General features: G+C 46.7%; 9 protein-coding genes and 1 long non-coding RNA gene across 29 annotated transcripts; 6 read left to right on the forward strand and 4 right to left on the reverse strand.

Moving 5' to 3' along the window:
• Positions 1–17432: 17432 nt before the first annotated feature.
• GNL1 (G protein nucleolar 1 (putative)) lies at positions 17433–25610 on the reverse strand. The gene is made up of 12 exons (XM_025418077.3): positions 25115–25610; positions 24535–24700; positions 24049–24185; positions 23747–23898; positions 23557–23628; positions 22298–22505; positions 22033–22128; positions 21420–21614; positions 18777–18955; positions 18537–18699; positions 18155–18295; positions 17433–17782 (listed from the first exon to the last, which is right to left on the reverse strand). Exons 1-12 carry the CDS (start codon positions 25185–25187, stop codon positions 17541–17543), a joined length of 1824 nt encoding a protein of 607 aa, XP_025273862.1. The 5' UTR covers positions 25188–25610; the 3' UTR covers positions 17433–17540.
• Positions 25611–25660: 50 nt separating this feature from the next.
• Positions 25661–43547, forward strand: PRR3 (proline rich 3). 3 transcript variants are annotated; one of them, XM_025418089.3, is made up of 8 exons: positions 26355–26431; positions 27162–27224; positions 27421–27526; positions 29129–29311; positions 29661–29951; positions 30410–32488; positions 43227–43273; positions 43459–43547. In XM_025418089.3, the coding sequence occupies exons 4-6, from the start codon at positions 29200–29202 to the stop codon at positions 30514–30516; spliced, it is 510 nt and encodes a 169-aa protein (XP_025273874.1). In that variant the 5' UTR covers positions 26355–26431; positions 27162–27224; positions 27421–27526; positions 29129–29199; the 3' UTR covers positions 30517–32488; positions 43227–43273; positions 43459–43547. The 3 variants fall into 3 exon arrangements, with proteins under 3 accessions (XP_025273872.1, XP_025273873.1, XP_025273874.1); XM_025418087.3 differs by lacking the exon at positions 27421–27526 and having other exon boundaries at positions 25661–26431; XM_025418088.3 differs by lacking the exons at positions 27421–27526; positions 29129–29311 and adding an exon at positions 25661–25977 and having other exon boundaries at positions 26073–26431.
• On the reverse strand, positions 31931–38972 carry LOC118350442 (uncharacterized). The gene is made up of 2 exons (XR_004804247.2): positions 38717–38972; positions 31931–32538 (listed from the first exon to the last, which is right to left on the reverse strand). It is a non-coding gene; the product is annotated as an uncharacterized LOC118350442 (long non-coding RNA).
• On the forward strand, positions 39040–53722 carry ABCF1 (ATP binding cassette subfamily F member 1). Of its 6 annotated transcripts, none has more exons than XM_025418073.3 (26): positions 39041–39215; positions 43227–43273; positions 43459–43548; positions 43677–43806; positions 43954–43991; positions 44076–44183; positions 45479–45553; positions 45635–45748; positions 46903–47007; positions 47825–47947; positions 48338–48438; positions 48535–48620; positions 48913–49052; positions 49138–49286; positions 49597–49680; positions 49844–49968; positions 50171–50283; positions 50425–50596; positions 50757–50831; positions 50920–50990; positions 52105–52137; positions 52221–52389; positions 52569–52633; positions 52720–52792; positions 52935–53097; positions 53316–53722. In XM_025418073.3, the coding sequence occupies exons 1-26, from the start codon at positions 39143–39145 to the stop codon at positions 53317–53319; spliced, it is 2526 nt and encodes an 841-aa protein (XP_025273858.3). In that variant the 5' UTR covers positions 39041–39142; the 3' UTR covers positions 53320–53722. The 6 variants fall into 6 exon arrangements, with proteins under 6 accessions (XP_025273861.3, XP_048948460.1, XP_025273859.3 ...); XM_025418075.3 differs by having other exon boundaries at positions 43680–43806; XM_049092502.1 differs by having other exon boundaries at positions 43459–43536; positions 43674–43806.
• Positions 53723–58690: 4968 nt separating this feature from the next.
• Positions 58691–76950, reverse strand: PPP1R10 (protein phosphatase 1 regulatory subunit 10). Its single transcript, XM_025418072.3, is given in 21 exon segments — positions 58691–59947; positions 60223–60978; positions 61137–61250; positions 61463–61538; positions 61701–61841; positions 61843–61896; positions 62021–62084; positions 62271–62517; positions 62654–62812; positions 62890–63037; positions 63280–63380; positions 64715–64827; positions 64941–65046; positions 65254–65427; positions 65560–65637; positions 68257–68308; positions 68828–68963; positions 69125–69211; positions 69861–69978; positions 75981–76503; positions 76727–76950. Coding segments are annotated over 19 exon segments (2823 nt in total). The 5' UTR covers positions 69968–69978; positions 75981–76503; positions 76727–76950; the 3' UTR covers positions 58691–59837.
• Positions 76951–77280: 330 nt separating this feature from the next.
• MRPS18B (mitochondrial ribosomal protein S18B) lies at positions 77281–83570 on the forward strand. Its single transcript, XM_025418086.3, has 7 exons — positions 77281–77437; positions 78515–78623; positions 78723–78820; positions 78948–79016; positions 81044–81110; positions 82370–82429; positions 83000–83570. The coding sequence occupies exons 1-7, from the start codon at positions 77360–77362 to the stop codon at positions 83290–83292; spliced, it is 774 nt and encodes a 257-aa protein (XP_025273871.1). The 5' UTR covers positions 77281–77359; the 3' UTR covers positions 83293–83570.
• A 418-nt stretch (positions 83571–83988) lies between these two features.
• On the forward strand, positions 83989–98509 carry ATAT1 (alpha tubulin acetyltransferase 1). Of its 10 annotated transcripts, none has more exons than XM_025418082.3 (13): positions 83989–84170; positions 84626–84686; positions 84802–84893; positions 85017–85077; positions 85198–85311; positions 85495–85596; positions 92755–92800; positions 92918–92986; positions 94514–94585; positions 94749–94992; positions 97622–97701; positions 97791–97833; positions 98155–98509. In XM_025418082.3, the coding sequence occupies exons 1-13, from the start codon at positions 84064–84066 to the stop codon at positions 98312–98314; spliced, it is 1251 nt and encodes a 416-aa protein (XP_025273867.3). In that variant the 5' UTR covers positions 83989–84063; the 3' UTR covers positions 98315–98509. The 10 variants fall into 10 exon arrangements, 9 of the variants coding, with proteins under 9 accessions (XP_025273867.3, XP_025273863.3, XP_025273868.3 ...); XM_049092505.1 differs by lacking the exon at positions 83989–84170 and adding an exon at positions 84177–84516; XM_025418078.3 differs by lacking the exon at positions 97791–97833.
• A 164-nt stretch (positions 98510–98673) lies between these two features.
• C12H6orf136 (chromosome 12 C6orf136 homolog) lies at positions 98674–102672 on the forward strand. 2 transcript variants are annotated; one of them, XM_025418085.3, is made up of 6 exons: positions 98688–98962; positions 100256–100651; positions 100946–101034; positions 101213–101413; positions 102217–102286; positions 102366–102672. In XM_025418085.3, the coding sequence occupies exons 1-6, from the start codon at positions 98891–98893 to the stop codon at positions 102477–102479; spliced, it is 942 nt and encodes a 313-aa protein (XP_025273870.1). In that variant the 5' UTR covers positions 98688–98890; the 3' UTR covers positions 102480–102672. The 2 variants fall into 2 exon arrangements, with proteins under 2 accessions (XP_035553692.2, XP_025273870.1); XM_035697799.2 differs by lacking the exons at positions 102217–102286; positions 102366–102672 and adding an exon at positions 101620–101810 and having other exon boundaries at positions 98674–98962.
• A 156-nt stretch (positions 102673–102828) lies between these two features.
• Positions 102829–121075, reverse strand: DHX16 (DEAH-box helicase 16). 3 transcript variants are annotated; one of them, XM_035697794.2, is made up of 20 exons: positions 120662–121075; positions 118759–119003; positions 118503–118662; positions 118139–118195; positions 112637–112891; positions 112244–112447; positions 112028–112166; positions 111274–111434; positions 110987–111102; positions 108397–108607; positions 108106–108204; positions 107839–107991; positions 106109–106249; positions 105763–105925; positions 105548–105666; positions 105366–105433; positions 104464–104626; positions 104209–104370; positions 103743–103916; positions 102829–103064 (listed from the first exon to the last, which is right to left on the reverse strand). In XM_035697794.2, the coding sequence occupies exons 1-20, from the start codon at positions 120866–120868 to the stop codon at positions 102936–102938; spliced, it is 3126 nt and encodes a 1041-aa protein (XP_035553687.2). In that variant the 5' UTR covers positions 120869–121075; the 3' UTR covers positions 102829–102935. The 3 variants fall into 3 exon arrangements, 2 of the variants coding, with proteins under 2 accessions (XP_035553687.2, XP_025273854.3); XM_025418069.3 differs by having other exon boundaries at positions 111274–111384; positions 111975–112166; positions 120662–121074; XR_007401412.1 differs by lacking the exons at positions 102829–103064; positions 103743–103916 and having other exon boundaries at positions 104343–104370; positions 104464–104550; positions 111274–111384; positions 111975–112166.
• On the forward strand, positions 116763–117770 carry LOC125752287 (arginine vasopressin-induced protein 1). The gene has a single exon (XM_049092506.1). The coding sequence runs from the start codon at positions 116856–116858 to the stop codon at positions 117300–117302; it is 447 nt and encodes a 148-aa protein (XP_048948463.1). The 5' UTR covers positions 116763–116855; the 3' UTR covers positions 117303–117770.
• Positions 121076–121896: the final 821 nt, after the last annotated feature.

Here is a 121896-nt window from a genome sequence, read left to right on the forward strand (position 1 = left end):
GTCACTGGGCTGCAGATTATAAGGACATTTAATTATTTATTTTTTAAAAAAGGTTTTATTAATTTATTCATGACAGACACAGAGAGAGAGAGAGAGGCAAAGACACAGGCATAGGGAGAAGCAGGCTCCATGCAGGGAGCCTGACATGGGACTCAGTCCCGGGTCTCTATGATCACACCCCAGGCCAAAGGTGCAGCACTAAACCGCTGGGCCACTGGGGCTGCCCCAGGGACATTTAATTTTATCTACATTTCCTTCTGAAAGGTTATTGATAAGAATGCTTTTATTCTCATAAAATGCTAAGACATTTGTAAACTGAGGGAGGCTTATGTCTTACAGGACTGTGATCTAACCATTTGTTTTTCTTTCCCTTAGCTTTAGGGCAGCCAGGGGGGCCTGAGGAATGTCACACAGATCATTGGGGGGATTGGGGAGAAGGGTTTGTGGAGTGCCAGGTCATGTTTTGCCCTCAGTTTGGCTTCTGCTCCTTCTCCAGAAGCAAGGTACAAAGATGTGCCTATATAATGCTGTTTGTATAAGAAAGGAGATTAATTAAGAATAACACATATATGTGTTTATTAATAACACATATATGTGAAAGACTAAAACAGAAACCAATACAAATGGTTACTTAAAGGGGGAAGGAAATAAGAAGGTGGAGGAATAGGAGACCCTAACTTCATCTGGTCCCCGGAATACAGCTAGATATTTATCAAATCATTCTGAAAACCTGAGAAATAGATCGGAAATCTACAAGCTGCAATTGTACAAGTAGAAAAGCAACCACTTTGTGGGAGGTAGGAGGTGCGAGGACCCAAATCCAGGGTGAAATATCAGAGGATACGGCAGAGGGGAGGGCGCCGCCTACGGGGGCTACTGCAAAGCATTGTATGCAGCGGAGCACAAAATCAGAACTTCTAGAAGTCTCCTACAGTGGGGAGTCCCTGGCTTAAAGGGACTCAGGCGGCGATGGAGGCAAAATCCCAGGTGGGACAGCGGGGGTCTCAGGATGAAGAATGAGAGTGTCTGAGCGCAGCAGGTCCCAGGCACCCACTGGGGAAGCCAGCTGCCATCAGCGAGTTTAGGTGCCGGGTTTCTGCTCAGTGTGGCCATGAAGGCAAAAGGGTGCGCAGCTGCACGACCGCCCTCCAGATAGGGCCTGGCATGAGGCAGAAGTATGGCGAGTTCTCCCTCCCCCGACCAGACACAGTGCAGGTCCAAGCCACAGAGTCTGTAAAGTTCGGAGACTTGAAACTGGGTCATGAAAAACAGTCACAGAAGCACCTGGGTGTCTCTGTCCATTAGGCGCCTGCCTTCTGCTCAGATCACAACCCCAGAGTCCGGGGATCTGCATGCTTCCTACTCAGTGGACGGTCTGCTTCTCCTCCCTCCTCCCCCCTGCTCTCTCTCAAATAAATAAAACCTTAAAAAAAAAAAAAAGTCAGTCACAGGCAAAGTGAACACACAGTCTGGATGGAAACCAGGGAAACAAGGGAGTTTGCGTTCTGTGAGGGTTCACCGAAGAGTGGGGGACTCGAAATTTCAGCTCCAGTGCTAGAGAACTGGGCGACACCATTTTCATCTCCCCTATCAGTGCTGAAAGCCTTCAGAGAGCAACACGGTGCCACACAGTGGAATCCAGAGCCACTTATACTGAACCTGGCCCCTTTGCAAGGCTCCTCTGGCCTGGCCCTCGCCATCAGCCATCATGAGGCCCAGGACACCTGAGAATCAGTGCAACAGGCCCCCACCACAGAAAACCAGCAGAAACAACTCACTAGTGGCAAATTTACCATTACCAATTGTAGAGACCTGCAAAACTTTAGCTCTTGGGAAAAACAGTATATACTATTCATTGATTTTTTATTATTCCTTAGTTTTTCACTTCTTTTCAGCTATTTTCTAATTTTCTTCAATTTTTTGTCATTTTAATTTTTACTTTTACATACATGTTACATATATATATATATTTTCATTTTAGGTTTCCTGCCATTGTATTTATTTTTGTATATATACATTTTTTTCTTTCAATTTGGGATCTAATTTCATTTAATAAACAGACCAAAATACACCCAGGATTTAGTTTACTTTTTTGTTCTGTTTTTCTTGTTTTTTTTGTTTTTGTTTTTTCTTATTTTGTTTTATTTCTGTCTTCTTCTGGTTTGTTTTGTTTGTTGTTTTTCTGGTGGTGGTGTTGCTATTTTTGCCTTTTGTCTTTCCTTTTATTCTTTTCTTGACATTATGATGAGACAGACAAACTCACCCCAAAAGAAAGAACAGGAGGCAGTACTCAATGCCAGGGATTTAATCAATATGGATATAAGTAAAATGTCAAAAGGAATTATAAGGGAAAGGAAGGAAAATGAGTGGGGAAAAATCAGAGAGGATGACAAACCATGAGAGACTTCTAACTCTGGGAAACAAAGGGTAGTGGAAGGAGAGGAGGGCAGGGGAATGGGGTGACTGGGTGATGGGCACTGAAGAGGGCACTTGATGGGGTGAGCACTGGGTGTTATACTATATGTTGGCAAATCAAACTCCAATAAAAAAGCAAGTAAGATGTCAGAACTAGAATTCAAAACAATGATAATAAAAATACTTAGCTGGGCTTCAATAAAGCATAGAAGACACTAGAGAATCCCGTAGTGTAGAAATAAAGGAACAAAAATCTAATCAGGCGGAAATTAAATGTGCTATCACTGACATACATTACAAATGAAGTCTCTGACAACGAGGATAAATGAGCCAGAAATGAGCTCAGGATATAGAGGACAAAATGATGGAAAACAAGGAAGCTGAGAAAAACAGAGAAAAACAACTAATGGATCATGAAGGGAGACTTTGAGAAATCAGTAATAACATAAAGCAAAATATGCGATGATAGGAGTCCCAAAAGATAAAGAGGGGGACAGAAGTTTTATTTAACAAAGAAGGTTTATTTGAACATCCCTAATCTGGGGAAGGAAACAGGCATTCAACTCCAGGAGGCACAGACAACTGCCCTCAAAATCAATAAAAGTAGGTCAATACCTCCACATATAATAGTGAAACTTGCAAATTTCAGAGATTAAAAGAAAATCCTGAAAGCAGCTCAGGGATAAGAGGTCCGTTACCTATAAGGGTTACATAAGACCAACAACAGACCCATCCACAGAGACCTGGCAGGCCAGAAAGGGTTGGCATGATATATTCAATGTATAAATGGGAAAACCATGCAGCCAAGAATACTTTATCCAGCAAGGCTGTCATTAAGATCTTCCAGGACAAACAAAAACAAAAGGAATTCGTGAACACTAAAATGGCTCTGCAAGAAATATTAAAGGGGATCTTTTGAGTGAAGAGAAAGCCCAAAAGTAACAAAGACCAGAAAAGAAGAGACAATCTACAGAAACAGTGACTTTACAGGTAACAGAATGGCATGAAATTCATAGCTTTCAATAATTACTCTGAACGTAAACGGACTAAATTCTCCAATCTAAAGACATAGAGTATCAGAATAGATTTAAAAACAAACAGGGACACCTGGGTAGCTCAGCAGTTGAGCGTCTGCCTTTGGCTCAGGGCGTGATCCTGGAGTCCTGGGATTGAGTCCCACATCGGGCTCCCTGCAGGGAGCCCGCTTCTCCCTCTGCCTGTGTCTCTGCCTCTCCCTCTCTGTGTCTCTCATGAATAAATGAGTAAAATCTTGGACACAAAGTCACCTCCAGATTAAAAGTGAGGGGGCAGAGAACCATTTATCATGCTAATGGACATCAAAAGAAAACTGGAGTAGCAATCTACTGCTCCAATCATACAAATTAGATTTTAAACCTAAGACTCTAATAAGATGAAGAAAGACACTATGCCTTAATAAAAGGGGTCTATCCAACAAGAAGATCTAACAATTGTAAATATTTACGCCCCTAGCTTGGGGTACCCAAGTTATAAATCAACTGATAGCAAAATTAAAGAAACACATTAATAATAATACAATAATAGTAGGGCACTTTAACACCCCACTCAAAGCAATGGACAGATCATGTAAGCAGAAGATCAACAAGGAAACAAGGGCTTTAAAAGACACACTGGACCAGATGGACTTCACAGGTATATTCAGTGTATTCCATCCTAAAGCAGAATATATCTTCTCGAGTGCACATGGAACATCTCCAGAATAGATCACATACTGGATCACAAATCAAGGTCTCAACTGGTACAAAAAGATTGGGGTTATTCCCTGCATATTTTCAGACCACAATGTTTTAAAACTTGACTCATTCACAAGAAAATATTTGAGAGGAACACAAATACATTGTGGTTAAAGAGCACCCTACTAAAGAATGAATGTGCCAACCAGGAAATCAAAGAAGAATTTTAAAAATACATGGGAGCAGGGTGCCTGGATGGCTCAGTGGTTGAGCGTCTGCCTTTGGCTCAGGGTGTGATCCCACGGTCCCGGGATCGGGTCCTGCGTCGGGCTCCCTGCATGGACCCTGCTTCTCCCTCTACCTCTGTCTCTGCCTCTCTCTGTCTCTCTCATGAATAAACAAACAAAATCTAAAAAAAAAAAAAATACATGGAAGCAAATGAAAAGGAAAACGTGACACTTCAGAACCTTTGGGATGCAGCAAAAGGTAAAAGGGAAGTATATTGCCATATAAGTCTATAAGTATATAGTCCATATAAGTCTCTCAACCAGAGAAGTTGCAAATAACAGCCTAACCTTATACCTAAAGAAGCTGGAAAAAGAATAACAAATAAAGCCTAAATCCAGTAGAAGAGAAAAAATAAAGATTAGAGCAGAAATCGATGATATAGATATCAAAACCAAAACAAAACAAAACAAAAACCCACCATCACAACAACGTACAACACATCAATGAAAATAGGGGCTGGTTCTTTGAGAAAATTAAAGAGATCAATAAACTCCTAGCCAGACTTCTAAAAAATATAAGAGAAAGGACCCAAATAAATAAAATCATAAATGAAAGAGGAAATATCATAACCAACACCAAAGAAATACAATTATAAGAATATATTATAAATAATTATATACCAACAAATTAGTCAATTCAGAAGAAACAGATGCATTTCTAGAAACATATAAATGATCAAAACTAAAATAGGAAAAAATTTCTGTTTTTTGAACAGACCCATAACCAGCAAGGAAATTGAAGCAGTAAATAAAAGTCTCCCAAGAAACAAGAAGAGTCCAGGGCCAGATGGTGTCCCAGTGGAATTCTACCAAACATTTAATGAAGAATTAATACCTAGTCTTCTGAAGCTGTTTCAAAAATAGAAATGGAAGGAAAACTTTCAAACTTGTTCTATGAGGCCAGCATTACCTCGATCCCAAAACCAGACAAAGACCCCGCCAAAAAGGAGAATTATAGACCAATATCCTTGATGAACATGAATGCCAAAATTCTTACCAAGGTACTAGCCAGTACGATCCAACAGTATATCAAAAGGATTATTCACCACGACCACATGAGATTTATTTCTGGGCTGCAAAGGTGGTTCAAGATCCATAAATCAATCAATGGGATACACCATATTAATAAAAGAAAAAACAAGATCCATCTGATTCTCTCAGTTGATGCAGAAAGAGCATTGGCAAAATATGGCATCCTTTTTTAAATTAAAACTCCACAGTGTAGGGATAGAGGAAATATATCTCAATGTCATAAAAGCCATATCCCAAAAACTCATAGCAAATATCATCCTCCTTTTTGGGGAAAAACTGAGAGCTTCTCTCTAAGGTCAGGAACATGACAGGGATGTCCACTCTCACCACTGTTGTTCAACACAGTCCTGGAAGTCCTAGCCTCAGCAATCAGACAACAAAAAGAAATAAAAGGCATCCAAATCAGCAAAGAAGTCAAACTCTTCCTCTTCACAGATGACATGATACTCTATGTGGAAAACCCTAAAGACTTCACCCCAAGATTGCTAGATCTCATACAGGTTTCCTGTATGATTTCTGTGCATTGGTTTTATATCCTGCCTCTGTGTGTGTGTATGTGTGTGATGAATAAATAAATAAAATCTTAAAAAAAAAAGCAATGAGCCTGATGAAAGAGAAATCAAAGAATCAATCCCATTTATAATTTTTTAAAAGATTTTTATTTATTTATTCATGAGAGACACACACACACAGAGAGAGAGAGAGAGAGAGAGAGAGAGAGAGGCAGAGACACAGGCAGAGGGAGAAGCAGGCTCCATGCAGGGAGCCTGATGTGGGACTTGACCCCGGGACTCCAGGATCATGCTCTGGGCCAAAGGCAGGTGCCAAACCACTGAGCCACCCAGGGATCCCCAATCCCATTCACAGTTGCACCAAAAACCATAAGATACCTAGGAATCAACCTAACCAAAAAGGTAAAGGATCTGTACTCTGAAAACTATAGAAGACTTATGAAAGAAATGGAGGAAGACACAAAGAAATGGAAAAACATTCTATGCTCATGGATTGGAAAAACAAATATTGTGAAACTGTCTGTGATGCCCAAAGCAATCTACACATTCAATGCAATCCCTATCAAAACAGTATAAACATTTTTTACAGTCTGGAACAAACAATCCTAAAATGTGTATGGAACCAGGAAAGACTCCAAATAGCCAAAGGAATGTTGAAAAAGAAAACAAAAGCTGGGGGCATCACAATGCCTGACTTCAAGCTGTATTACAAAGCTATGACCATCAAGACAGTGTGGTGCTGTCACAAAAACAGACACATAGATTAATGGAACAGAATAGAAACCCAGAAATGGGCCCTCAACTCTACAGTCAACTAATATTTCACAAAGCAGGGAAGACTATCCACTGGAAAAAGAACAGTCTCTTCAAGAAATGGTGTCTGGAAAACTGGGCAGCCACATGTAGAAGAATGAAACTGTTCCATTCTCTTACACCAGACACAAAAGTAAACTTCAAATGGATGAAAAACCTAAATATGAGAGAGGAATCCATCAAAATCCTAGAGGAGAACACAGGCAGTAACCTCTTTGACCTTGGCTGCAGGAAGTTTTCGCTAGATATGTCTCCAAAGGCAAAGAAAACAAAGGCAAAAATGAACTATTAGGACTTCATCAATATAAAAAGCCTCTGCACAGCAAAGGAGATAGCCAATAAAACTAAAAGGCAGCCTTCAGAATGGGAGAAGATATTTGCAAATATCAGATAAAGGGCGAGTGTCCAAAATCTATAAAGAACTTATCAGTGTTACACTATATGTTGGCAAATTGAATTTAAATTTTAAAAAATAATAAATTTTTAAAATGGGAAAAAAAAAAACTTATCAAACTCAACACCCAAAAAACCAAGAATCAAATAATCAAGTCAAGAAATGGGCAGAAGACATGAACAGACATTTCTCCAAAGAAGACCTACACATGGTCAACAGACAAATGAAAAAACACTCCACATCACTTGCCATTAGGGAAACACAAATCAAAACCACAATGAGATACCACCTCACACCTGTCAGAATGGCTAAAATGAACAAGTTAGGAAACAACATATTGGTGAGGAGGTGGAGAAATGGAAACCCTCTTACACTCTTGGTGAGAATGCAACCTGATGCAGCCAATCAGGAAAACAGTATGGAGGTCCTTCAAAAAGGTAAAAATAGAGCTACACTATGACCCAGCAATTGAACTACTAGGTATTTATTCAAAGGATACAAATAGTGATTCGAAGGGGAACCTGCATCCCAATGTTCATAGCAGCATGTTCACAAAAGCCAAGCTATGGAAAGAGTCCAGATGTCCATCAACAGATGAATGGATAAAGAAGATGCAGTGCGTATGTGTGTGTACACACACACACACACACACACACACACACACACAAATGGAATATTACCCAGCCATCAAAAAGATGAAATCTTATCATTCACAATGATTTGGATGGAGCTAGGGGGTATTATGCTACATGAAATAAGTCAGAGAAATACCATATGACTTCATTCATGTGTGGAATTTAAGAAACAAAATAGATTAACATTGAGAAGGAAAAGGAAAACTAAAATAAGTGAAATCAGAGAGGGAGACATACCATGACTCTTAATTCTAGGAAATAAACTGAGAATTGCAAAAGGGGAGGTTAGTGAGGGGATGGGGTAACTGGGTGATGGAAATGAACGAGGGCACTGAAGTAATGAGCACTGTGTTATATGCAACTGATGAATCACAAATTCTACCACTGAAATGTGTAATACAGTATTTGTTAGTTAAATTGAATTTAAGTTAAAAATAGACAAGGGAAGGAAGAAATGAAAGAGAGGTTAGGATAAATATACTTGTCTAAATATATGCTATTTTCATGATTAAATATTCGTTCTTATTTACTATGGAATTTTTGGAGCAGAAATATTTTTGGAATCAGTTGTAATATGCATAATTTAGAACTGCATCCAAACAAGTTATGATGGCTTTTCCATCCAAATGGAAACTACATTTGTTAAAATTTACAAGTATTCCCATATAAATACAATTAGAGAAATGGAGTCACAAAATTTTTTGACCCAGATGGGACTGAATACCAAAAAAACAAAACAAAAACCCTTCTGCAATGAAGCTCATTTCCTTTCTGCTGCTTCTTATCCATAGGATTAAATATATCTTTTTTAAAGATTTTATTTATTTATTCATGAGAGACAGAGAGAGAGAGACACACACAGAGAGAGAGAGAGACATAGAGACATAGGCAGAGGGAGAAGCAGGCTCCATGCAGGGAGCCTGACATGGGACTCAATCTCAGGACTCTAGGATCACGCCCTGAGCCGAAGGCAGGTGCTAAACCGCTGAGCCACCCGGGGATCCCTGAAATTAATTTTTTTTTAAAGTTTGCATTTATCTATTTGAGAGAAAGAGAGTATGGGAACAGGGGAGAGAAGCAGAGGGTAAGGCAGAGAGAGACACAGACTGTGCCAAGCATGGAGCTTTCTGGGGGAGCTCAATTTCAGCACCTGGAGATCATGACCCTAACTGAAATCAAGAGTTGGACGTTCAACCTACTGAGCCAAGTTACCCCAAAAATGAAATTAATTTTTAAAGAAAAAAATCAATATCCAAAATTGAAGACTAGGGCTGGCTCAGTGGTTGAGCATCTGCCTTTGGCTCAGGGCATGAAACCAGGGACCTGGGATTGAGTCCCATGCCAGGCTCCCTGTGGGGAGCCTGCTTCTCCCTCTCCCTGTGTCTGTGCTCCTCTCTTTGTGTCTCTCATGAATAAATAAATGAAATCATTTTTAAAAATTAAAATATAAAGACAAAAGCTCCTTATTTAGCAAATTTTAAGGTAACCCTTAGAGAAAATAATTATCTCAGGTGACTTTTGCATACAGAACTCTGTACATCCTTTATAGTAAATATTCTAAGGAGTAAAAGAATAGCAAATAAATATTAAATTTCATTTAGCAATTTTATTGTTAGGAGTAGTTGTTGCAGTTTTTAAACTATTTTATATTTTAGGATAAAGCAAATAGGCAAATACGTCCAAGTTACTAAGAGCCAAGAATTTCAACTCCTCTGATAAATGTTATAAAATACAAAATCAAAGAAGGAAGAAAACAGGAAGGTAAATTTTGAATTGGAAATATCCATATGAATTCATGATTTTTCGATTTTTCTAAACACTGCCTTCAACGTCTGAAAGCAGTGCTATCTCTGAAGCAATGAAATCTCCCATCACTTAAACAGTGGCTTCCAAAAAACATTCCTCATTAAAAGTAGTAATGCTCCCTGGAGGAATGGCTGATTTCATGTCTGGAGCTTACAGAAGTAACACTGAACCTGGGACTTCTTGTGCCAAAGCTAGAAAGTGCTCACAGACAACTTAGAGGGCATCTCAAAAGGACATATGAGTCAACTTTAAAAAACACTCAACTGGGGGATCCCTGGATGGCGCAGTGGTTTGGCGCCTGCCTTTGTCCCAGGGCACGATCCTGGAGACCCGGGATCGAATCCCACGTCAGGCTCCCGGTGCATGGAGCCTGCTTCTCCCTCTGCCTGTGTCTCTGCCTCTCTCTCTGTGTGTGACATAAATAAATAAATAAAAAGAAGCTGCTTCTAAAAAAACAAAACAAAACAAAACACTCAACTGGACACATTTGGTAGTTTGAGCACAAAAAGAATGACTGTAATTGGTTGTAAAATACTGAATAAAAACCCTGGATCTGTAGTTGAAGAAAAAAAAGAAAAAGACTAATTTTCCACCTTAGTAGATTAATATTATGCCACTATCTTACTCCGAAAATTGGTAATGAAAGGGAAATAAAGCAGTTACTCTGTCTTTTTAGAAGGAACCCTAGATTCCTAGTTGATGAGGGAAAACTCCTCTATAGATAACTACCCTTTATAAATGTAGGAAGGGGAGAAGTAGAAACACACCATTTTGTAGCTTCTGATGAAATAAACTCATTCAGGGAAGGATCACTGTGGAACGTCAATTATTAGGTAAAAGTGTTTTAGGCTAGTCATGGTGTCAAAGAACTTTGCAGGTGATTTGTTAATTGTAAAGGAGAAAACTTTAAAGGACAAATTTGACTAAGGATGTCCACCTTAACCAAGTATCACTAGTGGTAGGATGACCTCATATTATATGCCTTCTGATGTGAGGCAATGTGGAGTACATGGCACTTTTCTGTTTAAGATTTTTTTGGGGGTGGGGAGGGGAGGTTGCAGAGGAGTGCAGGCAGAGACAGAGAGAATCTTAAGCAGGCTCCAAGCTTGGCACAAAGCCTAAGGTGGAGCTCAATTCCACGACCTTGAGGTCATGATCTAAGCTGAAATCAAGACTCAGATTTTTAACTGAGCCACTCAGGTGTCCCCAGAATTTTTCTTAATTGAAAAAAAAAAAATGCAGAGGGAGAGAGGAACGAGTTTAATGACAAGACAGAAACAATAATAGAATCCAGAATGTACAACATTCTTTAACAATTGGCCTAGTCTTTTTTTAAGATTTTATTTTATTTATTCATGAGAGAGAGAAAGAGAGAGAGAGAGAGAGAGAAAGAGGCAGAGACATAGGCAGAGGGAGAAGCAGGCTCCAAGCAGGGAGCCTGATGCGGGACTTGATCCCAGGACTCCAGGATCACGCCCTAAGCCAAAGGCAGGCGCCAAACCGCTGAGCCACCCACGGATTCCCCTAGCCTAGTCTTTCAAAGTCAGTTCTATGAAGAAAAGATACTGTTTTGGATTTTAAAAAAAAGGGGAGAGGAGGACATAACAAGAACAACAAAGTAATGTATGGAACTTGACTGGATCTTTTCTTTTTAAATTAATGCTATAAAAGACACTTAAATTGGGAAAGTTTGAATATGGATCATTAGAGGACATTACAAATTATTCGTCAGATAATTTCAGAACCTGATAATTCCATCGTGATTGTGTAAGATATACACCAAAGATTTAGGGATGAATGGTCTTGGTGTCTGTAAGTTGCTTTCAAATACTTTAGGAAAAGAATGGTAGGTATACAAACAGATGGATAATTAAGATAGAGACAATTAAGGCAAATATGGCAAAATATTAAGATTTGTTGTATCTTTGGACTTAGTGTTTGGGTGTTTATTATCCCTTTTTTCTCAGCTTTTCTGTATGTTTTTCAAAATAAAACTGCGTAGCTTAGTTAAGCACCAGCCTTTGGCTCAGCTCATGATCCTGGGGTCCTGGGATCAAGCCCCACATCTGACACCCTGGCTCAGCAGGAGTCTGCTTCTCTCTCTCCCTCAACCCTCCCCCCTGCTTGTGCTGCTTGCTCAGACGAATAAATTTAAAAAATCTTTTTTTGCTGTTGGCAAATCGAACTTAAATAAAAACGAATGCAAAAAGTAATTTAAAAAATAAAAAAGGACAAATAAAATCTTTTTTAAAAAATATTTTTTAAAAAATAAAATATTAAAAGTTGGAAAGAATTTCCATATTATCCTAATTTTTACACAATAATGGAAGACATTCCAGGATGCATCCCATTAATATTATCTTTTCTTTGTTCTCCTAAGCAATCAAGAGATTCTCACTTTGATATTTCAAAAAGACACACTAACAAACATATCCAAACTTTGTTGTCTCTTTACCCAAGTATGGCTTTAATATTTTATTAAAAATTCTTGAATTTATAAATATTAAAACACTGCAATTTATTGGCACAAGAATGACAATGCACTAGCAATAAAATCAAAATAGAAACTAAACTATTTAGAAGCAGTAGCAACTCCATACTTCAAAGATAATTTAAACAGGCAATTTTAGAGTGCTTCATATATATAAAAAGCAGTTCTCAGCCTGCAGTGATGCTGCCACATGGGCAGATGATGCTAAGCATCTCAGGTGCAGCAGGAAACCCTTTAACCAATGGCTGCTGCAATTTCTTAATTAGCTTGAATTAATGAGTTCACTCAGAATTTATTTTGTTTACTGCTTACTGTAGTTACTCTTACACTACTTACTAACTGGTACAGAAGTGTTTTAACAACTGGTTGAGGCAGTACCGGTACCGTTTCCTTCTATTAACACAGAAGCCACTTGGCTCCTGTGGGCAGGGACCACATCATCTGCTTTCCAGGGTTTGTTCCATTCTAATTCCCACTTTCCTGCATTTCCAACTTTTCGTCCTCACTTGATTCTCTTAACAGCATGTTATAACACTCAAAACTTAAAAAAAAAAAAAAAAAAAAAAAAGTCCTCAATTCTATATATCTGCTCTCTCCACTGTCTTTCATTGCAAATACAGCCAAATTTATTGAAAATAATATCCTTGGGGCATCCGGGTGGCTCAGTGGTTGAGCATCTGCCTTTGGCTCAGGTTGTGATCCCGGGGTCCTGGAATTGAGTCCTCGCATCATGTTCCCCACAGGGAGCCTGCCTCTCCCTCTGACTAGGTCTCTGCTTCTGTGTGTCTTTCATGAATAAATAAAATCTTTTTTTTTTTTTTTTAAGAAAATCATATCCTTTCCCCCACTGCCTCCACTTCCTTCCTCCAAGTCATTCCTTCATTCTGATCTCACCTGTCCAATGGAACTTCTCCCAACAGTATCACCAAGGTTCCTTGTGGCCAAATCTAGTGACCACTCCTCATTCTTGGGGTCCTCACCCCTCAGGGGCATCCCACATTTGGCCCTTCCTTCTTACCTGAGCTTTCATTGCACACTTTCCAGGTTTCATCCTGTCTGCTGGCTTTTCTTCCCCTGCTCTCCCTTTGATTTCTGTTCTCCACTTTCTTCCTTAGCCTTCTTCTTTTTTAAGATTAAAAAATTAAATTTATTTGAGAGTCAGCAAGAGAGAACATAAGCAGGGAAGGGCAGATGGAGAGGGAGAAGCAGACTCCCCAGTGAGCAGAGGCATTCGCTTAACTGACTGAACAGTGCCCTTTTCTCTTCTCATGCTACACATTTTCTCAGGGCTATCTCCATTACTCTCCTTCCCTGATGTCGATGCCACCCAAGTCTGTCTGCAGTCAGGACCCCCTTTCCTCCAAGCTCCACTCAAATAAACCCTGTCACAGAAAATGGCACCATCACTCACCCAGTTGCCAAGTCAGAAACAGGGTATGCAATCTTGACTTGTCCTTCTCCCTCCTCCACACAGCAAAACAATTCCCCAGACATTAACCTTATCTCCTAAGCACCCCATAAAACTGTTTCTCTTCTTTCCATCAGCCACTACTTAATTCTAGTTTCCATTCTCTTCCCCTGACATCACTTCAAAAGCCTTGGATCTCTCTCCCCTTTCCAAACCAGTTTCCATACTGCAGTGATCTAAGGCACAAATCTCTCCTTGTTCTTAGGCCTCAAATTCTTCACCATTCCTCTGGATAAAGCCTACATCTTTAGCACAGCTCACAAATTCCAGCAAGAGCTGGCCCAAGCCTCCCTCTCCTGCTTCACCTTTCTTTACCTGTCCCTTGCACTGTAAGCCCGAGTCCTGCTGAATATGTTGGTCTTCCCAGTTTGTCATGTGCTTCTTCCTAGACCTTATGGAATGCTCTTGCCCTCTTAATGCCTGGCTAACCCCTGCTCAGTCTTCAGGCCTCAGCTTGGACCTCCATTCCTCTAGATTCTTTTGACTCATCAAAACTGGCTTACCTGCTCCTGTTGAGTATTTTCAAACCAATTATTTACAATAGACTACTGATTTTTTTTTGCAAAAACAACTTCGTTATGAAGTTCAATGGATACATGTAATTAATTTACATAGAATTATTGTAGAATTTACTGCATAATTATTGTATTATAAGTATCTAGCTCTTTTACTCGAGGGTTCAGCCTATGCTTTATTCAATTTCTTTGTTTTAGAAAACTCAGCATGCCTTGGCACATATTGCTTTCAATTAACTTCTGTTGATTCAGTGATCATAAGAAATTAAAAAACAGAGGCCCAGATAACTGAACTACCCTAGAGTACACACAGCTATCTTATTCCAGAAGTAAGATCAGAACTCAGTCTGATGGGGTACCTGGGTGGCTCAGCCAGTTAAGTGTCTACCTTCAGCTCAGGTCATGATGCCAGGATCCTGGGATCGAGCCCCAGATTAGGCTCCCTGCTCAGTGAAGAGTCTGTCTCTCCCTCTTCCTCTGCCCCTACCACCCCCACCCCACTTGTGCTCTTTCTCTCTGTCTCAAATAAATAAAATCTTAAACACACATACACAAAACCTCAGTCTGAAAAAGGGACGCTTGGAAGGAAGTTCAATGTCTAAATAGAGTGCCAGCACTGACTTCTCTGCACCAAGAGACCGGCCAGAGGGGCACCTAGCCTGGCTTAGTCAGTAGAGTATGTGGCTCTTGTTCTCAGGGTCATGAGTTCGAGCCCCACATTGGATGTAAAGATTGTGTAAATAAACTTTTTTTTTTTTTTTTTTTTTAATGATAGTCACAGAGAGAGAAAGAGAGAGAGGCAGAGACACAGGCAGAGGGAGAAGCAGGCTCCATGCACCGGGAGCCCGACGTGGGATTCGATCCTGGGTCTCCAGGATCGCGCCCTGGGCCAAAGGCAGGCGCCAAACCGCTGCGCCACCCAGGGATCCCTGTAAATAAACTTTAAAAGAGAGAGAGAGAGACTGGCCAGATGCAACAGGAACTGCCAGGGCCCCAGACCTCTATGGTCAAGTATCCCCATAGTAGATGTGACCCAGGCCAAGGGGCATGAGGACAAGGGTCTTGGATATTTCAGCATCGGAGATTGGACCCCTGGTTTCCTTTGTCCCTTTTAGTCAGTTTCAACACCCAACCCCAGGCACTAGTTAGTATTGGGGTATTATCTGTTCTTCTCTGAAATCTGTTTCTTGCTAAGATAGTTCTTTTCCATTTCTCTTTCCTACAGTGAGTGAGTCACTGACAGGGGCCTGAGAAGAATCACTTAACAGTGCAGCCCACCGGGGCTTTAGAGTTACTTCCTTCTAGGTATTCAGCATAAACATCTCCCCTCTTCAGCTTCCCTTCCAGGTCTCCTTTTCAGCCCCACAAACAGACTCCCAATAGCCCTGGTGAAACTCATGGCACAGCCAAAGATAAAGCGCAGAGAGGCAGCACTGCAGAGGAGGCAGGGAGGGACAGGTACAATTCTGATCACCTCCCGTCCCTCCACTGTCTGAGAACACTCCAATGTTCCTACTCCAGCAGCATATAAATCCTCTGCTTCTCTAAACATCATGAACCCTCAGAGGAAGCTGAGCCTGAGCCCCTTTCTTCCATCAGAAGAGTCAGCCTTGAGGCTAAAGAGCCCAAGATGGGAGACAGGTGGGTTTTTCTCTAACTGGGACTTTTTTCTTTTACCACACATTTTGAGCAACCTTCAAGCACATTCACATGCTGACAGTATTTCATCTTTGTACTGCAATGGAAATTCCAGCACTTAGGTGCTGACTGGAACCAATAAAGAGTGAGTTTGGGGGACTGTGATCAGGCTTCAAAAGCCAAACATGTCAGCCTCTCCTAAATATACTTTATTTCCTTCACTCCTGGATTGACCAGGTTTCTACTGGAATTTGGAAAACTGCCCAATGACCCAGATCCTGCAGGGGAGGTTTTAGAGTGAAGAGAAGCAATCTGGTACTCCCATCTTCTCCTTACTCCTGCACCTAAAGGCATAGGTTTCTCAGCCTGTTGGACCAATACTTTTTTGCTACCATTTAACTCAGACAACACTGTGGCAGCCAACAAAACAAATCCCATTCTCCCTTTTCTCCAATAATTAAGTCTAGGAGTCCAGCTGCTTGCTTAACAAAGAAGTACATAAAGTCTTAAGATGCCCTCAATAGAGCTGACTGCTGCTGAAATGCACAGAACTCCATAAGATCGTTCTGGCTACCTGCTGAGTTCTAGCTCAGATCCTGCACTGATCATCTTTGCTCTATCCCCAAACCAAGCTAAATGGGATTCAAAATGCTGGCTCTATGTCTTCCCCTATGAGTCCCATAGACCTTTAGTGCATGTGGGTCTTTCAATAATAAAGCCTAACAGTGTGGGATCCCTGGGTGGCGCAGCGGTTTGGCGCCTGCCTTTAGCCCAGGGTGCGATCCTGGAGACCCGGGATCGAATCCCACGTCGGGCTTCTGGTGCATGGAGCCTGCTTCTCCCTCTGCCTGTGTCTCTGCCTCTCTGTGTGTGACTATCATAAATAAATAAAAAATTAAAAAAAAAAAAAAAAAAAAGAAGCCTAACAGTGTACTTAAGGGGCTGGTCCACTCAAATAATAAATGTGCACCCTAGCTCTTTGCAGTATTTAAGAAGTGACTTGTACACATTTAATTATCATTTTCAGAAACATTTTCTTACCTAAAAATTTCTATCAATAGGAAGTCCTAGAATTATAGTGTATGAGCCCCAAAGATTTGGAGAACATCACACACCCTTCTTAATCCAAAAACTTGGATGCCTGAGAATGGGGTGTTAATCATGGCCAGGCTGCACATTTAGGTCAGACACTGTCCACACATCTTTATATGCTCAGTGTTTAAAAGCAGAAATCCAGATGCATAGTCAGCCCTCAGTAAATATTTGTTGAATTTGAATAAATCCTATAAAACGCTCATGCAGAGACAATAGCTCATCACACCTCTTACCACTTCTACTCCAAAAAGCTCCAAAGAGCTAGTAGACTCAGATCTAGCAGCAGGAGGCAACATGAGGCTGCTGCTCAAATCTGAGAGAGAAGGAATGGCACCAGCTGCATGAGGGCTAGATTTCGACCAGGCCTCAAAGCCTGAAGTGACCTCCCCTCCCCATGTTCCATGATGATAATGGGATTCATAAAGTGCAGAGTGGGAGAATGAGCAGAAAGTGGACTCTGGGGCCTTAGCACCCAGTGAATTAACCCCTAAGAGAACTCTTCCTTCCCAAAGAGAATGCACAAGGCAAGAAGGGAAAAGAGGAGAAAAGCTTCCCAGAGCTGTTGGCCTAAAGCAGCCGCTCTCACCTGTTCTCACCTCAGTCCATCCGGGGAAGGGGCTACAAAGCAGACAATCTTTATTCACAATTGGGGCGGCAGAGGGGAGGTACCCCCAGGTCAGTCCAAAAGCAGAGATACTGGGTGGAGCAGGTGGCACAGGGTAGGGACTCAGCACTCGTCCTCACCCAGTAGGGCATAAGGGTTTCGGGCAGCCAGGCTGGCTCCTGCAGCTGAAGTTGGGGTGTCCTCATCCCCTTCCCCCTCCTCATCTGCATCCCGGTCTTCCTCTCCCTCCTCCTCACAGGAGCTGCTCAGCTCTTCTTCTTCTTCCTCCTCCTCGTCACCTGCTGGCCCCACCCTGCCCTGCAAAACCACCAGCTCTGTGGTCTCTGGATGGGACTCCCAAGTGCCTGGGGAACAAAACAAGAAAAGAATGGAGAAGAGTTTTAAGCAGTAACTAAAGCCAAAGAAAGATGAGAAGAGGCAAAGACTAACTAACACTAACATCGGTTTTGCAGCTGCTGGCATTCATTCACTCATTCCAACTCCTATGTGCTAAGCAATGAACACAAGTTCTGCATATGTTAACTCTACTCTCTACCACCACCTTGCCAGGGGGCAACTATCATCCTGGTTTTGCAGGTCAGGAAACTGTCTTGGAGATGCTTAGTAACACAGAGCAAGCGGCAGGTACAGGATCCAGGTCTGACCCTCATTCTGTGTGGCCACAGAGCCCACACCCTTTTGCCCATATTATAGCATAAGAACTCTGGCTCTCTGACCTTTCTGTTCACTGTAGCCCGGGGGATGAAAACATAGGCTGAGGCGGCCATCCAGTGCCAGTCGTAGGAGGCTATTGGCTGCTCTGTACACATCGTTCCGGGCTGCCTTAGCTGTCTTATAACCACGCTTCTCTGCCCAGGCTGGAGAGAGAAAAGAATAGCGGGGAGGGAAACCGTTAAAGCCTTGTCATCACCACTCTGTTCCCGTAACAAAGTCCTTCCAGTTTTCTCCAGAACATCCCAGGCCACTGATCTTGCTGGCCCCACGACAGAAATCCAGGCACGAGTAGCCAGGTACTTCATCAATGGCAGAACCTCTGGAGAGGAGAGGAGATAGGGCAGGGTAAAAGGGAAGGGGAGAAGCCAGGCACACGGAGCCCACCTTCACAGATGTCCCAGGCACACCAGGGGTGTTCTGCTGAGGGATCCTTGGCCTCTGGGTGGCGCAGGTGGAGCAGGACCTGCACAGGGATTCGAGAGGCCAGGTAGCCCACAGCGGTGTACGGCTCCTGGATTTGGGCAATGGGGTAGATCCCTGCCAGAACCTGAGGGGAAACAAGAATACTCAGTCTGTTCCTGGCCTCCTGCCTTCTCTCCCTCCCTGCCCCCTCTGCCCTCATACCTGTAACTGCCTGGGAAGAAGGGATGGGAATATGAGTCCAGGGCAATCACAGAGCTTCACAGAGGGGGTGAGAAAGTAGGTCTGAAAGTATCGGGTGTGGCCGGGGGTTCTGGAGACACTCACAACCTTTCTACCCACCAGCCCGTTGATCAGTGAGGACTTGCCCACATTAGGGAAACCTAAGGAAGGCAAAAAACTTAATAGCGGACAGATCCCTACTCTGTGAGGCAGGATGCAGTGCTATAGCTATTGATAAAAAGGGAAGTAGGGATCCCTGGGTGGCGCAGCGGTTTGGCGCCTGCCTTTGGCCCGGGGCGCGATCCTGGAGACCCGGGATCGAATCCCACATCGGGCTCCCGGTGCATGGAGCCTGCTTCTCCCTCGGCCTGTGTCTCTGCCTCTCTCTCTCTCTCTGTGACTATCATAAATAAATAAAAATTGAAAAAAAAAATTAAAAAGGGAAGTAAGGCACAGATGTTACAGAAGTAGTATAACCTTGCAAGTTTCAAATCAGACTCTGGGCTGCCATGATTGAATCCTGGCCCCTTCACTTATCAACTCTATAACCTCAAGGCAATTTACTTCACGTTCTGAGACTCTGTTTCCTCATTTCACAAGTGCAGATACCTTCAAGCTCAGAGTGGTCCATATTAAATGAAAAACAAATAGGATTGCGTGGTTCAGTGCCTGCAGTATATTAAATGCCCAATATGTAGACATGCAGCTCACAATCATTGCAACTTCTCCAGGGAGAAGACTGGAAACCCTTGGGGCTTACTGACATTCTCTTCATGACACCTCCGTCACTCTGGGGGACCTTAGTATCCGCACAGGTGGCCTGTTAAGCACTTGGGCCTCCCAGTGCCAGCATCCGTCTTCCGAAGGTTATTTCCTCAACTACCCACTGCCTTGGTCATACTCTGGATCTTGTCACTTCACACCTCCAAAATCTCAACCACAAGCACCACTCTCTGCTGTGACATCCCAGCTCACTTTTTCTGTTCTTCGATTCTGATTACTCTTTGACCCTGCCTCTCGTTAGGACAACTACTCCATACTGGACTCATGTCCTCACTTCCTTTCTATACCAACCAAGACACCATGACCCAGCTCTACAGCCACCCCCTTTCACAGACCTTGAACTCCCAAGTCCTGTCCGTCTCCTCAATCTTACCCCCCGCCCATGGCTCCCATCTCCCAATGCTCTGACACTCTGGCTTGTCCCACAATCACCAAGTTTGTTCCTACATTGAGATCTCATTTACCGATCCCTTGGCCTGGAAGGCCCTTTTCCCGTATCTCCAAACGGCAACTTCCTCTCAACATTCCAGGCTCTTCTCAGAGGGGGCTTCCCATGAGAACCCTCCTCTCTGGGTCACTCTCTACTCCCTTTCATTGCCCCTAAATAATAGGATTTCAAATTCATGAATTAGTTTACTTCCAAGGCAATAAACTCTGTGAGAATAGGGACTTTTCTGCCACTTTCATGGCAGCATAACCTGCCCCTGTAAACAGCACCTGGCACATAACAAATATTTGCCAATATCTAAACTCAGGACTGCCTGTGCCACAGAAAATGTTCTCCTATGGGACACTTGAGTGGCTCAGCGGTTGTCTGCCTTCCACCCCAGGGCATGATCCTGGAGTCCCATCGGGACTTGGGCTCCCTCCATGGAGCCTGCTTCTCCCTCTGTCTGCCTCTCTGTCTCTTATGAATAAATAAATAAAATCTTTAAAAGAAAATGCTCTCCCTATATCACTTTGAACATAGAAAGGTTACTACAGAGACCTGAAAGAGTGGATGCCCCATCTCCACCCCTCCCACACCTCCTACCTCCCACCTTGGCAAGAGAGAACCAGGAAGAAAGGACTGGAAAGGGCGCCATTTGTCAGCAGTCAGGTAGGTTGTTTCCAGGACAAAAATAAGACTGAAAGGTAAGTCAGGAATGTTTCCCAGGAGCCCAACTAACTACTCTATTCACCTTAATTTGGTTCCCTTATCACTTCAGATAACACAACTTTGCCCACTTCACTTCTTCTCCTTTTTTTTTTTTTTTTTTTGCCCACTTCACTTCTTAACTCTCCCACCCACAAAGGAAAGGGGCCCTGGGCCCTAATTCTACATTCCTTTCTTCCCCACGAAGAGCAGAGACAAGGCTCTTTTTAATTCAGGGTAGATTCTTCTTGACAACAAACTTATAAGGATAAGACTCAGAAGATACTGATGGTAACTAAGCTCCTGCTAGGACTTAACGGTTCCTCTATTACAGATTGATTACCATCAAAGAAACAGTTAAGATTTATGTCATTTAGAATGATGCCTGGTGCCTAATACCTGGTAAGCACCATGTAAATTTCAATTTTAACAATCATGATTATTACTAATAACACTATTTGATAAGTATTATTAGGCCCTCCCTGTGCTATTGTCTTCATTCCTTACGTCCTTTCTTCTAATTAGGTATCAGCATCCTCACTCTAAAAATCAAAATAACTAAGACTCAGGGTGGGTAAATAACTAGGAAAAGGTGGAAATTAAGTCAAGGGTGCCAGGAACCTTCCACTATTGCCAACACTCTCCTTTTCCAAATAGTGAAACTATGTACCTCAGAGACTGCCATGCATGGGCCACCGCATCCTTACCCACACAGCCGATGGTCACCACCCCGTCTTTGTAGTGCTCCTGGGTCGGGCCGGTTGGCTCCATTGCTGAGTCAGTCTGCTGTTCCACCAGCACTGCAGGCCCATCCTCTTCCTCCTCCTCCTCCCCAGAGCCATTTCCCCAGGTGGCCCCAGCCACATCTCGAGCAATCTTCTCCCGCCAGCTGCTTAAGTCCACTGTTCAAGGAAGGATAAGATGATGAAGATTCTCTCCCCAGGGCCATCACAGATGATTGCACAGACTATGCACTGCACAGCTAATGTAACTGGCACCCTCTGGAGTTGGAGAGTGCCAACCTACAGGACAGATTCTCCCCGGCCTTCACTTGACCCCACCTAGAAATCACGTGAATTTTTGAGTTTCGGAAAAATACTAGGAAGACTGAAGGCAACAGACCACTGGGGCTCCTGCCTACTTGCTACCTTTGATTCCACCAAGTTAATCTGCTCCCTCTTCTATACCTCCTCCTGGTCGCTCGCCTACAATCATAATAGAAGGGACTGACTTCAGGGAAGGTAAGCAAAATGACTCCAGGCCTTGGGAGTCATGTCCTCCCCCATATCCTCCCACCGCTCCTCTCCAAGAGGTATATACCTTTCCCTGCAGTGATGGCTTCACAGGCTCTCAGCAACTGCTCTGGCCCCAGGGCCCGAGTCCATCCTCTCCCCCGCCTCCGACTCTTCTTCAACACTGAGAGTATAGAGTACAAAAGTGTCAGCATGTGGGCTTATACACCCCATCTCACCCACCACCCTTAGGCCTGAGATCAGGGACTCCTTTGTCAACAAGCCTCTCTGTTCTCCCTGTTGTCCCTTGTCACCCCACCCTTCCCATGCTGCCTTCCTCATTGCCTACTCACCGCTACTAGGGTCCTGTGGGGTGCGGGGGTCCCGAGGGAAAGAGGTAAAAAGGACTATGTGGAGTTGAGGATAGTGTTGATGAAAATAATGCTTCCAGGCAACCACGAGAGCTGGTGGGGCTAGATCCACCTTGTTCAGGACCAAGACCAAGGCCAACCCAAGTTCTCCAGTCACGTACTCATAAAGTGCTGGTGGGAAATTCACAACCTGGGGCAGGATTAGTGAGAGGAGGGAGCAATGAGAGATCAACCCAGAGTTCTCTGCTTCCAGCTCCCCACTCACCAGGGACGACTCAGAGACAAGACTCTGGTGGTAGCAGATTTGGGGGCAAAACAGTAAATCAGCAAAACTGAACTAGGAAGATAAAGCAGCAGTAAGCAATACCTGTGCATTTGTCTCTGGGGGATTTCTTACAGGTCCTGATTAGGGATGAAAACGAGCCCAAAACAAGACAAGCAAATAGTTGTACCTAGCAAACTAGCATGAAGGTTGGGGTCAGGCATGGGGTGGGAGTTGGCATAAAACTTAATACCTGTTTTTGTATGCACACATCTATGCATATACACATGCATGTATGAGCGTGCACATGTCTGCATGTTTGTGATGCTTATGTGTGGCTGTGTGAGTGCACACAAGCAAACACATGTTTGTGAGTACGCGCAAGAGTGCATGTGTATACATGCTGTTAAGAACTTACAACCTAAATGTCCCCACAAGCTCTGTGCAGTGGCAGTATTATAGCCGATGAGGTTTATCTGAAGCATGATTATCGCTAACTAAATGTCCCCACAGACCTCTCTGTCTCCCAATGGAGGACAGCAGTGAAGTGGTATAGCCAAATTAACACAAAGTTGTCCAGTAGCTGAGCCCAGAGCCTTAACCACTGTCCTAGCATTCCAGGTCGGGTTGCGCTCTATAGTGACTATTGTGGTAGGGCAGGGAAGAGCCCCCAGCTGCCTTCACAGAATCCCGTGGCACTCCACATTGGAACTTCCTATCGGTCTAGCTGTGGTGGAATGAAAATGAGATATACAGATTTTTATCAAAGGAAGTAAAAGAGTCAGTTAACCAGAGCAGGAGTGACAAGCTGTGACACTGATGAATAAAGGACTGAGTTCCTGATCACAGACGTCAGTATGAGATAGGTATGACTAAAAAGGAAAAACACCTTTCCATCTCTCAACTTCTGCCTCTGGCCTTTACCCCAGAAGAATCTTCCTCCTCCATACCCCTTGTCACCCTCATCCCCAGTACTCACTGGATGTCGGATATCAGTGATAAGCAAGACAATGTCAGACATCTCCAACACGCGCCACAACTGCCTCCACGTCTGAAAAGACAAGTTCAGTGGAAGAGTACCGAAGACCCAAATCCGTCTCCTGCCTGATCCCAGAACAATTTGACCAAGGGGTTGCTATGCCCCACTCCTGGCCCCACTCCATTCTCACCTCCAGATTATGTTCAAAGTAGCTGAGTTTCTCAGAGGAGTAAGCTCCATGAATCTTCCCAAGATACTCCTGGAAGCTCCGTTCCTCCTGGCTCATTAGCTGCTCTTTGGACATCTCATAGCTCCAAGGAGGACGACGGGGAAAGTCCAGGACTGGAAGGTTAAGAAAAAGCCCGAGTAAGTCTGAGAATGGTTTCAGGGCTCAACAGTGGCGGCACCCAGATCTCTCATTGGTCACAGCTCATCCCAGCTCCTTCCCGGAGCACACTGCCTCTCCCAAATATCCAGGTGTTGAGCTCTTACCTGAGCCAAGCTGATAGACCTCTCGGATATCCAGTTCCAGCAGCTCAGCACTGACAGGCTGTAGCACTTGCTCTCGGGCTGCTCTCTTCCTCCTTTCCACCTCCTCCCGGCTGTCTCGCTCGAAATGCAGCCGGTATCTAATGGGACAGGGACCGCAGCATCTCTTGCAATCCCGTGCCCATAAAGCCCCCTCCGGGCAGACATCTTCGCAGAGCTTTCTCTCCAGAGTTGTTCAAGTCACCTTTCTGTCGGGCCCTCCCTCGAGTGTCTGTCCCAAGCCTCGCCCTTCTGAGGACCAAGAACTCTCTGCAGCCCCTCCGGAAGGGAGGCCTGTGGCCCGTTCCGTGGGCCCAGCTGCCTCGGAGCCGCGGCATCCCAGACCCACTCGCCCACTGGTAGCAGCCACCTTCTCCCCAACACGCTTGTCTCCAGGCGGGCGGGGAACACCCGGCCGGCGCCGGCGCTCCCGCCCCCGCCCGCTCTCACCGGTTCGCATCGTAGCCCCGAGGGCCCAGCCCCTGGGAAGGCTGCTGGTTGAGCCTGCGGATATGGTGGGTCATGGACTCTCCGTCCGAGGTGTCGGTCTGCTCCTCCCGCCGCTCCCGGCTCCCGCTGCGGCTGTTGGAGCTGGATCGCAGCCCATCTTGGAGCCCTGCGGGGAGGAGGCAGTGACGCCGATACCGGCCGGCTCCAAGCAGCTCGAGACCCCGTCCCCGGTCCAGCTGGCTTCCCCACCACCACCCCATTCCTTTCGAGGCCGTCCTCCCACCATCCTTCCCAAGACCCCAGAGGATGCGCGTCGGGGAGTCATTCCTTCTGCAGGGTTCTGCGGGAACGACGCCCTGTCCGAGCGGGAGGGATTCCCCGCCCCCAATCTCCGTCCTCCTCCGTTCCTTCGGGGGAGGCCGGGCTGAGAGAAGCCCCTCGACTGGGCCCCGCGGGCGTGGGCGCGCGGCCACCGCCGGGCCCGCCCGCCCCCGCCCGCCCCGCCCGGCCCAGGGGGCACACCCCTCCTTCCCGGGGTGGGGAGTCGGGCTCCGCCCCCTCCCCTCGCGCCCGCACTGACCTCGCTTCCGCTCCCGCTTGTCCTGCAACTGCTTCTTCTTCTGCTTCACGCTGAAGGGCTTCTTTCTCGGCATGGCCTGGACCAGTCACCTGGCCCACCCTCCACCGAGATCCTGCCGCCTCAACTGACTCCCCCCCACCCCCCCGGGCAACCCCCGCCGCAGGGGCCTGGGACCCAGGAGGGGGCGGGGCTAGGCGGTGACGTCACGGGCGGGCCGGCCGAGTTCGCCTGCGGCCTGGGTGGAAGGCGAAGGAAACACCGCCGCTTCCTTCTGGAGCGAGGCGAAAAGACGCAGCGGGCCGGACTCTCCGCACGTGAGACTCACTGGCACCAAGAGGGCGCAGCGGCGGCGAGCAAGGAGGCGCGCGTGGGAGGATCGAGCGAACTTCGTCACGGACGCTACCAAGTCGCTCTCGGAGGAGGGGGGGCGTGTGTCATCACCTTGCGCGCTGAGGGAACCTATCACTCACCTGGAGGGGGCGGGGGCGCGGAGGGCGGGTCTACCATCTGGGACAGAGGGGCGTGGGCGCGCCGAAGCTAATTTACCCCGCCACAAGGTTGGACCTTAGTGGAAAGACTGGACTGCGCCTCCGGGGAATGAAGTCGACTTGCTGGTCTACACTGAGGGCAGTGCCAGACGTCTTGAGGGGCGGGTAGCGGTCTGAAGAGTTCTGGGAGCCACCTTGCTGGGGCCCAAATTCCTTGTGGGAGCGATGATGAGCAGCTTTACAGATCATAAAGGCAAGCGCGGGCGAGGAAGGAAACCCAGGTGGGACAAGGACTTTTGGAGAGAGGTCAGAGGGTGCGAAGTTGTGCCTGCCGCTGCTACCATGGTAACCGGGACCGGATGTGGCGATCTTAAGGTGCGACAGCGTTCTCAGGCTTTCTGGCCCGAGAGCCTATCAACTCTATGGCATACTATGAGGAGCCGGTTGTGGGTTTGTTTTTTTTTTTTCAGCGAGCGGAGAAGAGAGGAATTTTTTTAAGCATTTATAGGAACGCAGCAAAAAGGCTTGAGACTGTCTCTGTGCCTGGCAGAGACCGACGGAGACCTCAAGAATGAGCCGCACAAAAGCTCCCCGGAGCCTTCCGGAAGTGAAAGGGCGGGAGTCTCAGCCTCTCCTTCCACTCCCCGGAAGCGGAAACAGAATCCCAGCGTGCCCCTTCCTCACTGCCCTCCAAATCCCGCTGCAGCCATTGCCGCAACCACGATGCCCAAACGAAAGAAGCAGAATCAGCAGCAGCCGCCGCCTCCGCAACAGCCCCAGCTGCCAGAGCGGGGGGAGACTGGAGACGAGGAGGATGGGAGTCCCATCGGTGAGGAGCCCGGGAGGGCTGTGCACATGCCTGTCAGCTGGTCTAGCTGAGGGGTTAGGGTCTGAAAAGGTGCGGGGGAGGGGGTTCTAACCGAAGGAGAAGGGGCGCTGGGGCGGGGCTAGGAGGCTGTCCCCTGTGGAGCCCTGAGCGAGTTCTCTTCCTTGATCCCTCAACTTCCATCCTCCTGTAACCTTTCTGAAGAAGGCGGGGGTGGGGGGGGTAGCATATAAAGCTCATGCGCGCAGCCGCAGAACAGCAAGGGAGAGGGGACCCTACAGAGATCGCAGATTGCAATGATTTAGTATAACAATTTGTGACCAGACTTGGGCCCAAGGAAGGTGGAAGTGCAGCCTTCTCTAAACTACTCTGAGGCGGGGAGTGCGGAGGATCATTCCGATTGGCCAACAGTTAAAGAGAGGGATTGGGTTACCTCTGGAATCACCTGGGACGTTTTGAATGGCAACTATGTAAGGGAAAGAGAAAGCTGTAAAATACCCTTCCCGTAGTATCCTCCTTGCTTGAGTCTCCTTTTTTTTTTTTTTTTTTTTTTTGCGAACTTCAAAAACGCTTTGCAAAGGAAAGAGCAGGCAGATGGGCTGAGAATTTGTAACGCTACTGAGAATATATCTGCCATTACTGATCGGATTAAGGAATGAGTAGTAGAAAAACAACAGGATTTTACCAGTACCTGAGTCCATTCTGGTGACTATATTTTTATGTCTACTCTTAGGACCACCTAGCCTTCTGGGCCCTCCCCCCATGGCCAATGGAAAGCCTGGTGATCCCAAGTCAGGTGAGGACAAGGGGGCTCTGATTCTTTGATTAGGTCCTGGAGAAGGGGGGGCGGCGGGAGGGACTAAAACCCAGTAAGAACTTAAAACCAAAAGATCAGGGATTCTGTACGTAAATGGATAGAAAGATGTTGTATATTCACAGGTTGGAAAGCTCAATATTGCAAAAATGTCACTTATAATCAAATTGATCTATAGATTCAGTGCATTCCCAGTGACGATCCCCATAATGGAAATAAACATTCTATGTTATTATGTGGACATGCAAAGGATCAGGCTAAGAGACTGCAAATACGGTCTTGAGGTAGGAGGACTTACTTGACTATCATGATTTTTCGAAAGGCTATAGTAGTTATTATGGTGTGGTATTGGCACAACAACAAACATATAAGTAAATAGCCCTGAAAAAATGTCCAGTATCAGGTCTACACATACATAGATATGTCATTTATGATGAAGATGGAGCTGAAATAGTGGTCGTTTCAGTAAATGATGTTGGTTAATTGGATATGTGGGGAGATGAAATCTGACCTATTCGTACCATATGTAAACATCAACTCGGAGTGAACCGTAGATCTAAGTGTTAAAGGTAAAGAAAAATATTTTCATGGTCTTAGAAGGGATAAGAGTTCTTAGACAAGAAACACACTAACCATAAAGGAAAGATGGATAAACTGAACTACATTAAACTTTTATTAATCAAGTCACACCGTTAAGAAATTAATAGAATAGCAGATATTTGCGATAAACACAACCAATAAAGATCTCATATCTAGAATATATATAGAACTCTTTTAGACAGCTTGTTAGAAAAATGGACAACGGACCAGAACAATTGTCTCTCAAAAACTGAGATCTAAGTGACCAAGAACATGTGAACAAGAACTCAATGTCATTAGTTGTTAAATAATCTCAAGATAAAAACATAACACTTCAAAGTTAAGATGCTTGTGCACTGTTGGTGAGATTGTAAAATGGTACATTTCTATGGAAAACACTGGAGTTTCCTCAAAAAAAAAAATTTGAAATAGGACTACCACATGATCCAGCATTCCCACTTCTGGGTATATATCCAAAAAAATGGAAAGCTGGGTCTTGAAGAGATATTTGCACATGCATATTCATAGCAGCACTATTTACAAGAGCCAAGAGCTGGAAGCATCCCAAATGTCCATTGACAGATGAATAAAATTCTGTATATTCATACAATGGAATATTATTCAGCCCCCAAGAGGAAGGGAATCCTGTCACATACTACAACATGGTAGAACCTGTAGGCCATCTGGCTAAATGAAACAGGCCAGTCACAAAAAAGACAAATGTATGATTCTACTTGTGAGGTATCTAAAGTAGTCAAATTCATAGAAACAGAATGGTAGTTACTAGCAGCTGAGTGGAGAGTTGTTTAGTAGCTATAGAGTTTCAGTTTTGTAAGATGGAAAAGTTCTAAAAATCTGTTTCACAACAATGAGAATTTACTTAACACTACTGAAACATGGCAAATCTTAGGTGCCTGGTGTGCTTAGTCCATAGACCATGTGACTCTTGATCTCAGGGTTGTGAGATGGAGTCCCGTATTGGGCATAGAGATTACTCTAAAAACAAAAAAAGACAGCAAATTTTACATGTTCCACCACAATTAAAAAACAACAACAACACTCCCCAGAATGGCAAAAATGAAAAAAAAATTGACAATACTAAGTGTTGTCAAGGCTGTGGAACAATTGCCAGTGGGAACTTAAATTGGTACATCCACTTTGAAAAAGAGTTGGACTTCATTAAACTTTAGCATACATATCCCCAGGACCCAACAATACTTTTACTAGGTTTATACTCAACAGAAATGCATACATATGTGTAACAAAGACATGTATAAAAATGTTCATAGCAGCATTTTTCGTTATAGCCCCAAACTGGAATCCACCCACATGTCCACCATCAGTAGAATGGATAAATAAGTTGTTGTGTGTGCATGCAATGGGATACTACACTGCAATGAAAATGAACGAACTCCTGCTACAGGCAACCTGGATGAATCTCACAAACACGGTGTTGAGCGAAAGGAGCCAGACAGAAAAGAATGCAGACTGTATGATTCCATTTATGCGAAGTTCAAAAACAGGCAAAAACTAACCTATGGTGCTAGAAGTCAGGATAGTGGTTACTTTGGGGGGGGGGATGGAATAGTGGGGGAGGAGGGGCACAAGTGGGGGGAGGACTTCTGATTGCTAAGAAGGCTCTATCCCTTCACACGGGTGGTTAAAAACACAGGTGTGTTTACTTTGATGGTAATCAAGTTGCACACTTAAAATTGGTGTATTTTTCTGTATGTATACCGTACCTCAAAAAAGTAAACAAAAACACAGGGCTTCCTCATGAGGATTAAGCTGGCCACTGATCACCTTTCCATGTCTTTCTTTCTCTTTCTTTCTCTCCAGCTCTTCACAGAGGTCCTCCAGGATCAAGGGGACCAATGATTCCACCACTGCTGAGCCTCCCACCTCCTCCCAGGGGCAGAGGCCCAATCCGGGGAGGCCTGGGTCCCAGGTGCGGCCCATATGGTCGTGGCTGGTGGGGGGCCAATACTGAACCTCCTTTTCCTGGACCAGGCCATGGGGGTCCTTCCAGAGGAGGCTTTCACAAAGAGCAGAGAAATCCCCGAAGGCTCAAAAGTTGGTCTCTTATCAAAAATACCTGCCCACCCAAGGATGGCCCCCAAGTTATGGAAGGTGAGGTTCTTTTTTTTGATGCCTGTACATATTTAATACCCATCACTCCCAGAATGCCTGTGACTCTTCTCTTTTGGGCTGTCCTTTGTCCTGTTTTTGTTTGTTTGTTTTAAATATTTTATTTATTTATTCATGAGAGACACAGAGAGAGGCAGAGACACAGGCAGAGAGAGAAGCAGGCTCCATGCAGGGAGCGTGACGTGGGACTTGATCCCCGGTCTCCAGGATCACGCCCTGGGCTGAAGGTGGTGCTAAACCGCTAAGCCACCCAGGCTGCTTTGTCCTTTTGAAGTAGGAATAGCCCTGAATGTGTTTTTCTCCCAGGAAGAGGACTACTACCATTCTAAAACGTATGGAAATGGTGGGGAGTAGAAAAATTTGACTGCCCTCTCTCTCCTTTTTGTTACATTTGTTTTCTGTCTTGCATTTTAAACTGCTCAATTTTCACTTGTTCACAGACAAATCCAACCGCCCCGTCTGCCGACACTTTGCCAAAAAGGGCCACTGTCGATATGAGGACCTCTGTGCCTTCTATCACCCAGGCGTCAATGGACCTCCTCTGTGAGACTGTGCCTTCCCATCCAGGCTGGAAGGAGCCCTCTGACCTAGCGGCCATATATTTCCCTGTGGCCCTGTGACGGCTACTGTGAGGCTGTTCCACCCACCACCCTCAGACACCCACCCCCATCTCTCACCTCCCCCATTTGGGGTCCAGAGTTTTGTTTCATCACTGGTGCCCAGCGTGTGGGCTTTCTTCCGATTCAGCCTCCAGAGACTCGCCTTCAGGACCCCACCATTGCTCTCTTCAACTGCCTCCTGGATCCTCTTCCCCTTCGCCGATTGACTGCTCAACAGGAAACCTCTTTGGTGCTGTTTCTTGTGCATCTATCTGTCCACCCAGCCCTCGGCACTGCCCTCGATTCCTAAGAGCCCTGGAGCAGTTTCCTGCCATTCCCTTCTTCTAGCTGCTTGTTTTAAGTCCTTTTTATGTGACAAACCCTACCCCCAAAGTTGCCAGTTGCTCTGTGAAACTCACCAGGTTGACCTGGGGTCAAGTACGGATGACTGGTGCAGAGTTATTCCCTGAAAGGCCACTCTCCCTGCTTTTGGATTTTGTAGATCCTGCGTCAGTAGCATGGTCCCCACCACTCGTCTGTGATCACTGTGCTTTGTGAAACTGTGCATCCCCTCGTACGTAGCCTTTCTCAGTGTCCGTGGCATCATTGTGACTTCCCAACACTAGAGTAAGTTTTTCTGCCAAAATGAGTGAGGCTCTTGATGCCCTCTAGATTTTCCACACCTCCCAACATGGGAGAATTGTGAAACTTTCTGCAAGACTGCCTCCCTGGTCTCCTTATTCTCCTGGTGTCGGTTTTTTTGGGTTTGACCCAAGCCCATGAGATGTCCTCTAAAGCCTCTTACGGGCTATCCTATCTCCTCTCCAGCCCACTTTAGTTAGAGTACGTCATTGTGAGGCCACCAGCCCTTTCGTCTGAATTCTGTGAATCTCCACCTGGCCTACCCTTGGGTGGAACCTGGACGGTACTGTTGCCCTCGTCTAACCTTCTTCCCTACATCCCTGGCACTGGTTGTTTTCTGTGAAAACGGCAGTGAACAGGTTCGGTTTTGCACTGGCCCTGAGGAAATGGGTCAGGAGTTGTGTGGGCAAGAGGGAAGGATGAGAGCCGTTGGAGAACTGAGAATGAATTTTTTTTCTTTTTAACATTTTTTATATTAGTAATAAATGCAGTGGAAACAAGCATTTTCCTCAATCCCTGTGTTCCAGTCATCTCTGGAGGTGCAGATGAGGCTGTTCTTGGTTGGAGTCACTTTATTCTTCCATTTGTTCATAGGAAAAAGCTTACGTTTCTTTCAGTCTGAAGGAACCAGTGAGGTCCCATTAATCTATAAGCATCAAATATACCAGGCTGCATTACATTCACAGGTAAGGTTTTATAGGAGAAAGGAAAGGCCAAGTATCTGTGGAGTAATCTTTTAATATTTTATCTATGTTTATAGGTTTGATGTTTATAGAGTTGTAATGACAAAACAGTCTTTGAAGAAATAGTTGTAGACTGTGGGCCTGACAATATACTAGGCACTAGAAAGAACAGAGCCAAAGCCAGTGAATTTAAATCCATAGGAGAGACACGGTTATCAAAAAATCATGAATATGCATAAGGCCACACCTGTCAAAAGTGAGACATAATGAAAAGGGAGTATGTAATAAAGGGAGACTGGGAAGGTGACATGAGACAAGCTCTGAAGGACAAGCAGGAGGCCTGAGTAGGAGAGCAAAAGCCAAGCAAAGGTGTTTGCTAAGATGGGAAAAGTAGAACATGAGGCAGAAGAAAGAGGAGCTAGACCACTCATGGCCTTGTAGAAATAAAGACTTGGGTCTCTTTTATTACCAAAGACCTGAAGGGTCTTAGGCCATTGACTATCATGGATTAGATTTTGTTTTTCAAGAAGATGGATTCTAATTTGGAGCTGGCCAGGCATTGGAAGTGCCTTGCAAGGTATCTTCAGTAGTCCAGGTGAGTTATGATGGTATAGCCGTGGGTAGTGGAATGGGAGAAAAGTAGACCTGAAAAGATCAAAATGAAAATATTTTAGGTTTCTCAGGGTAATACTGGCCCGCATAACTACCATTTAAAAAGAAATAGGAAACAGACAATGCTATGAATTTGTTCTTGTAATAATGAGTCTGAGCTGCCTTTTAAGACCTCAGAAGAGGGACGCCTGGGTGGCTGAGCATCTGCCTTTGACTCGGTGTGATCCCAGCATCCTGGGATCCAGTCCCACATTGGGCTCCCTACAGGGAGCCTGCTTCTCCCTCTGTGTCGCTCATGAATAAATAAATAAAATTAAAAAAAAAAAAAAACCTCAGAAGAGAGTAAAAGGGAAGTTGGATATACAGGTTTAGTATTCACAGTAAAACTGGTGTCATAAATGTCTTCTGCATATTTGAGTGTTTTACAATATAGGTAGTTAAACCGTGAACATGGAAACGTTCACTAAATATTAAGTACCTACTACAATGGTTTATCAGCTTTCTTTTTTTGCTTTTTTAAAAGATTTTATTTATTCATGAGAGACACAGGGAGAGAGAGGCAGAGACACAGGCAGAGGGAGGAGCAGGCTCCACGCAGGGAGCCCAACGTGGGACTTGATCCCGGGTCTCCAGGATCAAGCCCCAGGCCAAAGGTGGTGCTAAACTGCTGAGCCCCCCCTCCCCCCCAGAGCTGCCCCATATTAGCTTTTAAGTTGAGTTGTATTGGAAACCAGTTAGTCCTAAAGCAAAATAGAAGTTTATTTCTCACAACTCAGGAGGTAGACAGCACAAGGCATAATGCTACCACAAGGTCCTCAGGTATTCAGAACCCCTCCCTTCAGATTCCAGCTCCAAAATTACTGGGGTCAGATCCTCCTATTCATGGTTTGGGAAGTGGATAAGCTAACTTATCCATGTTCCAATCCTCAGTATGGGCCTTAAAATCTTTTTTTAAGATTTTATTTATTCATAAGAGACACAGGGAGAGAGAGGCAGAGTCACAGGCAGAGGGAGAAGCGGGCTCCATGCTGGGAGCCCGACGTGGGACTCAATCCTGGGACCCCAGGATCGCGCCCTGGGCCAAAGGCAGGTGCCAAACCACTGAGCAACTGAGGGATCCCCTTGGAGGAAATTTAAAGCTAACAGGGATCCCTGGTGGCTCACTGGTTTAGTGCCTGCCTTCAGCCCAGGGCATGATCCTGGAGTCCCAGGATCGAGTCCCACATCGGGCTCCCTGCATGGAGCCTGCTTCTCCCTCTGCCTTTGTCTCTGCCTCTCTCTCTCTCTCTCTCTCTCATGAATAAATAAAATCTTTAAAAAAAAAATAAAATAAAATAAAATAAAGCTAACAGCTCAACTTTATGCCACTGACCATAACTAGTCCTAGCTGCCACTGAAGCTTGGAAAGGTACTCTATTCAAGCACCTGGCTTTTCAGGATGAACATCCTTTATTGGCTGCTCTCTGGTAAAATTTGGAGATGTAACAGAGAATAACACTAAAAGTATCAATGCCCTCCGGCCAAAGACCACCAGGAACACAATCTTAGTCTTCAGATTTATTAATTCTGAAGGTTATCTCACTAAGTTAGAAATGACAGGTTTAGGGTTTCTGCTAGGTGATTTGGGGGAAAGGTTCAAGGAAATGAAATTGGTCTGGGTTGGGTGCTCTCAGGAAGTGAAGGCAATTGTGAATGCACATCTTAATCTCATCTAGAGGGAGAGAGGAATGGGGCAGCCCAGGTGGCTCAGTGGTTTGGCCCTGCCTTCAGCCCAGGGTGTGATCCTGGAGACCCGGGATCGAGTCCCATGTTGGGCTCCATGCATGGAGCCTGCTTCTCCCTCTGCCTGTGTCTCTGCCTCTCTCTCTTTCTCCTCTCTGTGTATTCTCATGATGAATGAATAAATAAAATCTTTAAAAAAAATAGGAGGGAGGAATGAAACATGGCTAAAAGTGCAGTTGGTCAAAAAGAGCCCTCATTCATTTTAGCAGAGAGGGGGCTGTTTAATATTTATGGTTTGCATGACGACCTTGTCTTTGTGCTTAGAGAAGGTTTTGAACTTTGTCTTCGTGACAGTCATAGTAACAGCTGACATTTATGTTCTGTGAGGTTATGTTTAAGTTGAGCATCATGGCTTAGCTGGTAGGATCAGGCCAATTCCCAGTTGTCAGGGGCCGTCTTTCTTAAAAGTGAACATGTGAATAATTACAGGTTGTGATTAATGATATTAAGGAAGTAAATGAGGGGTACTCTATAGAGAGTAATGGTTGGGGGCACCTGGGTGGCTCAGTGGTTGAGTGCCTTTGGCTTAGGTCGTGATCCCGGGGTCCTGGGATTGAATTCCACATTGGGCTCCCTGCAGGGATCCTGCTTCTCCCTCTGCCCATGTCTCTACCTCTCTCTCTCTGTGTGTCTCTCATGAATAAATAAATAAAATCTTAAAAAAAAGGGCAGCCCCAGTGGCGCAGCGGTTTGGTGCTGCCTGCAGCCTGGGGTGTAATACTGGAGACCCGGGATCGAGTCCCATGTCGGGCTCCCTGCATGGAGCCTGCTTCTCCCTCTCCCTGTGCCTGTGTCTCTGCCTCTCTCTCTCTGTGCCTGTGAATAAATAAATAAAATCTTTAAAAAAAATCTTTAAAAAAAAAAAGTGGTGGTTGGGATAGAACTCTAAGGAATCTGCTGAAACCACATAAGAGGAGAATGTCAAGTGGAAAGAAGAGAGGGCCCAGTATAGCCTTGAGGAGGGCTGACATTTAGTGGCCAAGTACAAAAGGATGAAACCAACAAGGAGACTAAGGAGGTTGGCAAATCGAACTCCAATAAAAATAACAAAAAATCAAAAGAGAGAGAGAGAGACTGAGGAGGGATGGCCAGAGGAGGTTGGGGGGATATCTCAGAGTGTAAGATCTTTCCATTGTTCTGTGCAAGGTACCATGCTAAGTTTTTCTATTTGTTATTTAAGTCTCATATTCATTCAATAAATATTTTAGCACTATTTAGGGGCCAGAAATGTAATAAAGAGAAAGATAAATCCCTGCCCCTATGGTGCTTATATTCTGTTGAGGATAATAGACAATAAGTATGTACTATAAACTTAAGTAATACGTGCTCTAAAGAAAAAGAGAAGGAAGAGGCTGGAGAGTGACAGGTGGAAGACAATAGATCAGTATTACAATATGGCTTCATTGAGGAGGTAAGATATCAATAAAGGCTGAAATTATTATTTTTTAAAGATTTTATCTATTTGAGAGAGAGTGAGCATGAGCAGGGAGGAGGAGCAGAAGGAGAGAGGGATCCCTGGGTGGCGCAGCGGTTTGGCGCCTGCCTTTGGCCCAGGGCACGATCCTGGAGACCCGGGATCGAATCCCACGTCGGGCTCCCGGTGCATGGAGCCTGCTTCTCCCTCTGCCTATGTCTCTGCCTCTCTCTCTCTCTGTGAGACTATCATAAATAAATAAAAATTTATTTAAAAAAATACATAAATAAAGATTTAAAAATAAAAAAAAAAAAGAAGGAGAAGCAGACTCCCCCACTGAGCAGGGATTCTGATGTCAGGCCCAATCCCAGAACCCTGGGATCATGACCTGAGCCAAAGGCAGGCACTTAACTGACTGAGCCACCTAGGTGCCCTAGAGACTGAAATTAAATGAGAAAGCAACGATGTGAGTATCTGGAGTAAGTGCATTCCAAGCTTAAGGAGCAACAAGGGCAAAATCCCTGAGGAAAGAATGAGTTTGAAGTGTATGAAGTAAAATATAAGGCCAGTATAGCTAGACTATGGAGAAAGATCAGGAACCAACAGGGGGCAGGTCATATAGAACCTGGTAAGCTGTAGCAAAGCACTCAGATTTTATTCTGAGTGTTTTGAAGATCTGATTTACATCTTACTGATGTAGGTGTGAAGAATAGACTAGAGACCGAGAATGACAACAGAACCACCAGTTAGGAGGCCACTTTGGTCGTGCAAAGGAAAGAGATGGTGGTATGCTCTGGGGTAGAGGCGGAGATAATGGACAGATTTGGGATATGTTTTAAAGTCTCAGTTGATGGCAACTCCATCTCTCTATTTGTTCAGTCTGGAAAACTCGGAGCCATCGTTTTAAAAAAATATTTTGGTCACACCTGACATCCAATTCTTTTATTTTTTTAATATTTATTTATTCATGAGAGACACACAGAGAAGCAGAGACATAGAGGGAGAAGCAGGCTTCCCATGGGAAGCCCGATGCAGGACTCAATCCCAGGGCCAGGATCATGCCCTGAGCCAAAGGCAAATGCCCAACCGCTGAGCCACCCAGGCATACCTGACATCCAATTCTTTATAAGACCTGCTGGTTCCATCTCAAACATATCCAGAAACCACTCCTTTTTCACCACCTCCAATACCCTGGTCTGCGTCACCAACACTTGCTAACGTGTCTCCCTGCTTCTGCCATTCCTCCCCGCCCTGAGCTCCTCAGTTTATTCTCATCTCAGCATCCAAAGTCATCCTTTTAAGATGTGAGTCAGGTCATGTCACTGCTCTGGTCAAAACCTTTAATGGGGATGCGTGGGTGGCTCAGGTCATGATCACTAGGTCCTGGAATAGAGTCCCATGTCAGGACCCCGGCTCAGTGGGGAGTCAGCTTTTCCCTCTCCCTCTGACTCCCCCAGCTTGTGCTCTCTCTCTCTCAAATAAATCTAAAATCATAACAAAAACCCTTGTAATGACTTTCTATTTTAGTCAAGGGTAGAAGCCAAATTCTTCAGATGACCTACAAGACCCTTCCCAATCCAGACCCCGCTTTACTTTTCTGTTCACCTCTCCAACAATCTCTTCTCACACTGGACCATCCACACTGTCCTTGCTGTTTGTTCCTCATTTTATACCAAGTACACTTCTGATATAGAGCTTTGCTCTAGCTATTCCTTCTGCCAGCAAGGCTCCTCTCCTCGAAACCCATGCAGCCAAAACTCTCACCTTCTTCAAGGTGAATTTCACTTCACTGAGGCTTCATAGTTTATACTACAACCTGCCCTCTTGGTACTTTTACCTTGACCTGTATTTTCTTTTTTCCATGGCATTCTCTCTCCTACTGGAAATGTGAGCAGAGGTCTTTATTTTATTCACTGAGCCTAAGAGCCTAGAAGAGTGTCTGGCATATACCATGTACTTAAACATGTTTTTTGAATAAAGTAGACATGGCTTGCTGATGAGGGGGAATGGAGAGAGCGAATGACCTTTCAGTTTGGGCTCAAGTAAATAAATGAAAGGTGGTTTCTTTTTTTCCCTTCAAATATTTTATTTATTTGACAGAGTGCACAAGCAGGGGGAGTGGAAGAGGTTGGAGAAGCAGGGTCTCCACTCAGCAGGGAGTGAGATGCCAGGCTGGATCCCAGGCCAGAGCAGAAGGCAGACACCCAACCACTCACCACCCAGGTGCCCCAATGATGTGATTTATTGGTGGGAAATCTGGAAGAGACACAGGGTTAAGGAATAAAAACAAGAGCTCAGTTTTGCAAATATTAATTTGAGATATTTTATTAGAGATCTGAGAGAGCATGTTCATTAAGCAGTTGGATTTGTGAGCCTGAAGCTTAGGGCAGAAATTGGTGTCAAGAGACATCCAGAGATCTTCGTCAGTTATGAATGGTATTAAAGGTCGTGAGACATAGGTGATAAGTCTAGATAGAAAAGAAGGTCAAAGAATGTGACCTAAAACATTTAGACATAGAGAAGCCAGAAAGGAGGGAAAGGGAGCAACCACTGAAATGGAAGGGGAACCTGCAGAAAGCAGTGTCCCTGAAAAAAAAAGAAAAGAAAGAAGTGGGAGTGAGCATCTGCATCAAATGCCACTGGGAAAATAAGATAAGGACAGAGAATTGGCCTCCTATCTGTTGACCTTGCCAAGGAAGGACTCAGGCAATGGTAGGGACAAGAGCATGATCAGTGGTTTAAGGAGTGAACGGGAGCTGAGAGAACTATGGGAGCCTCTTGCTCCCACATCTATTACGTGGTATAGTTAGACGTGAACCCAAATCTTGATTGTGGTGGTGGTTTAATGGCTGTATACATGCCAAGACTTTGATCAAAGTGTACATTTTGCCTGTCGATTTATTGCAAGTGAGTTTATCGTGCAGCAATCATACCTCAGGACCACTGTTAACATTACCCACCACCACCTCCACAAAGGAACCCGAGCTTCACCACACCTGTTGGGCTACAGCTCACCGTTTACAACTCTACGCCGGATCGCCTTGCGACATATCTCAACACCAGGCCCGTTCCTAAGCAGATGGACTGCGTCTTTCTGCTCCTAACCACTTAAAATGCAAAAGCAAACAAAACAAGCATTCCTCTTCTCCTTCGGCCTAGTCCTAAATTACTCTGTTCGGTACTCGGTGACGCAACGTCATCGAGTCACGACCCAATATTCCCAGAAAGCCCACGGCGCCGTGCTGACGTCGCTACCGCGGCGCACGCTGGCCCCGCCCAGTGGCCGCGGGCACGCCCCCGAGGTGACGCGCCGTGCGCACGTGCACCGCGCGGGACAGGCCCGGCGGCCGCGGAGTGGAGAGCCCGCCCCGTCCGGACCCCACGCTGCCGGAAGCGGAAATAGCGCCCGGCGTGCCCGGGGTACCTGTAACTGCCACCGCGATGCCGAAGGGACCTAGGCAGCAGCCGCCGGAGCCCGAGTGGATCGGGGACGGAGAGAGTACGAGCCCCACCGGTGAGGCTGATAGGCAGGGAGCCAACGGGAGAGAAAAGGGGAGAAGAGAGTGCGCGTATTTTAGAAGTGGGTCACGGGGTGTGAGAAGGACGAGGGGGGCGACTGCGCATGCGTGCAATGGTGCCCGAGGGTGGAGGATGGAGAGAAGTTAAAGGTTGAGGAGGTAGCGTGGAATGTTGTAGAGAAGTCATGCAATGGTGCCCGAGGCGGGGGGGGAGGTCGTGATGGGGGGCAAGAGTCGGCCCAGGCTGGAGCGAGTTGGGTGGCAGCGAAAGAAAGCGCCGGGCTATGGCGCACGAGTTTCAGTGGGACCGGACAAGAGGCGACGAAAAGCATATGGTGCCGCGGGAGAGGGGAGAATTGAGAAAGACCTCCTCTCTTTGTTGGACGTGTTCCCCACCACACTGTATCCACACCACAGGAACTTGTCAGCTGTGCCTCGGTGCCCTCACCCACACCCCTTCAGGAGCCAGAGGAGGGCTCCCTCTTGAGCTCCTGCGTAATACATGTCAGGCTCATCTGCAGCAAGAGCGTAGTGTAGCTACTGGGTGTTGGAATGAAGGTTAAGCTGTGTATGGAATGTTTGTTGAGTAGCTGCCTGAAATTAAGCACCATGTATACTGTGGTTAGGAGAGAGAGAAAAAATATGAAGACATCCTCCCAAATTTGAAGGCACTTCAAGGGGAGAGAAAAGGGATACAAACAGTTCTAGTGGGTACACAGTGACTAAGTTTACGAGCATTTATTGGGTGCCTGTTGTATAACTGGTGCTGTGTAGAGAACTGAGAACGTAGAGATAAAAAATAAGACTTGCCCCAAAGGGGCATGGAGTTTAGTGGAAGGGACAGCATTAATCAGAAAGTGGTTGACAGTGATGAATGTGGTTGAGAATGCCATGAGACTACAGCGGCGAGAAGCATCTACTCAGACAGATAGGGTAGGAATGTCAACAAAGCCTCCCAGAAATATGTGGTAGCTGAGTTGATTCTGGAAGAGTCAGTATGAGTTAGCCAAGGGAGGAGCATTCTAAGCAGAGGAAGAAGTATGTGCAAAGGTAAAAACTAGGTGATCCTGGCTGGTTCCAATATTGGGTGACTAATGTGATGAGGTTAGAAAGATGTTCAGGAGACAATTAATAAGGCTTTATACACTATTCCAAAGGCTTTAATCCTGAAGACATTAAGGAAGGACTTTTTTATGTGCTTAATGATTGGATCGGCTCATCCTGACAATACTGAGCAGTGGAGAAGGGCTTGAATTGGTCAAGATTGGAGACAAGATGACTGTGTAAGAGGCTCTGGCAATGATCTAAGTGAGAAGCAGTAAGAGAGTAAGCCAAGACAGTGGAGACCAAAGAGTTATTGAGGAAATGGCATTGAGCAGGTCTGCTAACTGACTGAATGAAGGAAGAAGAGCTTAAAGATGACACTCGAGTAACTCAGAGGGTAGTAGACTATTGCTTGAAATCAGAAGTGGCCGGTAGGGTGGGGAATGGGAAGTGATAAAGTCAGCTTTTGATTGCCAATTTGGGGATTTCTGGAGAACTTCTAAGAGTAGGTGGGAACAAGAGAGATCTTAGGCTACAAAGTAAAAAACCACAAGCATGTTGTTGTAACGTTGAGTGTAAAGGAGTCTGCTAGGGAGAGTATGCAGATTAAAGCCAAAGGAGGGGACGCTTGGATGGTTCAGCAGTTAAGTTCTGCTTTTGGCCCAGGGCATGATCCTGGGGTCCCGGGATCGAGTCCCACATTGGGCTCCCTGCATGGAGCCTGCTTCTCCCTCTGCCTGTGTCTCTGCCTCTCTCAATGTGTCTCTCATGAATAAAAAAATAAATCTTAAAAAAAAAAAAAGACTCTTTCCTCTCTCTCTGCTTCTACTCCTATACTCCCTTTCTCTAAAATTAAGAAATAAAATCTTTATTTTCAGAGAGAGAGGCAGAGACATAGGCAGAGGGAGAAGCAGGCTCCATGCAGGGAGCCTGACATGGGACTCATAACCCTGAGCCAAAGGTAGATGTTCAACCGCTGAGCCATCTGGGCATCCGTAAATAAAATCTTTGAAACAACAACAACAAAAAAGTCTTTAGGATTAAACTCTTTAGAATAGCTTATAGAACTTTTCATTACTTCTTCAACACTTCTTTTTTTTTTTTTTTTTTTTTTTTTATGATAGTCACAGAGAGAGAGAGAGAGGCAGAGACACAGGCAGAGGGAGAAGCAGGCTCCATGCACTGGGAGCCCGACGTGGGATTCGATCCCGGGTCTCCAGGATCGCGCCCTGGGCCAAAGGCAGGCGCCAAACCGCTGCGCCACCCAGGCATCCCCCAACACTTCTTTTCAGCTCATTCACACTAGTCACCCAATGTGGGAATCAGATTTTGAAATGTGTTCTGGATAGAAGACACAGATTAAGCAAAAACAGACCAAGTGTGTCTGGGACTTAATCAGGGAGCAAGGAGAGGTCAGTGTCCAGAACATAGGTGTGGGTAGAGAAACAGATACAGTAGAAAAGAGGATAGGACCCTTTAGTTTGTGAAGCCTTACATTATAGGGAGTGTCCTTTGATAACTCCAGTTTTCGGCACAGTAGATGGTCAGTAAAACATGCCTGAATAATTGATTACTATGGACTATATCAAGTTTTAGACTAAAAATACTTAATGTGAGGGGTGCCTGGCTGTCTCAGTTGGTAGAGAATGTGATTCTTGATCTCAGGATCAAGAGATCAAGCCTCACATTGGGCATGGAGCCTCCCTAAAAAAATGAAAAGAAAAATACTAACGTGGCAGGTAGCAGAATTTGTTTATTTGTTTATTATTTTTATTATTTTATTATTATTTATTAAAATTATTTGTTTATTTTAAACTAAATGATTATCGGAGTGCTTCTGCATAGAGTTGGATAGCGGTTGGTGGATGGGGTGGTTTAGAGGGGAATATGATGGTACGTAGACCTGTACAGGAAGAGAAGTCGTGAGGCTGCTGGTGCCTCCCTTCTGATGGGGGCAGGGAGAAGAGGAGTTAGACATAGTCCCCTCCCTACCTTCAAGGAATCAGGGTTGGATAGAAAGGAGCTGGAATTTGTTCAGATTTTTTTCAAGATTTTATTTATTTATTCATGAGAGACAGAGGCAGAGACAAAGGTAGAGGGAGAAGCAGGCCCCATGCCAGAAGCCCGACGTGGGACTTGATCCCGGGTCTCCAGGATCACGCCCTGGGCTGAAGGCAGCACTAAACCACTGAGCCACCTGGGCTACCCAAGTCAGATTTTATATAAGATTTCCCACTTTGTTCCATGGGAATGCAAGCTAAACAGTATGACAGGTCACTCTCTGGGATGAAAGATGAATGTACCAACAGTTAAGTACAATGCAGTGTGATTTATGCTAGAATGTTAATTTGAGCAGCGCAGGTAGAGCAGAGGTCCAGGTATTCATTTACTTACCAGACCACTCTGATTACACGGTCTGTGCTTTTCACCAATGACATTTGGGAAACTGAATGTGTGGTATCTCTGTCGTACTTTTCCCTCATGGGTGGCAGGGGTGGGGAGAGGGCTTTTTTAGTGTATCCTGAGCTGATAGTGGTACCACTAGCACAGCTAATTTTGCTAAGCTAAAAATACAGTAGTCATTGGGGGCACCTGGCTGGCTTAGTCAGTGGAGCATAGGACTCTTGATCTCTGTGTTGGGGGTGAGTCTCACGTTGAGTATATGATCACCAAAATATAAAATCTTAAAAGCAAAACAAAAAACCAAACCGAGAAACAATAGGAATCATCTCTGAATACTCTGACTACTTACTTCCCATTCCCACTTTTGTCTTCACCTTGTGAATTCTACTTCTCCCTTCCACTGCTACCAGGGCACCATTGTCTTTTGTGGGACAGTACAAATGCCTGGGGAATGATAGAAAATAGTAAAATAGACTGGAGCCACTGAGAGCTTTGCAGGGGTGGTCATGCTGTTTTGGGATTTGTAGATAAGCATTCACAATGTCTGTTTAACCTTTTAGACAAAGTGGTGAAGAAGGGGAAGAAGGACAAAAAGACCAAAAAGACGGTGAGAAAATGAGGGTTGTCGGTAAGAAATGACCATGGATATTTCCAACCAAAATATGGCCATGTGGAGGAGGTGGGGGCTCTGGAGAGGAAGGAAGGTGAGGGTGGACTGGAGGGTCAGTGGGCCTATGTGTGAGGGGGCTGGTCTCAGAGCCACATTTACCTGTATTTTACCTCCCTTTACAGTTCTTTGAGGAGCTGGCTATAGAAGATAAACAGGCTGGGGAAGAAGAGAAGGTGCTTAAGGAGAAGGAGCAACAGCAACAGCAACAGCAGGTTCAAGTGTCAGGGGGTCCGCCAACCCTGTCCAGCTTACATTGTTTCACTCAGCTTATGGGGAACTCTCTGGGGCAGAGATGCAGCAAGGGCCTGGGCTTCATTGTCTTACTCTCTTTTCCTTTCAGCAGCAAAAAAAGAAACGAGACACCCGAAAAGGCCGAAGGAAGAAGGATGTGGATGATGATGGAGAAGAAAAGGAGCTCATGGAGCGTCTTAAGAAGCTCTCTGTGCCAGCCAGTGATGAGGAGGATGAGGGTAAATGACCTGAGGGGAAATGGGTTCCCAAAATTCCTGAGTCATGAATAGTAAAGTGCCTTGTTCCTTGATCTTTGAGTTGGATTAGACGGAGGAACCAGACATTATAATCATTTCCAACCTCATCTTCTCCCTTTGTTATTTCAGTCCCTGCCCCCATACCCCGAGGAGGGAAGAAAACTAAGGTAAGCCATCTGTGTGGTAAACAGAGACCCCAGGGTTGCAACCTTGACCATTCCACTGACTTCTCTGGCCATTCTATTCTCTAGGGTGGTAATGTTTTTGCAGCCCTGATTCAGGATCACAGTGAGGATGAGGAGGAAGAAGAAAAACATCCTCCTAAACCTGCCAAGCTGGAGAAGAATCGGATCAATAAGGTGAAAGTGGCAGCCCTGCTGGTCACTCCCATCCCATGTAGCACCTTCTGGCCATGGTGTGGTAATTCCCTTGCTTTTTTTCCTCCTTTTTTTTTCTTTCTTAAATTTGTAAATTTAAAAAAGATCTTAAAAGATATGTAAGTAATCTCTACATCTAAGTGGGGCTTGCACTCACAAACCTGAGATCAAGAGGTTTGCACTCCACTAACTGAGGAGGCCAGGTGCCTCTTCTTCTGCTTTTAAACTAGTTCCAGGGGCACGTGGGTGATTCAGTTGGGTAAACAGCCAACTCTTAATCTCAGCTTGGGTCATGAGTTCAAGCCCCTCATTGGGTTCCACACTGGGCATGAAGCCTGCCTAAAAATGAGTAAATAAACTAGTTTCTAGATCTGTCTTATTTACACTATCAAATCAGCTTTGTGATATCTGTTCTCATCATTCAGAAGTTTGTAATGATTCTGTGGGCTTTAGACTTAAAATCTGAAACAAAGGATCTTTGCTCTTCCTCTTGTACCCTTCTGCAAGGGAATTCTTGCAGAATTGGAATTGGAATTCTTCTTTGTGTGAACAGGCTTGTTCACTTCTCAGCATTCTTTTTTATGTCTCTTGAAGCATTTTTTTTTTTCTGGAGGCTGTTTTGTTTTAAGTAATCTTTACATCCTACTTGGGGCTCGGACTTAAAACCCTAAGATCAGGGTGCCTGGGTGGCTCAGCAGTTGAGGGTGATCCCGAGTCACATGATCCTGGAGTCCCAGGATCGAGTCCTACATCGGGCTCCTTGCATGGAGCCGGCTTCTCTCTCTGCCTGTGTCTCTGCCTCTCTCTCTTTGTCTCTCATGAATAAATAAAGTGTTAAAAAAAACAAACAAACACATAAACAGAAACCTGGGATCAGTCGCATGCTCCATCAGGTAAGGCAGCCAGTTGCCCTGGAGCCATTTTTTGTTCTTACACTATGTCATCTTCCCTCTTTAGAATGTCTTTTTCAAGCTTATATCCATTATCTGTTCTCAAGATTTGCCCTCTCTTAGGAAGCCTTGCAGTGCTAGTGCCACCCACCCACATTGCTCACTTTCCTGACTCAGTCCCTTAGCTTTGCTAACATCATTTACTAATTTCTTCACTGTTTCATTTCAAGCTGGAAGCTAGGATTTTCCTAGATCTTTTTTCCTGAGTAGGACTTGGTAATACTTAATTTCTAGTTCTAGTCTCCCTAGAAATGCTTAGTAAACAACAAAGTAGTGAATTAACTTTGTATATGTGTGTGTGTGTATGTTTGTGCGTGTGTTCTCCAGGCTGTATCCGAGGAACAGCAGCCTGGGCTGAAGGGCAGAAAGGGAAAGGAAGAGAAATCAAAGGGGAAGGCCAAGGTATTGGCAGGTATTGGCAGGAGGAGGTGCTGGGGCTCAGGAATTAGAAAATTTCATCAGACCTGCTGTCTTCCCTGTTAGCCTCATAATAAATTTGCTGCTCTGGACAATGAAGAGGAGGAGGATGAAGAAGAAATAACAAAAGAAAAGGAGCCACCCAGACAAGGGAAGGAGAAGGCCAAGAAGGCAGAGCAGGTGTATATTTTGGTGTTGGGGGAAGCAGGAGTTCTGTAAAGGGCCACAGAATAATTTATGGTTTTGGGGACCACATGCAATCTCTAATACGTATCCTTTTATTTTAAAATGACTCTTTGAAAGTATAAAACCATTCTTAGCTCGTGGACCATATAAAAATAGGCATCAAACAATGGAATATTACTCAGCCATTAGAAACGACAAATACCCACCATTTGCTTTGACATGGATGGAACTGGAGGGTATTATGCTGAGTGAACTAAATCAGTTAGAGAAGAACAACATTATATGGTCTCATTCATTTGGGGAATATAAAAAATAGTGAAAGGGAATAAAGGGGAAAGGAGAAAAAATGAGTGGGAAATATCAGAGAGGGTGACAGAATTTGAAAGACTCCTAACTCTGGGAAACGAACTAGGGGTGGTGGAAGGGGAGGTGGGCGGGGGGTGGGGGTGACTGGGTGATGGGCACTGAGGTGGGCACTTGACGGGATGAGCACTGGGTGTTATTCTATATGTTGGCAAATTGAACACCAATAAAAAATAAATTTATAAAAAGGCATCAAGTGAAATCTGGCCCATGGCCCATTCACCTCCTGATTCAGAGAGGAAAGGACCCTGGTGTAAGCCTCAGATGATCTGGGTTCTGGCTCTGTCAGTCACCAGCAGTGTGACTTTTTCACCTCGAGGCTTATTATCTGTAAGATCTAATGCTCTCTGAGGTCCCTGCACCTCTAGCACTTTCTAATTCTGGATTCAGTTAGGTTTCTCAGTGCTCTGAGTGTTTCTGGACTTTTTTTTTTTTTTTTTGCATGTTAGCATATAAGCCACAGAAACTCACTGATACATGAAGAAAACCTGTTTCATTTATTCCCCCCTCCCCTAGTGGTATAGGTAGTTAATTTGTAGATATGTATAATTGTTATATTTTATACATACTTGTTTATACTATTTGTCATATACCATTGCTGGCAGCAGAAGTGGCTGAAGGACTCCAAGGAGCCCAGGGGTTAGTGTGTGAGAGAGAGAGAGGACCCAACAAGATATTTCAGGACTCTGGGTGGAGAAGGGATGAGCTATGTGCCTGGATGAATGACATGAAATCTGAGTTCTAGAAGGGATCTTTTGTTTTTCATCACCGCCTGGTTCTCACAGTGTTCAGAGGAAGAAGGAGAAGATGAAGAGGAGGAAGGGGAGTCTAAGGCTGATGATCCTTATGCTCACCTTAGCAAAAAGGAGAAGAAGAAGCTAAAGAAACAGGTAAGACCTTGGTCAAAGTTAGGAACATTTGATTTTTTTAATATTAAAAAAAAAAAAAATTCCGGTGAGGGGGTTGGTGCATCTGGCTGGCTCAGTCTTGGCATGTGACTCTTGATCTTGGGGTTGTAACTTCAAGCCCCACATTGGTTACTTAAAGTCTTTCACGTGATGTGATGAGCACTGGGTGTCATGCTATATGTTCGGAAATTTAAAAAATAAATTTTTTTTAAAGATTTCATTTATTTATTTGTGAGAGATACACAGAGAGAGGCAGAGATACAGGCAGAGGGAGAAGCAGGCTCCCTCCAGGAAGCCTGTTATGGGACTCGATCCCAGGACCCTGGGATCACGACCCGAGCCAAAGGCAGCCGCTCAACCACTGAGCCATCCAGGTGCTCCAAAAAATAAAATCTTTAAAATTTTTTTTCAGCTAAGGGACATCTGAATTTGGAGGGCAAGAAAGAGAGCTTTGGGGGACACTACAAGAAAAACAATTAAAATAAGGAAAGAATCCTTCCTTCCTTCCTTCCTTCCTTCCTTCCTTCCTTCCTTCCTTCCTTCCTTCCTTCCTTCCTTCCTTCCTTCCTTCCTAAATACATAAATAAAGAGAGTGAGAGAACAGAGAGAGGAAGGGAGCCTGATGTGGGTCTGGATCATAACCCAGAGATCATAATCTGAGCCGAAGGCAGGTGCTTAACAGACCAAGCCACCCAGGTGCCCTGTTAACTTTTTCTTGCTGTCTATTGATAAATGGCTCTGTTTGTGACAGGTAATTGACAGACAGTGACTTCATATGTGGCTTTTGCTTCCTTCTCAGATGGAGTATGAGCGCCAGGTGGCTTCATTAAAAGCAGCCAATGCTGCTGAAAATGATTTCTCTGTGTCCCAAGCGGAGGTGTCCTCCCGCCAAGCCATGTTAGAAAATGCATCTGACATTAAGGTAAGGTCTGAGGGGCCCCTCCCAACCATTTTGCTCAGGGAAGCACCACCTTTTCCTGAGGTGGCCGTGGCAGCCAAGAAAGTAAACTGTGAGTGGTTTAGTCCACTGGAAGACAGCTTGGAGGCGCATTCCATACCTTGAGTTCTGTCAGCTTCAGTGAGAAAGTAGGAAAACCAACAGAAGTAGAGGGATCCACCCTTGGAGGTGAAGTAAAATGGGCTAGACTGGCTTAGAATTTGGGAGATGCCAATTCAAAGCAGTGAACAGGAAGGAGACCAGTATGGTAAGAGGAGCGTCATGCTGGAGCTGTCTGTCAGAAGCTTCCCAGCACTTAGGAAGTTATGGCTCTTGTGTACTTGTTCCTTCCCTCTGCTTCCCTGATGACTGCAGCTGGAGAAGTTCAGCATCTCGGCCCATGGCAAGGAGTTATTTGTCAACGCAGACCTATACATTGTAGCCGGCCGCCGCTACGGACTAGTGGGACCCAATGGGTGAGGAGAGGGCTGAAGCTATAAAGGGGAAGGAGCTGGAAGGAAAAGAAGAGATTTCTCAGGGGTGTCCTGGTCCCAATAGTTCTCATTCCCCAGGAAGGGCAAGACCACTCTCCTCAAGCATATCTCCAACCGAGCCTTGAGCATCCCTCCCAACATCGACGTGCTGCTGTGTGAGCAGGGTGAGGCCAGTGGTGGGATGGGTTTGTGGGGTCTGAGGGGTGGGCAGTGGGGGTAGAAGAGTCGACTGACAGTAGAAGAAATTGTGGTTATGGAGTGAGAAACGTTTGGGCAGGGGGCAGGGATTGGGGACTGAGAGATGGGTGCCAACGAGAGGAGATATAGAGAATATTTTATGTGAAACAAGTACAAAGAGTTGGGCAAGGCCAGGCAAACCAGAAGTAGAGCTGAAGGAAAGAAGGAATGGGAGTCTTGGCTCTCTAGGCGACCTGTCTGTCCTTGCCTTCCCCTCAGAGGTGGTAGCAGATGAGACGCCGGCCGTGCAGGCTGTTCTTCGAGCTGATACCAAGCGACTGAAGCTGCTGGAAGAGGAGCGTCGGCTCCAGAGGCAGCTGGAGCAGGGAGATGACACAGCTGCTGAGAGGCTAGAGAAGGTAGAGGAGATGGCGCAGGGGACATGGGCTGAGACTTGGGAGTTCCTAGAACCTCTAGACATGTGTCCTCTTCTCCCTCCTCCAGGTATATGAAGAATTGCGGGCGACCGGGGCAGCAGCTGCAGAGGCCAAAGCCCGGCGGATCTTGGCCGGTCTGGGCTTCGACCCTGAAATGCAGAATCGGCCCACACAGAAGTTCTCGGGGGGCTGGCGCATGCGTGTCTCCCTGGCCAGGTGGGCAACCCACATCACCACCCTCCTCTTTCCAGCCTCCATCTACTGGGAGGCTTTCCCTTCTCCATGTTTTAGGGCCAGTAGGGAGTTGCAAGGCTTCCTGCTTTCTTCTGTATCATCTGCATTGTCAAACTCAAGATCTTTCCTCCCTACCTGGTGGTATATTTTCATCGACATGTCCTGCATAGGAGCTTCTCTGAGGAGAGATTGGAAAGGAGTGTTCATGGTCTCTTACCAGAGGCTTCTGTGGGGTTTTCTGAGCAAGGATCTTGCTAGCCCTGATCCTATATTTTGCTGCCCCACCCTCTAGGGCGCTGTTCATGGAACCGACGCTGCTGATGTTGGATGAGCCCACTAACCACCTGGACCTCAATGCTGTCATCTGGCTCAATAAGTACATCACCCTTGATTACAGTTTTGACATCATGGGTTCCCATTCAGTCTTTACGATCTAGCCCTTTCTCTCTTCCTCCCTTTTTTTTTGTTGTCGGTCTGCTTCTCTGACCTAACCCTAACCTGACCATTGTGATATGTTCACACTCTTTTCTAAAACCCAGCTACCTCCAGGGCTGGCGGAAGACATTGCTCATCGTCTCCCATGACCAGGGCTTCCTGGATGATGTCTGCACCGATATTATCCATCTTGATGCCCAGCGGCTCCATTACTATCGGGGCAATTACAGTAAGTGAGATCATCTATAGGGGGAAGAAAGCAAAGGCCTTCGAGAAAAGGCCTTACTTAGAGGGAAGACTGGTAGGGATGCAGTGATGTTAAATCTCCGGAGTCTAGGCAGTGATGCTCACCTCTGTCCTCACTGGTCCTGGTTGTCCCTCTGCTGGGGAGAGAGACAACTGTTGATGCCCATCCTCCTCGTCTGCTGCAGTGACCTTCAAGAAGATGTATCAGCAGAAGCAGAAAGAACTGCTGAAGCAGTATGAGAAGCAGGAGAAAAAGCTGAAGGAGCTAAAGGCAGGTGGCAAGTCCACCAAGCAGGCGGTGAGCAGCTGGGGGTCTTCCTTTTCTGGAGGGCTTTTCTCAGTACAGAGAAAGAGGGGGCTCTTTCTGGAGGGGCACCACCCTCCATTTCAGGGACCGCTGTGAACAGTGAAGATTTCTCCTTTTCTCCTTTCTCTCCAGGAAAAGCAAACAAAGGAAGCCCTGACACGGAAGCAGCAGAAATGCCGGCGGAAAAACCAGGACGAGGACTCACAAGAGGCTCCTGAGCTGCTGAAGCGCCCCAAGGAGTACACTGTGCGCTTCACTTTCCCTAACCCTCCACCACTCAGCCCTCCTGTGTTGGGTCTGCACGGTGAGTGGCTGCAGATCCCAACAGTGCTGGGTGGAAGCGTGTGCACCCCATGTCCTCCATCCAGCATGGGATCCATTTCTTTTCTCCCAAGGCCGGGACCTTCAGGGTGACTGAAAAGAAAGTGAATCTTTTTTTTTTTTTTTTTTTTCCTGCTTCTCAGGTGCGACGTTTGGCTATGAGGGGCAGAAACCACTCTTCAAGAATCTGGATTTTGGCATTGACATGGATTCAAGGAGTGAGTTGGTGTCGAGTGCTTGGGGATGTGAAGCTGGACTGCAGGGACAATTTTGGGGACTTCTGATTACCTGTCTTCCTCCTTGCAGTCTGCATTGTGGGCCCTAACGGCGTGGGGAAGAGCACCCTGCTCCTGCTACTGACGGGCAAGCTGACACCAGTAAGTCCTGGAGCCAGGCCAGGAGAGCATGACAGCTGTGAAAAGGCGGCTGTTCACCAGATGCTAGAGTCAGGCAGCCCCCTTCTAGTGCTGAAGATTTAAATACAGAACTCACCACAGATGACTCATTTCCCTAAGAGGTGTTGTAGAAGAGAGTGCTTGTAGATCAGGTGAGGGGAGGAAAGCAGGTAGAAGAGGGGTTGGACTGGGGGTATCCCTCCCTCACATGTGCTTTGGTTATACGAGAAACTTAAGTCTGTTATAGAATGCTTAGAAATTGTGTAAGAAAATTCTAGAGGTCATTGGTCTTAATTTTGGTGCATTGCTTTCCCCTTTGGTTCTGCAAATGTAAAAAAATACATATATATATATATATATATATATATATATATTATAATTTTTTTAACAAAAATGGGCTCTCAGATTGTTTTATAGCCAGTTCTTTCAGATAATGTACATTGAGAATTTTTACATGCCAGTAATTATCCATGTACGTTCATGTTTTTGTGAATTTACTATGATTTATTTGATGTCAGTCACTTAAATTATTTTTCACTGAAGGTCGGTTGTAAATATTCTTATGGTATGTGTTCATGGATGTAGTTTTTTCTTAGGATATACTGCCTATAATCGCTCTTAGGACTTTTACAACAACATATTACCATACAGTGCTTTAGATTGGGTGTAGCCCTCTTTACTCCTTCTAGGAAAGTGTTGAGAATAGAGCCCTTTTCTTCAGACACCACATTGCTAGAGCCTCTCACAAACTGTCTCTTAATCCCCATCTGAGGCAGAATCGTGAAAAAGATGCCATTGGTGGGTCTTGTTGGGTGGGAAGGGGGTCGTCTTTGTCTGTGGTCCCTTCCCTCCTGGTTCTCAATCTGTGTTTTGTGTCTCTCCTCTTCATTCGTCTGTCATTCCCCTTTGGCTCTGTACTATTCTCCTTTCCTGGGTGTGCCTTTGTCACATTAGGGAGAACATCTGGGTTCTTTTTCTTGCATGGACTTATTCCCAGTCCAGTTCTAGTATTTGTCTCCCTTTCAGAAAAGTTGGGGTGTGGAGCAGGACACTGTCTCCCCTTTCCCTTATCTTATCACTTGCTTTTTCCTTACAGACGCGTGGAGAAATGAGAAAGAACCACCGGCTGGTAAGTTAGCTTTGGGAATTAGGGAACAAAGAGTCTGATAGAGGAAGTATGATTTTCACAGACCACCTCCCTCTCTTGGGCAGAAAATTGGCTTCTTCAACCAGCAGTATGCAGAGCAGCTGCGCATGGAGGAGACACCCACTGAGTACCTGCAGCGGGGCTTCAATCTGCCCTACCAGGATGCCCGGAAGTGCCTGGGCCGCTTTGGCCTTGAGAGTCACGCCCACACCATCCAGATCTGCAAACTCTCTGGTACCACTGTAGGGGGCTAGGGAAGATGTCCTTCTCCTTAATTTTCATCTCCAGACTGTACCTAGAGTCAGAAGAGAAGAAGAGCTAGGACTTGGGGAAACTCTGCGCACACATGTTCAGTTTACCTTCAGAAATCTAAGGCAGTCAAGTGTGATGGCCCTCCTCTTCCTTTGCTACAGGTGGGCAAAAAGCCCGGGTTGTGTTTGCTGAGCTGGCTTGTAGGGAGCCTGATGTCCTCATCTTGGTGAGTGAGCTGGACCGCAAGAGGGGCTAAAGGTGACAGTATTGGAAGGAATTGTAACGCTTGGTCATGGAATGTCTCCTCCATAGGATGAACCCACCAATAACTTGGACATCGAGTCTATTGATGCTCTTGGGGAAGCCATCAATGAATACAAGGGCGGTAAGTTGGCTCAGGATGCAGACTCCTCTTTTCCTTGGGGACCAGACTGTTGTGTCCCTTGGCCAGGGCTCCCTTCTTTCAGGCTCTGATTGCCCTCTACCTTTTTCCTGCCTGCCCTCCATTCTCTCATCTTTTTTCAAAGCTGTGATTGTCGTCAGCCACGATGCCCGACTCATCACAGAAACCAACTGCCAGCTGTGGGTGGTGGAGGAGCAGAGTGTTAGCCAGATCGATGGTGACTTCGAGGACTACAAACGAGAGGTGTTGGAGGCCCTTGGTGAAGTCATGGTCAACAGACCCCGAGAGTGAGTTTTCCTTCCTGGAAGTCTCCTGAAAAACAAGCTTGTGTGGCCTAGAAGCCCCCTTTTGTCTCCCTTTCTCCTCTTGGAAGCCTTCCTCTGGCCTGCAGCTGACCCAGCAGCTATTCAGGCACAGGAAGGCAGAGCATGGTCTTGACGTGACCAGGGTACCACTTTGATTGGTTCTTTCTCTCTGAAAGACTGTGTGTTTCAATTTTCTTCAGGTAACTGAGCTGGCCTTATCCTTGACATCCTGCCATATACACAGAGGTGACCTTCATTGTTGTGGGCTCCAACCAGCCAAGCTTAAGTAGCCAGTTATTTCGAGACTCTCTTATCACTAAGAACCCTGCCTCTGGTCCACCTGAAAGCTTCAGGCCCAGCTGGCCCCCTGGTCTTTGAGTGGTGCTCCTCTTTTCTGGTGGACTTAATGTTGACTTGCTCATACAAATAACTGCTGCATCTCAGTGCTAGAGGCACGTTCTGAGGCCTGTGCTATCACCCAGCCCAGGGTTTGGTGCCTGCAGTCACTTGTCTAGCTGGGGACTTGGGGACAGGAAAGAATGGACACTCAGCTTGAATCTCCCTTTACAAGGGGAGGAAATAAAGGAAAGGAGTTGTTGCTGCCCTATCACTGTTTGGAGATTTGTGGGAGTTGGGACTGTTCTCAGTGTTGATTTGCTCTGTTCCGTTTGCTAGCAGCATTCAGTATCCACTCTTCCCCACTAATACAGATGGCTCCACCTTGTAGTCTTAATGCATTTTAGATGGTGTTTGTTTAAGGAGTCTCCCTCCCTTCCTCCAGCCCTTCAGACAGGAAGGGAAAGGGGTTCATTCCTTTCATCTGGGACTCCTGGGCTTCTCATTGTCCAAGCTCTGCCCTGTGGTCAGGGATCGCAGTACTGATCCTCTCAGAAATTCCTAAATCAACCGTCCTGTACAAACAACACTGGGGTATAAAAAAGGAAAAGACAAAGTCTACCTCATCAATAGTCTAGCTACACAAGACTTAGAAAATGAGACATCAGCCTAAGGGTGATTTGGTTAATTGCCAATTTGTGGTACTCTAGATTCTATAAGTTGCAATTTGCTCATAGAAGGGAAAGATTATCCAGAACTTGATTATTTGACAGGATCACTTCAGGGGCCTTTTGAAAAGGAAAAATTTGAATAGTGAGAGAACAGGAAGCCATTTTTGGAATCTAGGAAAAGAGCAGATCTAAGTCTTGGAAAGAACAGACTGTTTGGGAGTTAATGAGAGAGCATAGCTGGTGTGGCCATTCCTAGAGATAGATTGCAGAGGTAGATTGGGAAAGAAACCAGTGGTGACTTGAGCTGATGATGGGGCTGTGGAAGCATATGGAGTGGACCCCATAACTTCTTGCAGGTGAGGTAACTAAATGCTGAACTAGGGTATGGGAGGGATGAGAGGGAAAGGTCAAAAGAGGTGTAGGAGTTGGAGAGAATTCTAGAGGAGAATGATCTGATGTATCCAGTTCTAGAGAGAATACAAGGCACTATTTTGGTTAAGACACTGAGTGTGGACATCTATTTATGGGAAACTATAAAAATAATGGGCTTGAAGTACAGATTTTCTACTGGAAGTGCAGGTTTGGTGTGTTAGGGAACATCTCAAATTAGGAACCATCCCTCTTAACGGAATTTTTTTTTTTTTAAGATTTTATTTATTTATTCATGAGACACCAAAAGATAGGCAGAGGGAGAAGCAGGCTCCATGCAGGGAGCCCCATGTGGGGCTCAATCCCCGGTTTTCAGGATCACACCCTGGGCCGAAGTCAGACTTTCAGCCACTGAACCACCCAGGCGTCCCTCTTAACGGAATTTGAGGGGGAAATAATCAGGATCTTGAACCAAGCATCTGAGTAAGATGTTCCATGTGAAGTAATTTCCACAGTTGTATGAAGTAACTCTTGTCACAGAGCAATGGGGACCAGGCTTCAGGTCTACTTACTAATGGCATGGTGTTGGTACCTTTTCCTCTTCTGTAAAATGAAGATGATAAAAAATACCTACCTTGTAGGGTTATTATTAAGGGATTAGATGTGCAATTATTTTGTGAAGTGCTTTAAATTTCTGCTTTTGTTACATGTTACACTTACACTTAAAATTTCAGTTAATTTAAAGTTTAATTGTAAATTAAAGTGTAATTAAAGTTACACTTTACACTTAAAATTTTCAGTTCACTAGTCTAGAGGATTCGTAAAATATGTAGGAATGTTATTTATAAAAGGAACACCAAAATTTTACAATTTAAGGTTTTGATCACTAATTTCACAAGTACTTCAGATGCTCCAAAACCGCTTCTGACACAAATTGTACTTTTTCATTCAATATACATAGTTAAAGGAATTATTAATCACTTAAATATGAGCAAAAGGTTGCTCCTTCTCACCCCAAAAAAAGCAGCATAAACACAATTGAATCCAGAAAGCACAAAGAAGGTGTGCCTGGATGGCTTATCATTTGAGCCTTTGGCTCTTGATTTTGGCTCCCTTCATGATCTTAGGGGTTGGGAGGTTGAGCGCCATGTCTGGCTCTGCCCTCAGCAGAGTCTGCTTAGGATTCCCTCCTCCCTCCCTCCCTCCCTCCCTCCCTTCCTTCCTCCACCCATCCTGCTCACGCGTGCACAAGCACGCTCTCTCCCTCCCCGTGTCTCTCAAATCTTTTAAACACAGTTTGTTTAAGATTTTATTTATTTATTCATGAGAGAGACAGAGAGAAAGAGGCAGAGACACAGGCAGAGGGAGAAGCAGGCTCCGTGCAGGGAGCCTGTCGTGGGACTGGATCCCGGGACTCCAGGATCAGTCACATCCTGGGCTGAAGGTGGCGCTAAACCGCTGAGCCATTTGGGCTGCCACACAGTTTACGTGATACAGTATATATGGATAACTCAAAGCCTGGAAAATGGATTCCGTTAACAATTAAATATTCATAAACAACTTTTGTTATCTATAAATTGTGTACTGTTGTACATAGTAAGTGCCGTAGAAGTGTTTTTGAAAAGCAGATTCTTCTGCACAGCTTCCTAATGAAGACTCCGAGGACCAAGACCCGCCCACAGTCCTCCGCCTTCAACAGAGACATTTGTTGCTCACATTGGCCCTTGTTTTGTTTTTGTTTTTGTAATCGTCCTCGTTTATCTGACTTCAGTATCCTGAACATTTTCCCTCGTGTAAAATGTGGACAAGGTGACCGAAGCACAAGTTCTGGAGGAGCCTGGAGCCGGGATAGCACTGTGTTTTAGGAATACACAAGGGGTTTTTGGGAATAGTGTCAGTACAATTGGAGAAGTGAAATCCAGGAGAGAGCCTTGTGGCCATACAGCACTCGAGGAGGCCAAAGTTGCCTTTGTGTGACTATGCTAAATGCAACTGAACACTTGAACTGGCTGTTCTCGGGTAGTGGTTTACAAAGTGTCTAGGCCAGCAGCGTGAGCATCACCTGGAAGCCTGTTAGGGCAACGATAGGAACTCTAGTCCCTTTGGAGCACGTCAAAGGAAGCATGGTGCCAGGAAAGTAGAGGGCTCATCTTTAAATCATGTGGGTCAAGTTGACTTCTCAGGAAGTAATCTTAAAGCCAGAGCCTGAAGATGGTGAAGGGACTAGATGAGTGGGGAAGAAGAGCCCCCCTAGGGAAGAAACCACCGTGTGCAGAGACCCTGAAGCTGGGAAGGGCGGAAGCAGAGGCCAGGACACTCTGAGCCTGTAAGCCTTGATGGGGAGTTAAGGTACAGTTTGGGGAGAAATAGGCGGCCACTGATCTCTACACAGTGGTAAGAATTGAGGTTTTCTCATTTTTACAAAATTCTGGTTTCTGGGTGGAGGACACAGGAAGATACCGAGAGAAGGGTTGGATACTGCCTTGGAAAGAGCCACCCTTCTTTGGGAAAGAAAAATTAGGTAGACTCAGATTTAGTTGAAGGCGAAATGGTGTCCCCATTGGATGGGGCTCGCTCAGGAGTTCTGGTGCTAGACAGGAGTTAGCACTTGGCAAGCAGCAGTAGAGTTGCTGCTAGTGATTCGTACGGAGCCAAGATGGTAGGATTTTGCGTTTTTGCAACATTAGGTTTGCCGCTCGGGAGTAGGAATGGGAGAACTAGAACACTCCTGATGAGCCAGAATTAGAGATGGAGCCGGTGTGCCTGGGGAGGGATTGGCAGAGAGGCTACAGCGGGAAGGACTATTTGGGGGTGAGGGAAATGAATGAGAAAGAACAGACCGGCTGAAATGGAGAGGTGCCTGTAGGGACTTGGTGAAGGTATGGATGGAGTGGGTCAGTGCCTGAAATGGAGAGGATGATCAGCCTTCACCAAAAAAAAATCTCAACAGGTTACTTTGGATTTTCGTGGAGAATTTGAAGGAAAGATGATGGGTGAACTCATTTTTAAAATAGAAAAAACTTTGAGCCCTTTCAAGGTTCTGTGGCCTCTTAGTTTGGGTGCTCTCAGATCCTAAGTGCACAGAGCCACTTAACAGTGGCTAAGCAGGGAGTGCAGCCTCTGTGGGCAAAGGCAAAATAAAAATAACCCCATTGGCCTTGTTCATGTAAATGAGGCCCGTGAAATGTAGGTTGTTGCCCTCCTGTGGCCAATTCTTGAAACAGCAGCCAAGAAACTCGGTTGTACGGCAGTTTTCAGTGCTTTCCAATGGGCATCAGCACCTGGGAACTTGCTAGAAGCAAACTCAGGATCTCTCCCAGAACTACTGACCAGAATATGTGCTGGACTCATTCCTCATGCCTTCTAAAAAGCCCCTCAGATGATTCTGATGAATGTTAAGAGTTTGAAAACTGGTGTTTTTTTGTTTGTTTTTTTATGTTTTAATTCTAGGCCCAACATTGGGCTCCACCTCATAACCCCCAGATGGAGTCTCATGCTCTCCCAAGCCCGCCAGGTACCCCTGAAGACCATTCTTCCTGAACTCCTGCTCCCATAGCCCACCTTCCTCCCCAAAATGCACTCTAATTCCTAATTTCAGTAATAGCAGAAATTCCTATTTGGAGTTAATCCTATCCTTCTACATTCTGATCTCCAAAACCTGCCTCCCCAAGACCTCACCCCATGATGGAAGCCCTGGATAGCTGTCCTTAAGGAGCCAATGTCAGGCAAGTCGGCCTAGTAATGCCTGCCCTGCAGAGCCACTTTTTGAGGGAATAGCAGCCTCAGCCTGTACTGTTCTTTCTCCACTGAGAAAAGGAGCCACTGGTTTTTCCTTCCCCCAGAAACTGCTTCATTTTACCCCTTCCTCCCACTCACTGGAATTCCTTTCCTAAGCGACCCCACAGGGATGGTAGGTTCAACTAGGTGAAGTCAGTGTCCGCTAACACCACCTGCAGCTCCAGCCATCTGAAAAGCTGCTCCCCTAGGTCCCAATGCTGCTCAAAGGATGTCGACCCAAGGGACTTACTCTGTACCTGTGGTTCCTTATATTCAAAATACTTCACTTAATACCCATGCTATCTCACAACAGAACTTCAGCTCCTCAAAGGACTAAAGATTCCATAGAGGTTTGTACTAATGTACTTAAAATAGAGGACAATGGCCGTTCTTGTTTAAACAGAGCCCAAACACACTAGGGGTTAAATAAGCTGCTTCTCTTTCCACTGTTTATTATTAATGTACAAAATATACAAAACCAAAAGAAAAAAAATACTCATCCCTCAAATCCATCATGGCTCTAACACAAGACCCTGCACAAAAGCCAACCAATCCACTGTTTTCATAGAAAACAACTGATGCCAAAACCTCGGAAGGAGAGGGCTGGGGAAGGGTGCGTCAGCTTGCGGCACCCACCCAGGAAGGCACCTGGTGGGACTCAGAGGTGGCTGACAGGGCAAGGGAGCCAGAGGCCTCACACTGACAAGGTTCCAGGTGGGGGGCAAGAGTATGCCAACTCCTGAAGGCAGTGCATGTAGTGTGACTTGTCAGGCCCAGCGTGCCGGGCAAATTGATGAAAAGCTGGTCTCAATGAAGTGTTTTACAAAGTTTCCAGAATGAGCTGCAGGTGAGGGTGGACCACCACCACCAGTCTCACCTATGCCAGCTGCAACTTCCACTGGCTGCAGGACATGAATTGGCCATCACTGGAACTAGCAGACCCATGGTGCAGACTTGGGTGTTCACAGGTTGCAAAGTCTGACTTGAGAAAGGACTCAATGTAAAAAGCCTGTGTCCAGGGAGAAGTGGGGATGATGTATTCCAGAACTCAAATCCAGCCTGATTGAGCCCTCTCAGTGCAGCGGGATATATAATACCCCTTTTTACCATCTCCCCACCCCATGAAGAATAATGAACTTGGCTGGGAGGATTTCATAAGTGCAGCTGATTCCGTATCAGTTGTGTGCGTGTGGAGGACCCACAATAGGAGAGTAGAGGTGTTCTCCAGGATAACCAGCTTTAGGTTCTCAGGCATAAAGGGCAATACTGGAAAGGGGTTTGGGGCTATAGGGCCAATCTCAAAAACTGAAGCCAACCGGGTCTTCTCTTCAGCCATCCAGGGTACAGAATGTATCCAGTCTCTCTCCTCCCCAGACTGGAGGAAAATATGTACATCGATGTGCACCAGTGATCACAAAACCCCCAGAAACCCAAGCAGGTGGGGACTGAGGGGCCGGCTCCTCATCAGCAGGGGACGGGACAGTGGGCCTCACAGAAGCCATAAGAGGGTCGAAGGAGCAAGGCTGCAGTCCATGGGGTGTGGGGCAGGGGGGGCAGAGGAGGCAGTCCCTAGGGCAGGGGGGGCCCATTGACACCCGGGTGGTAGAAGGCACAGTTGTTCTCATAGCGGCAATTGCCCTTCATCATGAAATGTCGGCACACAGGGCGGTTGGACATATCTGTGGGAACGATGGCAGAACAGTTAGAACACGGCTCAGAGGTCAATGCCACCCTTGCCTCCCCACCCCCACCCTGTCCATAGCACCCTGAAAACTAGCGTGCAGGGAGATACGGAATCTTACGGATTTGAGGGAAGGGCAAAGAATAGCAACTGCCAGGCATGCTGAAAATAGGGGGACGTGTCTGTCCTACCACACCCGGGGGGAGTGATGATGCTACCCCAAAACTTAAATGGAACACCAAAAGCCATGCAATGAGCAGGAACCATTCTCACCTCCTCCGTGGCTGTGGCCTCCATCGTGCCCTCGGTGGCCCCCTCCTCCGTGGCCAGGGCCATCATGGCCACGGTGCTCATGAGGTGGTGGCCCTCGATGGTCATGGCCTCGGTGACTAGGGACATCATGAGGCCGGTGGCCATGGGGCCCCCCATGTCCAGGACCTTCATGGGGGCGATGTCCACCACCAGCACCCATTCCTCCACCAGGACCTTCATGGGGGCGATGTCCACTGCCTCCACCCATGCCACTGCCAGGGCCTTCATGAGGACGATGGCCACTGCCACTGCCCATGCCACCACCAGGGCCTTCGTGAGGACGATGTCCCCCACCTCCACCCATGCTACTGCCAGGGCCTTCGTGGGGGCGATGCCCACCACCCATACCACCACCAGGGCCTTCATGAGGACGATGTCCACTGCTGCTGTTCATGCCCCCACCAGGGCCTTCATGTGGACGATGACCACCACCTCCAACCATGCCCCCACCAGGGCCCCCTCGTCCATTTGGAGGTCCTCCTCCAGAGCGACCTCCCCTGGCCCCCCGGAAGGGAGGAGGAGGAGGAGGTGGTTCATTTCCTCCTCGGCCACCACGGCCTCTATGGTATGGTCCAGGACCTGGTCCTGGGCCACCCCGCATTGGGCCACCTCGCATGGGGTCACCTGGGCCATCCCAGAAGGGATCACCCCCTCGTGGAGGGGGTGGGGGACCCAAGAGACGCGGACCCACTGACCCACCAGGGCCTCCATGAGGACCTGTTATGGAAAGAAAGGGAGACCGTATCAGCGACTTGTTACACTCAGGGATGGCCTCTCCCAGCCTAACCTACCTCCCACCTTTTGGTCAATCCTACACTATTACTAAGCCAAAATTAAGCAGATAAACCCATTCCAACCTCTCATTTCCCACCTACCTGGTATAGGTCCTCCAGGTCCAGGGGGGAAGTGCTGCATGGCCTTGGGACCCCCAGGACCTCCTGGTGGGAAACCATTGGCTATTGGACCAGGGCCTAATAATCCATGTGGCACTGTTAATTAAAAAACAAAATATAGTCAGCAAGAGGATTCTAGAAGAGTGGCATGACTTCCTCCTTAGGTATGCCCCTCTGGCCCTCTCAGACCAACTTGTCAGACCAAAGCTCCATCCAGTCTTCCCTCCTAGCAGAAGCAATACCTTTGCTCACCCTGCTCCCCCCACACCAACTCCACAGTAGGCTTCCTCCCTGGCCCTGGTGATTACCGAGCATCTGCTTGATCTTGTCTGAATAGTCTGGTTGCTTTAGCAGTTCCTCTGAGGGATGACTATTTGGGCTACCCTGTGAGGCAAGGTGAATAAAGAGCCAGTCAACAGAATGCAAGGGTAAAAACTAGTAAAGAAAAGAGAGCTAGATGAAGAGGTAAGTGAGAAGACAACTACTGGGGTATACAGAAAGGCAGATTCCAGACAAAGTGGAAAAGAGGAAGGCGGGCTCATATACCATGATGGAGGTGAGGATCTCTTGGACATTGATGCCTCCTCCTCCAGGACCCTGGGGGCTCTTCCCAGCACCCATGCTTCCCATGAGATTGGCCAGGACAGGAGGCAACTTGGAGCCACCTGCTCCATCAGGTGAGCCACCAGCTCCCCCCAGGCTCCAGGGTCTCAATATATGGGGTCTCATCCATGGAACATTCCTGCAAGAACAGAACAATCAGGACTAGCTTTAAAGAATGAAGAGACATTCCATTTGAAACTGAAAAATGCTGAAAGACGTACTAAGATCAATCACAACTCCACCACCACATAGCATATGCTCACCTCATCTAGGGGGATGAGCTTTGGGGGTACAGGTTCATAGGGTTCAGGATCAGGTTCATGAGGACTATTAGGAATGCCACAGGTGATGGGACAAGAAAAAAAAAAAAGATAGTTAAATTATTTATTCAAGCCCTCACATTCCCTAGCCCCCACCCCCTTCTGAATTACCCCAGGGCATGTTCCTCTCAGGAGTCCAAGCACTTAACGTGGACATGGTTCATGCCCAGGGTGTGAACCCGGTTCTGCTCACCTTTCCTTGTTCAGGAAGAGCTCCTGAAGGATTCCTTTCTCCCGCTCAGCCTGGATGTATCGCTCCTGGCTGTTGCTTCCAGGGGTGACAAGAGGTGAGGGCAGAACCAGGGGCCGGGGGCACACCCAGGGCACCTTCTCCTCCATGTTGTCATGGCTCAGACGCCGGGCCGTCTCAAATGCATGTCGGTCTGACAGTATCTCTCGCTTAGCTGCCTCACCAAAGTCCTTGATCTTATTCACATTTACTAGTGGCAAGGAGAGAAAAGAGAAAATATAAGCACCAAACAAGTCCTTTTTAAACTCTCTAGACCCCAAAATAAGTAAATAAATAAAAATAAACTCTCTATACCCATCTACTACACAAGAACCTTGACGGCTCACCTCGTTCAGTTTCATCCAGTTCAAAATAGAAATATTCTCTCAGTTTGCCCTCCTCAGGCCATGTCACCGTCTTCCTCTTCCTGCCTTTCCGGGTCAGCTGGCTGGGATCTCCGGGACTCTCCACGGGCTTTGCATCCAGCGCTCCTGGCTCTAAAGAGGCTGGAAGCAGGAGAGGTATCAGATCCAGGTCGTTCCTTTTAGAAACCCCCCAAACCTGAACCAATTTCTAGACTTACCTGTATCCATGAGCTCTGGGACTTCAACAGGGGGAACTGGGGTTCCTGGGCGATCTGTGTCCATAGCCTCACAAGTTGGTGCTGGTTCTGGGGAAGAAGGTTTGGCCGTGCTCGGTTCTGTGCTCGTTTTCCCTTCAAACGGGCTTGGCTATTGTGAAAGAAAAAGAAGTTAATGAGTTGACACGAAAGCCAAGGTTAAGGTAAGGCAGTTAGTCCAGCATCCTAGACAGGCTCCCCTGCGGATTCAGATGAAGGAAGACTTTGCGTCTCCCACTGCCAGCCCCCCAACCCTCACCCCAGTCCACATCCTGTGGTCCTCCCAACCATTCCTGGGCCCTTCCTTTCACTTTAGATATCCTGTCATTGACATCTACGGCACAGGGCTCATACCTTGGCAGCTGTGGGTGACAACACCTTCTTCTTCTTCTTAATTTTGATGCCTGGAACAGGGGCTGAATTGAGTGCATCCAGGAAGCCCAGGCCCTCCATAGCTACAAGAGGATAAAGCATAAAATGGAACCATCAGACCTCTTTCACAATCCTATTCCTACAAAGTTTGAGCAGGAAATGGGCCAATGGAGACCCTACCCCAACTTAGGACACAGTTAAGTTCAAGGTGGCCAGGATGCATATGCTGGATTCATACAAGAAAAAAAAAAATTTTTTTTAATTTTGTTTTTCAGTTTTTTTAAAAAAGACTTTATTTATTCATGAGAGATACAGAGAGAGAGGCAGACGGAGAAGCAGGCCCCATGCAGGGAGCTGACGTGGGACTCGATCCCGGTCTCCAGGATCACACCCTAGGCCGAAGGTGGCATGCTAAACTGCTGGGCCACTGGGGCTGCCCCTGTTTTTAAAAATTCTATAATCAGGATGCTTGGGTGGCTCAGTGGTTGAGCGTCTGCCTTCGGCCCAGGGCGTGATCCTGGAGACCCGGGATGGAGTCCTACATCGGGCTCCCTGCGTGGAGCCTGTTTCTCCCTCTGCCTCTCTTTCTCTTTGTCTCTCATGAATAATTAAATAAAATCTTTAAAATAAAAAAAAGAAATTCTATAACCAACATGGGGGCTTGAACTCATGACCTGGAGATAAAGAGTTGCATGTTCCTCCAACTGAGCCAGCCAGGTGCCCTATTCTTTCTTTTAAAGGCAGGCAACTGGGCAGCCCCGGTGGCACAGCGGTTTAGCACCGCCTGCAGCCTGGGGTGCGATCCTGGAGACCCGGGATCGAGTCCCGCATCGGGCTCCCTGCATGGGGCCTGCTTCTCTCTCTGCCCATGTCTCTGCCTCTCTCTTGCTCTCTCTGAATGAATAAATAAATCTTTAAAATAAATAAATAAATAAATAAATAAATAAATAAATAAATAAATAAATAAATAAAAATAAAGGCAGGCAACTTGGGGTGTCTGGCGGGGCTCATGGGGTTGAGCGTCTGCCTTCAGCTCAGGTCACGATCCCAGGGTCCTGGGATCGAGCCCCACGCATCAGGGGGGCTAAACTAACTAACTAACTAGTAATAAATAATAACTAAATAAAAGCAACTTGAGGCTTTCAGTATTAATTAGAGCTCAGGTGACTTAGGAAAACAACCCTCATGGACAGGACCGACTATCCCGAGACTGGGAGCACCCCAAACCAGTCACTGAATAGCACCCCATTCCCATACCCAAGATTACTTCTAAGTAATCCTATGAAAGAGGAGCTCCAGAGGTGCAAAAATTAAGACAAGCACACAAAACTAAGAAATCCATCCTGTACCACCCCCCCAACTCATTTCCATGGAGTTCTCTCCCAATTCAAAGTGTGTTCCTCTACTTCAGACTCACGCTGTGGTGGGATGATCTTCACTTTGATCTCTTTGGTGGCATTTGGTGTGGTGTTCAGTGGCTTGTATTTCTTCTCTGCAGGGGGAGCACCATCTCCTGGAGCAACTGTGGTGCTGTTGGAAGATGAGCCATCAACATGATCTCTGATGCACCCTAACTTGCCCCCTCTTCCTCCCTCATGTCTACAGACATAACCCACACAGAACCCAGTACACAAGGGCCATACCTCTGACGCTTGAGGGGGATGGGTTTAAGATTGTACTTGTCAGAAACCACCACTGCACTGGCGTTCTTTTTCACAGGCACCAAAGATGGGGTCTCCAGCTCTAGCCCTGAGGGAAGAAACATGCCATTGCGTTGAACTTATTACCACTCTAACTCTTCCTCCCCACTCCAACACTAAATCTTTACCCAGCCCAAACCTCACCTACTAGTCTTCCATCTTCTCTCTTCCCCATGTCATAAATCCACTATTCCACCACAAGGCCCTAGGTGTACATCTGCCCACAGACTCTCCCAAGACCAGCCAACCACCCTACCAGTGGAACGAAACTTGGCGTGACTGGGTGCTGTGGTTCGGAGAGACTTGGGCTTCTCTTTCTTCTTCTCTGGGGCCTCCTCAGCCCGGGTCTCAGCCTTCACCTCAGTCAAGGGTCGCTCGGGAGGGGTGGTTCGACTCTTCCCCTCTTCTTTACGTTTTTTCTTATCTTTCTCTGTTGTGAAAAAACAAAGCAGAAAAGGATTTTATTTAAAGAGAAAGACTGTCAAGAGGTGAAGCAGGCTAAAGCCACCGAAGGCCAGTGGGAAAGAAATAAATACAAGGGATAAAAGACTAAGGAGCTTACCAGCAGGCTGGGTACTGCTCTGGGAGCGGATGACAGCCATCCAGTCACTGACAAGGACTGAAGCCAATTTCCGGAGCTCTGCAGGTGAGAGTATAAGGGAAAATCCCTAAGTAACTAAAAATATTATTCTTCCAATAATAGAAAATACAGAGGTTTAAAGATATACTGTGAAAATCTATGTAACAGAAAACGTAGCCCAGAGTTTTAAGGAGAAGATGAGACAGGCTCAAACTCTTGGGAGGCCTGGGTGTCTCAGTGGTTGAGCATCTGCTCAGGTCGTGATCCCGGGCTCCTGGGATCAAGTCCCACATCGGGCTCCCTGTGAAGAGCCTGCTTCTTCCTCTGCCTGTATCTGCCTCTCTGTGTCTTTCATGAATAAATAAAATCTTTATTTTTTTAAGATTTTATTTATTTATTAATGAGAGACACAGAAACAGAGAGAGAGAGAGGGACACAGAGGGAGAAGCAGGCCCCATGCAGGGAGCCTAATGCTGGACTCGATCCCTGGATCTGGGATCACACCCTCAGCTGAAGGCAGATGCTCAACTGCTGAGCCACCCAGGTGTCCCTATTTGATTTTTTTTAAGCCATTATTACTAGTGGCATTATAGGAAAAAAGGTGGCCTAGAAAATCTTTTTCTTTTCTTTTCTTTTCTTTTTTTTTAAGATTTTATTTATTCATGAGAGATACAGAAAGAGAGGTAGAGAGAAGCAGGCTCCATGCAGGGAGCCCAATGCGGGACTCGCTCTCAGGACTTTAGGACCATGCTGTGGGCCGAAGGCAGGCGCTAAACTCCTGAGCCACCCAGGGATCCCCTAGAAAATCTTTTATAAGATGAATCTAAGTCAGGCTCCTTGATACTTTGTTTGCCTTTAGGACAACACAATAATACTGTTCTTAGCTGTTTGGACACTTGAACCCTGCCTGCTTTTTCCTTGAGTTTAGTTCTTGTTCTTTTAACACATGGTTAGTGGAAGAGTGTGGACACTGGCTTCATTCTGCTGCTCTATTCATAAGAGAGACACAGAAGCACAGAGAGAGAGAGAGAGGGGTGCAGAGACACAGGCAGAGGGAGAAGCAGGCCCATGCAGGGAGCCTGACGTTGGACTCGATCCCGGGTCTCCAGGATCACGCCTTGGGCTGAAGGCAGGCGCCAAACCGCTGAGCCACCCGGGCTGCCTGAATAAATAAAATCTTAAAAAAAAAAAATCAAGGAAATGTAGCAAATAAGTGTAGCGAAGAGCTTATAAAGCAGACCACATTAGAGATGGGGAAGGCAGTGTTTAGAGAAAAAAAGACGGTCAGAGAATTTAAAGGACAAAATGTGTTTCCAAATATACGGAAAAAAAACAAAGACCTTTACAGCTCTTGCTTTTCGTACTTGGCAAATCACATCTCTTATCTATGGCACCTATCCTCTTGCCAGCTTTTCCACTTACAGATTCGTTTAATAATGAGATTATTGAAAACATTAAAACCAAACTTTTCAAATAAATACCCACACAACTAGCAGTTTCTATAATTAAGGCAACACAAACTCCAGTACATCCCTAATACAGGGATATCCTGAACCTTTTTGGACCAATTGATACTATAGTCTAGTCAGACTTTATTAGGAATGTACAAATTTCCAAAGGAAGTACAAAACAATTAAATCTACATTCAAAGGTGGCAATACAATTGAGACAACTGGAAAACAGGGAACAATATACCCAGCAATGAAAAAATAAGAGATGAACAATGATTTAATAGAAAATTCTGTAGTTTTACATTATAAGTTATTAAAGATAATTTGTAATGTCACAAACACAGAAGTGCTCAATATCTGAAAGGACCCAAAACCAAGATTTAATATTACTAAAATAATGGAAGGCTAGAGAATGTTTTTCCACTTAAACACTGTGAGTTAAACTCTTTAACTTGCTAAATGTTCCCAGTGTTTTCTCCTATAGCTAAAGGAACTTCAGATAGGCTCACCCAGGGCTACATGTTCTTTCCACACCAAACTGCCAAAGCCTCCTTCCAAAAGGACCTAGCACGCCATTCCTTTTAGACAAAAAAGCAAGCCTGTATTCTGATGAGGGGATCAGCTCTCCTAGAACACTGCTCACTTGTGGCACACTAGTATCTTGTGCTAGTGGTTTGTACCCTGGGTATAAACCCTTTTCTTCACTGAAGGAGAGGCTGTGACTTTCTGGAGCCAGGCTCTGTCTTCAAGCCAGAACTATATGGCCCTTGCCAAGGGCTCCAAAACCCTTTATCTTAGAAAAAGACAGACTGTTGCTACCAAAGCTGTGATCTACTCCAGGATCCAGGATCTGACCCATGGCCTATAGGAAGGTATTTACTGGTAGAACTATATAGGAAACACACACTGAAGGCCCCAGAATATGCTACGTTTATTTAGAATAACAGAAGAAAATGATGATGACACTCTCTAGGATGACACTATTTTTTCCAAAGAATTTCAAGTGCATAGCTTTCACAACCAAGAGATATCAAGAACCAGCTTCTTGTTAAAAGTATGCTGTCTTGTCTTACATTCAATGGTAGAGAAATGGACAAATCCCATTTGAAATTTTTTTTCAAGAAAGAGAAAAGTAAGGTGATGTAGAAAGGAGTGACAGGACAGTTCAAGGATGGGAGTGAGACATGAAGGTAACGAAGTGAAGTGATGAGGAAGGACTGGCCCCTACCTTCATCCTCACTTGACTTGCTCAGCTGCTTCACCAGTTTGGCTGTGTTGTTCTACAAGAAACGGGGAGAAAGGTTAAGTACCAGGAGGAACAGGAGTCCTCTCGGAGCTTACAACTGCACTAACACACAATTTCTTTTTCGTGAAATTTTAAGTAATCTCTACACCCAACATGGGGCTTAAACCCACAACCCCGATATCAAGAGCCACACACTCCACCAACTGGAGTGCCCTGCCTACAATTTAATAGTCCCTAATGGCGACCACCGCTACTATGGTACTTTACCTTTTACAAAACCTTTATAGGTGCAATCGTACTTAATTCTAAAAACAACCAAAGTAGGTAGAAATCATTTTCAACAAGAGATGAGAAAACTGAGGCTCAAATATCTAGAAGCGCCCTAACCATACATCTGTTAAAGGGCTTAAACCAAGCCTTCTGATAGTATACTCCTATTTTTTTCCATCACTCTTCTGCACAGGTCCAAGACTGCAACCACATCAGAGTTGGTGTATTTTATCTGTCAGGCTAAAGCAAAAAGGAGCACTAGTGTTGTACAGACTTAAGGTACCTGCTTGAGATGGTCCACGGTGAGCGGGAGGTGCTGCAGGGTAAGCAGAATTTGCTGCAAGAGGGGAATGTTGTTGGTTGTCTTTGAATAAGTCAGCCAGTTGTTAAGAAGCTTGTAGCCACCAACATCAATAAACCTGCAGGCAAGTAGTAGAATTTGTAATGCCCTTCCTGGGTTTTGGAGTGCCACATCCCACACTCCTACTCCCCTGTCAATGACCTAGGAACCCCATGCCTCACCTCCCCTGCCTTCTAACTACATCTTCCCATCCCAGCCTCCCAGATCCTCCCCACTTACTTGACCAATATTTCTGGTGACTGGGTCTGCAGGAGAATGTTCAAGTAAGTGCATCGACTCACCATCTTTCGTGCTTCCTTCATCAGGCTGTAGGAGGGAAATTAAGCTTAGAAATGGAGCAAGAGCCTCTTCTTTCAGCAGAAGCATCTCTGATCTGTGGGAGTGCCTAAAAATCCCTGATGACTTGGGACTCTGCCAGAGTGGGAAGGTCACACAAGCCTCTCGGGGGATGGGATGGATCCAGAGTCCAATGGAATCCCATGAGAGGATGGAAGACAACTGAGGAGACACTGAAGCCTCTGGGGAGGTGAACATCACTGCTTCTCTAACCCACAGGACACACTTGATTCTGCTTCCCGGTGAAGAATACTAGCACTAACAGCTGTTCATAGTCTGTTCAGGACTGGCTTAGTCTCTTGCCTTCCCCTGGGAGACTGGCAGAGCCCTGAAGGAAACAACAGTTTGGGATGTGGAATGTGACCCAAAACAGAACCAAGAACTGTCACCTGGCTTCCCTGTTCCCTTCCTCTCAAAGTATGACTCCCAAACCCAGACTCTATTATGGCTAGGAACCAAGGGATCACTTCTTCCTATCATTTACTCTAAAATTACTGGATTCCAATCTTATTCTAGAATCTCCCTCTTCCCTCTGAGAACACTCATTCCTGTTCTGCCTTATGTAGTACAACTTACAATATACTCTAACCACAATGAATCCAGAGATAGGCAGACTCACCTGAAGATTTTGGAAATCCCATCCACACTCTTGACTTCCCCATCTCGGTTAAGGAAGCTATCCAGGCCCTTGAGAAGCTCTTTGGGATCTATGGGACCCGAACCCATGATTGAAGTTTCTAAGACAAGGACAAAATAAACCCACAGAATAAATGGCCGGCAAGGACAATCCCACTATACCCTCTAATAAATTCCACTTCTACAGCAGATGAAATTTTGTGACTAATTATTCAATCTATATTCAACTACACTCATCATTTTCTAGGTAAGAAAAAAATCAACACAGACCATCACCACCCCTGGCAAGTTAAGCATGGTGTTAATACAGGACTGAATGGGAAGACTAAAATTAGACTGGAGAACTGGGCAGCACGTATTTCTCTCTCCCTCCCAGTTACATCCTTTCTAGATAGCTGAACTTCACTAAATCGTATGAGAGCTAAGAGTCAAGTTCCTATACTAAAACTCAACAATCCCAGGCTTTTTTGCTCCTTGTTAGGTCCTATTTCCCCTTAGCTGCTGATAAATTTGGCTTGAAAAAAATGGATAGCTTAATAAGAACTGGGCCAATCCTGGACACTTGGGCTATATGCCTTCTAAGATTAGTCAGTTCCTTTTTATCTCACTCTATTAAGAATCATCATCACCTCAAGCGCCAGAACACGCTCTGAGACAATCAGCTAAACTAGCAGGTGATACAAAACCAGAAAACATCCTATTTCCCTCAAGAGAGTTGTGGGTACCTTCCTAGAAATGGAGACAAATGGATTTAAAGGAAATTCTTTATATCCTAAGTCTTGAAATGAACTGCCACTCGTTAACCAGATACGACACACATTTTTATGGTTTCAAAGTTAAGAGGAAGGCTGGTTTGTGATTTCAAAAGCAAAGATGAGAATCTGATCACTACTCCTCTTCAAAACCACACCACTTTCCAAGATCCCCAAAAGAAAGGCTTGATATTAGAAACCATGAAGCCAAAAAGAATAGAAAAAAACTAGAAGCTGAAAAATGCTATTAAATTTTAAGTAGCTACTTTAAACCAGGTTAGAAAAGGAGCTCATTAAAAGCTAAACTGCTGTTATGGGATAAAGTGTGAAGCAATTCTAGTCCAAAACCCAAGCTAATTTAGAATCAATGTGGCTCTGAGTGGGATTCTGAGAACTGAAAGTAATACTTATGTCTGGGATGTAAGACTAACACTGGGTAGAAAGGAGACAAGAAGAAAACAATTTCTTGCCTCCAGCTTAATAGTACAGATAACAGACATGATCCCAGAAGGGTGGGAAAATCTGTGTTTTACAAAGATAACTCTATTTGTGCAGGAAAAAAGACCAAGTTTCTTATAAAATAACAGAGATGTTCTATTTGTTCTCAAATTAAAAACAAAACAAAACAAAACAAAAACCCAAGCCTAATAATCTCAACTTTTAGTCCTCCCAACAACAAGGCCAATGAATTTCTAAATAGAGAAGTCCTAACAACCTAGGAAGCAGCAGGAGCAGGAAGGGGCTGGTTCTTGAGATCATAACCTGCAGGATGAATACAGAGTGAGGAGGTAAGAAATGCTGAGTGCTGAGCAAATCTGGGTTAACTGTGCATTGCTGCTGTCCTGGAATTTCCACAAGGGCAGGTAGAACCTGAGGTCAGAGAGAGAAACACTGAAGTAGAATACTATAGATTAGAAGCCCCCGGGCCAAATCCACAGAAGTGTGCAGATTCTTACAGACAGGGAAGGAGAAAAAAGCATTTTTTCCCATGTGGTAAGACAACATAGAGCGACACAGACACCATACCAAGAGATACACAGATACAACAAAGGGATAAAACAGGCTTCCCATCTAGGGGCGACTGGAAAAACAAGGAGTCAATCCAAAGCAGTACATATCATCATCAGCAACCACAATGTATACAATTTGACAAAAAGACTTAAATTAACAACACTTCAAACCAGTACCGCCACTCCCACCCGGCCAAATACTGCTGACCACACTGATTCAAACCCAGAGTGAAGATACACCACCTTCGAGAACATTTTGCATAACCAAGGAGCTAAGCCAATAGGACTGCTACCTCTCCTTCCTTCAGAAACTTTAAAAAAAAAAAAAAAAAAAAGGGTCACTTGAGCCGAAATGTTCCTTCACTTAAGAAGGTAGCAGAGAAGAATTAACCATCCCCAGAGACCAATAAGCACAACGCTAAATTCTGTCCAGTGCCTTATGCTAGGAATGGGACCCAGGGACAACTTTTTCATTCCCATTCATAACAGGCAAAAATACTCAGGGAAAGCTAGAACATAAAACAGAAATCTTAAATATTCACTTTCCACTATTACTTTTCCTTTTATGTTTTGGAAATATAATCAACAGAATTAAGTTTCATCTCCTAAGTAGCAATTGTGACAAAATGTAAATGGGTTTTCTCACGGCTTTCCTACAGGCAAATTAGTTTTGAGTCACTTAAAATGAAGGACTCCAAGTGTCTCACAACCAAATTTCCTTAAAGTCAGTACATTCTGAGAGAAGGTACAAGGCACTCAAGTGGAAAGGAATGAAGAGCCTAAAATCCTGGCGCAGGCCTACCTACAGTGGAAAAGGCTAATGAGTTGTCCAGGGAAGGAGGGGCAGTAACCCAAGTGTCAACATTAGTCTTATTTGGAGCCTCAAATGAATGCTTGAGGAAGCTTCCTGGAAGCAAACAATCTAGGGCATACTTTTGTTTTTAAACTCCTTGAAGACAGTACAGAAGGGGCAGGGGGAGGGGAACAATCCCAGCCTTATCTCTACCTAGTCCTAAACTGTGCATTCCTTCTCATCAAGAATTTTCCAGGGGAAAAAAAAAAAAAAAAAAAAAAAAAGAATTTTCCAGGGAGATGAGCACTACGAGCACAGGCACTGGGGAATCTTCAAATCTTACCAGAGAGAAACTTAAAAGTGACACCCACTCCAGCCTCTGAATTGAGTTTTACTTGAGGGTTATTCAATTAAGAGTGAAAAATATCTAACTTGGCTAGTTATTACCCATCACCAAGAAAAGAACTTAATTGGTTTAGGACAAAACCCCTATGGCAAATCACAGCCCTTTTAAAAACAATCACACTTGTAACACAGAAGGGAATCCAAATTTACCTTAACATAAGTCTTAGCACTCTGGAAATGAAAACGCTTTGTACCTGACCCTAACATTCCCCTTCCTTTTCTTGGTGTTTGAGATATGTCCTTATACCACTTGGTGGACTGAATTAGATCTTTAGGTGATGCACAAGGTCTTACCTCTCCTAAGTCCCTAATCCTCAAATTCATTTTGAAAACCATATCTGCCTTTTAGTAAGGATGTAAAATCACCCTCTCCCCCTCCCCAGCAAAAGATCCAAAATAGAACTCTAGTCACAAACTATAAAGATCAGGTTCTCCGAGGTTCTCTGGATAGATGTGGTTTCCCTAGAAGACCCTGTTTCCCCATCTCCCATGTTAAGGAAGATCTTCTTTATTAATACCCTGTTCACTAGAGGTCAGGAACCCCAATGGGTAGACTATTCAGCTCCCAAGGAAGGTATGCTGCAGAGGCACATGGCAAACTGCTTGAAAGATAAAAAATTTGTGGTCAATAGACATGTGAAAGAGTCCCTCCCACCCAATCCAGAAGTCTAAGTACTAATTTGAGAATCTGTACCCAGCAGAAAATTAGCCCTAAAGTCTCAGGTCACCATAGGAGAGCTGTACAAAATGGCTTTCTGATTCTGCCTAGAACTTCCATGCTTCAAAGCAGGACTTTAAAAAATGGAAAGGATATGGAAAATCTGACCAAGATTTGACTTTGAAAAAGTTGGAGGAAGATAGAGAAGGGGCAGGACACCCAATATCACCCTGAGAGCATGGCTTTAAACATGCACCCATTGCTAAAGCACTGCATGAGTTGAAAAATGAAGACGTTATTATTCCACTAACGTTTTAAAGGAATTTCTTTCTAAAGGGAAGGAAAAAAATTAAAAAAAGGTGGTTCTTTGGAAAAAAGAAATGAAGGTTGTGAAATGTAATACCAGAAACGTTTTGCTTACCAGACACCGTAGCTCGCATCCCCCTGCCTTGAGTTTACAACTGCCGCCTCCTTTCCTATTCATTTCTCAATCCTAGTACCAAAGTACAGGAGCTACACAACTGGAGAACGTGACACAGCACTAAACACAAAGAATTTATCCCCAAATCCAGAAGTGGGAATAAGGGTGATTTAAAAGGAAGTCCTGAAGTACCCACCCTCCCCCAGTCTCTATACAAAGCAACCAAAAGCAGGCCCAAGGACTGGCTCCTGGGCATAAATGGCACATTTCAGTGTCATTAGGCCCCATGTCTATTCAAGTCACTTTCCCAAGTCCTCCTACCCCAGTATTCCCCCACCACACAGCACGCTCGCGTGCGCTCTCCCTCACACACACACCCCCCACCAGAAGGCTCCCAGCCTTAAGTATAGTTGGTTTGACTGCTTTTCCACCCCTGGCAACTGAAGCGGGGAAAACCTCCAAGCAGTTGTGATGAGTGAAGGTGGAAATAAAAGCAACAGGCTCAGATTGTTAAATTACAAGAGCTGCCCAGGGGACAACTTCAAGACCTAATTGCTACAAAGCTTTTTCCTTTTAAGATAAAAGAAAAGGTTTCTTCCTGTCTAGCCGCAGCGTGCAGAGGGAGCATCGGCTCAGGGGTGGAGTTTCAAGAGGGTGGAGAGGAAGAAAGCTGATTACATCACCTTTCCAAGCTGCTCCTCCCCCTTGACCAAGTTTCTAGGGCGGCCCTAAGCTCTGGATGGCAAAAGGGGGAGAAAAAACAACAAAGCAGCAGGGACGACGCCATTTTGTAATGGAGAAGAGGAAAACTTAAAAAGCCATCCCGGCTCTGCCGGCAGCCAGTTACATTAAAAAAACACCCCTTTTCAGTAAAATACCCCAAGCCAGCACCCATCCTGAATGGTCTTTGACCTAATTGAAGAGAGTTGTGAAAATAAAACCAATTAAAATATTTAAAAGAACAATTTTCTGCGGGGAAGAACTGAATTTGCAATTGAGGTTCAACCTGCTACCATCGACCACCCCCATCCTCCCTATAAAGGGAAAAGGGGAGGACTTGGACCACTCTCAACAAATAGGATTGAGGTGGGAGGACAAGAGAAAAATGGGCCAAGACACAACCTGCAACGCCGCTTGGAAGACAAAAGGACAAGGAAAGTCGCCATATTGAAGCAGGGAAGAAAAAAATTCCTTTTAACGACACAAATCTTTTAGAAAAGCTAGCATTCAATTGCACTAAATGGCTTTTAAAGTTATACTCCTGAATTCCACATTTCCCAACCTTCCCACCCACCAAAACGTATCAAGTTAAAATGTTAATCATTTTTGCTCTTAAATTACCTATGCAACCTGCAACAATTACAAAACATTCTTTACCTCCCCATTATCTTGTATGTACTGGCACTAAGATATTTTGTATTGAATTTAGGGTCTTGCAATCTTTATTCCTAGATTGCCACCTATTTTAAGCACACAAATATACCCCAAGCAAATTACATTAAAATTGAGAGGATTTAACAATCATTTAAAAAGTCATAGCCAGCTATTACTTTTCTGCCCATCTCCTTACCCTGCAATCTTTATGTACAGATTGCTTATTAATCTGGCAAATTGAAAGACGCCCTGCTTGTCTCACACACAAAGAAGTGGGACTTCTGAGCCACAAGATCCACCATCTTTTGTATGTGAGCTCATTAACCCTTTTGAAGACTGCTAACAAGAGGAAGTTAACCATTCCTCCTTATAAAAAGCAAACACTTATGGCTTTGGCAGTCTGGAAATTGGCTGGATTACCAAGGGTTAACCGTCAAAATCCTCACTTGCTGGCCCTCCCTCCACCCTTTCCTTGCCTGCAGCCGGGCAGGAAGGTAGGTGGTAGGGGAGAGAACAAGACTGTTTAGACCAAAGGCCCCTTTTTAATGGAGATTAAGTGACCGGCTTGGTCCTTCTCCAGTTCTCTATTTTGTTCTATTGGCTCATTTCTTCCTCTCATTATTTTTGGTTTCACAACGGGAAACGTTGAGTTCTTGTTGCAAGACTGGTTTTGGAAAATTCGACACTTACTATCCAATTTTTTTGCGACGTCAGCACCTCGGGCTCAGGGGGGGAGGGGGTTAAAATTTTGGAGAAAAAAAACAAAACAACCAACCAGGACCCAAAACTCAATTATTTGGGGGGCCTCATTGGATCAAAAAGTCTCGTAAAAAATTGAAGGCCAACTCAGTATTCATTTTCCCCCCACCCAACTCCATTTAGGGAGGGGGGGTCGTAGAAAAAAAAGTTCTGGGTGGATTCAAAAAAGTAAACGCTGGATGAGTGGATTTGGGTGGGTTTGGGAAGGGTGGGTGGTTGATTATTTTTGAAGTTATGTGGTGACGGTCCTTCGGCCACAGATTTCAAGTCCCATGCAGCGTGGGCTGGTGGGGTGGGCAAGACAGGTGGGAAGGGGCAGAAGACACAAGTGGTTGGGCTGGTGGCTGCTGTTTTCCCTTTCCCCCCTCAGGATCCTCTCAAGGGCTTAGATGGTGCTGCGGCTTGTTTCTTTTTTCCTCGTGACCGGCCTGTCTTTCTCCGAGAAAATTCAAACCTGGGATAAAAGGAACACAAGGGAGAAAGATACAATCAACACGGGTTGCTTTAAACACGCACAAGTACCATGATTGTTGTCGTCAAACACCTCCAGGTCCCAACGAGAACACAGCCGCGTTCCATAAGCCATGGTCCTCAAAACAACCCATGCCTAACCCCCTCCCCAGTCCAACAAGCTCAACAATACTTTACCCTCCAACCGACAGGATACCCAAACTTACCTCTAAACGAACCCCAGAATGGCGCCTGTCTGCTCGGGCGGTGTCTTTTATACCCGGACGCCGCCCAACGCGCCCAAACATGCTAGTGAAACGCCCTTGTCGCGAGACGTTGTGCGCGAGGCGTGAATTCATTGGCCAACCCGAAAGACAACTCGCTAGCTGATTGGGTAGCCTTCCTTCACCTTCGCTCAGCCCCTTCCCCCTCGGTACTTTCTTCCGCCTCCTTCCTGGCCCCCCCGACAAGCGCGTGACCGGGGAGCCTAGCACCTCCCTTTCCTCTGTTTCCACCACTTCCGTCCTCGAGAACAGTTCTCACCCTGGTTGGTAGAACCGGGCCGGCGCATGCGCAGTGAGAAGATGTCCCTCGAAATCTCCCTCAAAATTGCTTAAAACGCAAGCAGTAAGTATAAGATCTAGAAGTCGTACTGACTGGCTCAGGAAAAACGCAATTTTGAGGCCAAATTCGATTGTGACGCAGTAGAAATTGACTTCTCCACACGGCCCCCCTTTTACGCTTCCGTCCTGACGCAAGTGCGCGGCCGCCTCCCGCACTGCGGGCTCGCCCTCGCCCCTATCCTAGTCAGTGTCTTGGAGCATGCGCAGTCGCCTTTCCGGGATTGGGCGTGCGTCAAGATGGCGGCCTCCGCATTGCGTTCGTGGCTGAGGCCCCTTCCTGGCCTTTCGCCCTTCAGAAGTGCCTACGGAGTTCAGGTAACTCCTTGGAGCACATCTTGTACAACCGCATCTTAGTTATACCTTGTCTAGGGCATCGCTCCTTTGCTGGGAATCCAGGAGCGGAATCTTTCCCAAGTGCTATTATGCCTTGGCTGTCTAGGCAGCAGTGCTCCCACCACCCTTCCCCTTCCCCTTGCTCTCAATACTGTGCGAATTTTTAATCGCCAGACGAGGGAAAAGAGCCTGGTTAGATACCATCCTTTTCCAGCGTACCAACTCGGCTAAAGCACCAGGTGAAGGATTGGGCCTCTTGGTCGTACAGTCAGCTCCTAAGCGTGCATGTGATGTCTAAACTTGTCATTCCCTGGAGTGCCCTTTTTGAGAAACACTAGCTTCTTCCTGCGGAGCGATCCGCGGATAAAGCCAGGATACGTTCTCACGACCTGGGGCCTACTTTCTTAGCTCTCTTTCTCTCACTCAATTACTTTGGGAGGGGGGGGTTCTGTTTTAGTTTTTGTTTTTCTTTTCCCTCTTCTCGGAGTATACATGAGGCCTTTACTTAGTCCTTTAGGTTGAGGTTTTCCCGCAGCCTCATGTACTCACCACACTGAAGGTTCTTGGTGGGGCCAGGTGAGATAGGAAAACTTGCAAAGTTGGCACTTCCTAAAGTGGGACTGAAGAATGGTGACAGGGGTCACCACGGAATTAATGACAGGCCTGGTGGCTTTAAAGCTAGCGTTAGGACTCAAGTTTGTTCTGGCCTGTGGAATGTTGACCTTCAACTTCTGTAAAAGGGCAATTCAGTGATTCAGGATTGGGTTGAGTTGGAGACTCACCAATGAGCCTCTCCCCACCGGGCATGACTGCTTCCCAGTCATCTATCCTAGTTACCTTCTCACGTTAGGTTCTCCTTCAGGATCCAGAAGACAGAAGAGTGGTTGTTGATGTTACTTCTACCCTAACAAAAATTCTACTTTGTATATATATTGCCTCTATATTCTGTTAATACAATGAGCATGTATTCCTCTTCTCCCTAACATATGGGCAGTGAAACTATCCAGTCCTTTCCTTGAACTCATTTGCTCATTTTTTTTTTTTTTGCCTTCTTTATAGGTTCCCCTCCAGACTCTTTGCACCAAAGGCCCCCCTGAGGAAGATTCTTTGCCCCCAGTTCCCATAAGTCCTTATAAGAATGAACCGTGGAAATATCTGGACTCAGAAGGTACCTCTAAAATGGAAAGGGGAGAATCAAGGGGGTCTGAAATAAACAGAGACACTTCTGCTATCCCTACCAGGAATAATGTGTGGTCTTTCATTTCAGAATACCAGAATCGTTACAGTACTCGCCCTGTCTGGGCTGACTACCGTAGAAACCACAAAGGTGGAATACCCCCACAGCGGACTCGAAAGACATGTATTGTGAGTTTCTGAAGGTGGTACGTGGATGGGATGTGGAGGAGAGTGGAGGCCATAGTGACAGTGGCACCAGCACTTTTTCTCATAGGACTTTGAACATCTTTCACCTTCTAGTTTCTTCTCTCCACAGCGTAGAGATAAAGTTGCTGGGAATCCCTGCCCCATCTGCCGTGATCACAAGCTGCATGTCGACTTTAGGGTAAGGAGAATCTTCTCCAAGATAAGGACTTGGATTCTCTTTGTAGCGCTAGAGAGATTACCACGGGTGTCCCACTACAGTCCATTTGCATTCATTTTCTAGTAGTATGAAAACTTCTTTTCTAGTCTTTTATCTTGTACTGTGGTTCATACTAATAAAGCTTTATGTCTTTTTTTTTTTTTTATGAGAGACAGAGAGAGACAGACAGACAGACATAGGCAGAGGGAGAAGCAGGCTGCATGCAGGAAGGCCCGATGTGGGACTCGATCCTGGGTCCCCAGAATCATGCCCTGGGCTGAAGGCAGGCATAAACCACTGAGCCACCCAGGGATCCCCAAAAATGTCTATTTCTAATGGGAGAGCAGTACTCAAAGGTTCATTTATATCTTCTATCCATCCCAATTTTTAGCAAGTAGTTTGGGCTAGTGTTTTTCTTTTTTCTTTCTTTCTTTCTTTTTTTTTTTTTTAAAGATTTTTAAAAATCTTTATTTATTCATTTTTATTTATTTTATTTTATTTTATTTATTCATGAGAGACACAGAGAGAGAGGCAGAGAGACAGAGGGAGAAGCAGGCTCCCCACAGGGAGCGCGATGCAGGACTGGATCCCAGGCCTAGTGTTTTTTGAGGTCGGTTTTGTTGTTTTTTGGGTTTTGTTGTGTTTTGTTTTTTGTTTGGGGTTTTTTGGTCATGTAACTATTTAATGGCATGCCAAGATTTAAGGCTGGAAGGCAGATACATGAAGCAAGATACAGAGTTTAATTGTTTTTCAGAAAGCCTTTATTGCAAGAACAGGACTTGCTCCTTAAAAAGTTCAGAAACTGGGACACCTGGGTGGCGCAGCGGTTGAGCATCTGCCTTTGGCTCAGGGTGTGATCCCAGGTCTGGGGATCGAGTTCCACATCGGGCTCCCTACCTAGAGCCTGCTTCTCCCTCTACCTATGTCTCTGCTTCTCTCTGTGTGTGTCTCATGAATAAGTAAATATTATCTTCAGGGAAAAAAAGTTCAAAAATAATGGGGAAAATGTTCTGAGCCTGCAGTGAAGGTATTAGAGCAGAAGCTGAATGATTGGTCATTAGGGGAGTTGGAAAGAATTCACAGATCAGTCAGTAGATGGGGGTGTCTGATTGTTCTTAGGTCCCTTCTGACCCCATTGTAAGAGGGTCCTATAGATAGATAACTTCTCAATTTCAACTATGTAGGATTGGTTATAAATATAGAATAGGGGCATCTGGGTGGCTTAGTCAGTTGAGCGTCTGCTCAGGTCCTGAGATTGAGCCTCACCCTGTGCTGGGCATGCCAGGCTCCATGCTCAGTGGAGAGTCTGCTGGAGATTCTCTCCCTCTCCCTCTGCCCCTCCTTCCACTCATTCACTCTCTTTTTCTTTCTCTTTTTAACAAAAGAGAATGTAACTAGTCATATACAGTTTAGAATCAGTTACATGATCAAGGAAGAAAGAATATGAATTGAACAGTGCAAATGACTGCTTGCTCTTCTACTCCACAAGCATATCTACTTTTTTCCATGGGTGTCATCTCCTGTGACTAACCCACTGGCTGAGTCATTCTACATAATTAAAACTATGAAATTGGTCTTAGTAGCATATATGTTACATACAGCATGCTATCATATTCATATTTTAAACGTGCACATTATAACAGATACTGCTTTTCTTTGGGTGATTTCAGGGATTACCACCTTACTATCCCCAATTTTTTGCATGAAGGGCTGATTTTACAGCTTAACTCCTGCAGAAGGGGATTCTATAGGAGTCTCAGTGACAGAATGTAGGGTGAGCATCGGAAATGGTTGGAAAGCCAAGAAAGAGGAAACGTTTACTACAGTTTTCAGGAATGTGTTCAGCAGAGTGATGGGGCTAAAGCTGGGACACGAAGGAGGGTAGCACCTGGAGAGACAGGCATTTAGGGTGTCCACACACATGTGTAGGGATTGCGCACTTCCAATTTCTCAAGGTCTTGCTGCTCTCCCTACCCTCTCTCATGTTTCCCCACCACTTTCCCCCACAGAACGTGAAGCTCCTGGAACAGTTTGTCTGCGCCCACACAGGTGTCATCTTCCATGCCCCATATACAGGTTAGTCTGTCGATCTTGTCACCACCAGAATAGCTTTTCCTGGAGCACTTCTTATTTATTCATTCATACAACAGGTATCTGGTGGCTCCTACATATGACATAAAAAACGTGAATGAACCTTTTTTTGGAAATCTTGCCTTAAAGGGTACATTTACATGTGGATAAAAGGTACAGGCAAGTACCAATGTAACTAAATTATTTAAACATGGCTCTTAAAAGATAAGTGGTGGTAATTATTTCCTTTTGGGTCTCTCTGCTTTTACAAAAGGTTTTCTAGCAAATTGTCTTATAAGTTCTTTTTGCCATCGACAATCCAAGTAGATCTTCCAAAATCTGGAATGGTAATCCTAACAATTTAAGATTACGTCTATTCTTAATGACCCAAATCTGGCCCACTGCCATGTCTGTTTATGTCCATATTGTCTACAACTGCTTGCAGTCTACAATGGCAGAGCTAAGCAGCTGAGACAGAGACTGCGGGGCCTGCAGAGCCTAAAATTTATGTGGCCCCACACAGAAAGATTTTGTCAGCCTCAGCTCTAAAGCAAAGTTAGCTTGCAAAGAGTAATCTGAATCACCATTTGGGGGATGGCAGTATGATCAGTGGAGTTTGGTTTGTCAGGGAGTCTTTAAAGATGGGCTTTATATAAAGTCAAGCTATAAAAAGCCTAAGGGGCTATTTTGCTACTCTCAGATCACCTTCTCTAGATTGGGAGCCCTTTCTTCCTTTAGTGAATCATTCTCGGTGGATTGTCCAACCCAAACTTTAATTAATCACACTTGCCTTTTGAATTGTGTTCTGCTCTGTCTTGGAGGCTTTACCATTAAATGGCTTTTCTATGGGATGCCTCGGTGGCTTAGCAGTTTGGCTCCTGCCTTCAGCCCAGGGCGTGATCCTGGAGTCCTGGGATCAAGTCCCACATCAGGCTCCCTGCATGGAGCCTGCTTCTCCGTCTGCCTGTGTCTCTGCCTGCCTCTCTTTTTGTGTCTCATGAATAAAAATCTTTAAAACAATAAATAATTAAATGGCTTTTCTGTAGTGGCTGGACCCCCTTGAAAGTCTCAGCCTCAGCTTTCAGAAAGGGGGGGGGGTTCTTCTGATTGGGTAGATGGGGAAACAGGCCCATCAAGGGGTCAGGGAAGTAGGGTTATTAGGTGGAGCAAGATTTCCAAGCACAGCTCTTTATAATCATATAGAAGCAGTTGTATACTCTATCGTGCTTTCTAGAACAAGCACTGAGTTCTCTTTCTCCCTACAGGGGTCTGTATGAAGCAACACAAGAAGTTGACCCAGGCCATCCAGAAAGCCAGAGATCATGGTGAGCGTGAGAATAGACCCAGTGCAGTTTTATTAGCCAAAAAGGTGATTTAGGGCTGAAGGGTAGATACAAATATTTCAACTTGTCTGAGAAGGTGGCACCTACCATGCTCTTCCCAAGAATCTCCTTTCAGCACTCCACTGTCCCTTTTTCTCTCTCATGAGTTTATCTTGTCATTGCCCTGTCCCCTTAATTCTCTTTCCTTTCTCTTCCCTTTTATAAGTATTGGTCCCAGTGCCAGAGATAGATGATAAGAGATCTTTGTATAAATTTCTGGCCCTGGGCTCCATGACACCTTTGCAGAAATTAAGAAAGGAATGGCTCTGCAAGTGCAGATGCAGCTCTGTAGCCTTGATGCAGAGATGCACAGCTTGGCAGACAAGAGCCCCAGCAGTAAGCACATCGGTTGACATTGCTCCCTTGGCCAGTTGCCTTTGTGTACAACATGCATAAATACACCCTCTGGCTCTGACTGGTTCCTCGCTCCCTTTTTATGTCATTTTACTTGTCTTAACCTGACCTAGCCTTCCTTGCTTGCCTCCCTCACTTTCTCTTTTCTTAATCCCCTAGGTCTCCTCAGTTACCACATTCCTCAGGTTGAACCTCGGGACCTTGATTTCAGTACCTCTCACGGAGCTGTGAGTGCTACTCCGCCAGCCCCCACCCTGGTTTCAGGTGACCCCTGGTATCCATGGTACAGTTGGAAACAGCCACCGGAGAGAGAGCTGTCCCGCCTTCGACGGCTCTATCAGGGCCATCTTCGAGAAGAGAGCGGTCCCCCACCTGAGTCAATGCCTGAAGTGCCCCTTAGCAGCCCAACCGAATCTTCCTCCACTGAGGAGAGCCCTCAGAGTGCTCTGTAGGAGCCATAGACCGGGAAGGGATTAAGGGATAGTGCCTAGGAATTACATGATGGGATTTCACTCTCAAGAGTTGTGTCTGTATGTGGCCAATGGCAGGCCCAGGGCCAGAGGAAAGAAATGATTGCTGTTGAAGGGAATAAATGCATCGGAGGCTTAAGGAGGGCAGGACAGATGTGTATGGGAAACCTCAACCCCTATGTATTGTAAATAGGCTAAACATTGTTACTTCCAATGTCTGCTAAACTTGGCTTTTCCACAATAAAGCTGTATTTCCTGTTTCTGGGCTGAGTTTCAGATTAATACCATTTGTGGTGGGGAGGGGATGTGGGTGCTGCTGTGGGGAGAGGAGAGTTCAGGCTTGGGCCAGGCTGGCCAAGGGACTCTGGGGACCCGAAGCCACCAGGAAGGAGCAGTTGGACCATCTTGTCATGCTCAGCTTCCTGGCCTCCTGGCCCTCCTGGCCCTCCTGGGCCGTGTTCCCACGGTACCGAGCAGCTCACTGGTTGGGGGCGGGACTGGGGAACGGGAGGCCAGCTTGGGCGAAGAGCGTCGCTGCGGCTTCCGCGGGCCGGTAGCGGCGTGGTGAGGGGACCGGCCTGGCGACGGGCGGGAGGGCGGATGAGGCCGTCCCCCGCGGGCGGCCCCTGAGCCCCTCCTGCCTGGCCCGGGAAACAAAGGCTCCCAGAAGTGCTTCCTCCCTCCTCACCCCGCCCCTCGGGGAGGAGCGGAAGTGACGTGACGCGGGGCGGGGCGGGCCGCGCACAATGGGCCATGGAGTTCTCGTTCGACGTGGACGCGCTGCTCCCGGAGCGGATCACGGTGCTGGACCAGCACCTGCGACCCCCAGCCCGCCGACCCGGAACCACAACGCCGGCCCGGTGACATCTCAAACCCGCCCCAAAGCCCTTCTCTCCTGGTTCCTTCCGAACCCCGGTCCAGGCACCACGCCCCCTTCTCACGAGTGACCTCCCTTTTTGTGGCCCTGGCGCGCCCTTCTGGTGACCTTTGACCTTAGACCTAGGTGGAGTTGATGGGCACTCGTATCTGTGACCTTTCACGCCTCGGCCTGACTTGTGCTAACCGGAGCTTGTGATTGACCCGCCCTTCCGGCTTCCCTACTATAACCCCAGGGAGGAGGGAGTGTACCGTTTTGAAGAGGTGTGGCAAAAGTTTAGGTTCCCGAAAGGTGGGGTGGGGTGGAAAACCAGACCGGAGGCCTCCAAGGTAAAGTCAGAGAGCCGTAAGTGCTGAGCCTGGGTTGGGGTTGTGGCCAAGGTTCCCAGGACCCTCTAATTCAGTTGAGTATCTGACTCGTTCCTTTTTTTTTCTATAGTGTTGATCTACAACAGCAAATTATGACCATTGTAGATGAACTGGGCAAGGCTTCTGCCAAGGTATTGGGGAGTCTTTAGATAGAGAAAAGGGGAAGGCTTCTCTGGGGCCAGTAGATAGGGATGCCTTGGTCCTTTGAAACAGACTTTCAGAGAGTCGGCCTTTATTTTCCTGCAGGCCCAGCATCTTCCTGCTCCCATCACCAGTGCATCAAGGATGCAGAGTAATCGCCATGTTATGTATGTGCTCAAAGACACTTCGGCACGACTGTGAGTGCCAGATGCCCTTCCATCCATACTTTATTCCTTCCTTCCCCAACCCTTCTCCCTTTGTTGACTTTCCCTTCCAAATAGTTGCTACTAGCTTGTTTCATTATTTTCCCCATCCTACAGGGCTGGCAAAGGAGCCATAATCGGCTTCCTTAAAGTTGGATACAAGAAACTCTTTGTACTGGTGAGTTACTGGAAGCTAAGAGTTCACATGCCTTGGCTTCTGAGAATAAAAGTGCTGCATGTCGCAAGATGGTAGAGATGTCTGCGTCCTAAAAGATACTTGTTTTTCTTTACCTCTTAGGATGATCGCGAGGCTCACAATGAGGTAGAACCACTTTGCATTCTGGACTTTTACATCCATGAATCACTTCAGCGTCATGGCCATGGGCGAGAACTCTTCCACTATATGTTGCAGGTATCACTTACTCTTTCACCAGTCCATCCAAAATAGAGATCAAAGGCCCTTGTGTGCTGACCCCCTCCAGAGACCCAGCCTGTGATGTTCCCATATCCTCCTACTCCCTTCCCAGGCTGCTGGGTTCCTGTTGGCATGCTCTCCCCCGACCTTCTCCTACTCTGAGTCTCCTGTTCCCTGCAGAAGGAGCGAGTTGAACCACACCAACTGGCCATTGACCGACCCTCACAGAAGCTGCTTAAGTTCCTGAATAAACATTACAACCTGGAGACCACAGTCCCACAGGTTAGAAGTTTCAGTGGGCAGATCTTCACTGAGCATTCCCATTGAATCTATTTATTTGGGGGCAAAGAAGTGACATCTTCGAAACACTTTTTATTCCCCATTGTGTAGGATTCATTTTATATAGCTAAGGTCTTCTTTTTTTTTTTTTTTTTTTTTTTTTTGTGTGTGGTACCGTCTCTCATTCTGCAGCTATTCACTGTCATCTATTTTAATTTTTCATGTGGTTTGTTCCGTATACCCAGTAATATGTTTTTGCCCCAAACACAGCCTGCTCATTTCACCTTCTTGTTTTTATACAGGCCTTTACTCAGTATTTATTAAGACTCAGAAAAACATATATTTCTTATCCCTTGGGAGCTTTGGCCTAATACGGAGAATATGTTTTATGTATAAGTAAATACAATATAATGTTACTAATGCTATCTGTTCATTTAGCAAATATTTATTGAGCCCTTGACTCCGTTCTGGGCGCTAGGAATACTTTACTCGACAAAACAGATAAAAGTCTTTGCATTTGTGGAGATTATATCCTAGTTGGTGAGACAAATACAATAAATGACTATCTAGTGTGATAATAAGTGCTCTGGGAGGACGAGAGCCACTAGGAAGGCCCGCGAGTACTACTGTGGGGATGGGAGTGCATGGGGTTGTAAGTTTAAATAGGATAGTCAGGGGAGACTTCACTAAGAAAGTGCCATTTGAGCAATAACTTAGAGGAAGTAAGAATAAGAGCCAGGTAATATGTGGAGAGAGGGCATCCCAGGCAGAAGGAATGGCAAGGGCAAAGTCCATGAGATAGGAATGTGCCTGAGCAAGTGAATTGGCTGATGTAGCTAGAGCACCAAGAGTGAAGGAGGAGTGTGGTAGATTAGATCAGCCAGCAGCAGAGGAGGAATAACATTTCTTATCTTACAGATTATCGTAAAGGTTTTGGGTTATGCTCTTAGTGGAAAAAGGAGTGTCATAGTAGGGGTTTGAGCAGAGGGATGATATGATCTGATTTAGCCAGACCACTTTGGCTGTTAAGAACAGCAGTAGGGAAACAAAGATAGAAGCAAATAGACTAGTTAGGAAGCAACAATCCTGATGAAAAATGGTGGTGGCTTAAACCAAGATGGTAGCACTAGAGAGGATAAAGGGTAGTCAGGTTTTAAATATTTTGAAGTTAAGTAAATAAGATTTCTTGATAGATTATCTATGGATAAATTAAGGATCATCCAAAACTCAGCCTGAGCCATTGGACAGATGAGGTCTACATAACTGAGATGATAGGTGGAGCAAATTGGGGGGGAAATGGTAGGAGTCCATATTGATTTTGTTAATCCTAGGTTGAATGGATAGTTGGGTACTTCTCGGGTTTAGAGAAGAGATTTGGAATAGAAACATCTCTGTATACACAGGGTATTGAGCAGTGAGGCAGGCTGAGGTCACTAAGGGGCGAGTATAGAGAAATGGTTCAAGGACTTGAGACCTTGAGTACTCTTTTAAGAGGTGTCATGGAGGAGGAGAAAGCACATGTGACCAAGGAGTGACTGGTGAAGTAGATGAGAATTTACTCATTTGGAGGGTGACCTGGAAAGCCAGTGAAAAGGTGTTTCTAGTATGAAGAAATGGCTTACCAAGTCAGATGCTACTGATCAGTGAGGTCAGAAGAGGCCTAAGAGGTGACCATTGTATTTAGTTCCCTGAAGCCACTGGTGATCCTAACAAGCCTTTTCAGTGCAGTAGTGGATGGAAGCCTGGATGGAGTGGGCTTTAGGAGATTGAGAAGCTAGGAAGTGGAGACAACACAAATAGGCCACTCTTTTTAAATGCTGCTGCTTTAAGGGGGCGCTTGGGTGGCTCAGTCGGTTAGGAATCAGACTCTCGATTTTGGCTCAGACCATCCTCTTGGGTTCTGGGATTGAGACCCATGTCTGTGTGGCTCCATGCTCAGTGGGGAGCCTGCTTGAGGATATTTTTCTCCCTCTCCTCTGCCCCTCCCCCTCTTGCTCTACAGGGTTGCGTACTTGCATGCTCTCTCACAAGTAAATCTTTTTTTTTAAGATTTTATTTATTCATTTGACAGAAGAGAGAGCGCGCAAGAAGGGGATAAGGGGTGCAGAGGGAGAAGCAGACTTTTTGCTGAGCTAGGAGCCCAGGACCCTGGGATCATGATCTGAACCTAAGGCAGTCGCTTAACTGACTGAGCCACCCAGGCACCCCTCAAATGAGTAATCTTTATAATAAATTGCTACTTTAAGGGGAACAAAGAAATAGAGCAGGAACTAGAGGGAAAGTGGATTAAGAGAGGGTTGATTGTTTTCAGTTGGGAGAACCAACAGCATAAGAATAACTTGCTAGAGGGGCAGCCCCGGTGGCGCAGCAGTTTAGCCTGGGCTGTGATCCTGGAGACCCGGGATCGAGTCCCACATCGGGCTTCCTGCATGGAGCCTGTTTCTCCCTCTGCCTGTGTCTCTGCCTCTCTCTCTCACTCTCTCTGAATGAATGAATAAATAAATAAATCTTTAAAAAAAAAAAAAATGACTTGCTAGAGAGAAAATGTGATGATGTCAGAGTAAGTGGGGTGAATTGCTGAAGCAGTATCATTGAATGGGCAGGAGGGGTCGGGATTGGGTTGACAAGTTAGCCTTGAATTAGGAGCATGGACACTTAATCCACAGCAATATGATTTGATTGATGTGCTTACAGAGGAGGTATGAAGACATGGTGGTGAGTGCTACCCTTGAGGGTAAAGGAAGGCTTGATTTAAATTTAATCTTGAAAGTGAATATCGGGGGATCCCTGGGTGGCTCAGCAGTTTAGCGCCGCCTTCAGCCCAGGGTGTGATCCTAGAGACCCAGGATCAAGTCCCATGTCGGGCTTCCTGCACTGAGCCTGCTTCTCCCTCTGCCTCTCTCTGTCCCTGTGTCTCTGATGAATGAATAAATAAAATCTTAAAAAAAAAAAAGAAAAAGAAAAGAAAGGTGAATATCATGGGGACAGAAGTGGGCAGACTAAAATGCATTTCATACAGAGGAACTAGCATGAACAAAAACAGATGGGTATTCAACTATCTTTTGGGGTATTGCAGGCAGTTTGGTGTGGCAGGAGTGCTGGGCATCTATCTGCTTGTATCTGGAGGAGGAGGGTGGGGGGCTAAACAGGGTTAAGGCAGGAGATAGGCAGGGTCTATTTATATTTAGAATATCTTCTCCTAGTACATTGTTCGATTAAGAGGCAGTGGAGAACGGTAGAGGAGCACAGTATGGAGCATACCCTGGTAACCTGTAAGGCCAAAGCGCACTATAGGGGCACCTGGGTGGCTCAGCGGTTGAGCGTCTGCCTTCTGCTAAGGTCCTGATCTTAGAGTCCTGGGATCGAGTCCCACATTGGGCTCCCCACAGGAAGCCTGTTTCTCCCTCTGCCTATGTCTCTGCCTCTCTGTGTCTCTCATGAATGAATAAATAAGTAAATATATATATATATGTATATATATATATATACACATATATATATAAAAGACCAAAGCACTATAAATAATCATGTAAACAATGATTCATGAACTCTGGGTGCCATCATCTCCATGGATCATCTCAGTTGATCCTTGTACATCTCTTTGAGGTGGGTGCTTTTATTGACTCCATTTGAGGTTTGTACAGATTAGCAGCTTGTCCAGACTCAACATAGCTAATAAGTGGTAGAGCAAGAATTTAAACCCATTGCCCACTTTTTTTTTTAATGTTAAGCACTTTGTTTTGTTTTGGTTTTTTAACTTAAATTCAATTAATTAACCCATTGCCCAGTCTTTATGACTATACTGTATTCCTGACTGCAATGCTACAGCTAGAGTCAAGAGTCTGGGGCTTGAGGCCCAGCTGTCACTTCTTAGCTACTTGACTCTGGACAGGCCATACTCCAAGCTCTTTTGACTCTTCTTTTTTTTTTTTTTTTTTTTTTTTTTTTAAGATTTTATTTATTTATTTATGATAGTCACACAGAGAGAGACAGAGAGGCAGAGACACAGGCAGAGGGAGAAGCAGGCTCCATGCAGAGAGCCCGATGTGGGATTCGATCCCGGGTCTCCAGGATCACGCCCCGGGCCAAAGGCAGGCGCCAAACCGCTGCGCCACCCAGGGATCCCCTTTTTTGACTCTTCTTTAACATAGTGACTCCAAGGGGATCCCTGGGTGGCTCAGCAGTTTAGCGCCAGCCTTCGGCCCAGGGCATAATCCCGGAATCCCAGGATCAAGTCCCACATCAGGCTCCCTGCATGGAGCCTGCTTCTCCCTCTGCCTGTGTCTCTGCCTCTCCTTGTGTCTCTCATGAATAAATAAATAAAATCTTTAAAACAAGCAAACAAACAAAAAACATAGTGACTCCAAGGATTGTTGTGAAGGCCAAATTGAATGTGATAATATTATAAAATAATTCTAAAACAGTTATCATAGTGGAACCCTCTCCTCCAGTATGTCTTCCCTTGACAATTCCACCCATTTGAACCCTAAATCTTAGTTTTTCTCAGTATTTGTATACTTAAACCATTTGGACTTGTTAATGTGTGTGTATGTGTATATGTTGCTGTTTTGAAAGTTTGGATGGCTCTTCTTCCCTGATGTTTTGTGCACTGTCTCCATTAGCCTGGGTCCTGGGAGAAATAAAAAGTAGGGTATGAGCTTTTGATATTTGAGATAAAATGCAGTTTTAATTATCTAAAATATACAGTTCAGTGGTTTTTAGTAAATTCACAGCGTTGTGTGATTATCCCTGCCATCTAATCCCAAAACCTTTCCATCACACAAAGAGAAACCCACAACTCATTAAGCAGTCACTTCCCATACCCCTTTCCCCAGCCTTTGTCATCCAGTATCCTACTCTGTCAATTTGTTTATTCTACACATATTATATAAATGGAATCATACAGTATGTGGCCGTTGTGTTTGGCTTTTACTTACCATAATGTTTTTAGATGGTTCGCCCAAGTTGTAGCATGTATCAGTACTGCATCCCTTTTTTGGGGTGAATATTATTCCAACATATGGATATGCCACATTCTGTTTATCCATTTATCAGCTGATTCAGATTTGGTGGTTTCTGCGTTTGGCTATTATGAATAATACTGCTACGAACATTTGTGTGCAAGATTTTGTTTGTACATATCTTTTCTGTTTTCTTGGGTATATACCTAAGAGTGGAATTGCTGGGTCATATGGTGATCTTTAACTTTCTGAAGAACTGACAAGATGTTTTTCCACAATGACTACAGCATTTTACATCTTTTACCAGCAATGTACAAGTATTCCAGTTTCTCAATATCCTCACCAATATTTGTCATTTTCCTTTTTTAAAAATTATTAGCTATGCTAGTGGGTATGCACTGGTGTCTCTTTATAGTTTTGATTTGGATCTCCTTGTTGACTAATGATGTTCAGCATCTTTTCAAGTGCTGATTGGCCATTTGCATCTTCAAAGAAATGTTTATTCAAGACCTATGCTCAATTTTGTTGTTTTTTTTTTTTAAGTAGACTCCACACCCAGCGTGGAGCCCAACAAGGGGCTTTGAACTTACAACCCTGAGATTAAGACCTGAGCTGAGATCAAGAGTCAGACACTTAACCTGACTGAGTCCCACAGGCACCCTCCTTATGCTTACTTATATATATTTTTTTTAAGATTTTAACTTCTTTATTCATGAGAGACACAAGGAGAAGGGAAGAGACACAGGCAGAGGGAGAAGCAGGCTCCCCGTGGGGAGGCTGATGTGGGACTCAATACCCCAGGACCCTGAGATCATGACCCGAGTTGAAGGCAGATGCTTAACCACTGAGACACCCAGGCATCCCTTTATGCTTATTTTTAAATTGTGTTCCTTGTTCTTGAGTTGTAAGTGTTCTTTATATATTCTAGATATAACACTTTTATCAGATGTATGAATTGCAAGTATTTTTTCCTATTCTGTGGCTTTTTCATTTTCTTGATCGTGTCTTTGGAAGTGCAAAAGTTGGGATCCCTGGGTGGCGCAGCAGTTTGGCGCCTGCCTTTGGCCCAGGGCGCGATCCTGGAGACCCTGGATCGAATCCCACGTCAGGCTCCCAGTGCATGGAGCCTGCTTCTCCCTCTGCCTGTGTCTCTGCCTCTCTCTCTTTCTCTCTCTCTCTGTGACTATCATAAATAAATAAAAATTAAAAAAAATAAAATCTTAAAAAAAAAAGGAAGTGCAAAAGTTTTTGCTTTTGATGAAGTCCAATTTACTTTTTTCTTTTGTTGCTTGTGCTTTGGTGTTATATTTAAGAAGCAATTTCCTAATCCAAATCATGAAGATTTCCCCCTATGTTTCTTTCTTTTGGATAGGTGGGGGCAGAGGGAGAGAATCTTAAGCAGACTCTGAGCTGAGCACAGAGCCTGATGCAGGTCTCAATCTCACGACCCTGAGATCATGACCTGAGCTGAAACCAAGAGTCCGACGTTCATCTGACTGAAGCACCCAGGTGCCCCCCTCCATGTTTCCTTCTAAGAGTTTCATATTTCTAGCTCTTGCCAGTTAGATCTTTGGGGTGCCTGGCTGGCTCAATCCAAAGAACATGTGGCTCTTGATCCTCCAGGTCGTGAGTTTGAGCCCCGTGTTGGATGCAGAGATTACTTAAATAAACTTTAAAAAAAATTTTTTTAAACCCAAAACATTTAGGGTCTTTGACCCAGTTGAAGTTATTTTTGTCTGATGTGAGGCAGAGGTCCATGCTCATTATCTTGCATGTAAACATTCAGTTGTCCAAGCACCATTTGTTAAAGAAGGTGTTTTCCCCCATTAAATCGTATTGGCATTATTGTTGAAAATTAACCATAGATATGTGGGTTTACTTCTGGACTCTATTCATGCCATTGGTGTTTATGTCTATCTTTAAGCCTCTTCCATACCATTTTCATTAACCTACTCTGTAAGTAAGGTTTGAAATCAGGAGGTATGACTCCTCCAAGATTGTTTTGGCTGTTTGAGGTCCTTTATAATTCCATATCAACTTTTAGGATCAGCTTATCAGGATCTGAGTTTTTGATTAAGTCTGTCAACAAGGACAGGAAGGCTGGCTTTTGTTCTCCCACTGTAGTTTTTTTAGGACCAGGTTCTGTCCCTAGGTGGTGAATGGCTGAATGGATAACTATTTCACTTCTTTCATTTTATAGGTCAACAACTTTGTGATCTTCGAAGGCTTCTTTGCCCATCAGCATCGTAAGTTTTGTCACCTTGTGTGTGGGCCAAGTAGCTGGGGTGACGGGAAGGAAAGAGGTGGATTCTTGATGCCACTGGCCCCCTCACTGAGGGGCACCACCACTTCCTTCCTCACAGGGCCCCCTGCTCCCTCCCTGAGGGCATCTCGACACTCTCGTGCTGCTGCGGTTGATCCTACACCCCCTGGTAAAGCTGCAGTGAGTGGGTGGAATTGTAGGGCCATGGTGGCTAGTTCCTCTGGAGGACCACAGGGAGCACAGTGCGATTGTGGTCAGTTTAGGAGAATTCTCTGGCAGTCATTACCCATCTGCCTTTGCTCTCATGACTTAGTACATCTTAGGCTTGTCAGAACTTTTAACTAAGCAAGCTCATTGGGAGCCTGTTTGATGATCGATATTCATAGAGTCTCTTGTCGCTGCAGGTCCATTACAAGAGACCAGAGTCACATTTCTTGGCGGACCCCTTGGGTTTCCGTCCGTCATTGAGGGACAGACAAGTGCAAGCAGCCCTTCTATTTCTAGTCACAGAATAGTGACACACGTGGTCCAAAGTTGAAATAGTTTTAGAAAATATGCTCACATTGTACACTATTTCCAACCAAATAATGAAATTGATCTGAAGAAACTAACCGAGGAGGTGCTGAGATGTCGTGCAGGCTCCCCATTCCATCCTCATACACACACACTCCCTATGGGAGTCTGAGAGCCACTCCTTCCTCACTGCCTCCCACAGATAGAGAAAGCACAGTGTGCACAGTTGTGCTCCCTCGCTGAGCTGGCTCTGTGGCTAGCTCTCCCCTCCTCTGTGGCCAGGAAGGGGAGTAGCCACCCCCAGAGAACAATCTGTTACATCCATTAGCTTTGCCCAGTGCCAGGCACTGGGAGGCAGCTCATGTCATGACTGGCTTTGCCTGCCAAGGCTGCCCCCATCCAGCTCCTGCTGCCTACAGGCTATGAGAGGGAGCGAGACCCACGAGACCGGTGAGGTCCACAGGGGAGCGGGGACCAGGGGAAAGCTTAAATGGGATTTGCTGAGAAGTCTCTCAGTTTGCCACACACAAAAGAGAACCTCTTGAGCGGGAAAAGGAGGGAACAACTAGAAAAGGGAGGGGACAGGAAGCAGGGCTTTGGATAATATGTTTGCCTTCCATTTACTCTAACTCTAAATGTCTTTGTTTTGTCAAATGTTTTTCTTATTAAAACTTCAATCTTGTCCTATTTTTGCACCGAAGGGCGAGGTTCTGCCCTACCCCAGCCCCCTCCCCAATCTCTCCAGAGCAATTCCTAATTAACCAAGGACTTTGTCCATCTCATCCAGAGGGACCTGGGGTCCTCGTTGGCCCGGCAGGGACCATTGCACTGCCCCAGGATCCCAGGGGGGCCTGACAGCACCCACCAACAGTAAGAGCTTGTCTCCTTAGCCACCCTTCTCCTGCATCTCCCAAGCCCCAGAGTCTCCCCCTGAACTTCCCCAACTCTGCATTTGGCCTACTCCTTCTGGCTCCCCTCAAGTGCTCCAGCATCTCCCCTGAACTCCCTCTTGGTGTGAAGGCATTGCCACAGCTGCTTCTGTGATAGAGCTGACCTCTGTCCTTCCCCAGGAGGAACTGTGGTGTCAGGAAGCAGAGGTCTGGGGTCAAGGAGGTGGTGGTGGGAGGAAGGGTGCAAAGTATGTCTCCTGATGCTTACCTGTGTGTGTCCTCTGCACTGCCAGCTCCAGCAAGAAAGCTGCCACCCAAGAGAGCAGAGGGAGACATTAAGCCATATTCCTCTAGTGACCGAGAATGTAAGACTGGGGTAGGGTGGCTGCTTGGGCTTGGGGGCCGTTACCCAGAAGGATTGGTTCTCTCTAAAGGCTCTGGTTTCTCTTTTTTTCTACCCAAATCTTTGCTATCTCTTCTCTCTCCTTTTCCTTTCTCCGTCTTGCTCTGTATATTCCCTCCTGCCAGTTCTGAAGGTAGCTGTGGAGCCTCCTTGGCCCCTGAACAGAGCCCCTCGCCGAGCTACGCCTCCAGCCCACCCACCCCCTCGCTCCAGCAGCCTGGGAAGCTCCCCAGAGCGGGGTCCCCTCCGCCCCTTTGTGCCAGAGCAGGACTTGCTGCGTTCCCTGCGCCTCTGCCCCCCACACCCTACTGCTCGCCTTCTGCTTGCTACTGATCCTGGGGGCAGCCCAGCCCAACGTCGCCGCACCAGGTAAGAAGAGCTGGAGGGTCAGGGAGCCTCAGAACTGTGTCAAAGAGGGTGTTAGCAATGGCAAAGGGCAGTGTGAGTCTACCATAGAGGAGAAGTGATAGGACAGGCGGATTGGAGAGTCCCGGAACCTTTTGAGAAGAATATATTGGACCAGATTTTGGGAGCTGGAAATAAAGTACATGAAGGAGTAGAATAGTATTTTATATGGAGTGTAGGAGGGACTCTGGTTTTTAAAGCAAGAGATGGGAGGAAGGCTAGGAAGTACAGATCCATTGGGTGGGGAGAACAGTCTCCAATTGGGGAGGTCTTGGTTCAGTACTTACTGGTGAGCTGTGGGGTCTCTGGCAGTTCGGGGAACCCTGGCCTCTTGTCAGTGCTTTGTATAGCAGGGCCTGTCCTAGCGGAGTGGGCACCTCCTTGATTTCTCTCCCTAGCTCTCTCTTCACCTCTGACTTCTCTTTTGTGTTTTTCTCTCTCCCCTTATCCCTCTCCCTTCCCGTCCATAACACCCTTCCCCAGCTCCCTTCCCCGCTCAGAGGAGAGTCGATACTGACAGTTAGTGGCCCCCTCCCTGGACACCTGGGCCAGGCAGAGTCCCCTCTCCCTGAGAACCCCAGATTCACTCTTCCATTATAGTCCCAGGTTCCAGGGGAACCTGACAGAGCTTGTAGGATTCCCTTTTCCTCTTTCTTGGGCAAAGGTGTTGTCAGGGTCCCAGATGGCTTAGTACGTTGTAGCTCTTCTTCCTGTAGAAACCACGCTTTCTTTCCTAAGTGGGCTCTGCACACTCCCACAGACAGGAGCCTGACTCGCTGCCAGATCCCTTGGTTGGGTGGCTCATACTAATTATCCAGAGAAGCACACTCTTGCTTACTGTTAGACTCCAGAATACACTGGAAGGCCCAAGGGCCTCCTCTTCCAGGGAAACCCATAAGGAGTCTTGTCCATGGAAAAATCCCACGGTCCTTCTACAGTGTTCCTGCTGGCTCTCACTGCTTTGTGCTGCCTCCCACACTTAACCTTCGAGGCCTGCAGAAGCCGACCAATGAGCTTTGCCTCAGAGCTGTTCAGTGATAAAGGACAGGGTCTTACCAGCTCCCCAAAGGGATCCACTCAACATTGCCAAACTCTTACTCTCATGTTTTGCATATGTGTCTGGGAACCCCCAAGCTGATGTCTGCTTTGGGGCTCTAAAGACTCCGCACACTTCTAAAGATACCACTACTTCCCCCAGCTCCAGATTCTGTGAGGGAGTTCGTTTCTTGGCAGTGGACCCACCGAGTACCCTGGGGTCACTCTTAACCATGTTCAGAGACAAGCCCTGAGTCTCAAGTATCTGTTAGCTCCCAGGAACCCACCCCTCTTGCATACACCTCTCCCCATAGCTAGATGGTATTTTCCAGTCTTGTGAGATTATCTTGAGGTAATGGGAGAATTCTTCCTCTATTCCTTTCCTCTATACCAAGAACCTTCCCTGCTCCATACCCAGGGTGTGGAATACCCTTCCCCCTCCCTACTCCTTGAATGTGTGGTAGTTCAGGTACCCTCAGTGTTCCCCCATCCCAGTACTTGGGAGCAGGATCTCCCTCTCTCTCAACTCCTTTTCCTTCTCTTTTTTCAGTGTTGTCTGAATACAGTGTGCATTCTTTTGTGTTTTTTAAATGGACATTTTCAATGAAAAAAAAATCAAAAAAATCCTAAACTTCAGGTCTCAGCCTCGTTTGTGTGTCACCTGTTCTTTTCCTGGGATCCCTGGACCTGTCTCTATTCTCTTCCTTACCATTGTGATCTGCTGGATGTTCTGCAGATTCTGTCTCCTATCATATAGTCACTGGATACCTCAGCTTCTAGATCTACACCCCCATTCCCTCCAGAAACCTCCAGTTCTCCCCCAGTGACTTCTGCCCTTTAGCCTCGGCCAGCCATTGCCAAAATATCAAGATCTACCAACATCCCTGGGATCCACTCATTGCCTGAATTCCTCTTCCCGTTCTGATTTCCTGCCCTTTCCCCCAGCCTTGGACCTCTCCCAAGACAATTCCTTTTCCTCCTGAATTCAGCCTGGTCACTCCCTACTTCCCTCTGGTCTGCCGTGTCCTGTAACTAAAGTCATCAGGTTTTCTAAACCAAACACCAAGGCACCTAGTCCAACAAATTTTTTTGCCTATATAGGAGTCTGGTTTTCTGACATAACTTCGATCACATTTAGCCTTACTTTTTTTTTTTTTTTTAAAGATTGTATTTATTCATGAGACACAGGCAGGTGGAGAAGCAGACAGGCTCCCTGTGGGGAGCCCGATGAGGGACTCGATCCCAGGGCCCAAGGAGCATGACCTGAGCCAGAGGCTGACATTCAACCACTGAGCCACCCAGGTGCCCCCGTTTAGCCTTACTTTTAACACAGTACCTCAACTAGAACTAATACCAACAAACCAGGACTGCTCCAGAAAATCTTGGGGTATAAAATGAGCTCCCTCCCCTTTTCTGAGGCACAGCTTACATTAAAAGTAGTTATTTACCCTTCTCTCTCTCCTGTACTATTTCTTCCATTCCTCTCCTCTGATTCCTCCATACCCACTCATCTTTGTTCCTATGGCCTCTACCCCATCATCTCCCATTGTTTCTACAGGGGGGCTCCCCCAGGGCTGGTAGCCCAAAGCTGCTGCTACAGCCGCCATGGGGGGTTGAGTTCCTCATCCCCCAATATAGGTAAGTATTCTTCCCTCCTGCTCAAAAAGGGTACGCCACATTCACTACCTACTCCAGCCTTCCCATGCACATGCCTGGTGTTTCCATAGGCCACCAGGAATCGAAGCAGGGGGAACAGGAAACAGAGAATAGGTGAGGTCCGAGCCCCTCCTCTGCCAGCCTCCCACCATCTCTGACTCCTTTTCCTAACATCTCTCAGCTACTTTCCCCACTGAACACCAGCTCTTCCCACAAATTGTTCTACCTAACATCCTAAAACCCTCTTTCCCCGTGGGTTCGTGCTTACCTTTAGCACGATCTGAGGGGGTTTCAAATTTGTACCTAGCACTAATGGTTTCAGCCCACAGTCCATCTTAAGCCCTACTCTACATCAGGACCAGACCTTGAAGAGTCCTCTGCACTGCTACTCTAGTAGCCCCATTACCCACTGTTCATCTCCCTCCCGCCTACTAGGTCTGCCGGCCAGGAGCAGGGCTTGTCCCAGGCTGGGTCTGGGGAGGAAGCCACGCACCCTGTTCCCCGAGAGACCCAGTCCTGGACAATGGGTGGGGACATACTCAACGCCAGGTTCATTCGAAACTTGCAGGACCGCCGCAGCACCAGGCCTTGGTGACCACAGCCCGCCCCCCCCACACACACACCTTCAAAGTCAGTATTTTCACTACAGGAGGTAGCCCAAGCCGTTCCTCCAAATGGATGTATTCCTTCTAACTTCCTTCCTTCCTTCCATGGGCTAATCAATGCCAAGTCATTTGTATTTTATTTTATTTTTAACAGAATAATAAAAGTATTTATTTTTATCACGAGAGCTGCTGGAAAAGCGTATTGTCATGATTTCAATCCGGTCACTCGCTTCCCGGAGTACCCGCTTCCGGTCCGTTAGGCCCCAGCTTGGTGCGTGAGCGGCGCCAGCGAGGCGGCCGTGTGCGCCAGGACGTTGGTCTACTGCGCAAGCGCTGTGAGGCAGCCGCCACAGCCGGCGAGCGCAGGCGCACTCACTGCGGACGGAGGCCCTCGCCGCCTCTCTGGAGCCCGCTGCAGTGCGCAAGCGCGCACCATCTCCGCTTTCCCTCCCTTCAGCCCCTCCACCCCCCCTTCCCCTTCAAGAAGCCGGCTCCGGGGCGCGGTCAACCCTGTGAGGAGGCCAGAGGCCGGACACCGGAGGCGCAGTCTCCGCTCCCGGAAGATCATGTACCAGCCCACCCGGGGGGCGGCCCGGCGTCTCGGCCCCTGCCTCCGTGCCTACCAGGCTCGACCCCAGGTGAGGGCAGAGAGGATCGGGAGGGGAGGGGAGGGGAGGGGACCCTCCTCAGAGCCGGCGCGGGGGGCGGAGCGTGCGCCTCGTCCGCGCAGGCGCAGCAGCGTCCTGCTGCCGCTTTTCGCCTGTGCTGGGCGGCGCGGGAGGGGCGCGGGGTCGCTGGCGGGGACCCGAAGGCTGCGCAGCCAGCCGTGGGGTGCACGGGATGTGGGTTTTCCCGGGTCTGGGCGGCGGGACGCGACTGCATTTCGCCCGCGTTCCCGCGGTTACCTGGCCCCGGAGGTGACTTGAAGGACAAGGGGCGGAGAGGTTCGCAGCCTGACCGCGGAGCCGCCCCGGAATTCTCAGGGCCGGACCAGACAGACGAGTGGGCCGCGAGTCTTCCATTGGGATAGCCGTCGCCCGGGAAGGCTGGCCTGGGGGTGGCCGAAGATTCGCTCCCGCCGAGGCCCGGCGGGCACAGGGGCCACGCCCCCCGCGTTGGCTGCCCTCGGGCGCCCAGGTGCCCGCGTGCGGGCCAGCCTCCCCGGAAGTGGGACCCCCAGGGGCCCTTGAGGGAGCAAGGACTCGTCTAGGCCCGACTGTAGGTGACCTCCCGCGCATCGCACTTCCAACCTTCCCTGCCTCTAACGGTCTCCTAGGCGTGTGTGTCGTTAGAGGGGCCCGAAACGATCGTAGCCTGCATGTACGTACCACTTTATAGACGACGAAATTTTATCTACGTTTATCATGTCGTATAGTTCTCGTAATAACTCAGTATGGCTGCATCGTCTTCGTTTTAGAAGAGATAAGCAAAAAAAAAAAAAAGAAGAAGAAGAAGAGATAAGCATAGGGCATGAGGGTGCCCAAGATGTCACAGTGGAATCGGAGCTCAGAGAAATGCCTCCTGCGTACAGTTGGATGTTTTTTCTCTATCGCACACTCCATGCTGAAGTTGTTACAGGCTAACGTGATTTCATCCACAGTACACTAAAGCCTGTTGCTTGTTCATTTTTCAAAATACGTATTAGGATTCTTTCTGTAAGAGAATCGGAACTGCCCCCAAACAGTGTTGGGATCTTAAACAATGTAAAGGTCTACTAACGTTTTGGGGAACTACTTGAACCTATGTCATAGGAAACTCTTTTCCTCCTGTTTTCAGTAGAGATGAAGATGAATTCATCCCATTTTCCTCTAATTTCATCTCTTGTCAGGAGGAGCAGGTGGGATTAGAAACACATCAATGAAGGGAGTTTAGATGAGGGGGACATCAGGCAGCTAGATTCTTATCTTTTTTCCTTTTATTTTTCCCCTTAGGACCAGCTGTCTCCACGGGCTTTACCATTCCCACCCCTCTGGCCCCACTCCACAACAACTTCTCCATCTTCTCTTGTCTGGTCTCTACCGCCCCCACTCTCTCCCATTTGGCTGCTTCCTGGAGCTCCCCCACTACCTCTCCCTCAGATCCAGGCTTTCAGCTCACCATGGGTGGTTCTCCCTCCAGGAAAGGGGGAGGAGGGACCAGGACCTGAAATGCATAGTGGCTGCCTGGATGGGCTTAGGAGCCTATTTGAGGGACCTCCCTGCCCCTGTCCTGGGGCTTTGATACCTTTCCAAGCCCCTGGGACCGCTCGCCCTTCCCCTGCCACTCCATCAGGAGATCCGAGTATGGAGGAGCACCTGGCTGTCATGTATGAGAGACTCAGACAAGAGGTAAGTCAGCTTGAAAGTGGCCTTCATCCACATTGAGAAGGGATGTAGGTAATACTTGGAAATAGAGTGTTAGTCAACTGGGTTTTCTTGGAATTACGAGGTAAGGATATATATATATGTTATAAACATTTCCTAAGGAAAAGATGTTCTTCAGTTTGGATTTAAGGGAAGTTAAACATGGGATGAGATGACCTTTTACTCAGAGGAGAGTAAAGAAGCATCAAAAAGAGAAAACTGAGAAGTAGCATCATCTTTTCTTTCCTACTGGGGCTGATGCCTTCTTCTTCCACCTAGCTTCCCAATCTCTTCCTTCACTCCCACGACTATACTCTCTACTCATCAGATGTGGAATTCATCAATGAGATCCTGAACATCCGTACCAAGTGAGAATCCAGGCACTGGTAGGGCCTCGGGGAGGAAAAGCACCCTGTGTTTTCTACTTGATCTTTTTCATTGACCAGAGAAGGTCCTGCCACTTCTCACAACTGTTTCCCATTCCCCAGAGGCCAGTTTGGTTTTCAGATTATGCCATCATGAGCAATCTTTCCCATCTCTTTCTAGGGGCCGGATGTGGTACATTCTGTCACTGACCCTCTGCCGCTTCCTAGCCTGGAACTATTTTGCACAGCTTCGGTTGGAGGTTCTGCAGCTGACCCGCCACCCAGAGAATTGGACCCTGCAAGCCCGCTGGCGGCTTGTGGGGCTGCCCATCCACCTGCTCTTTTTGCGTTTCTACAAGCGGGACAAGGAAGAGCTTTATCGGTAAGACAAGTGAGAAAAGATCCAGTTTCCTAATTTTATTACCTTTAGGGCTCCGGTCTGTCTGGTCTTCCAGAGAGTCCTTGATCAACCCTGACTTCGGCCTTTTGAGGACAGGGATTTTGTTTTCATATACTTTAATATGGGAGAAATCAAGACTTTGTGTTAGGAAACCTCTAGACCAATTTTTTTTTTTTTTTTTTTTAAAGGGGGGTAGCCCAGGTGGCTCAGCAGTGTAGTGCCGCTTTCAGCCCAGGATGTGATCCTGGAGACCTGGGATCGAGTCCCACATCGGGTTCCCTGCATGGAGCCTGTTTCTCCCTCTGCCTGTGTCTCTGCCTCTCTCTCTCTCTCTGTGTCTCTTATGAATAAATAAAATCTTTAAAAAAAAAAAAAAAAAAGGAAACCTCTAGAATCAGTTTATTTGTGTACGTTATATGGCACATAGTAATCATTCAAGTATTTACTGAAAAAATGAAGAATCCCGTCTAATAAGTTGAGCCTCACAACCTCAGGTGAGTATTTCATAAAATTTCTGGCATGGAAGAGAATCCCAGGAAATTGTTAGGCTCAGCCCAAACCAGTGGTTCTCAGACTTTGCAGCATGATGATGTCATCTAAGGATCTTCAAAAAATACTGGTGCCAGACATTCTGATTTGAGTGGGATGGGGTGCAGCCTGGTCATCAGGATTCGAGTTCTCCAGATGATCTAATATGTAGCAAAATTTAGGAAGTACTGGTTTAAACAGATGCTTGAATTAAACTTTGGAACCCTCAGTCAGACTCTCTTTTTCCCTTACACCAGGACCTATGATGCCTATTCCACCTTCTACCTGAATTCCAACGGCCTCATTTGTCGCCATCGCTTAGACAAAGTGAGTCCTTAGGCTGGGTAGGGATGGTGTGAAGGGGGCAGAACGTTCCATCAGCTGGCATTAACCTTTGTTCCTGCAGCTGATGCCTTCACACTCAGCCCCAACGCCTGTGAAGAAGCTGCTAGTGGGAGCCCTGGTGGCTCTGGGACTGTCAGAGCCAGAACCCAACTTACACCTCTGTTCCAAGACCTGATCCAGGAACTGGAGTGGAGGCAGCACTGAAGACTTTGCTATGTACGCACAAGAGGAGGAGGTGGAGGTGGCCTAGAATCTCAGGAGCCAGCTTCCTCCCTTCTTTTGCTCTCCTTTTTTGCCATCTCATGCTGTGTAAAGCTGCTGTGTAATTTAAGTTGTAAATAATAAAGTCTTAAGTGAATATATGAGAATTTCCGTGTCACATTCTCTGTATCTCAAAAGTTCCCATAAGCTTAGGGCACCTCGCTGGCTTAGTAGAGCATATGACTCGATCTCAGGGTTGTGAGTTCAAGCTCCATGCTGGGCGTGGAGCCTACTTAAGATAAAAAATTCTCTCAAATAAAATCTTTAAAAATAATAAAAGTTACCCCAAGCTTTATTCCAAAAGTAGATATTAAATAACGTACAGAAGGAAAAGGAGCTGATGTTGAGTTCGGCTTGCCTCCCCTTCTCTTTATCCTAGCTCTTCCCGTGTCTTGCCTATTTTTTTGGGCATTTTCTTAGAATGGGGATCTTCTAGCTCCTTGGCTTTATAATAATGAGGAGCCACCTCCAGAAGCCAACTGCTTTCAATCTCCAATACCTACAAGAGGAGAGAAAAAAATCAGTAGGGTTCACCTTTTTCCAACTTGCACAGTAATGTATGTGTGATCAAAAAGTTTCTTCTGGGGCACCTGCATGGTTCAGATAAGCATCTGTCTCCAGCTCAGGTCATGATCCCAGGGTACTGGGATCAGGTCTCACATCAGACTGCTCAGCGGACAGTCTGCTTCTCCCTCTCCTTCTGCCCCTCCCCACTGTGTGCTCGCTCGCTCTCTCAAATAAGTAAAATCTTAAAAAGTTTCTTCTACCTTCAACTGTAGGACTAGGGTAAAGGTGCCAGGCTCTAATACTCTATACCTCAAGGTCAGACACACCTCTACAAGTCCTTCAGGATTCCCAATAAACTATCCCTAAAAAACCTAATCATAAAGACTGTAAAGTACACTCAGGACACAGACCACTTCTGCTTTGTTCACCATTCTCACCCCAGTATCCTTAACACTTGAGACAATAGGCATTCAAATACTCCCTGAATGAGTATGCAGTTCTTGGATCTTAGTAGATGCTGACACATCTGACAGAAACCACGCCTTTCTATTTTATCCTACCTTAAATTAATGTTTTCCTGTTTCTCAGCTAGTCTCAGCAAATTGAATCTTGCTAGTATCCTACCTCCCCACACATCCTCACTTTCCTGGGCAAAGGAAGGTCCCCTCACCTGTCTCATGAACTCCTTGGTGGTCAAGACAAGTTCATGGTAGAGTAACCAGCGTGGCTGTTCCTCAAAAAGGGAGGAGTTGGGGTGAATGAACACTGTCTGCTGCTGTTTGACTGTGCGATAGCCACTACGAGTCAACCGGGCCGTGTGGTAAAAGTAACCAGCTGTGATGGCCTGAGGGGCAGACAGGAGAGAAAGTCAACCGGAAAAGCCACACATCTGGGGACCCTAAGCACTCACTACCCTTTTTAGGTCAGGCCCTCGGAGAACTAGAAAGGTAAGGAATGCATGAAGAACCCACTGAGAAGGCACCTTCAGTGGTCTGGGGAAGAAAGCACGGAAGAGCACACTCTCCAGAGGAAGAGGCCTAGCCTCAGGCTGGAGGGACTGCTACAGGCACCCAGAGCAGCTCCCTCTGGAGATTGAGGGCGTGGGAGGAACAGCAGCAGACTAAAGAAATGCTGACCTTGCGTACACGGATATAGTCCCCCTGGCAAGAGCTGAGACCAACTTCTACGCGTTCCAAGAGCCCCTCCAGCTGTTCTCGCACATCCCGGGCTCGGCGCATTGATCTGAACTGTACGAAGTTCTCATAGCACCACTGAGAAGAGTAGCCACTCTCAGCCCACTGTGAAGATGGTTAAAAAGGGGGGAGGTTAAGTACATAGCAAAGCCAGAGTCCCCTGTGCCTCCCTCAGTCCCATCACCTAAGCCCAGTGACCTGAGTATAGACGTTCAGCAGAACCAGGTGGTCTCCACCAGGGAGGAAAAAGTTGACACGGGCGTTGTCAGCATGAACTACCTTGTCCTTGGGTCGGTAGAAGATAGAGTTATTAACAGACAGCATGGCAGCCACTGTCAGAATCTCTTCCGAACAGCTATACCTGGGGCAGGAAGACCAAAGCACAAGGTTCAAAGGAAGACACACAGGTACACAGGGTGGGGTAAGCGACCATTCTATGGACATGTGTCTTCACATGGAGACTGCCGGGTGGGGTAAGGGCTACAAGTCAGAGTGGATGGATTTGGTGGTGGTGCTGGCCATGGGGTGTTGAGGAGGTGGGCTGCAGACGTAACAGTGGCAGAGGAGGGCCCTCCACGGAACTGGGGGCAGGAGGGCACTGGGGACCTCTGAGGGTAGGAAGGACTTCTGCGGCAGGAAGGTGTGGAGTAAGGGCGTCAGGGAAGACAGCACTTCAAGTTCATGTAATGACCTCTGACCTCAACCATGGCAGAGGAATGGCATTTAAAGGTGGTCCCTCCATAACCACATCTCAATGTTACAACCCCAAACCTCAGGAATGAGACTCTCCAGACCAGTCCACACACAGCGCTCTCCCCACAGGTGCTGAGTCTTCCATACCAATTTACACCCCCAAATTCTGTTTGTCAATCTTACCCATTTGATAAATGTCTTATTGCCCTTGTGAGCCTCCAAAGGCGCAGAAAAGAGTTTTCTAATAATTTATTTGTTAAAGAATACCACAGCAGAGAGAGAAAGGAAAAAGAGCAAGGTCACAAAGATGGCCCAGAGATGGGAGGAGGCACAGCCAGTTCGTGTGCTGGTGCTGGGGGCCTAGCCAGGCTGGCAGGTATGGGGTAGGGTAGGAGCACAGTGCTTACTTCTCAGAGGCCAAGATCATTTTAGATAGCATGGGATCCACCGGTAGCTCTGCCATCTTTCGACCAGACTAAGGAGAGGAAAAAGAGTTGAGGCCAGTCCTCCCTCTGGTGCCCCTCCAGCACCCAAGAGCTCACCCCAACTGCTTCATCGTGCCCCAGACCATGCTGCCATCCCACCTCACCGTGGTGAGCTCCCCAAGGTGGTTGAGGGCTCCCAGAGCATACAGCTGCTCCAAAGCCAGCAGCAGGGTCTCATATGGTGGAGGGTCCAGGAAATCAAAGTGCATTAGGTCATGGATCCCTGAAGAAAGATATGAGGGGTAGAAGAGATTCTCTGCAGGGATCTGTGACTCTAGCCCCACCTCCCTCTCTCTCAGGACTGGGCGAACCCAATAACCTAAGCTCTTGAGCAGCAACACAACATTGCCCAGGCTGGTCCTCTGGATCTCAGGCACTGTGGTTTCCTCCAGCTCATGCTGGTAGGCCCAGGCAGTATACAGGCGGAAGCACTTCCCAGCAGCCACCCGACCCGCCCGACCAGCTCGTTGATTGGCTGAGGCCTGGAAAGAAAGGAGAGGTAGGCTGGCTGACAACTGGTGAGGAGAAAAAGGAAGCGCAATATTTATGCAAGAAACCTGAGAAGACGTAGGCTGCTTATTCCGGTCCTCTAAGAGGCCCCCCACAGCCTCCTGAGTCTCGAACCTTCCCCACAGAGACACTGCTGAGAGTACAAGCAGGCTGACCTTGCTGCAGGGTGTGACAGTGAGGGATTCCATGCCTGTGCGAGGGTTGTAGCTCTTCTGCTTACAGAACCCTGGATCCAGCACATAAATGATGCCTTCAATGGTGAGTGACGTCTCAGCGATGTTTGTTGCCACAACCACCTGAGTGAGAGGATGTAGTCACCCGGAGACCCCACCCACCAAGTTCCCTAGAAAGAGTAATCCTGAAGACTTGAGTAAAGAAGCAGGCACAGATAAGGGACAGGAGCAAAGAGGATTATTGCCTAATGTCAGAAGACAGGGACAAGGCCAGGAAGGGGTCAAGGAGAGAAGGAATGAAAAGAGACATAAGGGAATCCCTGGGTGGCTCAGCGGTTTAGCACCTGCCTTCAGCCCAGGGCATGACCCTGGAGACCCATGATCGAGGCCCACATTGGGCTTCCTGCATGGAGCCTGCTTCTCCCTCTGCCTGTGTCTCTCATGAATAAATAAATTTAAAAAAATAAAAATCTTAAAAAAAAAGAAAGAAAGAAAGAAAGAAAAGAGACATAAGGCGGAAAGGAAATGGGAGGAGTTAAATTTTTTTTTTTAGAGATGGGAGAGGGAGTCCAGGTCCCTGCCTCCATCTTTCCCACTACCACTTTCACAATCTTCCTCAGCTAGGACTTCCTTCAATAGCCTCCTCATGTGTCTCCCTGCCTCTACTCCAAGTCCTGCTTACCTGGCATTCTTCTGGCACCCAGATTGTCCTTTAAAAATGTAAACCTGTCACATCACTAACACCATCCGTTGATGGCTTCCCATCCTACTGGAGAATTATATCCAAGCCCCTTAAGTCTCCAAGTGCTCTACCTTTCTGATCTCATCTCCAAGGACTACAGGCTCCGTCGTTCCACTCCTGCACAGTTGCTCCCTGGCTGGTCTGAGCACACTCCTCACTCGGGTCCTTTGCATGAGTGCCTTCCTTTGCTGGACACACTCCCTTCCCAGCTATCAGCCTGGCTCCCTCCCTCACTGGGTTCAGGCCTCAGCTTCCCTTTCACCTTCCCTATACCCCAAGGAAACTACCTTCCTGACATTGCTCACTCCCAGCCTCCCTGGAGTCAGTCTCCTTTTCCCCCATGTTGGGCTATATCTCTCCACAGCATTGGTCACAAATCAGCATCAGGCATCTACGCGTCCACTGTCTCCTAATTTAAGTTAGACTGTCGGCTGTGAGGCTAGGGACTTTGTTCTGTTCATCACTGTATCTTCATGCCCAAGAAGAGTATCTGGCACATGGCAGGAGCTTGTTATACATTTGTTGGATGGAAGTTACGCTCAAAACCCAATCATCTAAAGTCAAAATGCTTCCAACTGCTATCAAAGGCCTTCCCTAATCTCAGTCCAGAATTGTTTTCACCACATGAACCTTCCCCTCAGCCTTTTGGATTACATTCTGACTTAAACATACCTTAAGCCTTACTCTGGTATTACCTACCTTTTTTTCCCTAAAGATCCAAATCAAATCCCACCTTTTGGCACCCTGAGGACTTCCCTTCTCCTCTGCATCTCCACATACTTACTAACTGGATCAAATATTTGCTGAATTCACCCTCTCTCTCCAGCTCTGGAGGCTAGGGATTGACTACAACTAAGCCTTGCAGCTGCAGCAGTGCCCAGGACATAGCCTGCATAGGGCAGGCACACACCCTCTTTTTCACTATTTGTGTGAACTATAGGGGTGAAGAATGTGGGCGTCTCCAACTGACCTTTCGTGCCCCCGGGGGTGTGGGCTGGAAGATACGGGCCTGCATGTCAGAAGGCAGGTTGGCATAAATGGGTAACACCAAGAGCTCCCGGATTTTGGAGCCCAGGCGGCGGCAGCGATCTTGGAGCATCTCACAGGCAGCCTCAATCTCCTCCTGGATTTGGGATGGGGAGAGCAGTACAGGTCCCAGAGTGACAGAAGGCCCACCTGCCAGCTCTGTTTTCCCCTGGGATACACACCTCATTGTCCCTTGCCCCATGTCTCACACCTGTCCTGTCAGGAACACCAGGATATCCCCAGGGGGCTGGGTCACATGGATCTGCAGCACAGACACCACACAAGCTTCTAGGTAGTCAGCCTCTGGAGCCTGGGGGTGAGGAGGAGAGGGTCACAGGAAGGCCATCTGTTCAAGAAACTTCCTCTTCTCCCAGCTCAATAATCAGTTTATCCCAGTTCTTCTTCAGACTCTCCATTTCTCCTTCCCTCCTTGGGACTACCTTCTCCAAAGGCCCAAGCTTTTCAGCCTCGCACTTCAGCCCATCCTCCCTGAGGGGAGCACCTTGGTATAGAAGATGTCAACTGGAAACCTGCGTCCAGGGATTCGGAAGACAGGAGCATCATCAAAGAAGGTGGAGAAACGGGCAGTGTCCAGTGTGGCTGAAGCCACCAAGACTTTCAGCTCAGGCCGGAAACGAGCAACATCCTTGATTAACCCGAAGAGAATGTCTGTGTGTAGGGTTCGTTCATGAGCCTCATCTACCATTACCACACTGGGGAAAGAACAAGAGAGCTGTGAGCCAGGAGAGCTGCCCAGGAGAGGACAACAGGATCCCCTGGACAAGGGCACAAAGGGAAAGCAAAGAGCCCAATGGTGAATATGGGAGGGGGGGTTCCAAAGAGAGGCCAATCACCCCAGTTAAGGAAGACTAATACAATGTTAAAGAAAGCCAAAAGAAAGAAAAGAAAAGAAAAGAAAAGAAAAGAAAAGAAAGAAAAGAAAAGAAAAGAAAAGAAAAGAAAAGAAAAGAAAAGAAAGAAAGAAAGAAAAGAAAAGAGAAAGGAAAGAAGAAAGAAAGAAAGAAAGAAAGAAAGAAAGAAAGAAAGAAAGAAAGAAAGAAAAGAAAAGAAAAGAAAAGAAAAAGAAAAGAAAAGAAAAGAAAAGAAAGAAAAGAAAAGAAGGAAGGAAGGAAGGAAGGAAGGAGAAAGGAAAGAAAGAAAGGAAAGAAAGAAAGCAAGCAAGCCAAGGGCCCGCAGTCTGCAGTTTATCTCAGCCTGGACAGACAACAACGGCCAAGATCTGGAGGCTGAAAGCCAAGGCCAGGACAAGTCACATATGCTCTCTGGATCAGAGTCATGGATCTGTTAGACTCAACAGAAATAAGAGTTTCTGTTTTAAAGGGGGGGAAAAAAGTGAGAACAGGGCCTTTGGGAGTAAGGCTGGGCTCCCCAGGCTGGCTGAGAATGAACATACAGACCTGAAGCACCAGGATTTGCACAGCCCAGGAGCTCCTAGGCTTCCATGAGACTGCTGTTGTGCATGTCTCTTGGTCCTGCTGCATCCTTCTGGAGAGAGGAACCAGGTAAGCCTGTCTGTCTTTCTTTTCTTTCTCTCTCTCTCTCTCTCCGTCTCCTCTCTCTCTCTTTCTTTCTTTAGGTTTTATTTATTTATTCATGAGAAACAGAGAGAGAGGCAGAGACACAAGCAGAGGGAGAAACAGGCTCCCTCTGGGGAGCCCAATATGGAACTCAATCCTGGGACCTCAGGATCATGCCCTGAGCCAGAGGCAGTCGTTCAACCACTGAGGGACCCAGGTGTCCCCCAGTAGGCCTTTCTACCCCAATCTTAGAGGGCTCTGCGGGCTTCTTGGTCTCCTCCTTAGTTATATGTGGGACACATCTTTGATATCTTTGCTAAAGTCTTTGGATTCTCAGGTGACAGCCATGCCTGCAGGAGCTCACCCCTGACCTCAATTCTTTGTGCGTATCCCTGACTATGCCAGTGAAGTCCCCAGCTGTTTCACAAAGCAGGCTGGCTTGACAGGAAAACCGCACACCCTAAACACTCTTGCACTAGCTGGCCTTCCATGGTTTCTGAGATTTTTGCAAGGGATGTGAAAGCTCAGATCATATTTGTCCTGTTGCTCCATCTGTGATCTTCTAGGACCAGAACTTCACAGCCTCCTAAGATTTGAGAAACCACATACTGCTCAGCTGGCCTGATCCCACCAGCAGCCCATGCACAGATCCCTTCTCCTCCTAAACACATATTTATCCAAGCTCTGCTTGGCCAACACCAGCACTGGGAATGTACTATTCACAGACCAAGCTACTCCAAGACCTGGGCCAAAGGCCCAAGATGAGGGCCCCAGCACACAATCTCTACCTCAATTGAGGGCCTCAATCTCTACCACTCTCGCTTCTTAGTGTTGCACTGAAACCTCTTTCCCCTATAGCCACTCCCGTGGTTGCTAGTTGTGCTCGCTGCAGTCACGTGAAACAAGCTTGACCTCTTTTTCCACGGAGCAGCCCTTCCCATATTTAGAAGGAACCAGGATGTCTCCCTGAGTCTCTTCTCTCTAAGCTGGACATTCTAAGTTTCTTCAAAGGGTCTTCACGTGGCTTTTCAAGTCTCTAGAGCACCATTCTGCCATCCTGGTGTTTTTCTAAACACTGCAAGCAATGGGGGGTGGGGGGTCTATCTCTGCAGTCCCTCTACCCCATCTCCATGGTGCCTACAGGTCAGTCCTAGGACTGTCCACACCATCAAGCTTCAAGAACTGGTGGGCTTGGGCAGCCTGGGTGGCTCAGAGGTTTGGTGCCTGCCTTCAGCCCAGAGCATGATCCTAGAGACCTGGGATGGAGTCCCCCGTCAGGCTCCCTGCATGGAGCCTGCTTCTCCCTCTGCCTGTGTCTCTGCCTCTCTCTCTCTCTCTCTCTCTCTCATGAATAAATAAATAAAATCTTAAAAAAAAAAAAAAAAGAACCGGTGGGCTAATCAGAAGACAAAGGCCAAACTAGCTGGATGACAAGAAAGGAAAAATAGGCTAGAGATTAAAGAAGACACAGGAAGGTGCTGAAGGGTCAGAATGCAGCAGACTGGGCAGGAATGGTGGTGGCTCTCTGGTGGGACGTGGTGACCCCATGTGTACCTGTAACTTGCAAGGTCAGGTTCAGAGAGGAACTCCCGGAGGAGCATCCCATCTGTCATGTAGCGGAGGACAGTTCGTTCTGATGTGCAGTCCTCAAAGCGGATGCTGTAGCCAACCTGTCAAGGGGACCATTAACGATCGAGATTGGGCTGGTACTCCTGGAAGGGAGTGCAGGGCTAGGGAATGAGGGGTCAGTGCCTGGACGTGTGGTGTGAAGCCCTATGCAGTGTGGGCTACGTCCCAGACCCTAGAGGCTCCCCTCCCTACCTAGGCCCCACAGATCTCACCTCATTCCCAAGCTTCACACCCATCTCCCGGGCCACTCGGGCAGCCACACTCATGGCTGCCACTCTCCGGGGCTGGGTACAGGCAATCTTCATTCCCTTTTTTGTGTATCCCTGAATGACAAGAGAAGAGGTTTTCCCTTTGCTAAATATATTCCTGAGGCCTAGGATAATTCAGAGAAAAAAGGTGTAAGTGCACGACAGGGCAGGGGGAGATGAAGGAACAGACAGAAACTGAAAACCCGACCCTCTGAGGGTCCCAGACTTTTGGGTGATCACATTCAGGCTCAGCTAGATCTGAGATGGAAAAGGACAGACCAACTAGGGCAGACCCAGAAGCAAGGGGGAGCCAGAGAAGGTGAAAAAGCAAGAAAATGAATCCTCTGACTCCTTGTTCTTTGTCCTTTGCAGAGGACCGATGGCTGAATGGGTTGGTATGGGAAGGTCCCAACCCCACCATCTACCTGTTTATGCATCTTTCCAACACGAATGCTGGCACTAGACACAGATACTGTGTTAGAAGTGAGAACAGAAACAGGAAACAAGTTTGCCCTTATTCTTAAACTCACAATTTAATGGAGAAGACTATGATTAAAGATGAAAAGGTAAGTGACTGCTCAAAACAACATGTGAAAAGAGCTCTGACAGGACTGTGCTTGTCAAGGGCCGGTGGCCGGTAACCTGGAGGGTGCGGATGACTGTACCTCCTCAAAGAGATACTGCGGGATCTGGGTGGTCTTCCCGGAGCCCGTCTCACCCTCGATGATGAGGACCTGATGATCAGCAATGGCAGCCAAGAGCTCCTCGCGGAATGGAAACACTGGGAGGCTGCGGCGGACAGCCTGCACGGACTCCTTCTGCTGGGCCTGGGATGGAGGCGATGGGCCTGATGGCTCCTGCAGAGGAGGAGGGGTGTGAGCTTCAGGGTCGGCTTTCCAACCTCGTTAGAACGTGCCACAGTTCTCCTGCTCACCTCGTTGCCCTGGAGCTGAGTGGCCCGGACAAACTCAATGGTCTCCTCTTCCTCCAGCACCAGCTGATACTTGGGCTCCTGGGAGGCAGCATCTCGGGCCCCAAACTTCAGAGATGCTGCCCCTAGCCGGGCCTCCTCCCAGCGTCGCTGCTCCTCCCCAGGGGCGCCTGATTCCTCCTCCACTAGATCCACAGCTCGTGATGGCTGTGGAGAGAAGGACATGTGAAGACAGAGGATGCCCTCTTCCCAGGTCTCTCCTCTCCAGTCACTATCCCTACCCACTAGGAAAGGCAAGACCAAGAAGGGGCCAGTGGAGGCCCTGTCCAAAGCCCTGAAGACTTCCCTCCACTCAGCTTGGAGAGCAGGGCTAAAGTGGACTCTGCTTTGCCTCACCTGGCCTCGGGTCTCCTCGGGCATGTGGTAACGATTGGTGGCCTCCAGCTTCTCCTGCTCCCCAGCCGCCCGGTACTCTCGGGCCAGATCCCGCACTCGCCGCTTGTATTTGAGCTCCCGCCGCTCATGTCGGCTCAGCTCTACATCCCCAAAAAGGAACTCCTCATCAGCCAGCTCAGCCTCTAGGTCCTCAAGCTTCTCTCGCTCCCGCTTAGCCAAGTACTCGCGGCGTGATTTCTTCCGCAGCTCGGGAACCTGGGTCAGGACAGGGTAGCCAAATCTTCATCTTGCTGGAACAGCAACCCCCTTCCTTACCTATCTGTAAGAGTGACAAATCCCCCAACAGGCCAGCAGTGTCCTTCTGCAATGTCCAACCTGACCTGCCCCAAACTGGGCCTCTCTGAAAGCCACACACTGACCCCCAACACTATCTTTCAGCAGCACAATCCAGCTTGAAGGCCCTTCTGGACAGCTTCGCCATCCTGGTCAATATAGATGCATTAGGGTTATTTGAATGTTTTAGGTTTTATTCTATTTTATTCGACTTAGTGGAAAGGAGGAAAACAGGGCAGCCTGAGAGGCTCAGCAGTTTAGCGCCGCCTTCAGCCCAGGGCCTGATCCTGGAGACCCAGGATCGAGTCCCATGTCGGGCTCCCTGCATGGAGCCTGCTTCTCCCTCTGCCTGTATCTCTGCCTCTCTCTCTCTCTCTCTCTGTGTGTGTCTCTCATGAATAAATAAATAAAATGTTTAAAGAAAAAAAAAAGAAAGGAGGAAAACTAAAGGGCTAATACCAGCATTTAGAAGCACAGGTCTCAATCTGAAAACAAGTGAGACTATTGGTAACCACTGGATGTGCCAACAGAAGGTAATCTTCTGCCTTAGTTAGATGCTCCCTGGTCTTAAATCAAATGACTATAGTTTGGAAAAGGGGGGGGGGGGGAATACAGTATATACAAAAAATGGAAGTACAGCATTAGAGAGTGTTTTTGCAAGATGTAATCAGAAATGCTTATTAGCTCTCTGGGACTAACCTCTCCTCGCCTCATACAATCTTGCAGCTAGCTTCTACATATTTCCTTTGATAGGAGGTTTTCAGGACACATAATGGATGACAGATAAAGACTGGTCACATCATCCTTAAGGCTTGTCTCAGCTCTCACCATGAGCCTGCCCACTGTGGCAACACTGTCTTCCCTGGGATCAAAACAGCCTCCTCCACTGTGGTGGCCAAACTTCATCAAGCCCTCTCCTGGGGGTCCCTGATTCTACTTAATTGTTTGGCTTTTCTTGCTTATTCTGTGAAGACTTAAAAGGAGTTTATGCTCATGATCTAATCTGAGTACCACAATCAAATACTCTTTCAACCTGATGGGGGAAGCACATGGAAGTTCTTTTAAAATATGGGCCCCAAAAAAGGGCAATTTGAGGGCACTGGCTGGCTCAGTCGGAAGAGCAGGCAGCTCTTGATCTCGGGGTCCTGAGTTTGTGCCCTACACCGGGTGTAGAGATTACTAAAACAATAAATAACAACAATGATAAAACCCAACTCAGGGCAATTTGAGTATCAAAAAGAAAAAATCATATGCAACTGTAAAATATTGAAAAATAAAAACTCATGAGTCCAGTGTGACACACATATACACAACACATGGGAAACAAGTTTTTACCACCAGTGAGATGACTATTACATCAAACTCCTTACTTTCAAAATTAGTAATTAAACATTTGCCCTGCCTTTTTTAAGATTCTTCTTTTAGACAAAGAGAGAGCATGAACAGGGAGGGGCTGAGGGAAAGAGACTCAAACAGACTCCACATTTCTTGAAGCTCTGTCGAGCTCGAACCCCGACATGGGGCTCTGCCTCCCAACCCTGAGACCATGACCTGAGCTGATAGAGTCGAATGCTTAACTGACTGAGCCACCCAGGTGCCCCATTTGCTCAGCCTTTGAAGAAAGAATTGCAGCTCGTTCCTGGTTATTTTTAAGCCTTACTTATTTGAGAGAGAGAGAGAGAGAGAGAGAGAGAGAGAGAGAGAGCATGCACAATGCAAGTAGAGGGAGGGCCAAGGATGAGGAAGGAGAAACAAACTCGCTGAGGGCGGAGAATGACTCGGGGCTGGATCTCACCACCCTGAGATCATGACCTGAGTTGAAATCAAGAGTTGAGGGACACCTGGGTGGCTCAGCAGTTTAGCACCTCCCTTCGGCCCAGGGCATGATCCTGGAGACCCAGGATCGAGTCCCACATCAGGCTCCCTGCATGCAGCCTGCTTCTCCCTCTGCCTGTGTCTCTGCCTCTCTCTCTGTGTCTATGAATAAATAAATAAAATCTTTAAAAGAATAAAATAAAATAAAACCTTTGAAAAAAAAAGATTCAGGGATCCCTGGGTGGCGCAGCGGTTTAGCGCCTGCCTTTGGCCCAGGGCGTGATCCTGGAGACCCGGGATCGAATTCCACATCAGGCTCCCGGTGCATGGAGCCTGCTTCTCCCTCTGCCTGTGTCTTTGCCTCTCTCTCTCTCTCTCTCTCTCTATCATAAAAAAAAAAAAAATTAAAAAATAAAAAATAAAAAATAAAAAAAAAAGATTCAGATGCTTAACATACTAAGCTACCAGGGCCCCTTGCTCATTTCTAGTTAAGGAAAAGCTCTTTATATAAAAGGTTAGCCTGGGATCCCTGGGTGGCGCAGTGGTTTGGCGCCTGCCTTTGGCCCAGGGCACGATCCTGGAGACCCGGGATCGAATCCCACGTCAGGCTCCCGGTGCATGGAGCCTGCTTCTCCCTCTGCCTGTGTCTCTGCCTCTCTCTCTCTCTCTCTGTGACTATCATAAATAAATAAAAATTAAAAAAAAAAAAATTAAAAAAAAAAAAAGAAAAGCTCTTTATATAAAAGGTTAGCCAATAAATGTAGGAGGAATGTCACACTCCAAAAATCACCTTTGCAATCCCCAGTGAAACAGCAGATTCAGGAAAGCATTAGTAGTGCTAGTTATGCTAAAACCTTTAGATGAAAGGCTGTTGGCACAAACGCTATCTGCACTAACAGGTACATAATCTGTATGTCCCCCTAAAGTGATTGGTGTCATGTGAAGGGTACATCACCACCTAAGAAGTGTTCCTGTCACAACTTTTTAATCTGAATTGAGGCAATATTTGGTCCCAATTTCCACTCTAAAGGAAGCATAGGGCATAGAAGAACTCAATACCACAAGATAAGAGTTAGATAAATCCAGAATAAGGGACATGGTACCAGATGAGAGAGAGCAAAAGGAAACAAACAAACATAAGAGACTGAACCACCAGGGATGCCAGGGTGGCTCAGTGGTTGAGCATCTGACGTTGGCTCAGGTCGTGATCTTGGGGTCCTGGGATCAAGTCCCACATCAGGTTTCCTGCAGGGAACCTGCTTTTCCCTCTGCTTGTGTCTCTGCCTCTCTGTGTCTCTCATGAATAAATAAAATCTTAAAAAAGAAAGAAAGAAAGAGAAAGAGAGAGAGAGAGAGAGAGAGAGGAAATTAAATTAAATTCTGGGAAATAAAAACATTACATCTATACTGACAGATATCTTAGAAGTCTCTGACAACAGTCATTTTGTGGGTTGGGTCATGAGATGGCTTGATCAGGAGATCTGAGTTCCACTAGGCCATTCTTAGGACATCAAGTCTCAAAATTCTTTTTAGAAACTGAAATGTGACCTTACTTGAGAAGACCAGACTTTTGGAAAACCGCCAGCTCTACCAAAACTCATATGATAACAAGTTCAGTTCATGAATTGCGAGGGCTGTGTCCCCAGTCAGAGAGAAGACCAACTTGGGGAATAGAGGAGGATCACACGGCCATGTTTGGGATGGAGGAGTTAGATAGTAGGAAGGCATCTGGAGGGACCCCTGGGGGGCTCAGTGGTTGAGCGTCTGCCTTGAGCTCAGGGCCCGATCCTGGATTCCCGAGATCGAGTCCTGCATCAGGCTCCCTGCATGGAGCCTGCTTCTCCTCCCTCTGCCTGTGTCTCTGCCTCTCTTTCAGTGTCTCTCATGAATAAATAAAATATTTAAAAAAAAAAAAAAAAAAAAAGGGAAGGCATCTGGAATCAAGTGTGCTTAAGCTGAATAAATAGCACATTCCGGCCGAGGATTGGCTCCTCCCCGGCCGGGGAGCGCTCTCTCCCCGAGTCGCGGCTGTGACCCAGGTGGCCCGCCTCGGGCAGCCAGAGCATCCAGGATGGGCACCCCAGCCTCTGTGGTGAGTGAGCCGCCCCTTTGGCAAGCTCCAGCCGAAGCCCGGGGCCGCAAGCAGGCCTCGGCCAACATCTTCCAGGACGCTGAGCTGTTGCAGATCCAGGGCCTGTTTCAGCGCAGTGGGGACCAGCTGGCTGAGGAGCGAGCACAGATCATCTGGGAGTGTGCAGGAGACCACCGTGTGGCAGAAGCCTTGAGGAGGCTGCGTAGGAAGAGGCCCCCCCGGCTGAAACCACTGGCCCACTCACTGCACCACTGCAGCCGGCTCAGAATCCCCGAGCCCTGCGCTCCACTGGCCAACCCACAGAGTGGTAGCACGGAGACAGCTTCTGGTGATCAGTATCTGAACTCCAGGAGGACAAGTGCCAGGATCCGCCGGAACTGGAAGAAGCCAGGCCCTACAAGCTACCTCCATCAAATCAGACACTGATCCAGGGAAGGAGCTGGGAATAGCATTATCTTCCCCAGGAATTACAGGGACTTTTGCCAAAAGGCCCAGGAGGTAAAGAAGGAGGAGAGACTGGAGACAGATAGCCCCACAGGGGTAAATGAAAGACTACTGCCACTGGCCTGCTCCATTTGGAACAGGACTGGAAATGTCTCCTGAGCTCTAGGTTATATGGGACCCATTCCTCACCAGAATGAGAAGAAACCGCGCCTCAGCTCTTCCCATCTAACAGTACACCTGGGCTGCATGATATTCCCCTAAGTGTTGGACACTCACACTGAGCATCTCACCACTCCTGCTACTAACCCTCCTGTTCCTGCTATAACCCACAGTCCAGCAGCCTGCCCACATCCCTGCCCCTGTCAGGCTAGCACAAGGAAACTGTGGTTTAAGTGGCAAAATAAAAACATTTGCATCAAAAAAAAAAAAAAAAAAAAAAAAAAAAAAAATAGCACATTCCTAGGCAATGGGACAACTCCCCTGCCCCTGTCCTCCAACCACACCCCTTGATGTTCCAGCTGACTGAGTACGGCTCCTTAAGTCTCAGGAGCAAGCAAAGCTCACATCTCCCTGACGAAAACACTCTGGACTCAATCCTAAGGAGTCAGGAGGGTCTGTAGGTAGCTTCTTTCCCTCTACAACTTAAGTCTGTCCTTGGCAGGCTCCTGTCAACACAGACCTCACACCCCAGACCTGACACCCCATCAGCACCCTCACTGTACTTCCTTGTATCCTTTTTCCCTACCCTAAACCACTTCATCACAAAGTTGTTTTTCCTTTTGCCCTCTGATGTTGGCTCCCTGGGCGCTGGGACTCACCATGGCTTTCCGGTCTTCCTCAGCCATCTTGAGGCGCTTCTGAGCCTCTTCATAAGCCTAGAAGAATCCAAGGGTGCAGGGCTGTGAGGCCAAAATCTCCCACAGCCACTCCCTCTCTAGAATCACAAGGATCATTTGGATATACTATAGCATACAGAAATGTCCCTTCTCAGGGGGGAATCTCTAGGCCTACAGGTTGAGCAGAGGATCAGCAGACCCTTCTGGGTCCTCTTACTACAGAGATGAACACCTCCAGAGGCCATCCTGGTCTTCCCAGAGAGCCCTATCTCTGCAATCACACCCAAGCTCAGATCTGACCCAGGGATCTTCTTGGGGATTTACAGAACATGCTGCTCCTATGCACCTTCTTGTCTGACCGCTCCAGGACATTGCGAGTCCGATCCTTGTCTCGCTGCCGAACCCGCTCAGCAAAGGCATCACGTTCCTCCAGGTCCTGAAGGCGCTCTCGCTCGGTCCGCTCCCACTCATCCTCAGATTCTGGCTTCTCAGTCTGTTGACTCCCCCTGCAAACCAGTCCAAAGGATTACATAAGGTCTCCTAGGAAGCTTACTGCCCCCTTATCCCCTGCCTCACCCTCTCTCACTCTGCTTCTAACTTACCCTGTCTTTCTTCTCCCTTTCTCGGAAATCTCTTCCTCCTCTTCTTCCTCCTCCTGACATTTCTTCCTGAGGTGTTTCCGTTTTCTACGCTTCTTCTGGAGACTGCTCCCAGTTCTACCTACGGTCTCCTCACTACTCTCCTCACTGTCTTCCAGCAACTTATAGGATCGGTTCTTTTCCAGCAGGGCTTGGGCCTCTCGCTCGGCCGCCCGAGCTGGCTTTTCTACCACCGCCTTCCGTGGTACCTATCAGTAGAAGGGAAGATAATGGGATGTGAGCAACTCCTGATTTTTACCCATCTACTTTGCCCCATTCTGAAATTTAAAGAATGGCGTGATTTTTTTTTTTAAGATTTTATTTTTTTATTCACGAGAGACACAGAGAGAGAGGCAGACAAACAGGCAGGGGGAGACGCAGGCTCCATGCAGGGAGCCCAACGTGGGACTCGATCCTGGGTCTCCAGGATCATGCCCTGGGCCGAAGGAGGCACTAAACTGCTGAGCCACCCGGGCTGCCTGGAATGGCCTGATCTTAAACTAACCTTCATTGTCTCTTTTCCTCATGGCTTCACACCATGTTCATCAGCCTGAACTGGGCCTTTCAGCTTCTGAACCTCCTTGCAGTCATTCATTTAACAAACATTTATTGAAGCCTGTCTGATGTACCAGGTACTTGCTAGGGATCAAGGACACAGGAATAAATACAAGACAAAAATTCCTGCCTGGGTGGCTCAGCGGTTGAGGGTCTGCCTTCCGCCCAGGGCGTGATCCTGGAGTCCTGGGACTGAGTCCCACATTGAGCTCCCTGCATGGTGCTTGCTTCTCCCTCTGCCTCTCTCTGTGTCACTCATTAATAAATAAATAAAATCCTTAAAAATAAATAAATAAAAATTCCTGCCCTCATGGAGTTTATCTTACATTCTTTTTTTTTTCTTTTTTTTTAAGGTGTCCCATGCAGGGAACCTGATGTGGGACTCGATCCTGGGACTTCAGGATCACGCCCTGGGACAAAGGCAAGTCCCTACATTCTCAAAACCAATTCTCAATTGCTCAGACTCTGTTCTTCCCCACAATTAAGTCATCACGATGCAAGGACTGACATGCTACAAGGATTGGTTTACAGAGGCCTGTCATATGTTTGGCACCGTACCAGATTCCAGGGATACATGCTACACGGATTTACATAAAGTCCCTATCCTCATATCACTTAGATTCTAAATTCATCTTTCACCAGGAACCATATGTGACAACTCAAGCAGGCTACCTGCCATTCTACGAACACGTTGAACACTTTCACTCTTCGATATACTTACTAAGCACCTGTTCTGTAAGGTGTTGTCAGGTGGAAGAAATACAAAGACAAGCAATACACAGTCCTGTCCTCCAGGAATTCACTTTTACACCTTTACTCCTTCCCCCTTCTCTATCTATCAGACAGATTCCGGGGAATCTTTGGGCCTGCTTTCCCCTGATCACTACCCTTACCTTTTGTGCCCTACCACAGCACTTCTCACACATTTCTTCTATAGCCTTGCTACTCAAAATGCTGTCCGTGGACCATCAGCTTCACCTGAAAACTAGCTAGAAATGCAAAAACTAAGATCCCACCCCAAACCTATCGAATCTGGATCCACATTAAAACAAGGGCCTATTAAAGTTCGTGAAACACTGCTCTATAGCACCTAACGGTCCTTGAACTTCTCCCCAGAGCTGCACGTCCAGCACCTAGTACAGTACCCAGGCGACAACGGATAAAAGCTAGGTGCTGGTGTAACCGAGCTTACTTAATTCCCCCAAGGACAGTTAGCCTAGCCTCACCTGGATAGACAACCTGGGGCCCCGCCCCCGCTCCACCTGCTCTCCCGCCGCGCCCACGCCGGGCCCCGCCCCGCCCCTGCAGACACCTTGGTCCAGAGTCTCAAGGCGAAGTCGCGAGCCGGTCCGCTGAGGTCCAGAGTATCGGTGTCTCGCAGGCGCTGTACGAAGTCCTCGGCCGAGGCGCATCGCTGCGCGGTACCGATCAAAAACTGGGCTACGTGCCGCTCGCTCAGCCCCAGCACCGAGTGCAGCTCGTCCTGCACCCAGCGCTCCAGCCCAGCCGGCGTCGCCATGGTGACCCACGCTGCCCGGTTCCTGGCCCTGAACTATGTCGAGTAAACACGCTGGCGGCTGGGCTCGTCGGAGGCCTGCAGGCCTGGAGCCCTGGACTGGAGTCCCAGCTCCGCAAAGGACCTGCCTTTGACCCTTGGGTCTCGGTTTCCCACAGCCCCAAACCGTCTTCTCGGACCGCAGAAGCCGGAAACGACTAGTCGTTTCCGGCCAGTCGTTTCCGGCCTGTGCACTACGGCGGCCGAGCGAAGTCAAACCTCGCGGAACCGCCGAACGGGTGAGACGTTTCGTTTCCGTTTCCACCAAGTCTTTCTGTCGCCCTCTGATGGTCAGTCTGTGGATACCTCGCTCACTCATTCATTCAACAAATGCTGTGTGCTAAGCAGTTTTAGTTGCTGGGGATGTGGCAAATTATCAGACAAAAATCCCTTACTGAAGGAGGGGGAGGCAAGGTAGATAATAAATAAAGATGGGGCCAAAAATAATGCAAGATTTGTGTGTGGTTTGGGGAGGTTCTATTTCAAATTGAAAGGCTAGGTCCCTGCTGATGAAAATTAGCCCATGCTGATTAGGAGTGACGTTTGCTCGTGCCAGTACCTGTGGCAAGAACGAATACACGTTAGACACAAGCGAGGACCTCCAAGCAGCAAGAAACAGCTTTAAAAACCTCCAATCTGGGATCCCTGGGTGGCGCAGCGGTTTGGCGCCTGCCTTTGGCCCGGGGCGCGATCCTGGAGACCCGGGATCGAATCCCACGTCGGGCTCCCGGTGCATGGAGCCTGCTTCTCCCTCTGCCTGTGTCTCTGCCTCTCTCTCTCTCTCTCTCTCTCTGACTATCATAAAAAAATAAAAAAAAACCTCCGATCTCAGGAATGTGTAAACTGTGTTCTGCATTTTGTTAACAGCTTGAGAAATTCACTGGCGGTGCTTATTCAAAAATAAGCAGAGGAAAAAAACAAAAACAAACAAACAAACAAAAACAAAAATAAGCAGAGGAGCACCTGGGTGGCTCCGTGGTCGAGCGTCTGCC

This window comes from Canis lupus, chromosome 12, assembly GCF_003254725.2.
Source record: "Canis lupus dingo isolate Sandy chromosome 12, ASM325472v2, whole genome shotgun sequence".
NCBI lineage: Eukaryota > Metazoa > Chordata > Mammalia > Carnivora > Canidae > Canis > Canis lupus.

Excerpts from the sequence above, each read along its gene's own strand:
- GNL1 (XM_025418077.3), bottom strand. The coding sequence starts at position 25,187 with ATGCCGAGAAAGAAGCCCTTCAGCGTGAAGCAGAAGAAGAAGCAGTTG. Across the intron at positions 18,956-21,419 it reads GGTGACCATCGGCTGTGTGG|GTTTCCCTAATGTGGGCAAG; the intron begins GTAAGGATGCGG and ends TGCCTTCCTTAG. Across the intron at positions 18,296-18,536 it reads TGCCTGGGACATCTGTGAAG|CCTGGGCAGAGAAGCGTGGT; the intron begins GTGGGCTCCGTG and ends TTCTCTCTCCAG.
- PRR3 (XM_025418087.3), top strand. The coding sequence starts at position 26,326 with ATGCCCAAACGAAAGAAGCAGAATCAGCAGCAGCCGCCGCCTCCGCAA. Across the intron at positions 26,432-27,161 it reads GGAGGATGGGAGTCCCATCG|GACCACCTAGCCTTCTGGGC; the intron begins GTGAGGAGCCCG and ends GTCTACTCTTAG. Across the intron at positions 29,952-30,409 it reads TGGCCCCCAAGTTATGGAAG|ACAAATCCAACCGCCCCGTC; the intron begins GTGAGGTTCTTT and ends ACTTGTTCACAG.
- ABCF1 (XM_025418074.3), top strand. The coding sequence starts at position 39,143 with ATGCCGAAGGGACCTAGGCAGCAGCCGCCGGAGCCCGAGTGGATCGGG. Across the intron at positions 48,621-48,912 it reads CGTGCTGCTGTGTGAGCAGG|AGGTGGTAGCAGATGAGACG; the intron begins GTGAGGCCAGTG and ends CCTTCCCCTCAG. Across the intron at positions 50,991-52,104 it reads TGACGGGCAAGCTGACACCA|ACGCGTGGAGAAATGAGAAA; the intron begins GTAAGTCCTGGA and ends TTTTCCTTACAG.
- MRPS18B (XM_025418086.3), top strand. The coding sequence starts at position 77,360 with ATGGCGGCCTCCGCATTGCGTTCGTGGCTGAGGCCCCTTCCTGGCCTT. Across the intron at positions 78,821-78,947 it reads GGACTCGAAAGACATGTATT|CGTAGAGATAAAGTTGCTGG; the intron begins GTGAGTTTCTGA and ends TTCTCTCCACAG. Across the intron at positions 81,111-82,369 it reads CTTCCATGCCCCATATACAG|GGGTCTGTATGAAGCAACAC; the intron begins GTTAGTCTGTCG and ends TTCTCCCTACAG.
- ATAT1 (XM_025418078.3), top strand. The coding sequence starts at position 84,064 with ATGGAGTTCTCGTTCGACGTGGACGCGCTGCTCCCGGAGCGGATCACG. Across the intron at positions 85,597-92,754 it reads TGGAGACCACAGTCCCACAG|GTCAACAACTTTGTGATCTT; the intron begins GTTAGAAGTTTC and ends TTCATTTTATAG. Across the intron at positions 92,987-94,513 it reads GGTTGATCCTACACCCCCTG|CTCCAGCAAGAAAGCTGCCA; the intron begins GTAAAGCTGCAG and ends CTGCACTGCCAG.
- C12H6orf136 (XM_025418085.3), top strand. The coding sequence starts at position 98,891 with ATGTACCAGCCCACCCGGGGGGCGGCCCGGCGTCTCGGCCCCTGCCTC. Across the intron at positions 98,963-100,255 it reads CCTACCAGGCTCGACCCCAG|GACCAGCTGTCTCCACGGGC; the intron begins GTGAGGGCAGAG and ends TTTTCCCCTTAG. Across the intron at positions 100,652-100,945 it reads ATGAGAGACTCAGACAAGAG|CTTCCCAATCTCTTCCTTCA; the intron begins GTAAGTCAGCTT and ends TCTTCCACCTAG.
- LOC125752287 (XM_049092506.1), top strand. The coding sequence starts at position 116,856 with ATGGGCACCCCAGCCTCTGTGGTGAGTGAGCCGCCCCTTTGGCAAGCT.
- DHX16 (XM_025418069.3), bottom strand. The coding sequence starts at position 120,868 with ATGGCGACGCCGGCTGGGCTGGAGCGCTGGGTGCAGGACGAGCTGCAC. Across the intron at positions 105,926-106,108 it reads CTGTCACACCCTGCAGCAAG|GCCTCAGCCAATCAACGAGC; the intron begins GTCAGCCTGCTT and ends CTTTCTTTCCAG. Across the intron at positions 105,667-105,762 it reads GTTGCTGCTCAAGAGCTTAG|GGATCCATGACCTAATGCAC; the intron begins GTTATTGGGTTC and ends ATCTTTCTTCAG.